At 41.7% G+C, this 108508-nt stretch overlaps 1 protein-coding gene across 10 annotated transcripts; it reads left to right on the top strand.

Annotated features, from left to right (window-relative positions):
• Positions 1-2519: 2519 nt before the first annotated feature.
• ARNT2 (aryl hydrocarbon receptor nuclear translocator 2) lies at positions 2520-108092 on the top strand. Of its 10 annotated transcripts, none has more exons than XM_054836735.1 (21): positions 2520-2759; positions 4362-4540; positions 30802-30913; positions 36941-36988; positions 40096-40140; positions 42775-42988; positions 45182-45395; positions 63404-63506; positions 65501-65566; positions 66027-66112; positions 75082-75158; positions 77051-77185; positions 78045-78119; positions 82191-82342; positions 88936-89008; positions 89149-89272; positions 93419-93515; positions 96109-96247; positions 98372-98537; positions 101122-101258; positions 103694-108092. In XM_054836735.1, exons 2-21 carry the CDS (start codon positions 4477-4479, stop codon positions 103790-103792), a joined length of 2226 nt encoding a protein of 741 aa, XP_054692710.1. In that variant the 5' UTR covers positions 2520-2759; positions 4362-4476; the 3' UTR covers positions 103793-108092. The 10 variants fall into 10 exon arrangements, with proteins under 10 accessions (XP_054692710.1, XP_054692708.1, XP_054692712.1 ...); XM_054836733.1 differs by having other exon boundaries at positions 2532-2759; positions 93416-93515; XM_054836737.1 differs by lacking the exon at positions 40096-40140 and having other exon boundaries at positions 2534-2759; positions 93416-93515.
• Positions 108093-108508: the final 416 nt, after the last annotated feature.

Genomic DNA, 108508 nt, shown 5'->3' with positions numbered 1-108508 from the left:
TGATAATCAAGTTTCACTATTCGAATATTGGTTGTCAATACGTGGTTAAATTTATACAAATTTAGAAGCGTATTGAAATGCGAGAGCTAAAGTTACGAGAGGAAAGATGCCTCCGTATTTGGTTCCTAGTCCATGCTTTTACTAGCATAGGAATACTTGTCTGATCTCGGTTTCTTAGGTAAGAGGACTTCTGCCACAGACGGTTCACCTTTAGGAGGGTTTCTCTAACACTCAATGTCATTTTCCCTAAAGGAAAAGCACTGCAGAATTTAACAGCAATAACTGTAGAGAACATCATAGAAATTACATTTCTATACCTCCAGGACTGAATAGAGATTAATATAACTTCCACATTCTTATCAAGGTATTTTATTGCATTTTATAGGAAGAATACAATTTTCTTTTAAATTATATGGGATAGTTTGAAGAACAAGGTTGTAATTTCCTTAACAAATGCTTTTAAGACCTTCCTGTGATAGTTCATGTTTTAAATTTCATCATTTTCTCTATAGCTTATTTAGGCAAGTGTGGTCATCCGTACGTGACGAAACAAATTTAAAAAGGGCACGTAATGTTCTGGTTCCGAGTACTTGGGCGGATGCTTAATGCTTAATATACATATATCATACTCGTTCCAAACTATCCAAGACTTTTGGATGAATTGGGTGCAATATATTAACTCAATTACAGTGGAAACACAGATCAAAGAATGTAGCTGGGAGGTCTTATTAAAGTATGAGACTTTATTAAAATGTCCCTGGTTTTGATTATACAGGATTAAAATGTCTGAAGCTTCACTTGGCTGCTTCATGTCCCCAGAAAAGAGAATTCTTTCTTTCAGGGTTTCAGACCTTGATTTTCAATTCTGTTAAAGTGGAATTGTCATAAATTGGTAAGAAAAGCCAGAGACCTTTTTTATCCATTTTTGACACTGAACATATATTCTCATTTGCTTCAATTTATTACCTTTTTCTTTTGTCATTTTTGTTTCTGGACTTTATTCATTCACATGGAGTAAACCATTCTGGAAAGACTTCATTTTTTTTCAAAGGAAATAAAAAACCCTCCAACTTTTCCCCATTTAAAAGAAATTAAAATCTTTTAGAAATTATTAGGGCATGGCATGGGATAAAAACACATAGAGAGGTCCAAGTTCAGGTTTTCCTTTTGCTGAACTTTGAAAGGAAAGGCGTTAATGACAGGTGGTTACAGTACCCGCAGCGCTCAGTGATCTGGTTCCAGTGCCAAGGTGCAGAATACACGTGTATGCTGAGCGCTAGTATGAGTGGTAATGGCCCTCTAAATGGGAGACAATCAGTGTAAAGACACCTAACAGACATTCTCTGGTACGTAACAACAAGATTGAGATAAAAACCGCTTTTCTTAATTCGTTTACTTTCCTGTTGCTACACATCATGTCAACACTTGTTTGTAATTCTACTAACATGGTGAGTGAAGCACCCTGTTGTGCCACATGAACAGTACAAATTTTGCATTTTGCTGTCTTGCACGTGCGTTCTATTTCATGCTCGGTATTGATACAGCGCTGTTTAATCTCTCGGCAAGTGCAAGTGTAGAGTCCAGCGTCGTCCCTGCTTTTGTTGTGAGGAACCCCATCCCGTAGGAATTAGGCTCGCGAGGTGCACAGCTGGGCATGAACTTGGAGAAACATGAATTCAGTAACTAGATCGATGTCGTGCTCTACCCGTGTTCTTTGTATTACAGCAAAAGTAAAACACAGAGTATGCATTTCAACCATTACAGTGCAGTGATGGTTTCTCTCTTCAGTTACCGGTGTTACAGGTCTCACCACAGATATGGAAAGGCTCAGAATGAGTTAGCAAGGAAGTAGTTCATTACATATAAACAGAGAATCCCGTTCCATTCATTTATGGATTGTTTCAAGGATTTTCAAAGACCCTTGTAATACTGCCTATTAAGATAGAGAATGTGGGGAAGAGAGAAAAAATCAATCTCATTTCTCAATTTCTTTAAGTGAACAAAGAACTGCGTGTGGAACTGAATAGAGCAAGTCAACAAAGCTCACACCAAACAAAAAAGAAAAGCAGCTTTATTTGCATAATTATGTCTGAATCACAGTAGATTTGACAGAACATGTTCCATTCTAAGCCCTAAGGTCTTATTTAGGTGGAGCACAATATCAAATATACTGGCTGTAATGTGCTCTTTCTGTGCTAATCTAATGTCCCATGGGATATTACACAAGGGGACAGCACACACAGTTGAATGGTTTCATTGGTTTATATTGAGTTGTTGTTTGGCTTATTCCATACATCTGTCAAAAGCCATGATAGTGTGCTCTCAGACCCCTCTGGGTTTGTTTCCTTCAGGGTGGCTTCCTTACCTCTAAAATAGAAATGAAATAAGGAATATGAATGCTTTACTGGTAAAAGAGAGATAAGGTTTAACCCATGTATCCTGGTTTCGGCTGGGATAGAGTTAATTTTCTTCCCAGCAGCTGCTAGTGCTGTGGTTTGGATTCAGGATGAGAATAATGTTGATAACACACTGATGTTTTCAGTTGTTGCCAAGCAGTCAAGGACTTTCCAGCTTCTCATACTGCCCTGCCAACGAGAAGGCGGGGGTGCCCAAGAAGCTGGGAGGGGACACGGCCAGGAGAGCTGACCCCAACTGGCCACAGGGATATTCCACACCATATGACGTCATGCTCCGTGTGTAACGGGGGTTGGCTGGGAGGCGGTTTGGCTCAGAAACTAGCTGAGCCTCGGCTCCAGGAGGTGAGCAATTGTGCTGTGCACCACTTGTTGTGTATATTCTGTTGTTATTATTATTATTTATTATTATTATTGTCTTCCTTTTCTGTCCTACTAAACTGTCTTTATCTCAACCCACAACTTTTACCTTTTTTTTCTTTTCAATTCTCTCCTCCATCCCACTGGGAAGGGCAGTGAGCGAATGGCTGTGTGGTTGTTTTAGCTGCTGGCCAGGTTACACCACGACATCGTGAATACTTGTAAACGCCTTCAGACGACACTTCAGAAGTGCCTAATGCTATAAATTATGGGTTTATAAGGTATTTTACTAACATTGTATGGCCCTTTAACCTTTATGCATGTATGCAACTTGACATAATGGAGGCTCATGGAAAAGCTTTCATGAGCAGGATTACCTGTGCAATTCCAACAGGAGACTTTACAGAAAGCTAAAGGCATTGAGCTGTGCCCTGTTTCCTGCCGCAGGGTAAGCTACTCCGAATGTTGCTTTCCTCATTAAAGGTAAGAATCCAGAAATACTGTGACTGAAGTTCTCTAAAATCACAAAAGCATGGTTTTATCTGAATGAAAATAAGCCGTATTTACAAAATTGCTGATATTAACACAATCTGCTAGTATTAGCAGGGTAAATGCCTTAAGAATTAAGAATGCATGCTGAGCATCCAAAACTCCACAGCATCAGGCGGCACTAAAGCAGTAAGATGCTCAGAAAAACAGCTCAACATCTGATAGGCAAAAGCACAATAAATCAAAGATAAAGTAAACTTTCTAGATAAGCAGGAGCGTTTAATGCTACTCTGATTAAACTCATCTACAGGAAATGAGTAAACACAGCCTCCACGCTTTCTCCATCTTTCTGCCAATTTACATCTTAATGGCTAAACTCTTCCAGGTTACTTATTCAGCAAAGCAAGGGATTGATTTGCAACTTTTCATTTTGAGTGCTTCTATTAACTTCTCAGGGCTGCTCAGAGCAACTGAGCGCAGCCATGGGGAGGTGTTTAAAGATTAACAGGCCTTCGCAGCATTCCAGAGGTGTGAAAAAGTCATCAAAATATATTTTTTTTCCTTCAGTATTACATATATACTACATGTGACTGCTGCAGCTATTATGCTGGTGGCTTTTCACAAATCTTGCAGTTTGTTTATTCTGTGACAGTTTTTTTTTCCCTTAAAGACCCGAGTTATGCGATGATGAGAAAAATCTCAGATTTCATTGAAAGTGTATTTTTAGTCCTTGTGCTTGTAATGGAAAGCCTTAAAATGTGAGCTGAGTTACAAAGGATCCGTTGTTCAGTTACACTGCTTAACTTGAACGTGAGCATAGCGTGAGATAAACCACCATGTTTAGAGGGATATAATTCTTACACTCCACCTGGAGGAGCACAAAATGATCTGTCTCTAAATTCTTGGATTTTTTTTTTAAAGAACTCCAAGAGTTATTACATCTTCCTTTGTAATTCCAGGAAATTAGTATTATTAAGAAAGGACTAAGATGTTTCTGTGTAACACTATCCACTTGAAGCACGCAGCTCTCCATCTTACTGTCAGACATAGAGTATCTGTAACATGAAGATGGCACCACGGCTGCTCTTTTCCCCCCAGAAGCTCTAGGGCTCACTTCATGATGACCGCCAGCCCACCTCAGTGTGTGTGTTGATTCCGGGGACCCACAGAACTGGCATGCCTGAACCCCAAGTGATGGAAGCGTTGGAGGTACATGGAATCCCGGGGCTACATCCCACTTCCATCTCCTAAAGGACATCTCCAGCTCCGAGGAGAAGGTATGTCAGTGTCTGAGGACAACAAGGATGGTGGTAACGTCTAATGGTTCCCCTTCCGCACCCCCTCAGGGGGCCTTCACGTTTGGGTGGCGGTAAGGAGCACCCCAATCTCCCCCTCTCTGTTTCAGGTGGTGATGGGCAGCACCCCAACCGTGCCCCCCTCAGTTTCAGAGTTGGCAGGCAGCACCCCAACCGTGCGCCCCTCAGTTTCGGGGGTGGCAGGCAGCACCCCAACCACCCCCCTCGCCGGCCTGCACCGGAAACCTCTCCCTGCGGGGAGTTCGCGCCTTGTGAGGAGCCGCTCGCTCTGGGGCCGCCGGTTCGAGCCCTGAGGGGGGCGGCTGGGGTGGCAGCGGGACGACGGGCACCTGCACCCCGGTATTTGCGGGGCGAGACGCGGGGGGGGGGGCCCAGCGCACATGTGCGGCCGCCCGGCACATGCTCACTGCGCGCGGCGCATGAGCAGACGCGAAGCGGGGGCCATCGGACATCTTGGGCCGCCCCGCACGGAGCGGGGAGCGCCGCCGCCGGGCCCCGGGGCGGGAGCAGCCCGCCGCCCCCGCGCTTCCCGGCCCGCCTAGCCCGCCCGCCCTGGCGCCTGCGGCCTTCCCCGCCCCCGCCTCCCCCGGGCCGTTCAGAGCATCCCTCCTCCCCTCTTGCATTTGTCTTAATTCTTCTCAGAGACAAGATGGCAACGCCGGCGGCGGTAAACCCTCCCGGTGAGTAGCTGCTGCTGCCGTCGCCCCCTGTGCTGCAGGGAGTCCGTCTCGCCCCATGTGGCCCCGCCGCACAACACGTTCCCCACCCCCGCCGTAGGCACACATCCCTCCCCGGGGACGGTGCGGTCTCCGCAGCCAGGAGGGCGGGCAGCCCCCGCCGCTCTTCCCTGCGCCCCCGGGCTCGTCCCACGGGTCGGCGGGGCCCGCTGGCTGCGGGCCGGAGGGGGCGCGACGCCGCCGCGGGGAGAGCCGGGCCGCCCCGGGCGAGGAACCGCCCGCCCGCCCTGGGACCGCATCGAGTCAGAGAGCTGGGAGCCCTTGGCGGGTTTCTCGGGCTGCAGGAGTCCGGCTGCCTCCTCTCGCTCCGGGTTGCTGCCGTTGGGTGTAGGCGCTGCGGAAATGAACAGTTGTGCATAAGCATACGGCAGGGAAGGAGGGAGCCCGTGGTCCCCGGGCGGGAAGGGTGGCACTGGGGCGGCGGGTTTTGGCTGATCCGGGCAGACCTGTGTCTGCCCTGGGCGTTGGTAGGAACGTTTGGTTTTCCTGCCTGTACGTTGGCCGGGTTTATTGTCGGGAGGTAAAAGCGGCTTGGGAAGCATTGCTGGGAACCAAACGGGGCGTCGAAACTCACCGAGGGCACCTGCGTGCCTGCGGGGTCTTTGCCATGTGTTCGTTTTCTGGCCAAAGGATGAACTAAATACTTTCCGTTAATAGCACATTTATTAAGAGAAGAAACTTACTAAAATTTTCCCTTTCATTTTTTATTTGCAAGGGAAGACGCTCCCTGATGTTGCGTTACGTGTCCGTGAGGTGCAACATCTGTTTTGTTGAGTGCGTGATGGGGCAAAATGGGTTTGGATGAAATGCCATAGTACATAATTTGGAGATGTGCTTGAATCAACTTAGTGTTGGACCAACAAGTATCCCGTGATAAAAATAAGAGGGACAACGGATCTTGCGCTGGGCTCAATACTAACGAAGAATATTTTTATCAAAGGTGGATTCCAGTTTTACTTGTTTTAATATGCAATCACATTTTGTCATTTTTCAAAGAGTCAAGTTCAGTTCTGACATTTAAGGGCTTGCTTGAGTAAATGCCAACTAATGTTTAAAGGCTGTTGTTTAGATTAAATCCTGCTGTAGTTGGTTGTGTAGTTGTCATACTGAAAGTAAATATTATGATATAAGCAATTAATTTGGTTCAGTAAGTGTCAATAAAGTAAGCGGGAACAGATCTTTGCCAATCAGATTAAGTTTTAATATCAGAATTCTACATATTAAATGAAAATCAATATTTAATGGAAGGTTATTAAATGAATATTATTTAGCTTCCAGGATACTGTGGCATGCATGACAAGGGAGAGTTCCATTGCGTGCACCCATAGCTGGAATCGGTGAGCTGTTTTGCGGCCAAAGCAGGATACGAACAGCCTTTTTTTGACTTAGGCTTGGTTTGCCATTCTCCTGTCTGCTCCCCCCAGCTACGCACAGCAGGATCAGCCCTGACCGCTTCGAGGTCTATGCTGAAACCACCGAATTATGGTAGAGCCTGGTGGCCCTTTTGCACCGACTGTTTCCGCCTGCTGTTTTCACCTGCCTGCAGCTGAAGCCACAAAAAAGCTGCGGTTGCAGGAGGAATGGTATGCACGCACCGCAGAGCAGCCTCAGAGTAGAGCTTCACAGTTGTTCTCCCGTGACCCAGGGAACACGCTCGCTTTGTGAATTTAGAGAGCGTTATGGGATTATTGAAGAAAGATAAAAAACCCATGAGGGAAACGAGAGCCAAGTGAGTTGGCTGTATGCATCTCTGTGCAGCGATCTGACACAGTTGAAGTTGACTTGCAGTGTGGTCCTCAAACTCTCCTAAACACAGATTGCTGGTCCACCGGAAGGATGAGGAAACGTGTTGGTTTCCTGAAGTGAACCAATGCCTGCTTCTGCAAGGCTGCGGTTGCAGGGCATTGTTTTACTCCTTGTCTAGGCAGTTGGAACAGATCTGAGCTGAAAGACAAATTCACTGGCTGTTAATGATCCTCCCACGTTTTCTGTGCGTGAGTGTTGCTGTCAGACAAATGTAGCTACGCGGGGATGAAGTCAAAATGAGGAGTTTTTGAGCTGTGAATTGGTGAGGAGAGGAGACCTTCCATCCGTAGTGCAGTGCTGTGTTTGCTGTACCACGGACAGCAGAAGATAGAGCTGCATGAAATAACCTTGATTTATGCTGTATTTTTTTTAAGTCATAATCTGTTATTTTTGTTATTTTTTTTGATTAACTGCAAAGCAGTGCAGAGAAACAATCGAAAGCTGTGGTGAGAAAATTTTAATACTGCTGGTTTCTCTTGCGGCCAGATCCTTAGCTGGAGTAACGTGAAAGTAGCCCTATTAGTATTGGTGAAGCTGTGCCGCCTTACGTCGGTTGACTTTCTGATCTGTGATGTTAAGGGAACACAATAGAGAGATTAACTTGTTAAGCATCTTTAATGATGATTAGAAATTACAATATGATTAAATTTTTATTAAGCAATTGTCTGGGGTTCTAATAACAGTTGATAATTTAGGCAGGACATTAACTTGCAGCTACCACAATACAAATACATGTGATTTTACTCATATTCTAGATAGTGGAATGGGGATTAGCGGAGACAGAAAAGCTGATTGTTCTGTAATTCTGGATGTGAAAGTCTTTCAGTGTGGGATCTCCTGGTACAGAACCACGGACTGCTCTGCAGCATCATCTTCTCTCTCACGTTAGATGCAGATTTATCCATTTTCCCACCAATCATTTTTTAATGGAGAGTTTGAGTTGGGAAAGTTCACGGGAGTGGGAGCAGTTTGCAGCCTGTCCTGGCTAGGGCTCATGGGAATTGCAGTGTCAGGGACCGAATTGTGGTGGGGGTAAGGCCACCTCTGTGGGGTTCCTGGGCTTTGTTAGATCTAAACCGATAGTTCTTTTTGGTGAAGGTGTTTGGCCATAGCTGCAACTAGACATCGCACTGGCAAAACTGGGGGGTGCTCCGTGAGATGGTCGTCTTTCCCATTGCTTAACCTTGGGAATGGGATCTGGTTAGAAGTACTGTGTTCATTTGTCGTAATCTGGATGACTAACTGAAGTGCGAAACACAATACAGGTGTGTGGGAAGCTCATCTGCATTGGCACAAAGCATCGGAGTTAATTTATTTCCTCCTGAAATAAGATTGGCATATTAAATGGGATTTAAGAACAAAAAAATTGTGTAGGTGTAACAAGCATTTCATAAATTACTGCTTGCAGCAAAGTAACTTAGTGCCATGTCTGTTTTAAATCTATGTATTTTGGGAATGCAAACTTGTCCGTAACTGTTGCTACTTTGGGGTCAAATTTTGCTTGAGTGCAGTACTTGATGCGGCAATTCTCGTATTAGCCAAGTTGGGATGAAAGCATAAAACTCTTAATGAATTCAACACTTTCTTTTCCTGAGACATTACTTGGTCTTGGGTGACAAGTTCCAATCTGTCTCAGTCTGATGGGTCATCCCAGAGCAGCAACTTTCTGCTGTAATCAGGTGATGTGAAATGAGCTGATTGTATCCTTTCAGCTCTTCCCGGTGAGGTATCCCTAGATGGAAGGGCAACCCTGGGAAGTACCCACAGATGTGTTGCCAAATGCCACAAACTTGTAAGTCAAGCCAGAAGAAATCATGAGATTTCAGAGATTATCTAGAGTTACATTAGAGGGCAGATCCCTTAGGATGCATTTTTGGCTGTGTTTTAAGGTTTTGTGAATCCTTAGGATTGTATTCTTATATTTAATTGAAAAAAAAAATAGTAACTGGTTTGTTCACTTAATCACAAAAGCTCCTGTAATGATTTCTTTTTAAGCAGAGAGCCCAAAGCGTAAAGGTATGGAGAACAATATGTCCCTGGAAGGGCATCTACTAGAGATGTGTTGAGGCAGAGAGAGGTGGTGGGCCCTGAGAGAACAGAGTTGCTGTGGCTTAAGACATTGCTATTACAACCACAGTAGCTGACGGGGTACTTTTAGCATGTGGCTAATCCCAAGATAGAAAAAAAAATGGGGTTGAACCTTGAAGAGTTCAACTTGAACTCTTATTTTTAATAAGTTCTCTTTCAGTTTGTAATGAGTTAACAGCAAATTTTATGTCGTATCGGTGAAAACTTGTCGCTCAGCCCTGCATCTGGGCTCTTGTTTTAGGCAATTGCATTGGGTTCTGGGAGCTGGTTTTGTTTGTGTGTGTTTGTTTGACTTGGGAGTTAAGTGGAGATAAATCAATCTGCTGTTTCAGCTGGACGTTCTGAGAACCAGATCGTCTGTTACCCAGTCTTACGTTTGCACTCAAGTTACTAAGATATTAAGTGCTGTGGATGAATTTTCTGGATGCTGCCCGTTCCATATTCCCAAAAGGAATTGGCTTTCTGAAGTTAACAATCTGGCCGTTCTGTTCTTTAGCTTTCATACAGCTTTGAAGTTAATGATTAAAAAAAAAACAACACACAAAACCCAACTACTTCAGCATTTTAGATTTCAAAATTGTCTATTCAACTCAGAGCCCAAAAGTTGTTGTGTTTTATTGCTACAGTAGTAACAGCCTTGTCTTTTATTACAATATAGACTATCCAGTAAACTCCCAAATCAATTTAACAGCATCCTGAGGAGTAAATGGAGTGTTCTAGTGATGGAGGTTATAATGGGCTCTCATGTTTCTGGGATGCAAAAAAGTAAGTCTTCCTTCTAAGATAATGTTGAAACAAAGGTCTCAAATATGGAACACTCATTAGCTAATGGGAGGTTTGAATTGCAGATCTTTTTCTTCTTGTATTTTCATATCTTTCTTACTGCAGAATTGGTCCATATTTCAGTCAAACTATGGTGCGAGATGATAGTGCCTCTTGAATTGTTCTGTGATAATGTATTCTCCTTCAGGACTGTGCCGAGCAGTAACTTGCATTGAAGAAATGTTATTTTTTGATATTTCTAATATATAGGCCATACAAAAGATTTCCTTTCAGGATACCTTTTCTATCACGGAATATTTATTTAAAATTTGCATATGTAGCTTGTGGTTCGTTCACAGTATTTTTCCAAATAGAACGATGTTTCCCCATGCCTCTTAATAAAAATGCAAACCAAAACAGATATTGCTGATTTCTGTAATACCAGATGGTATTGCTGATTTTTCTTTCCAGTAAGAAAAATTGCTATAGAGATTAGGTAGCAAAGGAAAAAAACCCAGCCTTTTCAAAACAGTCAAGGCAAAATAATGCTGTTGATGTAGTGATTATTGTTATTAAGAGGACAAAAATGAGGCTGTCATTATGAAGATGTATTCAGAGATTATGCTTAAATGGCTTGTGAAGATCACATATGTGTGTCATTTAGGGTAATTTTGGGGGGCTTACTGCTTCATAACTGACAAGTAAGAATGGAAAATGTCTTAATTCAGTGCTACCTGCAGAAAGTACAATGTTATTAAAATTTGCAATAGAAAAGGGAAAGAGAGGACTGAGTTTAAGACGTGGCAATTTAGATCTCAGGTCTTGTTGTAGCCCTCTGGCAGATTTTCCAGTCTATCTATAGCAAAGTGTCTTTGGGTGGCCAGCAGGATTTAGAGAGATGAATCAGCTCTGGATGAGCTGTTCTGTCTAGCCAGCACTGTGGAGCGCAGGCATGCTGCCCTGGGTGCAGAAGCGTGCAGATACCAACCCAAGCTGCTGTCTTTTCTTGACTGTAGGAGTGTGCTCAATAAAGGTTATGTGGGCAAGAAATCTGCAAAGATAAAAGTGCTCCTTCACCCATTCTGTAAGATAATCTGTGCAAAAAAAAAAAATTAGATTTGCTGGACAATACAGGCAAAAAAATTGAAATTTCAGAGATCTTGAGTGGGCGCTTGCTGTATAAACAACTGGTACAGTTCACTTCTTGCTAACAGTATTTCCTTTGTTCGGATATAAAGCATTTCCTGTCACCTCATCCATATCAATCATTCTGTCAAATGAGGAAGAGAAAAAATTTATAAGGCTGCATTTGTACATTTTAGTTAGCTTCTGATTATAATCCAAATAAGATAGATGCACAACATTAGCAAAGAAAAAATTTAAAATTAATAATTCATCATCTTCCATTGTTTAAAATAAAAATTTGTATGTAAATTAATTGATTGAATAAACCCACATGGACCAAATACAGATGGGTACTCCTGAAGGAAACACTTTGTCACAAAATGTTATAGGATTTCAGCAAAATCTGGCCTTTGAAGTGCCTGAGGTATGTGATTTGAAACTTCAGTACCAAACATAGAATGCCAATTTTTTAACAAGAGCCGATTCAAACTTCAATTTGGATAGTCAAAATTTCAAATGGATCTTGGTTTTATTGTTTAAATGGATTAATGGCTTTGGTCATGCAATGGGTAATGAATTGGAAGCTGTTTTCAAGATAGATGTAATTTCCTTTTTTTGTACCCAAAGCACGCCAGTCTTCCTTGGGCAAAGCCATCTGCACACGGAGAAAGAGAAATCCTTTGTTTTGCATACTCCACATATTGATAAACATTTCTAAACTTTCTGCTGCTTCTCTTTTGTCAACTTTTATTTCCATTTTGCCTATCTTTAGTATTTCCGTCCTACGGTTTCAATCCTGCTTTCCACTTACGTGCCTCCACCTTTCTCCCGTAACGACGGTATTTTCACTGTGGTGCTACGCTGAGCTGTGCGTGGACTTCTCCGTTACTGTTGTTTAAATGTAAATGAATCCTGGCGTTGTACTGGTGCTACTCCCAAGCCTTCCAACAGCTTATGAATTCAGATTCCATTCTGTAGGTACTATCTGACGTCCCCCTTAGAGAAAAGTGATACTTTTCTGTTGTAAGTAGGAACTGTGCTGCCTTCCCGTGTAACCCAGCAGGTACTGTAAGGTGTAATCAGTTGGCTCTAATTAGGAGCCTTTATTAGCTTACATCTGCCCTAGATGTATATATGTTGCTGTTTTGTTCAAGGACAGCTCATAACATTCATTTCAAATGTTTAGATTTGGGCTGCTGCAGTTATTCTCATCTAAATGTCAACTGCATGTGAGAAATAGAATAATATAAAATAATTATAATTTTTTTCTCTAATCAAGCAAAAGGGGTGTTGAATTGTTTAATTACTGGCTTTGCCAGCATGCAGATGGGAAGGCTTTTCAGGTAAGTTGCTCATACAAAATGCCTGAAATGGATAGTAATTAACAACTGGCTCTTCATTGGTATGTTAATTACACTGCCATTTGTCCTGGTGCCTGTCCTTGTTGAAATGTTCAGTTACACTGAACTGAAGCGTTCATTTCCTGGCAAACACAGAATGTATCAGAACAGTTTGACTCTCAGATATATGCAAATATTTTATGGGAAGAGGCATGCCAGTAAATCACTGAGCTACAAAGAACAAAAACACTGCATATTTGTATTCCTCAGAGGTAAAAGCAAAACCTGTTTCTGTGGAATATACAGGCCTGATTTTGAAAAATGGTCTCCAGTACTTTCCCAGTAATAATCCAGAACACGATTTCATGAAAGTAGGTAATTTTAGGGACTTGTTACTGCTGTCTGTCAGTAAAGGTAGGTGGACATCTGGGTGCTGTTAAATGCCCTTGCAATGCATGTGTTTTTAAAGCTATTGCCTGTAATATCTGGATGGAAAATCAAACTCAACTGGAAATGCTGTTAAAACTCAACATAAAACAGATTATTTTGAACGCAAGGAGAATTAAAGTAACTTCTTATGAATAGATCGCATCAATAGTCTCAGATCTTATTTAATTTAGTTTTATTAAGAATCTAGATTGCCTTCTGTTATTTGAATGGAGCTTTGCAGAGTGCATCCCCAAACTCCAGATACTACTGCAGTAAGTAAAACCAGACTGCATCTGGTATGCCTCTCCGTTAGTCAGTAATGTCCTGAAGAGGGGCCGGCTGGTAAAGTTCTGCGGCTGGCCAGCATGTCGGTATCAGGCTAGTATTTTAATTTCCTAAGTTTGTGTCACGTGGAAAGCGGTTAATCTGCCCCACGCGTGATGACCCTCAACACGTGGCAGAAGTCAGCCTCTGAAATTAGGCGCCGATTGAGGAGTAGCTGCGGGAAGTGGATTATAGTCTTAGAATTAGCTATAAAATGGCACTAGCTACTGCGTGTCACTGCCCCCTGAGTCATGTGTGATCCGTTTATTGACAAAAAACTTTATTGCTGTTGGTGCTGCAGAGCCAACACGACCATGGACGAGCTGCATTTCCATTGTTTTGTGTCCAACAGGCAAAGTTGCTAGCTCAATTTTGCGTCCAACTTTAAAGACTTAAAGTACAGTTAACTGGAAAAGCTTGGTTTGAAATGCTAAATTCTTGTGTTCCCAACCACTGAGAGGAAGCTCATTTAACAGCAGTCTGCGGTGGCTGGCCCTGGGAGAGAGTTGGGGAGAATAGAGGTCAGTCTGATGACTGCTCCTGTGAGTCATGTTCGTGTCACAGTATATGGGGACACCAATGGCTTCCTCAGATTTAATTATTTTTTTTAAGGCATCTTTAAGAGATCGCCTGGTCTTCTGCGTATGGTTCTGTCACCCTGAAAATGCTCTGCACTTTCTGTAGTGAGTAGTGGTTTGGCCAGCAGAAAACGAGGCTGTATAATGAAAACTTCCCTTTATTTTTATGAGATTTTTAGTGACCTTAGGAATACCTTGGCAAATTATTGGAGCTATGTAAGGGTTTCAGAGTTTGTGGGATAAATGTCCCTCTTCTGATTTGTTTTCTTTATGTTTTCATGTAAACCAGACAATTTTTCTGGTTTATATTAAAAAAAGAAAAAATAAAAAGTTTAATTTGCTGTGCAGTCGGGTTTGTGGGAACAGCAGTTGCATCTTAGCTGCATTATATTTTTGCTTACAGTGAAGGTTTGAAGTATGCATTTTCATTGTTGAAATTAAAGTAAATGAACCATCACTAAGAAAAATATAGAAGCATTTTCAAACTCTCTTATGAGGACTGGAAAATAAGAATACTTTCTGAATGCATGGGTACATTTAAAAGGTGGACTACAGTCCTAATAATTTTTGGTCAGCTCCTTTCTTGTAGACGTCTGACCAAAGTTTCTGTGAAAATAACTTTGGGAGTATTCAGACCTTCATTGACTATGAAGCCTACTTTAGATGGAAGAGGTGTCTGCCTGCACTGCAGAAGGACCGATGTCTTCTGTGGTGGCCGGGACCTCCTACCTGCCAGGTTCTTGGAGGTTTCCATCCATGGTGATGAAAGGGTGCCAGGGTCTGCTCCACCTCCCTTGCACCCTGGCCCTGGTGTTGATTAAAGGCTAATGAAGTGGATTTGAGCTACATCTCTGAGCGATGACCATTAGCAGTTGAGGTGTTGAGGACATGTTCTGTTCTCCTGGTGCTCTCATCATGGTAGTGATCTCCAGCAAAGTGGACAGTGGACTGCTGGAATTAACAATGTCTTAAATGAACATAACAATCTTCCCCAAATGCCACGTGTTGAGGCCTGCAGAATCCCAATTTCACAGTTCCTATACAAGTCCTTAAAAATGTGTAATGTCTCTGTAGATTCTCTGCCAGGAGTTCTCTGCATCTATGAGTTAGGGTTGTTCCAAGTGAGACTATTTCTCTTGTTACTTGGGTGAGGCTGGATTGGATTCTCAAAGAGCAAAACATGCTAGATCAGACTTGTGATACCTGGAACTCCTATCCAAAAATAGCCCGTCGCAGACATTTTAGAATAAAATATAAAATTTCCATTATGGATACTTACAGAATAAGACAGCAGTAGAGAATCTTTTTCCTCCTTTGTTGATGATGGGCACTGTGAAGTACTTAGGTTTATGTGAGTCTTTGGGGTTCCTTGTAGTTTATTCAAGCTTGAGACTTGGTTCTTGAATGATCACAGCTGTTGGGTTTATTTCATCTAAATTAAACTGAGTGTTTCTGTACTTGCTGTACTCTGTGATGTCCTCCTGATACAACAAATTAACCTGTGCCTTTCTGAGATGTAGTAGTCTTCTGGTTAAATATATCTCAATACTCTTTAACTCTTTAAACAAGCTAACCACATATTTCCAAATTGTTTCCTGACTTAAGACTTAATCTTATTTTTTAATGGTGTCCTCCTCCTGCTTCTCAAGCCCTTTGGTTCTGAGCTGTAAATGAGACTGAGGCTTATGATGATTTTTAACATTTTAGTGAATGCTGCCAGTCTGAATATGTTCTCTCCAAAGTTTTCCCTTTTGTTACTTGTGTTTCTCCCTCCACATTCCATGCATGTTTTAAAAAAGGTGGCCATGTAAATATGTAAGTAATGTTTGAGGTTAGGCAGCTGTAGGATGGCACTGTAAAACAACATTTTAATGCTGCAGTACAGTAGCTGAATTAAAAGATGGGTGGTTTTACTTGTTGGCATTTTGGTTGAGTAGCATCAGTTGGAGATGTGTGAGTGGGTGGAAAGAACATTAACATGAAGTTCATGATGAATTATGTTTTGCTTGAGGAAAACTATTCATTAGTCTCATAGCTGGCACATGCCTTTTTATTCCTTCTCTAAAGTAGTATCTGACTATTTTGATGAAAAGGTTGATATGACATTAAGGAAGTGGTTCTGCCTCATCTGCTGATGATGTGCAGAAGACTTTCTGCCCTTGGCAGAACTGGATAAGACATAGGCAGCATGCCAGTCCTCGCTTTGCGCAAGGAAGGGCATATAGGTGTGGTAAATGTTTCAGGGTACGCAGAGTCATGGCTCCATCTCTTCGTTACGTGTGGAGGTTAATAATGTTGTCTCCGAGTTCAGCTCCAGAACTCATCGTGTCTCCACCTAAACCACTTTATCGGTGTTGGGTTTTCAAGATGGTCTTAGGACAAAATGTTCTTTCATCATTGTTAAATTTAAAATGACTGCAGTAATTATGAGTAAGAATTTCAGACACCAATAAATTCTCACTGTGCAGGAAAATTCTTGGCTGTTACAAGCTGCCTACATTTTTCAGTTTTAACGCTGGCTGGCTGGCTATCTCGTGTGTGAGAACTGACCAGGGAAAGACGGCAGTCTTGTGGCACTGGACAGGGTTCAAATTTACTACAGACTTCCTGCTTAACCTCTGACGAGTAATATCCCCGTGTGCCAGTTAAGTCATCTGATTTTTGTTGCCGTTTCTCTTACCTCCAGTTTGCATGTCCTGTTTATAAGACTGTGTATTCTGGGATGCTTTTTTCATATGCGTCTGTTATGAAATGACATATTTGTAGGAGGGTGGGGAGTGCCTATCCTGGAGCGAGCAGAGAATTTTTTTTTTCATTGCGATGTACTAATTGATAATGTTTTAATAACAGGCTTTTATTGCAAGCACATTTATGTTGAATTAGCAACGATTTTTTCTCCTTTGGGAAGAAGAGAAGATAAAAAAGCAGAATATGCTGCTTCTTTCTCCTCGGAAACAGCAGATATTATTTATTCCAGGCACATGAATAACCATTAAATTGTATTTTCTTTATACTGTAGATATGATGTTGGGATAATGTGCTTTTTAAGTGTCTTGGCAAAATACACACATGAGCAGAGATGGATAGCTATTTCAGTGCTGAATTACCAACGATCTACCTGGCTTTAAAGTCTTAATATAGGCTTTACAACTTATTTTTTGCTGTCTTGACTTATGGTTGCTTTTGTCACTTAATTTGCCTTTGAAAACACATCAGTTTGTTCTCAGCCAGTTACAGTCTGAATTGAGAGCAAAATATTCATTGCTTCATACACAAAAGCAATGATCAAACTATATGAAAAATACAGTTACACAGAGTGAAAAATAATGAGATAGTTTTCAAGTGTTTGTTGTGTGTTTGAGAGTTGAATTTAAAAAGTAAGAAAATGCATTATATGGGGGTATTTGGTTAGTATGTTAACTCAAAATGCTCTTTAAATCCAGCCAAGGAGCTCTCACTGGAAGTAAATACATTTTCAAAAACCAGATCATGATTCTTTCTAACGTTAAATGTAACGATAGGGTATTTGTGGTGATTTCTTGGGACGTGCATTTGGCTGCCACTGGGTGTTTGCTTTGTTGTGTAGAGTCCCCGTCGTAGCTGGAACCTGATGGCCAAGCTTGACATTCAGACTGATTTGATGTGTCCTTCGTATTTGTCTGTGCTGCTCTTCAGTCAGCAAATATCAAAGCAAAAAACTTTGTTTGGTCAATATTTACAGACAAATACTCAGCTTGTTTTTTGACAAACATCCAGTTTGTTTATAGTGAGGGTTTTTTCAGTATCATTCTTCAGTTCTGTATTTGATGTATCCACAGAACTGTCTGTATGCTTTTGGGAACAAGTGACTTGTAATGGATGTCAAATCATGTTTGTCATGAATATGGGAACATGGGAAAATAATGTTTTGTTGTTTTATGTTTTCATTTGTTTAGTAGTTCACTGGTAGAATATCCAGTGAAGTCTTGTATTTTGTAATTCTGAAAAAGCAGTAAGGGCATGGCCATTACAGCGGATCACTTCTGACAGCCTAGCAGAGCTTACCTGGAAACGTAATTTACTCTCTTACTTTAAATTTGGTAATTTTAAAATGCAAAGTATGAGATTCAGTATTATAAAAGCTGTTCAGGAAATAGCTCTGTGAAGAAGTTAAGCAGAAGAAAGTATTCCAAAATTCATGACAAATTCTTGGGTGTGTAGTAAACCTAAAGTAACAGTAAGGAATCTTCTGCAGCAGAGCATAGCAGTGTTTTGTATTTATTATATGCCTATGAAGGTTTCCCTTATGCCATAATGTTGGGGTGTGCTATTTGGAGCATTTGTGGGAATGAAAAATTCTAGAAAGTAATGCAAAAAATGCAAATGCAGCTACCTTTGAACTTCCGAAAGCCTATGGGCTTTTATTATTTTTTTTTATTATTTGCAGACACGAAAGATAAAACATGTGAAATTACCTAAAAGGCAGAATGTTCTAAAAAGCCTAATTAATGATCCTGAGGCAGTGAAAGGTAGAAAAATCACTAAGACCTTTATTTGTAACTTTTTTTTGCTTGCAGAAAAATTCAGGTTTTGGGAAGCTAATCTTCAAAGACGAGGGTAGCTGCTAATATGGGTTGGTACCTCAGAGCAGTTAAGACTTCAGAAGATGTTCTGAAGGTTGTCCTCTGCGGGTGGTTAAACTGACACATCCGGATCTCCGATAGGTGCCAGTTGAATGTTGTGGGAAGACTGGTGTACCCTTTTCAGGTGGCTTTTGGAGATCCAGTTTGATTTGAATCTGGAATTTTCATATCCACAGTTTTTTTCTCTGGTCTGAAGGCTGGGCTCAAGTGCTTCATAAACTGGGCCTGGAGTTTGAAAAAATAATGGTTTGGGGTAATAGATTACACAATCAGTCTATGCACTTGTACATCTCGTTTGAGTCACGGGAAGATTTTGATCCTTGTTGCTGCTATGGGAATGTAAGGTTAGCGGTTTTCTCCCACCTCCAGAGGAAAAAAAAAAAAAGAAATGTTAATCAGAAAATCTCCTTTGACTTACTGGAAGTTCAGCAAGGGATGAAATGAACTGAATATTTAATATACAAGGCTCAGGCTGGGTTTTCAAAATGGACTTAAATGTGGTTCCCCCCCCCAATTTTTTAGACAGAGAACATTGCATTAGAAATTGTGAGGAAAGGAGAAGTACTAAACCACACCCTATTTTTACAACATGTTTTGTGATGCATAGTGATATTCTTTTTAGGGTGTTTCACATAAATATTCTTATTCTTGGTAATAAATTGGGACATGGAAACACCTGAAAGGCCAATTAATTATCGTAACATCGAATAAGCATCATTTGCTTGTTGATCAAGCAGAACTGAAGTCATTAGTGCTATCAATAAAATACTGTTTAATGAAAACAAGAGCATTCTGATTACCCAACAGTGCCCAAGGACACTGTAAATATACTGATAATTAAGTATTTGGTGATGCAAGTTGCTGTTCTGAATGAAATGTAGAATTAACATACCCTTCTGAGGCACACTTAAAAAAAAATCTTTGTAATAAATAATAAAGGCATTTGAAGGACATGAGTAAATAATTTTCAATGAATAATTTAAATCAGAGTGGTCTAAATTTTACATCTTTGTAATTGGACTGTGTTGTTGCTGAGCTTTCCGCAGCTGATGAAGGGTGGATGTCTCCGTATGTGTGGGTGCATCAGAAAAGCCTCAGGTCTTTGACCCCAGCTTGGTCAGTGACTTGCAGGGCAGCTCGTGGGCCACGACCACAGCGTTAGTGGTCAGTTTAGTCTGATGTAATTTGACAGTCACCACTTCCTCAGAAATACTTTGTGCAGATCTTTCATCGTCTTCCTTACCAGCCTCTCCGTGACTTGGCTCAAGAAGGTGACACCAGAGATTATTTCTCCTGGGGACTCTGTTGTAGTAGGGAGGTCAGGTGCAAATACCACTTTGTCTCAGTCTGGGTCCTTGCTTTTTCAAATTTCTAAATTTAGGATTAATTTTATAAATGCTTGCCCCTGTGAACTTAGACAATGCTTGCTGTGCTTGTCCACCTCAATGAAAATAGATTATAAGAATATTTATGTGAAACAATTACAGGAGGGTACCAGGAATACATTCATTCACGAAAACATCTCTGCTCATTATTTAAGAAATACATTGTCAAAGTTCTTCCAACTTGAACCAGAAGTTACAGTCACAAATACTGCCTTGAATGCTCGTGAAATCTGATAGCTGACTTCTGTTGTAGTTAACAGAAAATATGGACAAGAATCAAGTGATGTTGGCTCTCAAGTCATATAAAATGACATTCATTTGAATTCCGTGCATTTCTGGGTAGAGAGGAAAAGTAAAATAGTCAACAGAAGGCTTTGGGTTCCTAGGAAGGCTGGGCTACCCCTGATCTGCATTTGGTTAAGATCAGTTTTGGTCCACATTGTAGGCAGATTTATAACGTGTTACCTTTATTTCATTGCATATTTACAGCTATTCAGTGTGTTTTATGTAGCTGATAGGAGCTTAGAGCACTGTCACCTTGTTTTGATGTAAACTCTGGAGATCCACAGTATGGATTTTGGTGGGGTTTTTCTTGTATATACTATTGTAGGTATTTTAATAAGAGTTTCAAAATGATTTCTGCAAGTTGACAGTTGAACTTGTACATGAACAAAATAGATTTGTGATCAAGCACTGATATTTGGTTGAAATCTTAACCAGATTCTATTGCTGGAAAAAAATTGCTAGATAGATAGTAAAAAGTTGGACTTCTTGATAGAAGATAATAGAAGTATTATTTTAAAATAAATAATTTGAAGATGAGTGAATAAAAATGAAGTCTACAATGATGACATAGTAACTCCTCAATAGTTTATCTGCACTCGTTATTTATTTATCATAAAACAATTGCACAGCAATTTATTAAAGGACATTAGCTTGTAAATATCTTTGGATAATTATCTTGTAGAACAGGGAAATGAAACAAGATGAGTTTGGGGAAGGACAGGTAGCAATGATGATGTAAAACTAGTAATCGGTGATCTAGAGCAAGGGCATACTAGGGAAAATGCTTGATTTGATTGTTAAGTAATTAAATTAATAGTGGTAGTTGGCTGATTTCTTAACTTTGTAGGAGAAACACACTTGAAAAATGTTGCGTCCCCTGCTCACGATGTAAAAACTGGTTGTCCTGTCCCAAAAGAAAGATTTTTCTTCAAGCCCAGCATGCCTTTTCCAGCACTGGCCAAAAGCAGGTGCTTGAAGGAGAATAAAACCGGAGCAAGCATGTGTGGTGCTTCCCCTGGGTACCTTCCCACGCTCCAGCCATGTGTGACTCAGAGGCTTCTTGAGCCAGGCATGACATTTGAATTTTGTAGCACTCAGTGGATTTCTTTTCCACAATTTGGGGCAGGCTCTGCTAAAATCCATATCAACTTCTTGCATCCACAGCTTCCCATTGCAGGGAGTTTGGGGCATCCAGAGATAGTCGTGACTGGTCAGGAAGGCTTGGCAAAAGTAGTAAGAGTGCAGGAAGGTGAAAAAGGTGAAAAGGGGCAAGTTGTGGGACAGTTCGACGGTAGCTGAAACAGTGTCATGTTGAGGAGTGGACAGGCTTGGGGTGGCTCCCAAGAGGGGACAAGCAACGCAGTGGGAGAAGGAATCTAGCTTTAGCTGTTCTGGTTTATACATACAGTCACGAGGGCGGCCGGCAAGGGACATGACATTGAGCAAGGCAGGAAATGAGGAATGGTTGGATGAGAGGGGGTTTCTTTCTGTGCAGACAGAAGCCCAATCTCAGCAAAGTCTCAGCAATGCGGAGGCAGATGCGACAGAACTCAGCCGTAACTGGAATCACAGTAAAGCTAATGGTATGGTGTTGTGGGTAGGTTTTTTTAACTCACGCTGGAACAAATTGGGAGTTACCCAGTTGGCTCTTTGCTTTTCTACTGAGCAACAAATCCTTCCAAGCCCTTTTAGTGATAATCTTATGGGGCAGGGCCATGTGCAGGTGTTTTGCCTGATTCAGTATTGTTGTGCTGGGCTTTAGTGTAGCTTTAGCTGGTCTTGCAGCTTCCTCTTAACCTCCTGGCGTTGTGTTCTACTGGATGAAATACAGCAAGTGTTCTGTTTTACAAAGGGAAAAAAATGTCCTGTACATGAATTTCTAATGGAATGCCAGCCAAAATAAGCTAAGTGAAACAGACTTGTTAAATGAAGAGTTAATGGGCTGAGCATGATCTGTCTCTGAGAAACTTGAAGGAAAGTCATTACAATTTATTATTTTTTCATCATGTTTATTTGCCTGGGCTGGGCGTGTGCTTCTACAGTTTTTGTGAGTTCATTAATGGGTTACCTTTGGCCACTTCTGCATAACAGAGCAGCCGTATACGGTATTTGCTAGTTCTGATGCTAAGTAAAAATTATGGAAAATAACTTTGAATGTTACCTTCTGTTTCTTGCACACAACTTATAATATTGCAGTTATTTTTGGCAAATACAAAATGTCAGAGAAGGAGGGAGGATCACCATTCATTTCAGATGGAAATGACACGTAATTTGGGGAGCCTAATTTTTTTGTAACTTATTTAGTACTTTTGCCACATGTCACTAATAATATCAATAAACCCAGGGCAAATTAAGGCAGAAAACAGTTAAGTGAAGAATTACGTTGTATCAGTGCATGATCATGTATATAACAGCCTAAGAGCAGGTAGGATCACATTCAAACAGCATAAATGATCCTGCTGCTGACTGCAGTTTCGCTGTGACCCTTCATGGAAGCTAAGGACTTGCCTCTCTTCTTTTAATAAAGATTCCATTAATCCTGAAATCCTGATTTCAAAGCCAGATTTTCATCCTCTCTGCAAATTGGCCTTTTACAGTGGCTGCCCTACTTCCTTGCCCAATTTGCATGTACGCTTTCCCACTTGTGACTATTTCTACCTGAGAGACATGCCAAGTGTTGGCGGCTCAGGTTGTGTTTTCAGTGCAAGGCTGGTCCAGGTCCTTGCACTTGCTTCTAGGTTTTGGTGCATTTCCAAACTTTGGATGCAAGAAGTGCTGTTCTTCTAATGCATCTGTCTGTCGTAATCGTGGTGGAGACCTAGGTGCTGTTCTGCTTGAGTTAAATTCCCTGCTTCTGCAGTGAGAGGGATTTTTCAAATTTTAGAGGCAGGCCAGGTGCTTAGGTTCAGGTGACAGTCTTCAAGTTCATTCTACGATGAAGATAGAAGCCTTCTTTTAATTCTGAGGGTGGTGTTGTTTTCCAGGACTAGAGACGTGCTTTCAGAACAAGAGCCATTAAGGCCTCATTTTTAATCTTTCCTCCTTATTTTGAATTCCAGCAACCTCTTTTTCTCGAGGGGAATGGTCATAGTTTGGCAGGACTAGTCAGCAGTTGGATGTATTGGCTTATTAGAGGGAGTGCAAGAAATAGTTCATCTAAGCCAGAGGCTGAATAGGTTGAGAAGAGATAGCAGAGATTTATGAATGAGAAGCAGAGAATTAGTCAAAGAAAAATGCACGGGCATACTTGAGAAGGTGAATTGGTGCCATGCCGTTTGTCAGGAAGATAGGAGGAATGAAGAAGCAGCTACCCTTTCCCTTCTTCCCAACCTAACCTCGGGTAGTAATGTGTGTCTTCTGTCTGTGCTTCAAGTTGAATTTTTAGTCTATAACAATCTCTGCAGTAGGTGCAGAGCTGTGACTCCAGGTCTTCGTCTAGATTGTGCTAAAGGCCGTTCTGAGTTTATTCAGTTGTATATGGGTCATCGATCATTCAGGCTGAGAAGGCATAGGCAACGAGCATGAATGTGGTCCACATCCTTTTCTTATGCCCTGATGTCTGTGGAAATTGTTGTGCCTCAACCATGGGGTAGATCTGGATGAATGGAATTGCCAGACATCACTGGTATGAACAAGGTGATTAGCATGAAAATTGGCATTAAAAATAAGTATTGTCAAAGTAGTATTCAAAATCACTTAGGAGTACTGTATGAAATAATTTTTGGTGTTACAAATCATAAGATTGACATTTCCACGACAGAGTTTTTGGGTGCCATGCTTTCTGCATGCCCAGTTTTAGATGCTTCAGAGGACATTCAGCGTTGGCTGCTCATCCTGCAGGCATCTGTCTCACATTGTCCCTCAAGCTCAGCACTTAAAGCATGAATTCCCCTAATGTAGACCAAAACTCTCTTTGTCAAGGTCTGCTTCTAATTCTGTGTCTTAGATTTGTTACATTGCACTAACTTTGGCATCTCCTCCAGAGTCACAGCAGAAGAGGCAGTGGGCAGGATAACTGGATCTGGCCTCTAGACCACCAGTTAGGCCACTCTCTGAAATGGTTGGTCACCGTCTCTGCTGAACAGTCAGTCCCCCCAAAATGATCAGCTTAATTGCTTCATCTCCCCCACCCCTTCATGTATGCTTAACATTCACCTGTGATGCAGATGGATGATAAAGCTCTGATTTTAATTCTAAAAAAGGGAGCGTTTCTCTTGTAACTATTTACAGTATGCCCTAAATTTGTCTTCAAGATTATGGGGGGGACACCCTACTCCCCCTGGAAAGTACAGGGCATCTTGGTGGAGGGGAAATTTTTAAATTAAGTAGAATTTACATGTGATTCATAAAAGCCCTCCCTATCTTTGTAGCTGTTTCCAGAACCTAAATGGTTAAAGTAGAAAATGTTAGTAATTTTGCTGCAAATAAATTGATCAGTATGCAAGACGGTTGTCACCGGCTGAATCATGGTCCACAGTTAAGGTAAACAGATCTGTGATGACATTTTCTGAGCAGAATACCAATGCTGCTACATTTCTTCCCAGAGGTTTCTGACACTTCTTACATGCGGATAAAATTTCTCTCCAAGAAGGTTTTGTTCACAGGAAAGAAATAGCATCTTTGTAAGAGTCTTCCATAAAGGTGGGATTTATTATATTTCCTGATTTATTTGTTATCGTAATTCTGTTAAGAGCATGGAAAGGTATGGTTTTGCTTTTCTGTATATCCTGTCTGTACAGTAGGTCTTTCTGATGTGGAGTCTATTTAAAGTATCTGGCAATGGAATGCAAGTAAAACAGTATTAACAGAGTTATCAGAACAATGAAAATGCTTTATCTTTGATATTCTCTGAGAGTGAGCTCTGTTTTGTAATCTCTGTAGTTAACATGTAAAAGCAATGACTGAATATACAGCCAGATTTTAGCATAGGTGTTTCTGTGAAATATTTTTGGCTACAGGATGGCTTCATATTTTCATTGGCATATTCTAAAGTAAGAGATATGATTTAGTTTATTCTTAAATGTCTCTGTGCTAGGCAGAAAATCCCCTTTGCAATCACTGCAATCAAAACCTTTTTGCTGAGACGCATCTAACTCCTGTATGACTTCAGGGTGTGGAAAAATACAGTTTCCAAAGAAGTTTTTGAAATCTGCTTTCTTAGAACATTTAAAATCTCTGTGTATGGTACTGTTCAGGGGAGAGAGCACGCTCGTTATTCTGTATTTAGCCTTAGATCCACATTTACTTGGAGGTGATTGACATCTCAGCCATTCTATGGATTAGCGGTTTGAAATCTGTCGCATTTGTATTGATAAAAGTAGAATCTCATTCTTTCAATCAGATGCTGGTATCTGACTTTAATCCCGTTTATTACAGTAGATACTGAAGGATAACAGAGCCCTGTGGCGAGCATGCTCAGTGGTACCTGACGTGTGACAGCAAACCTGCAACTAGTCGTTAGAGTTAATGTCGGGGATTCAAAGTCCGTTGAAGTCGGCGAAAGCATTTCTCCAGTAGGTTCCAGATTTGAACCTGGCCCCGTCTGTGTCCGGCACGTGTGGGTGAGGGGAGTGTAGCCTGGGGTGCCTGAGTGGCTGAGGACAGCCTGCTTAATAGGACCTTTTGTAAGATGGACTTACAAAGTCTTGTCATGCACAGCGTCTGGTTGTATTTCAAAGCTTCACAACGAGATGTACGGCTGTGGTCTCTGGAGAGGAGCAGAGCAGGAAACGCCGTCTCTGGAGCGGTGTGATGCAGGCTGTGGAGATACCTGGCCAAAGAGCTGCGCTTCTCCGGGGGTGTCTCAGCAAGTTGCAAATTCCTGTCAGAGATGAGTTAGCGCTGCATTTCAGGTGGAGGATCTGGGATGGGGCTCAAGATTTGAAGTTTGGGCTTAAGAGCCATGGTTTAATAATTCTCTGCCTAAAAAGAGAAGTCTGGGTTCATCCTGGGGTGTTGCACTGTCCAGTAATTCTTGCTGTGATTGCGGTTCACGCGCCCTTTCGAGGCATCCTTGTGCAGCATTTAGCTTGCTCTTTGTGGTTTGCTTTGTGAAGTGCACAGTAGCTGAGTTTTGTACAGATCTCTGTGAGAAAGTTTGAGATGAACATGGAATTTATTTGGAATAAATCTCTATTTCATCCCTATATTTTTAATGTACATTTGCAGTTTGTCTTTTATTTCAAAAAGATCCCTGAATATTTTGGGGGTGACCTACATGCGATGCTGGAGGAAAGTGTAATATCCAAGCTTGGAGTGTTCAGCAGTGAAATTAATTCTGGACAGAAATGGAAGGACTAATTCTTCTGCTTTTATATTGAGCACTAACATTGTCCCTGGATTAGGGTGGCTCCTCAGGGATCCCCAAGATGAACATGCATATTAGTGGCAGGATCAGGCCCGTGCCCAGGCATGACAATGGTGATACGAGAGCTGTTAGGTCTCATCTGACTGGAAGGATACCCACTAAAGATTGTGAGTGTTCTGCTGGATTTTATTTTAATAGCATTTCAGTGTTCTTTGGCAGATCTCTAGGTAACTTTCTAACTTTGAAATTAAATACTGCCTGTGTTTTTACAGCAGAAAAGTGGTTTTATTTGACGCTAAGGAACTTTTTAAAATTTTTTTTTTTTTTTAGAACACTGCCTTGATGGCTATAGATGATTTTCATCAACATACAGCCTGACCTTGTTTTACTTTCTGAACATTATACCCTTATTCTCATGTCTTAATTTTGGGTAAAGTAAGCAACACTTGTTTTATTTCTGTTGGCAGAAGGAAAGTCCACTCTCAGAAGGTCCAATCTCAGAAAGAGAACAGCTTGTTTTCTAAATGTTCGTTGCTGCTGAAACACTTCTGTGAACATCAGTGTTAACATCTGTCTGGGCGTGGGTGTAGATGAGCCTGGAAACATGATCTTTATGATTGTTGACCCAGCATGTCTCTTTTTTTTTTTCCTCTTTTTTTTAATATATATAACCAACTTGACACCTGCTCTAGTTTATGCTACAACAGAATAGCTTCATTTACTTTCAAGGGGATGCCCTAAATTCATGTTGATGTAACTTCACACAATTGCAGGTTTTCCTTCTGATTTTTTATATTTTTTTTTTTCTTCAGGTCTGTGTCTCATGCAGACTCTTTTTTTTTTTTTTTTTCCTTTTTTTAATGGTAGTAGGCTCCCTGGAGTACCCCTCTACCCCAACATTTCTGTCTGAGATTCAAGTCTATGTGCCTTTTTTTCCTCAGTCTTTCTTGTTTTCTTCCCAGAGCACGCACAGACAGGTAATTTCTCAGGTGCTTAGAGAAGCAGCTGACTGTTCCATCAGATTTTACCTCTGTCTTCCCAGGTTGGCCCTCATTTTTTGAGATAACATATTTCTACTTTTCTGACCAGCCCTTTTTTATAAAGGTAAAAATACCATCAAAGATCTGGTCCTTTTAAATGATCGTGGATGAGTAGAGATGGAATTAATTTGGGAAGCAGCTCAGATCCGTTCCATCGTCTCCGCAGAAGTTCCTGCAGCTTGCAGCAGGGAGCTGCTCCGTTCGTGAGTAGAGTTTTTACAGCCACAACCTAGCGCTCGTATTTCTGTGCAACCATCCGACTTTGATACGGCTTCCAACACCCCGTTGGCTGCAGCTGAGCAATGAGGTGACCGTCAGCTCCATCCCTGAAGTCCTCCTGTAGTGCTCTGCTGTCGCTGTTTGTACACCGAGAGGACTGTGAGAGGTGCCCCGCTGCTGCTCTGCCTGGTGCAGCTCAGGTTCTGGGTGTTCCATGCTCCGTGGTGGTGTTGCCCTTCAAGTTGGTTTCTTTGCTGTATTTGCCACGTGGTTTGAAAGAGACCCAACCTTCCCAGTTTCTCCATCTGCAGAACTCTAATTCTGTTGCGTCAGGAAAGAAATCGTGGAAAGCTGACTGCTTTTGTTAGCAGTGTATGTCCACCCTCGAGGGTCTTACGAAAGCTGCAATAAGTCACGCAATGACTGGTGTCTCTTTGACAGGAGAAACTCTGAAGTGGAAAGGTAAATTGAGTGTCTTATGCATTCATGTATGTGCAGGTCTGTCACACCTTCAGACAATTGCATAAAGGAAAATCTTCTGATTTGAAGGGCCTGAAGCTTTCCTCCCTCTTAGCTGAGCTTTCACGCGGATTAATGTGGGTGGATCCCCTGATTTTTTTTTTTTTTTTTCTGCTTGTGCTTATATCTTGGAATGGAAATTTATGAAGACATCCTTTTGGAACAGTCAGCTCAATGAGCGTGGTTTCATTCTCCCAGGACTGTGAAGACATATTTGAAGGCTGTTTATGTAAGAAGTTACTTCATTGCTCTGGTTTTGATGTCCCATTCTAGAGATTGAAGATACCTACGCAGCAGCTCTTCAGCTTATACCCTGATAGACAGATGATCTGTTTGTTGCAGAATGTCTTCTTTCAGGTATTTTTGGACAGTGACATAACTGAGCCTGTGGTTTGGACATTACTCTAGCCTTTGGGTTTTTTTTTTCTTTTTTCTTAAAAGAAATACACAGTTGCTGTTTTTCCTTACTACTAGAAACTTACTAACTACCCTTGCCTCTCATGTCTTCATACGTTAAAAGCTGAACATAAGAGCAGAAAACCAACTCATTCTGCCTAGGCACAACCGTCTAAATTGGACATCTGCTCAGAACTGCCTGTCTAGGTCTCCCTGAGTTGTCAGTGGCAAGAGCAAGGGACTTGTAGAAAGAGGTTTACTCACCCTATTTTGGATGGACCTCTGAGCATGGGATGTACAGTAGTGCCAGGATGGTTCTTTCTATAAAGTTACCTTAAATAATTAGCTTTAGAGTTTTAAGAGTAGATGAATGCAATTGTAGGCCTGGTTTTCCGTCATTGTTTCAGATTGAGGAAAATGAGGTTACAAGAATTTCTCATCACAATTACCAGTACAGTATTGTTTTCACTCTCTTAAAATACTGCTCAGAGTTGATCTGAAATTGTTTTACAATTACTACTTTAAAAAAAAATGTGATCTCCTTGATGATCTATACTGAAATGTGTTTCTGAGTGACAGGGATGCTTTGCAGGTAGATTTATTATGGGTTTTGCCATCTGCTTTAATAAATGAGTGAGGAGAGTATTTGAAAATGACCTTTGGTTCTATCCATGAAATATGAGTTTGAATGTTCCAAGTGAATTATTGGCATTAGGCCGCTAAGGGTACTTATTCTGGAAATAGTAATTTAGTAGTTGTTTGGATGCTCATGAAAATAGGCTACTATACATTAATTTCCACATAGCAGCAGCTTTAGGCACAGCAGGACTTTCTGTGGTGTGGTGCTGTAGGCGGAGGTCTCGTTGTTTGTCCTTGTACACTTTGTTGAAAAATATTGGGTGTGTACTTTGCTCTGTTGCTTTTTAGTTGAAAAGGAGTTAATAAAAGTAAATGTACTAGAAGAAATTCATGAAATCAGTGAACAGATAAAATGTTATTATTTGAAATGCATAATGTTGCATAATGGATTTATATAAAGTGTGGCAGAGATGAAGTGCTCTCCAGACATAATGAAAGAACATGGATTCCTGTTTCCGTAATTGAAGTTCTTTTGTACTTATCTGTTGGGAAAAAATAGCAGGAGTTTTTAACAGATTTGCTTTCCATTAGTAAATATATTTCTCTGTAGCTCCAGATACCCTGCCAAGTTTAAAAAAAAAAAAATAGTTGGAAGGAGGATGCATTTTCTTTCAAGATAATTAAATGTTGTGACTGTAGATTTTACCTCCAGAGTGAGTAAAGTATATCCGCATTAAAAAAGTTTTAATTGCTTACATAGTTTACGAGAGTTGCACAGAGGCAAAACATGCTTAATCCATGGGATAGGAGAAAAGGGTATAAATATATTTAATTCCTCTTTTCTTTTTTGAAGTATAATGGACTGTTATTAATAGGTGGTAAAAGTTCTTGCCGTTAGGGGTCTGAAAACTGTTGTGTAAGATGTGCTCTTGCTGTTCCTCAGATCAAAGTTTTGAGGTTTGAAGATCTCATTAACCTGTGGCGATACCCAGAGCACTGGCAGAGGGATGAACATCAGCCTGGATTTTGGGCTCAGTTCTGGTCTGCAAGGCACCACGCGGAAATGCAGAAGCCTTGGAGCTCTGCTAAGTTTAGTCTTGTCCTCTGAATGCCACCAGAATATAAATAATAAACCCCAGTGTCACCTGATAATTCATCCCTGCTCTAAACTCTTGACCTCACTGGCAAACTGAGAAGTTTTTGAAGTTTTATTTTTCTTGGTGCCTTGGTACCGTGACCCACAGCTTCATTTGTCTTGGGAATTCAGCTCTGTGTTTCTCTACAGGGCAGTTTAGCTGTTGTAAAAGGTTGTTGGCCTTCATCTGACGGCCCCTCTGAGAACTAAAATTAGAATCATTAGGTAAATTGAAATACAGAGGTACCTACCTGCGATTCTCTCTGTCTCCTGAGGCGCTTGTGATGGCTATTGACATAACTGGGATTCTTTAAAGGGAGCTGTGAATCTGCTGGTCTTTGATAGGACAGCTTTGCTTTTCCTCAGAAATAAAAAGCTTATTTTTGAAAGGACCTTTCTCTAATGTTGTGACGTGGTTTAGCCCACCAAAACCTTGCCACAGAAACCCAACACATGTTGTCATCCCAGTCATCCCAGGTTTCTCCTTGAAGGTAATGGATTAAAGGAAATTTTTTTCCCTCCTCTTTCCCTACCTCTGTATTACAGAAATGGCATCAGATATTCCCGGCTCGGTGGCCTTGCCGGTGGCACCGATGGCGAGTGGACAAGTGCGAATGGCAGGATCCATGCCTTCCAGAGGAGGAAAGCGCCGCTCTGGGTAAGCCTTTTTTTTTTTAATTTTTTTTTTTCCCCCCCAGGTCTGAAACTGGAAACAACTGGTATTGAAAAACTGAAAATGTACCTATATGTGTATGTTTATTATGTAATGTTTATGTATTTAAACTACATTGTGGCATTAGTCACTGATGTTTTTTTTTTCTCTTCAATGTATCTGCTCTTCCTGCAAGATCAAACTTGCTGATAAGTGTATTGTTTGTTGTTTTGCATACTTCAAAAGACTTTCAGGTTTGGCAAAGCATCCAGAAATGGAGTCTGGATCCTGTGGCTGTTGTACGTGTAATGAACGCGTGTTGTGTACATCTGTTTAATCTCAGAAGGACTTATCACGTGAATAAAGGCAGCAAGATGTGTTCTTACTTGCAAATGCAGACTTATCCAACTCCATCTGAAGTCGGGGCTTGGAATCTCTCAAATAGAGGCCTTCTGTTAAAAATGTTTTCTTTGTAGTCCCAGGTACAGAAATAGCACAAGCAGTCACTCTTCGGAGATCGTGGTCTATGATATTCCAGGCCATGCTGGAGAGGCAGCGTAGTCTCTCCAGTTCTGGGAGGAATGGCCTAAATCAAGTTCAGCCCTTGCACTAGCTGAGGGTTCTGGTAGAAAGAAAATTTGTTTTATCCAACTGCAGAGGTCGGTGTGGTGTAGGGATAGTTTTTCCACATCGGATTGTTCTGTGGCAACTTGTATGAATCCTCTGTGTTAGAAGAAAAGTGTGGGAAGAGCTGCAGAAGGGCAGAAAGCTGCTCTAGTATTAACCAACCCCCCCTGTTTTTATCAGAGGTTGATCACAAATAGCGGTCTTTAGGTCATCCTTTCTCAGAGATCTCTCTGATCTGGGAGTGCCTGCAAAAGAGATTCACTAGTCTTATATTTAGCCCTAAATGTGACAGTGGTAGGGCTTCACAGGATCGATAGTGTGAGTAAAATCTTCACTGATGGACACCTAAGGAGAAGACATTATTCCTTGTCAGAGCTACTCTGGGGTTGTTCCCCGAGGTGTGTTGCCTGTTCTAGGTGTCTGCTCAAGTGACAGTGCTGGAGTCTCAGTCCTGAACTGAATTAAGGAGGGAGAAGGTGGACCTTGCCTTGGATGTGGAGTGACGTGAACACTCAGAATGGTGGTTCTGAGGGGGTTCCTTTGGACAGGACAATTTGGAGATTATCCCCACTGAGTGTGCTTCCACATGCTGAGCTAACTGTAGGAAATTGCTCTGAGAAACTCCTGAAGTTTGCCTTTGACAGGCAAATTTTATTTTGAAACTGCTCAGTGAAGAACCTGTTCAAACTTGCACTCAAAAGAGAGAACAAAGCATTAACACCTTTTTGTTGCTACATAACGAATATTACCGTTTGTACTTTTGAGTTGTGGGATAGGTGATCATAAACAATGTAAACAGTGAATGCCAGTTTGCAAATTACTGTTAGAAAGTTTGATGCTGCTGACTGTGAAATCTTCTGATTATATTAAATACTGATGATTTTAATTGAAAACTATGCTTTAACCATTGCGTTTTAACTATCATCATCTAATGACAAGAAAGTGGAGAGGGGAGAGGGTGGGAGGAACATAAAATCAAATTATTTTATATGTATTGAATATGCAGATTCAGTTAGCAAGCTAGTGTAGCTTTGCTGTTATACCCAGACGGTGGTATTTTATCTGTGCACCGTAGCTTTAAACTAATAGCCCTTCTCCAAGCCTGAACTGAGGGTGCTTTTTTTTTTTTCCTCTCTTTTCTTCTGTTCAGTGTGTATGTATTCAGACCTTGAGGGAAAGAATGCCTGCTGTGTCTAATTCCTCCTAGCTTCTCTTTGAACAAAGTTGCAACTAACACTTGGTCCTTTCATTACTGTCCTGGTGATACATCTTTGTACACCTAAATCCTTGGGCATTTTAGAAATGAATGCTTTGTGTCAAACATAAAGGAATGTAGCTGGTGAACACAGTCATCTTTTCCAGCTTCGGTTATCTCTGAAAATTGTTTCTTTTCTCATAATTGCTGAGGCAAGCTGGCAGAATAATTGCTGTATGGACGTGAATGTAGATCAGTTGAAACTCATTGGCTATCCCGAAGGTGTTTCTGCCATGTAGGCATTCAGCTTCATTGACAGCTCGGAAAAATATTTTTCCTTTCTATAAGTTATACCAAGTACCTTATAGAAAAAGGTGACAGCCTAGTAGCGCATAAGATAACGCGCTGCAGTGGTCAGTGACTACCTTAATGTGATGTCAGTTCTTTCTTTAACATGGTTTTTCTTTAGGCTTTGCTGATTTAGAGGATATGGGGCTTTTCTACCTTCCTAAGTTATCTGTACTTGGCGAGGGAGGGTTGGTGGGGTTTTTTTGGTTGGTTTACAGATGCGTTGGTTTTGTTTCAGTTCAGCCTATGGTCTCGTCTTTTCTGTGACCCAGAACTGTAAGATATGGGGAGGAAGAGAGCAGAGCCCACCAGCCTTCCTCCCGGGTGTACCTCACGATATTGCACGGAACGAAGGGCTGTAGCACAGATCCCCATCTGCCTCTCGGCTGCATCTGCTCCGTCCTGCCTGCCCCCTTCCCACGCTGCATAACCATGGCCAGCCATCTTTTGACATTTCTTGGGCATTTTGCCTAATCATTTTGTTGCAACGTTCAAATCTTCTCTCATCTCAATTTTTTAACCTGTGCCGGACCAACTCGTTGGAGGGTTTTTTGGTATGGAGGTGTTTCTAATTAAAAAATAAATATTTTTTTAAAAATATTTTTGTCATTGTGTTTATGGTACCCACACATCTTTTAAGGAAAATATATTTTAATAAGTAACTCATACCTCAGGCCTTTTCACGATTGACACGAACAGTGTGAAAGAGGAAAACAAGATTTATGCTGTCTTTTCAAAACAAAAGAGCATAGTGCAGCTCTTTTTTTAAAGTCTCTTTCTAATGGGAATTTTAAATGAAGATAAAAGATATTCTTTCTGAAACTTCTGAAATGATGTCATTTGTCTTCTTGGAGGCTGCCTCTACTGTTTTGCTAATGTGCAATATATTCTATCTGAACAGAAGATCTTATCTGTCAGGGTATGAGGAGTTTGTTGGAATATTATTTTTATGTGTTCTGCTAAAGGTTACAACTGATTCCCTGTCTTTCACTCTGCCTTGCTGTAAAGCCGACATGGTGGTTCAGGCAGGACATTGGAATCAATAATTTCGTACCTGAGATTTTTTTTTTCAGGTTTTGAAAGGGTTTTGTCATTTTGCACAGTGACATGTGAAATTAGGAAACGTGTTTATTAACAGCGATGGGACAGAGATATATTTGCTGTTGCATTTTTACAAGTATTGACATTTTTAATGAATTTTATTGTCGGTTTCTTAATTTTTTTTTTATTAGTTTGCATTTGGAATAAAATCAAGGTTTTTAGGTAGCTTAACAAAGCAAAGGTGTTATTCGAAGATTTAGTTTGCTACAGTCTGGTGTTGCACCCTAGGCACTCAGCTTCTGCCGTGATGAGCCCATTGTAAATGGGGTAGGTATCACCTGTGGATATTAACCCACCGAGATCTTACACGATGAGAAGCTGATAGCCAGCCAGCTAGACAAATGGGTGTGCTAGTCCCACTTATTCCTCTGGGACTAGGTGTACAGCGCGGGCAGCAGGATCAGCCCTAAACTGTCATCAGGTTCTCCGTAATCCTCTGCGTTATATTCTGGCTATAATAAGCTAAATGCAGTAGAGCTAATGTTTGATTTTGGGGGGGAAATCTATCTCTTGGTACTCAGGTGGAGCATTTGGCTGGAAGCTAAGAAACTCTGCCAAGGCACGAGATCTCAGTGTATCGGAGAAGAAAAAAAGGAATTACAAAATTAATCCATCGCAAATTAAAGCAATGTCTTATTAAATCCTTGAAGAGGCGGCTTTTCTCCACTGTAGGCATATGTATTTTCTGCTGCCCTTATCCCCCAACTTTGAAACTGGAGGTTTCTCTCAGCTGCGTTTCAGGTGCCAGTGAAGCCGGTGAAGGATACGCCTGATGTGATGCTTTTGCAGAGGTTTCAGGTGGAGCCAGCCCAGTGCTGGCCTGAGTTGTAAACCAAACAGCTCGGGTACCTTTGGCTTTCGCGTTTTCGGTGTAGGTAGAAACATTTGCAATTGAAACGACTGGGAAGTTTGTTCTGGGGTGTCACCTACAGGCACGTCGTTACATGCGGAGAAGCAGCAGGTAGGTGAGAGGAGACCTTCGGCTAGGTGGTAATATGTGAGTGTTAAATTGCTGAGGGTGTTGAATATGCAGCGGGTCTGGGGAAATTCAGGCTGCTGGTGCCAACGCTGAAGGCCACGTTTGGGGTCGACAGGCTGGGTCCTGGCTTAGCTGCCAGCCCGTGGCGCTGGCCGCTGGAGGTCGGTGGTGTTCTGTGCAAGTGCTGAGAGGTCATGGACTTTGAAATGGGATTTGGTGGTAATTAGGTGAGCAAAAATTAATTTATAGTGAAAATGACGATTGCAGCAAACTTAACCAATTAAATACTGATGTTTGGGGAAGATGCGTTTCTCTCTGGTTATCAAAGGTAGGAAGCAAGGTGGTATTGCCTGCCTGGCACTCATGCTTCTCTGTGCTGATGTAGTTTTAAAGAGCATTTTTACGTCATTGCTGCCACGCTCTGAATGTACCAATCTTAATTTTTAATTGGCAGGGGTTTCTTTTAATACTGAGAAAAATAATGTCAACTTTGCATGGGTTTTGCTTTAATATGACTTATATCTGTAATTAATATGAAGTGTGGAATCTGTAATTATATAAAGTTTTTACACTGAAATACTAGAAAGCTTAGAGTACTAAAGCACCTGACAAAATTGTTTGCAAAACAAAACTATGATTTTTCTGTCTACACGAATTACATTTGAGTGACTGATCGAGGTCTGTATATCATACTAATGTTTTTTCTTATTAAAATAAATACACTGATACAGTAATTGTATATGATAATTTTATATCAGCTTGGTTCTTAATTTGCGTTAATGGCAGAGTCACCCCCTTGTTATTGGGATATGTATTTGTCCACCTCTTTTTAAAGGTATAAAATTGTATAAAATGCTTTGGCAATTATACTATTGCATAACTTTGTAGTGACTTAATGTCAATGGGAAGGAGACAATCACACTAATTTAGGTGGCTAATTTAGGAAGTTAATCTTCCTAGGCTCTCTGTGTTAGAAACGAAGAAAGAGGTTCCTGCATTTTGCGGCTCCCTGGAGGAGCCTAACTGGAGGGCTGGGATTTGGCCCAAGGAAGAGCTCGTCTCTTCTGCTGACTTAAGAAGAAGGTCTGTGACATAAACCAGGTAAGTTAGGTGCACGGTAGACCCACAGGTCATTTTTGTAATGACCACAGGAATATCCCAAAGTAGTTGCCATCTGCAGGCTGGCTGGTAATTTGTGTGAAATGGTTGGTAATACAGGGCAAGTCTGACGAATGTACCGCAGTTACAGTCAGTGGCGGTGATGTAGATAATCCTCTCAGCCCGGAGGCTGGGGCTTTATTCTCCTCTGCCTCTAGCGTGCTTTCTTTAGACTCGGGCAAAAATAGTGGCCTGGTGTTTATTATCTGTACAGCTTCAGAACTTTATTTTCTTTAGCCTGAATTTCGGTCATCTAAAATATAGAGTCCCCACTGATTTCTGTAAACTTCTATCGAGCCTAAGAGGTATTACTTCTGACCATCTCACGAGAACTGCATTTGTTTAATATTTCCTTTTAGTTGTTAATTTTAACAGTGCAGATTTCTGTGGAGAAGAAGAGTGATTTATTATTTCAATTTTTAAAAAAAACTTGTATTCTTTGTATTCCTGGCAGCTGATGAGCTACTTTTAGGGGATCTGGAGAATACGAGCAAGACTGGAATCTGCAGTCGTTAACACCTCTGGTCAAAATATAAATCTAACAAGGTTGAGAACCGCTGGCTTGTATGTTCACATCACCGTTGCCATCATCATGGTTACTGATTCGGAAATCTTGCTTTTGCAGAATGGACTTCGATGACGAAGATGGGGAGGGGCCCAGCAAATTTTCAAGGTGAGCATTTACAAAGAGTTGGCCAAATCGCTGACTTCTTTCAGTGGAGAAAGACAGCCGTCTCATTGCTGATGTTTTAAAGTCAAAATGAATGTGGGCTGAAGAACTTGCCAACAACTCGACCTAAATTCTAGTTACTGTTTTTATCGCCTTCCTCTGCAAATTGGGCATCCTGGCAGAAATCTGCCTAATGTAGTTATTGGCTTACAAAGCTGACAGTGTATGTGTCATAATTTTGCTCTGCAAACTATGTCAAATGAGAAAATTTGTGATTTTTAGCTATAAACTGCTGTGGATGAACTTTAGTTATTTGACATTGCTGAACTTGTCTTTCTCCCACTGCAAATGAATTTTATTGTGAATTTATTTCAGATGTTAACTGCTTATTAAGACAATATGACAGATCCTAGAGGTGTGGATTGTTTTTTTTTTTTAAGATTAAAGCTCATTATGTACCATTAGGTGCGACTGAAGAGTAAAAATTGCCAAAATAAATGTTAATTAACGTGGAATATTCTAGGCTAGAAACAAAAACAAACATTAAAGCATCATTGCCATTTTTTCACTTTTCCTTTTTTTCTGGTCACACTGTTTGCATTTTTTTTCATGAGAAACCAAGCAGCTGCAGTGAGGGGTAGATACTTGGAGGCCTACAGATAACTGCTGGTTATCCAAATTGTAACTGCAGCTCTGTAGCCGCAGCTGTGTTCCAACACAGCTCTCACCGCAGGGTTTTAACAAGATCTTCCTAGTCAGGCTGAAAGATAAGTACGCCGAAGGTGTGTCGTAGCATCGTGTCATAACCTGCTGGACAAGACCAGCACCACCCCTGTTTAGCTGATGTCATTTACGGAAAGGATATTCCCATCTCTGGGGTTAAAACTGACGATCTGAGGGCTAGTCCTAATGTTTGCTAGAAGATACGTGTTAAGGGAACACGGTCTGTGATGAATGTGACCCGACTGGCACCTGCATAAGCGTCAGGGTTTCGAGGTGCGTGTGTTGGTCTGTCTCCATCCTGGCTTCAGCCTTTCAAAGTTTGACGGTGGAGTGAGACAATAGTTACATTATTTTTGCTGGAGAAGTAAGCTATGCTGTGCTTAAACTCACTTAATTTTAGATGTCAGATCAAAATCTGATATTTAAATCTTAACTGCTGTAAAACCCCAGATTATTCTGCTTTTAGAGAGTACAGAAAAACAGTGCAGAGATGCCCAGGGCCGTGTTCAGGCATCCTCTTCTAGTTGTACCCTCTTTTTAGGACTTTTCCCTTCTCCAGATTGCTCACGTGACTGATTCCTAGCTTGTCTCAGTCAAAATTACTTGGTTAGCAAAGAACTGCTGTTTAAATGTTTAAGCTAACCCAGCTGGCTTTGACTGGAGTGCCTGAAGAAGCGTGCACGCGGAGAGGTCAGCTGGCAGACTGGAAGGGAGAAAAGAGTAGCTGGAGTCAGTAACAGCTTCAGCCCAGCCAAGCAGACAAGGATGAGTAGACAAGTCCCAAGGTAGCGGGAGCACAGGAGATAGTGGCGTTATTACGGTACTCCACGTGAGTTAACACACCTTGCTTCTCAGGGACTTCCAAGCCAGCTCAGGTATCTTCTGCATGGCATCTCATCCTCACATGGAGGCGTATGCATGTACTCCCCACGTAACGGCATGTTGCCATTCCTCATTGAATCCGTCTTTTTGTTTACAATTTTTTGGGCTCAGGCTGTTCTCTGGGCAGAGTCAAGTGGAAGAAAATGGCGTTTTCACTTGAATGTTTTGAGGGTGCTGGTGTCGAACGCAACGTAGAAAGAAATACCGCTCAAGTCGTTCTTAAGCTTTCTCTTCAGAGTTTGAATGAGTCTTACTGGGGAAGGAAAATATGAAGCCTCATAGAGGAACTGGCACAGTTAGGTACTTAAAATTAGTTTTAATTCATTTGAAAAAAGGAAAAAATTAGTAGTTCTTTAGAAGAAAAAAGATGCTTAATTATGCTGTATTACCTTGTTGGCTAATACATGGAAGCTTCATAGCTTCGTAGGCACTTTGTTGTAATATTTGGAAATGCTAGTTCTAATACAAAATATCGCTTGACTATTCTTAAGCATTAATAATCTTAAATTGTAGAAAAGCTACTAGCCTTATTTTTGTATTTTTGAAAACCTACATTTTCTGTTTTGGAACAAGCATTTTGGTTTCTCCAAAAGTAACATCTTTTTCAAAAAAATGTGTCTTTTTGTAACTATTCTAGCAAAATCTAATTTCAAAGGATTAGCGTGTTTTTAGGAAAGGGAAAGGAGGAGCAGCATGCCATATTTTAGTAAAAGGTCACGTTGCTGCCTTTCTCTGGGACAACGCTTCAGAAACAGTGAAGCTTTAATCCCGTGGGGTGAAAGCATCCCATTGATCAGGATTTCCTCCGTGAAGTTGCTACCGACATGCCATACGTACCTACTGGGGCATCTGAGTTCTGTTGATTTGGATAGGAATGAGGTACCTGTTTACTTCTAGGGATTTAAGCCAGTTTTAATTTCACTTCTATTTAGCTGGCAGTTTCATCTGCCTGCCTGACTTTTGCCAGCCTTCCCAGCAGCCAGTACAGTGTCGGTACCCACTAGAGCTTGTGTCCGAAGGCGTCCTTATATAATGCGTTGCACTTCAGCGTGTGTCTCTGCCCTCCCGTGTTATCTGTAGACCATCAGTGCCCTCTGCTGAATGGAGTGAGTTGCGGTTGCAATCTGGAAAAGATACAGCTCTTCCACTTCCAACACAGCAATGAATATTTCATGGGCTGCTGTCGATAAAAGCTCGGTGGTGTTTTCTGTAATGGTGCTGGTTGTTAAGTTTCCCAGGCAATGAGTGTATGTCAAAGTGTTTGCATAAATCCATTGAAATGTGTCTACAACTTTTTTAAATATACAAATGAAGCTTTTGAATCGGCATGGCTTGGACGTTTCGTCAGACTCTGCATTTTCTTTGCTTTATTGTTCTCATGCCCCCATTTTTCTTGCTGTTATTTGTAATAGTTTGCAGTTGTGAAGCTCTTTGCTTTCTGCTGTGTGTTGACTATCATGCAATGCATAACCGTTGTGAATTTACTTACTATCTTTTCTTTCTAGGTATGATGGTGATCAAATCTCTGGTGATAAGGAAAAGTTTGCAAGGTAGGCGTGTTCTGTAGAGCTCTTCTGCTGAGAGAAAAGAGGGGGATGTTCGTGTCCAAAAAATCTCAGTACGTGTGCTTTAGCTTAGAGAGCTGGTTATTTTGTTTCTAGGTGGGACGATGATCAAAGTACTGCTGACACAGAAAGGATGGCCAGGTAGGAAGAAGGAAAATCAAATGTGGTTTGCCCCCAGTTTTATTTTATATGATGCCATTCGGACTGATCAAAAGTCAGGAGAGTTGGCTGATCCAAAAATGCTTGAAATCAGAAATGCTAACCCTGGACCTAAATGGGTTTGGATCAGCTCTCACAGTCTCCCAAAATTCAACATCCCTCCAAAATTTCCGTATAAAAACGAAGTTAGAAATGACAGAATTAGGACAGCATTCTGTATACATGTTTATGAATGCCAGGCTTCCTAGGGCAGACACTTGTGGAAGAGGAACACGGCCCCTCTTTTTGTTCCAAGAGTTTAAATTTGAACTAGTTTCAGGAAAGTTTCAGGGTTTTGTTTGCTTGAATGTTTTAATGGCCAGTTGATTAGCATACTATTACTTTTTAGCTTTTATGATCATAAATGAAATGGACTGTTGGATATTCTTCTCTTTCTTCTCAGGAAGTTTTGCAATCTCTTTGTTTACTCTTTACAATGATTGTTTTTAATGTTCAGGAGTATTAAAATACTTTAGTGGCAGACAATGGAATATGTATTTATAGATATATATGTTGAATATGTGTGTTCTTTGTCTCTCTCTCTCTCATTTCTTGATCACCATTTCTGTGAAAATGCTGAACTTAGAGCAAGCTTTCATCATGTAAAAATGCATTTTTCTTCCTCTTGTCCCTATTTATCTTCATGTATATGCTGACACGTACACAGACGTGCTCTTACGTACATGTGCACTGTCACACAAGCTGTTCTGCTGGTGCGTGTGTATGCGATCCAAGTCCCACGGGCACTGTTCTCTCCTACATCTGTGCAGACCCACACAAAGGCTGTTAATGGAAAGGTCGACTGGTACGGTGTAACGGACAGTTAAGCAGTTTGTGACCTTGACCAAGGGGCTGCCTGTGTAATTTACAGAACGACCATGGGCTATCATTGCAGGGACCCATAGCTGGATTTCCTGAATATCAGACAGTAAGCACAGGCATCAGCAGGAATAACAACTCTGCATGTAGCCCTAACAAGTGGTGTTTCTGCAGACAGCGCCTCGTGTATAACACCTATGTGAGCAGGGGCAGGATACGCATTGTAAAGCAGGGCAAGGCCATGCATTCCTCCATCGCAGGAAGCAGCGTACTACGATTAGGATTCTTACCTGCGTTTTAAGAAAAGGCTCCATTATTAAAAATAGCCAAAAAGTGTGCCAAGCCTAGCTTCTGCTTTCACGATCAGTCTACATAACAGTCAGCTTCGAAGAATGTTGCAGTTTCTTTTAATGTCGCGTTATCGTACCGATCAATGCTGGTGGACTATCCAAGTGATCACCTTTCGCATCTTGTTGGATCAGCCAGCGATCCCACAAGAAAATGCCATGCCCAGCTCATTGAAATCAGTGGAAGATGCTGCTTTGACATCTGAAGCATCATGTACCTGTCGAGTACTTGTATTTAGCTGCCACCTGACAGGTACAGTATGGGAAAAATAAGTGCTAGGCACTGAAGTATTCTAGGTCTGTTCAGACCATCTCCGATGTAAATATTGGTGTAATTCCTTAATAGTGATCAAACGGTGGTGATTTATGGTATGGGAAAACTGAGCTACCAGATCTTCAGTTCTGAAGAATTTTGGTGACTGATTTGAGAATTCTCAAATTTGACTCACCACCTCAGTCATATGTTTGCTGTAAAGGCTGAGAACATTGGAGCTCAGCATCAAGTACTGTCATTGCTATTTCCCTGCTGTGCTAGATTGTTCTCAAACATTAATTCTGATCTATGTCTGACAAGCCAGATGTTCACTTGCTGTCTTATGTAGTCATTTTATTTATTTACTGGGGGTTTTTTTGTATGTAGTTATACCATATATGGTCCCAGTCCCGCAGTCTGATCCTGTAGGCATGTAGCATCTCCCTACAGGGGTGCAGAACGTTCCACACAACATTATAGGACTGGAGATCTGTGTTGTCATTGAGTGGGGTTTTTTGTAAGTCAGCACTGACACTGCTGACCTGATCCAGCTGTTAGAGGTTTCTGCTAAAAGAAGCCTTTTATAAGCAGATCCAACACCTTGAGCAAGGACTGGAAGCTGTGAGATGCATCACAGCTCTTGCAGATTTGGGAGTTTGGCTGGCGTTGTCAGTTGTCAGTTCCTCACATCTTTCTGCTTCATTTTTGGTCCTTAAACCAAAGGAGATTAAACTGGTTAAGAGATTAAGGCCAGGAGCCAATAGGTAGAAATTTGGGTTGTTTTCACAGCTATAGGCAAATCATATTTATCCTTCTGTGACCTGGATTTTCTGTCTATAAACTGAGGGGTAATAGTGCTTAGCTTTGTAAAGCATGTTGCTCTCCTGGGGTGAAACATCAAAACAAGTGTAAAGTATTATTATGATTCGTTACCTCCAATTGAAATTCTTACACGGGTCATGTCTGCTTTTCTGTTGGTTTGGTGTTTCTTTAAATGTTCAGGGAGAATCATAGTGAAATTGAGAGACGCAGGAGAAATAAGATGACCCAGTATATCACCGAACTGTCTGATATGGTACCCACTTGTAGCGCGTTGGCTCGTAAGCCTGACAAGCTAACGATTCTTCGGATGGCCGTTTCACACATGAAATCAATGAGGGGCACTGGAAACAAATCTACTGATGGAGCCTACAAGCCTTCATTTCTTACAGAACAGGTAGATTTTTTTAAAAATATCTGGTTTCTTTCTGGTTTGTGGTCTTAAAAGATGTGAGGAAACACTGAGAGGAGTAGAGTCTCAGCTTGATCTTTCGCTGTCCTGTAGTAAGTGGTACAAGCAATGTATCTAAGATGTGAATACAGACAATTTTTTGTGACTGTTCGGACTTATCTTAACTTTATGACAAATCTTTCTCTCTGAAGCAGCAAAATGGGTATTCTTATCATTCAGGTCTGTAAAAAGCAAGCCACTTGCTGTCTCTCATCACTGGAAAGGAATTTTCACCTCCAGAACTGGGTTCTTCCCATCCTAATAAAGATTCTCTAAAATAGGTAAAAATGAACCTGGAAAGACCTGCTTCTCCCTCCTGGGTATAGAGGAAGGTTAAACACATTGTTTAGTCATAATGCCTAAGTTCCCGGCAGCTGAACTGGGCAGAGATGAATCGTGTCGGTGCTGGCTGAGGTACGTCCTTGGTTACATCTGTGATGGAAGAAGGAAGATGCACCCAGTGCTCGAAGGAAAACTGTGTTTAACTGAGTGCACTGGAAATTCCTACCACCTTCATTGTTTTTGAAGTCCTCTGGGTGTAAAGTGCATTTTTGTGGTCTGAACGATTTAAGCACTTACACATGTAAGTTATGGCTCGAGGCAATACTTCTTTCTATTAGAGAAACAGCTGCTGCTGACCTCGCCATGTTCATATCTCTGTTTATTCTGGCTGTCCTGAAGTGCGTTTCTGGAGGGACGGTGCCATTCAGCTGGTTGTTGGTAGGGGACCCTAGTCACTTCGCATTGCACCTTTTTGGTTTTTTTGAACCTTGCAGAAGACAGAGTTTATCCTCATCTTTGTTAATAACGCATACAAAACAGGTCTCATTATCCTCTGCATAGTGCAGCCAGCTGTGCAGTGAGGGTTTTTTAGCTAGTAAGTGGTTCAGAATTGATGTGCTTTCTCTACAATAGAAGTTGATGGTCTGTTAAATGTTTCTTGAGATGAGTTATCTATTTCTTTAGTAGAATTTACCAGGTTGTGATCCTCACCTTACCAGCCAATAGCTGCCACTTGCACGCCAGCCGTGCTGAGCTGTCTAACTTGGCTGAGACCCAGGTTGTCCAAAGCTCTCTGAGTTCCAGACGCAGTATCTTAACAAGTTCTGATGATCGCTGGAGTCAGCAAGCCAAGGCTGTTCGAGCTTCCTTCCCAGGAATTGGAGTGGTAGTTGTCATCCTTTCCCGTGAAAGGTTTTCAAGCTCTGTTAAGCAAAGGTAGCGTTTCTGTGCGATGCATGCAAAGAGCTGTTTGCCTGCGCAGTTTGAGGTATTGGGCATCTAGACCCAGTGTCTGACAGTGAGGGACAGAAGTACCTTGCTTTAAAGGCAAGGTCCCCTTCCAGTCCCCAGGTGGGGTCGAGGCTCTGGGTGCTGCATCTCACGTGGATGTGGGTGTCTCGGGACAGAAGTACCCAGGATGATGAGCAGGGGACTGTGTAAAGAAAAGGTCAAAGACAGGGATGTTCCAGACCCTTTGGATCTCTGAGGCTTCCTGTTCACAGGCTGGAAGAAGAAAGCAAGAAGTGACACAACCCTCTTGTGTAGTGGCTTGGACCCCCTAAGGGGAGGGGAGGCTGGGGACTCCTGTCCTTGTTCCCATTACACTTTCTGCCTTTTATCCAGCGACTGTTTAATTTACGAACAGAGCTCATCCTGAGGGGGGGGAAAAAAAAAACCCAAACAAACAAAACCCAAACAGAACAAAAAAGCCAGAAAGACTTGTTGGGTTCTTTCCAATTAAATTATTCAGGACATTTAATTAAGGGATGAGTTTGCCATATGAGTTATAGCTATTCATTTCCTCCGTTTGTACGCTTAAATAACTTTTTATTTTTTAATGTTAGATGCCTATCACACAATATGCAGTGAGATTTAGTTACTTAATTTTCCTAAAGTGCATTGAGATCACCAGATGAAAGGCAATAAAGGAAAACAAAATGTTGTTTGTTATTAAGATCAGCAGTTTATGGCTTGCTACAAGTTTGGTTGTGTTATATCAATACTACAGCGAAAATTTCTGCCTACGTTGCAATCAGCTACTAAGATGGCAGGAAAACAATATTCTTTGGCAGTGACAGATGTGTTCTTTAATTCCCTTTTCTTGCTGGCATTCTAATCAAATCCTTTCTTTGGAAGGAACTGAAACATCTTATCCTGGAGGCTGCAGACGGGTTCCTGTTTGTAGTTGCAGCTGAGACGGGAAGAGTGATCTACGTATCCGATTCTGTGACTCCTGTGCTGAACCAGCCACAGTCTGAATGGTTTGGCAGCACTTTGTACGAACAGGTTCATCCAGACGACGTGGAAAAGCTGCGAGAGCAACTGTGTACATCCGAGAACTCAATGACAGGTCAGATATGTCTGATGTATGATTCTGTGTGTTGTGGATCCCTGCGGAGTTTTTCTGACATTCAAAATGCCTAGTTTAAAAATCTGGTAAAAAAGAAATTTGGCAAGATTAAACGGCCTTTTTCTTGCAGGCAGTGCAGTAATATAAATCTTGTTTTGCTTCCTATTTGTTTGACTTCAGTCAAACCACCTTCACGTAGCTCTCTATTCAAACTTCTGGCTTGGGTAGGTTTGGAATCTGGATTGTTTTCAGGCTTGGTCTGGAAATCTAGATTGTTTTCCTTTCGTCCTCAGTGAACTTATGACTTCTTTACAAATATGTGTTTCTTTAGAGCAGTGTTTATTTTGAAGGCAAAAATCATACTTTAGACTGTTCCATTTTCATAAAAGTTCCTTGTGGTTTGCTAACGGGAATCCTGGGGAAAAAATCCAGTGTTTGGCAGCTGAAAATCTAGTGGATTTTAAATGGGAGGCTTGCTCCTGTAGCAGTGGTGTAAGTTAGCTGTAAGTTGACTAGCTGTTATTTTGCACAGTAAACCATATTCATATCTTCAGTATAACTCGGGCTTTTACAGTTATTCATGCTAAGATTGCCAATAGGAAGCTACTTTTGTCTTTAATAGGGTACATATATGTTAGAGCTATGAGAATTAGCTAAATCCTGTTTTAACTCAAACTTGGAAAGGAAGAAACCCAACTTCTCTTTTGATGCTTCCATGCGGTGTGTTTATAGCTAAAGGAAAAAAGCTAGGGGGAAAATATTTATAACAAAATCGTGATCCATGCTAAAGTCACATAATTTCTCCTTGCTTGAGTAATTCAGAATTCTGACCTGGTTTACCGGAACTTTTGTTGTGTTTCAAAACTCGAAGGACTGTGATACAGTTTCGAGTGAACCTGCTTCCATGTCAAAACAGTGCCAAATTCATGATTTCCTGTGGTTTGAATGTGATGTGGTTTTGGCAGAACTTTTGTGTATTCAAATTGGAAACTCAAAGCAAAATTCTGTGTTGAAAATCCAGATGGATCGAAACCAACTGAACAGTTAGGGGAACCTGTGCAGAGCAAAACAGCCGAGTTTCATACCACAAGACTTGCAAAAGAGCACAACCTCTGCTTTTATTATGTAGCATGTAATACATTTTAACATATGTACCATCTTCCTCCAAGACGCAATTACTCCTCAGTGAACAATCATGTTTCCACTTCCAAAAGCGCTCAGTTATGCAACTTAACCTGCTCAAACTAGAGCAGGACAAGACAAACACAGAGCACTTCTGAACACCCAGCTCTGTATTTTTTTCCAGTTTTAACTATGTTCTTTTCTTTTACACTGAATTCCTCTGTAGCCAGTGGAAAGAGAAGTTCAAATAATAGTATTTAGAGGGCTAAATCTTTTCCCTGCCTGGATCTTTTGGAGTTGTCAGATTGACACAGGAGGCTCATAAATCTGCTGTACATGGACAGCTGGACGTTTTCCCGGTGTGAGGAAAGCATCAGTCTGTTTAGAGCCAGGGGAGCCTGCTTAGCTACACTCCTGAAGGTGCAGAGGCTTGGATGTAGGGAGGTGCTTTTTAAGGGACTGGAGAGTGTGTGTAGTTAAAACTGTTCCAAGCAAGTGCGAGGAAGAACAGTGCATAATTGGCCCTACCTATACGGGGCACATTGTGTGAATTTTCCTTTACAAAGTTATTGTGGTTCCATGTGCAATATTTTTTGGCTAGCTGAACATCTCACGAGTCATAAACATGATCATCAGTCTGCTTCTGAATCAAGCATAGGCATAGAGTTGTATGTACATCATCTCTCGTAAGATCATCATAGAACAGATTTTCAAGGTGTCTGCTGCATTTTTCTAGCTTTTTAATAAAATTAGTGTAGCCAGTTTTTTGGATAGTTTTGTTTTAAAGATGCGACTGATGAAATGCATTTAGTAGTATATGAGTAGCTTTGTCAGCCTGAGGAGCATATAGATAAACAGAAAGCTCTAGATTTGTTATGTTAAACTTGCATTTCCTTGACCCTGTAAGGTACCATTAAATGAGAAGCAGTCTTCTGTAAGGACTGGCAGTCCAGCATCAATTTGCTTGGAAACAGCATGCAGCAGGCCTTCAGCAGCGTCACTCTCATTCCTCTGAGATACCTTTCTGGGAGCAGCGTGATTCTAGAGTCCGTTCAACCAGTTACGCTTTCCTTCCTGTAACACAAGCCATATGAAGAGTAACTGCTTTGTAACAGGTAGGAATAAAATGAAATAGTGCAGTGAAGAGAAATAATAGGTGCCTTAGTGACATTTTAAAAGAAGTCAAGTAGGCAAATGCACTTGATTTAAGTCAGTGTCTATCAAACCATTTGGGCAGCCCCCAGGTCTCTCTTGGCTTTCCAAAGTTAATGTTTCATGCAGAACAAAGGGCAATGCAGAGCTTGAAAGAGATGCAAACCACAAACGAGCCAGCTGCGTTTGACGTTTTTCCTGCTCAAAGCAAAGTTCACTGCAGGCAGCAGGAAAATCCTCAACTTTTAGTGACCTCTGGCCATTGAGCACAGGATCTGCGTAGGGAAGAGACTTGCAGGTGAAAGTGTAATGATATGTTATGATTTTCAATTTTGCTCTCTTCCTCATCTTCTCAAGGTCTCAACCCTATAGCCTACTCCTTCAGCCCTTGAACTGGGAAAGAATGACAGCATCTTGACAAAGGAGAAACTTCACTTGCCTTGCATCAGATCAGAGCAGTGTCCTTTGGTTGCATTTGCTGGCCCTGTTACAAGCGCTGATCGTTAGCGCTGCATTGCTGGGGTTTTCCCAGCACCTCTTTGCAATCCTGCTACCCAGAGAAGCTGCTTCAGACCCCGAGAACTTGGGAGGCTGCCACTGCCAAAGGGGTGCAACAGAGAGCAAGTTGGTGGAGAAAGCAGGCTCCCTCTCACATTTCTGCCCCCAGGAGTAAGACTGGGACTGTGGTTGCGTGAGCGTTTCTTTGGCAGTCACGCCAGCTTATGCAATTCTCACCTCATCTCACCCTCTCCTCCTTTGGCATTCATGTGGTACTACAGTGAGTCACATGAAGGGGGCTGACCTGGCCCAAAGCTACAGCTAAGGGGAAAAAACCCTTGGTTTTGGTAGAGACAGCTCTTTGGCCCACCTATCATAGGGTCACTTGAACTCTTGTGCTAACACCAAGGAGAAGTGGGGAGTGAATAGTTAAGGGTAAGGAGAGGACAGGACTTCAGGAGCAGTAAAAGCATGTGCCAGATTGAAGTGGCTCTGTAACGATGGCCTAAACCATGTAGGGTGTTTGGGGAGTTAATTGCTTGCTCTATTTTTAATTCTCAGGATATGGGGAAGGATGGATAGTTTCTATTCCATTTTATATCCTTGGAGATTTTATTCCCTGGAAATGGAACAATTGTCTGCTTGTTTATTGTACATTAATTGCTAACACATTGTAGCAACAGGAAAGCTGAACTGTGGAATATATGTATGGTTTGAAATGCTCTAGAAAAGACAGCAGCTGAGACTTGATGATAGCAACAAATGGTGCTCCCATGCGTCGTGGGCATGATTAATCATAATGGGGCAGATATTCAGAGTCGTAATTTATTTTCCGTCTTTGTTCTTGGAAATCTGCAGACGGGAAAACAAATCACTTCAAATATGGATGAAGATCAGATCTCACAGTAGGATCCGTTAGCAAAGACCTCTTTGCCCCTAGGATGCACTGATGAAACTTGATGGATGTTGGGTTCAGATGCAGGTTCAGGGTTGGAAGTTGTGAAGGGTCGAATAACACACAGCATGGGGGAGTCCTAATGCAAGCAAGAGCCTCTAAATAGCCACACACAACAAATCTCTGATAGCACAGAGGACAGACAGAACTTAGATTAAAGTGCAAAGGAAAACAACTTTTGAAGAATACCTCTGCTACACTTACTCTCCAAAAAATGACTGAGCAAGTACTGTAGTAGACTGCCCTTCTGTTAAAATCTAGTGTTCCAGAACACTTTGCTGGACTGATTTCTACCAATCTAATTCTCCACAAGCAGTTCATGAAAGAGTAGAATGAGGAATACAGGTACCTCTGTATGATTACCTGGCAATACTCCAAGTGATTCCATGATGTGTCTGAGATATGCTTGTCAAGGCTGTGAGGTCCCTGTTCCTGCAGCCGACATCTCCAGTTGTGCAAATGGGAAACACCCAAGTTTATTAAGTTAAATTCTGAGCTCCAAGCAGCACAGCACATAGTAATCCAGCTATAACGTCTTCCTTCAGCCTCACTGTCTATAGCTAAGGTGAGGCAGGGAGCAGCATGTGTAATCCCTTTGTGGCACAAAGCCTCCTCAGGACGTCCGGGATCAGAAGGAGTCCTTGCAAACTGTTTTAGTGAGTAGTTAAGGGGTGCTGAAACTGTGGACTTGTGACTGCAAGAAAATGATGAGAACCAGAACCTCTACAGCTTTCATTTTCAAGTGATTTAAAAATGACTACATCAATTTACTTGCTAGCTGAAAAAAGATTAATTGAGGTTACTTCTGGACAGAACTTGTATGCCAAGTTTAATCTTGGCGTGATATTTTATTGCCATATTTTATAAGCAGAAAAAAGTAGAACTTTATGATGGAAATGGTGACTGACCACAGCAAAAGTGTTGAGCTGATAAGTACTTTTTTAGAAGAAAAGACCATTGTGTGACAATTCACTGTGGTTCATGAATATTATGGAAACATCACTCCATGTTATACAAGCAGAGATTTGGACTGTGGAACCTGTCTCACAGAACCTTCAAAGAACATGTTGTCTTGCAATGATGGTTTCAGCATATGCAGTTTTCTGTCCAACTGCAAAGCTTTCTGTTACCAAGCACAGTGTGTAGACACAGCAACAAAATCCAGATGCTGTAGATAGACTCAAATCGTCTGTTAAAATGAGAAAAATAGTGTTAAACTCAGAAGAGGGCAGTGCCAGAGTGCCAGAGACAGTGGAGAAACAAAATAAAGCTTTACACAGCACTGAACAGATGAGAGGTGCTCAACCAACAGTAAATAACCATGTGAAAGAGAAGATTAGGAATAACTTCTTTCTACAACAGATACTCTTCTCGAAAATCAGCGTAGGATTTTTTGTGCTGTGAGCTGTCTTATACTCCCATGTCAATTTTCCAACTCCAATTTCTGTAAGATCTTTCTTAGAAGAAAGGGAATTCTCGTACACGCAGCCAGCCGGTGAATGCAAATGTGGCTCTTATTCATCATCGCTGTTTTGAACTCCGATTTCACTGAATGATTTAGGAGAGGCTCCAACTGATACAGAGAAGAGCTGGATGAGACTCCTATTTGGCTTCATGTGCAAAATTCTCCAAAAGAAATTGAAAGACTAACTTGAGGCATGACCAGAAATTCAGCCCTGGCAAATCTAATTCTGTTGTGCCTTAAATGTCATCACCAGTAAAAGTAAAACTCATGTCTAATGAAAAAGTAATATATTATCAAAAAAATTAATTAATGGGATGACTTCTGCACTATATTAGGGAGCTTCTCCTCATCCAGTTGAAAATTGGATCGGCCTATTTACTTTAAAAAAAAGGGTAAAAACCTCTATTTTTTAGGTATTGGTGCCAAACATTTTATACCAAAAATGTGTTGTCAGATGCTTTGTCTTCCTTGTGTCTTTTGTAGAAATTAAGATACTTGCCAAAGATGGATGCTTTTCTACCCAGAGCTCTTAACTCTCCTTGAAAAAAAAAAAAAACAAAAACCCTTTTGTTCAGAGAAGTGTGTCCTTGCTGAGACAGTCGACAAAACGAGGAGCTGTAGTAAAGCGTCATTGGGACTCTGTTCTCTAGCCTTTGGTTCTGAAGAGCATGTTTATCAGAGGTTTATGCATTGCAAAGGTACTCTGCGTGTAAAGGGCTGTTTCAACTGACAGCACTTGATTTCTTTTTTTTTTTTTTTTTACTTCAGTCTGTGAACTCTTTTGAGTACATGAACCCTAAAGAACCATCTGTCTCTGAAACGTGCCCAGCCCAGCAGCTTAAGGAAGTCAGAGTACAGAGAATTAAAACCAGATCTCAGTAGTTTAGATTTTAACATCTTAGTACAGGATGACTGACCTAGTAAGACTGTTAGCCTCTGGGCAGGTAAGAACTGAGTTCTGTAAATTTTTGTTTATAGAGAGAGTTAATAGCTACTTGTGCCTTTTATCCCAGGATAAAACCGTGGTTCATCGTCAGCTGTTTGCATTGAATGTCCATGGAAGGTAACAACGACCTGTAGGGTGAAGACAAGCGAGCATCCAGTAAACAACACATGGCAAAGCAGGTGGGATGGGGAGGAGAGAAGGTTTCCATGTACATGATATGAGATGTCCTGAAATCTTTTATTTCTCTGCAGGACTGTCTGAAACTTGACTCTTCATATTTTATGGGATTTTCCACCTCCACACACATGTACCCACACCCCCCCCCACTTTATTCCTTAGGAGGGTGGAGGCTGGAGGGAGCTGTGCCAGGATTGTTGCACCTGCAGTGGAAGGGAACAGAGAGATTTTTGAAAATAGAAGCTTCAAGACTGAGGTTGTCCCCTCTTTTTCAGGACATGAATTCTTGAAACATACTGCCATGTATAGAATATATATGAGTGATTCATGTGAACAGACTATTTCAGGTTTCAATCTGTTTTTACTGTAGAAAAAGCCAATTTTGGCAAGGCATCTTTTCCTATTTTAAGTGTGAAATCTTGGAAAAGATTTGGCTCGTTGCTGACAACTACCAAATCACCATGTGATACCTGTTTTTCAGCAAAGTTATGTGGTCCCACCGGCATTGCGGAGAGAAGAGGATGTTTCAGATGTAAGACTTTCCATACACACCAGCCCGTTGCCGTGCCATTGTTCCAAAGAAAAAATCTGCCCATGTTTTTGTGGACTGTTTGTTCTCATAGCAGGAAAGTCACAGTGCCAACCAGAGATGGCCTTTGAACTTGAGTGGTGCCAAGCGCAGGAATTTGTGAGGTTTTCAGCTTTAGTCTGTTCAGCTGGTGAGGTTTTTGCATGTAGGATGGAGGAAATGAATGTTCTGCTTGCAAGGAAATGAATTGGTGCAGTAGATGCTTAGGAGCAGGAAGCAAGGAAGCTGTGCCTGTATCCCATCTACGTCTTGGCTGTCCCGGTGACGTGTGCTTAGAAGTGATGCCCAAAGCCTCCGAGTCTTCAGCTTCTCTTCTGTCGTCATTTGGTTTGATCGAGCGCAGGTTGCCAACTCTGTGTGACAAAACAACAAAGCTTAGCGGGTGAGCGAGGGCCATCCAATCTGTGAATGTACTGGGCTCCAGAAGGCAGGCAAGGGAGGTTTTAAATATTCTGTGTATGGGACTTAACGTTTCCTTTGCAAGCGGATTGCCGTTTTTCAGTTGAGGTGAACGAAACAAATCCTTCATTCAGTTGTAGCTGTGTGACCAGTGGCTGTGGTCCCATGATCTTACGAGGGTAACGTGGAGGGTGGAATTTGGCTTTTTCTGTTGTTTATGTGAGAAAGAGGACTTCAACGCCTTCAAGGGCCATTCCTGCCCTTTGACCCACTAGACAATACCACAGAAATAAGAAAAACCCAGTCTGCTCTCAAAAAATAGGTACTTTCAAATGATCATATTTTAAACGTATGGTACATTCAATCTCTTTAGCTTATTCCAAGAGAATTTTGTTTTGCTTTGGTCTCTAGGGTTGGTTCTGGGGAAAAAAAAATCCCAAATGTTGGGAGAAGCCAGCTATGTTTAAAACAGTTCATAAAGCAACTCCTACACAAACACAGTGACCCAGTGGTCTCCCTGCTGCTGAGACACTCCGTTTGGGTGGATAGTACTGGAAGGAAAACTAGTGATAATAAGTTGCATTTTTTTAAAATTACTTTGGTAATTATAACGGTGGTTTAAAGAGGTCAGTACACGTTTTGAGCAAAATAAGGAAGCAGCTTTAGCCTAGGACTCTGAGACAGACTTATTACACCTGATTAGCATTAGGGAATGCTTTTAGGGTAGATTTTCAGGTGTTTGGGCATGCATGTGCAAGTGGATTTTGCGGTTGTTATTTCTCTTCAGTCTTCACCATGAGTTTCTTACTTGGAAACTGCTGTGTACTTAGGTCTGTTATCACAGATGTTTGACTGGATCATTTTCACTTGCTGGGTTTCCAGGGCGGTGGGGTTTTTTAATGTTCAATATTTATTCAACCTGCTCTGTTTTGTTAAACATGATGAAATATATGGAGTTAGTGATTATTTTTTTTTTCTCTCCCCTTTTAAAAAATAGTGGTGTTTCATAAATATCTAACCAACTTCTTTGGTTAACACATTGCCAATAAAGCAGTCTGTGCGTGCCTCAGAACCTTTTGGTACTGGCCCCGTTTGCAAAATCTCAGATCTTTCACTGCTTTGATGGGAACTCCTCAGATGCTGGGAGGGTGCAATTATTAGCCTTGACATCTGCCTGTAGCCTAATTTAAATGTTGTGTTATCTCAATGAAGTTAATAACAATGCATTAAAATATTTTATTACTACGTGATGAGTTGTAGGAGCAGACTAGGGAGGCAGAGGGAGGAGTGGTGGCTTGGAGTGACAGCAGTCCACCCCGAGTGTCCGCTTGCTTCAAAAGGGGAATAACAGACTTATCTCATGCCGCTGTCATCTCTCCTTAGCTGAAGCTCTTCTGTTTCTTAATACTGGGACAGCAGAGGCAGGACTTCCACGGTCTTTGTCCCTTCCCTGGCCTCCCACCAGCTTGCTGGGACCACGGTACCCACTTGCTCCTCGCTGGTATCCTGCACAGAGCTGCGTGGAGGGAGATGCCTCCTGTACAGCATCACGGAACCAGAGTGGTAAACACGGCCCGCTGTCGGTGTTCTGTGGTTTGATCTATTGCATTGTCGTGCCTTAGATCTGAACTTACGTTATCAGACATTCTTCTTTGTATTTTCGTAGCATGGAGACTTTTGCACGTAGTTTCTAAGTGATTTGAGTCTTCAAAAAGAGAATTAAAACCTATAATGATGTTTTGCCCCACACACCTTATTTTAATTGAACTAAAGGAGTAGCCTATAAAAACAACCAGACAGCATCCTTGGTCCTTTTGGTCTCCTCCCTCTCTTTCTCTCCCCCCCTCCTCTTGTGTTAAATTTAAATTCTGTGCCCAGCAAAATGTCTCACAAAGTCATCTTGCAGTGATTATTTATTTCCTCCACTGGACTATTCCATGGCGTGTCATTGGCTCATGTGGAACAGACCGTTGCCCAATTTCAGAACCAGATGATATTAGTATTTACTAATAAAGCATTTATCCCAGTTACTTGAGTTTGATAATGAAGTACAAGTCATACAAAATGCCAGGAGCTGAAGCTTTTTTGGCAGAAGTGTTTTTTTAGGTAAAGCTTCCTGCTGAGCATTCGAGTGAAACAAATAGGTTAATTTAAAAGCTACTTACAACCTTTATGTATGGATTTATTATGCAGCTGTGAATGGTAAAAGAATAAATTATATTTTACAGAGTTATTTTGGATAGCTGTCCTGTCATGGGAGTCTCTGCTGATAGTGCTTTGGAGTAACTGTTTCTGGGGTTTTCCATCCTTTTTCTAGGTGTAGAAAGTCTGCTCTGTCTTTTGAGGAGCTGTTTGTATCTTGGATCATTGGCAGGCCTTAGCATAATTTTCTCAAGCTCAGGCTTTCCTTCAAATACATCTAATAGTTATAACAGAAGTGACACCACAACTTCCCAGCTTATGGAACTGTGAACTTTGGTGATACTTGCTTGTTTAGTGACCGAGCCTGAAAGTACCTGCGGAGATCAGCATGTGGCTGTGTCAGGACTTATACAAACCTATAGCAAGATAAAGCTTCTGCTGCCAAAGTTTCATGGAAAATGCAAGGATGAAAAAAGAGAGGATCCTCGTCCTGCTTCACAGATAGGGAACTGGAAATGGAGATAGATGCTGTTGTATTTATGTCTAGGGAGAGCTTACACATCTGTATGGGCTTCTATAAGCTATCCTATTTAGTATGCTGAAGGTTTCCCATACATAAGATAACCATTGTTGAGGGTTCAAAATACATTTAGTCCTTGAAATGTTTTTGGGGTTTTTGTGTTACAACTTAACTTTCAACATATGCTTTGAATTATTTGCTTGAGTTTTTATGTCCAGTTTTTCCAGGTCCATCAGCAGACAGACTTGCATGTGATCTGTAACACTATCCCTTCAGATAGTCCCTTAAAAGTAACTCAATGGCAAGGCTCAAAAGCCCACGCAGTTTCCTTCTTAATTTAATTAAAATGATGCATATTTGCCCAACACTGTGGAGAATTACACGATGCAAACTGGTTAGTCAAACATGAAGGCAGGAACAGCAGAGACCTTTTGGCCTCATGAGCTTTTATAAGAACAAGTTGTATTAAACAAGCAGCTGTGTAATGTGAGGGGTTTCTTATTGAAAAACAAGAGGGGGTGAGAATGCTTTTCAATTCCCCCTTTGTGGGTCAGTGTCTCCAGTTGGTAAGTAGGGGACAGACAGATATTTAAAAATAGCTACATTTCAATTGCATTACTTCTTTTTTATTTTTTTAACTTTGCTTTTGATTGGATCAACTCTTCATTCTATTGTAAGAATGTCATAACTTGACTCTAATGCTTATACAACGCCTTTTGCAATTAGATGATGTAAACCTTAACATATTTAGAGAGGTTCAAATAGTCCCTCTGAGAAGCTAGGCCAGTGAGGAGAATGAGCTTTGATGGTTTATATTTATAAGTGGAATATTATCCATCGTTATGTGATAGGTAGTTCAGGAATTTTTTCATGAGTGCTGAGGGAGAAATGAGCAATAGAGAGCATGTCCTGGTTCTAAGTAGCATCGTGAAAGCGGTGTATTCGATTCAAGTGAAATTTCTTTTCCTTATTAGGGCTAATTCATTTCAGGCTCCACATTTATATATCAAGAGGTTATTACAGGATATAAAGAAAGATAAATCAGCTGCCCAGCCTATAGTCGTATTTTGGAAGCATAATCAAGTTTGTTTATCATTTAAGCTGATTATGCCTTGATAAGCATGTGGTCGTCATGAGAATTTTATGGACTTTCTGCGAATCACTGTGGATTATATTATTGAGAATTTTCATCTACAGCTACAGTGTCTGGAGAACTCGTATTGCTTATATGAGCTTGGACCCTGTTCCTAGCTGCACCTCTGCTGCTGGCTCACCGCAGGCAAGAGAAATCATTCCTTTGGGCTTCAGTGTCCTCATCGTTATCGGTCTATTAGCGATGCTTTGCAATGTATGTACATTGGGGTAGGGATACGGTGCTGCTTTGTGCTGCACGATAAAACACACATGTGGGAGCAGCGAAGCCCCAGCCTGCGAGAGCTGAAGCAGTCTCACAACATTTGGGTGGAAGGCACTGCCAGCTTTGGAGCAAGAGCGACTGTGTTTTATCCCTGCCATCCCACGAGCTTCTTGGTTGATATGTGTGCAGTATAATGACAGCTGGGAAGTCCTGTGTGGTCCCTGATTTTGTTCCAGGCGGCGTGAGGCTGACCAATTTTACAGTTGTACTGTGTTCTCAAGGGGTATTGGTAGACCAGGGTCCCCATGGCTTCATTCTTCTGGAGAGGTTGGCCCAAGGCACAAAATCCTCTGTGGCAGAGGACAGAGGTATGAATGTTGGCTCGCTGTAGAGCCTTGCTGGTCAGGTGCAGTCTCCTGTGGGGAGGTCCTATCCTCTGTGTGTACGGTCAGAGCAGCTGGGAAGCAATGGTGGGAAGCGTGCATGGGGAGACCTTGTTCCCACCTGCGGTGCTACCTCCCTCAAAGTCCTGCTGACCCACTCCTTGAAAGATTTGATAGGATCGTGATTTTAATATCAGCAAAGGTTTACATCGCATCAACCATCTCTACATGATCAGGAACACGTTTCTCCCCGCCCCCACGTCCTGAGCTTCCCCTAAGCCGGGGACTGAAGCTGTGATTATGGTCCCTGAAGACTGTGATACCAGTAAGGGATGACCTGTGCTTCCAGACACCTTCCAGGCAGAACCTCCACAGGGCAGATGGTCTGGGGAACAGACCCGTTTCACAAGCGAATTAAAAATATATGTGCAGTGCTAATGATGCAATTATGATACTTATTTTGCATGAATCTGAAGTATGAAAGAGAAAAGCCTGCTGCCTGTTACGAGCCCATCTGCTCTGCATCACCGCGAGCCCTGGCAGCCGTCCCACGTGGCGGTGCTGTGTCTGATGCCGGGGAAGGCGAGTGTGTAGGAGTGCCAGTGCCTGCACGCTGGGGTTGTTTGTGAATGAGCAGGGGTTTTTGGTGAATGAGTTAAGCATCACGAGTTAGCAAGTTTGTTCTGTAAAAACAACCTCATCAGGCTCTTACTTTCTAGAACTGTGCATTCTTTGTGGCCTCTTGGTGTGTTTTAAAAGCTATCAAGAATTGGTGTCTTTTTTTTGTTGTGGATTTAAAAGACCATTAGTTACTCTGAATATGAAGTAGCAGTGTTAAAATAAACAACAGGTTAGTGGCCGTTGCCTGAGCGAGCTGCGCTCTAACCTCTGATGCGAGCGAGGGGCATGCTGTAAAATCTTCGGTTTTTTATCCCAAGCAGTGACCAGTGTCTTATATCTGTTCAAACTGTTGGGGAGAACGAGTGGTCCAACCAGTAATGCTGTCTTGACGCACATCTTTCGTGTCCCGAGGTACAGTAACAGAGTTGGCTTTTGATGCTACTCTCATGAGCGATAAAGACTTTTCTGTGCTGCCTCCCTACAGATGATAAATAGTTCGTTTGCAGTTTTGCACTTCTGTGTGATGGGCTGGCAGCTAGTAGTTTTAGTTAAAAACACACATCTTTAAGCTAATCTCTGCTACTACTTTCTAAAAACTTAATGTACTAATAGAGAACGTCACCGTAGAAGTCGTCCTTTGTTCTCTGACCCTTCAGTTTTGGGGTCAGCTTATGTTTGGAGCTATGTACAGAAGCATCAGTACCTTGACTATCACTTTGCTTTTATTTTTAATTATTTCCTCTTGTTTTCCTGCATCCCTGTCTTGCTTTTTCCATTTTCATAGTAAGATTAAGAAGCTTTTAGTTTTCATAAGGATTTCTTGGTGCAGTATTCCTGTGTTCTGTTTGTCTTCCCTGAGTAGCCTGTGGAGTATTTTTGGTGAGCACAAAGTTGTCTTTTGTTATCTTGTCCAAACCAAACGTAGTTTATCCTTTACTTTATTTTGCCTGGAAAGAAATATGTAGACAATCCAGTGGCTGAGAGCATTTATGAAATATCTAACTTGTTCTTTTAAGACAAGAAACTATCATCTACAACACGAAGCTTGCTGGGTTGTTAGAGGTGACTGTATTGAGGGCAAGGTGAGACTCCAGATATTAATTCAGACTGTTTCCTTATCGGGTCCAAGATTCTGTGCAAGACAGCAGTCCATCTACTGATGAGTTAGAGGGAAACGGAAAATTGTGTCATGTACTTTGCCAACAGTATTTTTGCGCGCATGAGGCTAAAGCAACTCTTCCGATCTTTGTAAGCCGGTAGTAGCCTTTTGTTGCAAAAGAGGGGCATTTCCATGCTGCAAACTGGATGTGGATACCGTATGATTGCTTTTAAAGACAGACATTTCAACTCGCTCTGAAATTTTTGCAGAAGAATGCCCTCATGTAGCAGCCTGTCTTTCTAATTACAGACTGTAGGATTCTTAGGGAACTGGAAATCCAGCAGAGAGCATTTGTGGTAGAATTAGGTGTTGAAGCTTATGGAGTTTTGAATTCACAAAAAAAACCCCCAAAACCTGAAGAAAGTAACAAAGAACAGACTGTGTTTGATTACCAGGCTATAACCCTTAGCATGCAGTGCTTAAACACGGAGGAACAAATTTTCTAGCAGGCTGGTGCTATTGCATGAAGATGGATTTGAGCCAAACTCCCAGATTTGAAACCCCATGAACTTCAGTAGGTCAGGCCAGTCCTTGGCTTGGGTTCATCTCAAACACTGCAAACACAGGAAAGGTATTTGAACATTCACAGTAGCAATTGGAGGTCCAAAAGGGGAAGGGTCATGCATAAGCTGTCCACTATTTGCTCACACGAGGGGTACTTCAGTGCCTATATGAACATTTGTCCCCTTGATCATTATGAGAATATTTTTAGAGCATCTTTGAAAACACCCTGTAGCATAACACAAAGCGAGTGTTTCTGGCATGTATCCTCAGTACTTGAATCTGTTACTAATCTCCTTACTGGGAAGAGCTTTGTATGGCTTCTCTAAATTTACTTGAATAATTCATCTCTTGAACGTTGTCCTCACCTCTGTGGTCCCCTCTGACAGCCCCGTCCTGTAATGACAGCTGACATCAGGTTCCTGGGTCGCACGGTGGATTCCTGCTCAGAGGACAACTGGTTTATTACACGTTTAAGCAATACTGCCTTCTGAATGGGGACTGTAGTGGGTAGATTTCAACAAATTATCAATTATACCCAGACCAACCGGGGAGATTTATGTGCTGGTTTTAATAAGCATTGTGCTCATTTATTTGCTTTCTCTTTTGCAGCAGAGTAAACTCTGGTTTCCTCTGAGTTGTGCAGCTGCTGTAAATGGTAATGAGACAGCAGTGGCAGTCACAGAAATGCTGTGATTGAGACATGCACCCTGCACTTGCTGTATCTGAGAGTTGTGTCTGGAGCTGGAGAGGGGAAAAGTTTAACACGAAAATGCACTACACGCAATTACCGATTTATGGGGAAGCTCGTAAGGATCCAGCTGGTGGTAGCACTGGGTTGTTAAAACTGTTCTTCTGAAGAAACTAGAAGAAGAAATAAAAAAAAAAAAAAAGCACATGTGCACTGTTCAGTTAGCAGAAGTTGTCAGAGCATCCTAGAATATTTCTTATTAATAGGAACATAATCACCAACTTTTACATCAAATGTACTTTGTGTGTGTTTCTTGTGGAGAAACCTAAGTGAGCATTTATCACCAAGATAGCAGCACCAGTGTAAAAAATGCAGGAGCACATGGAGATACGAATATTTTATGGGTCTGTGACAGAACTATCATCAGAGCGTGCCACCTCTTTGAACCGAGCTGTCTGCACGACACTGAGCTGCGATTTATGCCAGTTTGCTTGGCTGCAGGGTGGGACCCGCCAAGGTCTGTCACACGAGCAGCTGCAGCGAACTGTAGATGATATTAAAGCAGGTAGAAGATGATTTTGCAATCCTGTGCTGGCAGAAGCGGAGCGGTGTGGGTCCATCCCCTTCTCAGAGTCAGGTGTGGAGTGGCGAGGAGTTTTGTTTGAGACACAAGCCCTGGTATTCCGTGTCTTAGGAGATCCCTCTTAGCCCAGGGAGCGCACCATCAGGCTTGTCTGAGCTAAATGGCAAGCTTTGTCCTTAGTCTGTTCAGCTATAATTCTTCCTCTTTTTAATAGAATTTGATCATAAGCTTCTAACAGTATGAGACACAAGCTGCTTGTTTTTTATCAAAACCTGCACTGTGTTGTTAGAGCTCTACAAGGTTAACACACGCACGACGGACTATTGAAACAAGCTGCTGGGAGAGCTTTGTCACAATATCTATGTACCAAGTGATTCTCTGACTCGTATTACCACATACCCCCTGCAGTGATTTTGTAAGTCAGGGCAAAATTTAGACTACTATTTGTTATCTGGTACATATTTCTAAGACATTGCTAAACAAAAAGCTAAATTTAAAAACTGTGACTTTTTTTGTCGGGGGCTCCAGACATGCCAAAGGAACATGTGTCAGCAATTTTAGACGTAGCAGCCATGTAATTGTGAAGTATACTTATTTTTGTGGATGCTCTTGGGTGATTAAAAACTCAGAAATTTCTATTAGCTGTCTGAGTTACATTTACTGTCACTGCTTTTTGATTATTATGTGTATGACAAAGTTATTGTGTCCAAAGAGAAAAAAATGCTTTTAGTGGTTTGATTTGGCTTGCCGGCTTATACGGACAGCCATTGGGTCCTGCACATATATTCTGTCTTTATGTGCTTTGTTACGTAGTGCCTTCATTTGTGAGTCAGTTTGCCTCCTGCCTAATGATATTTTATTTCTCTACATTGTGTGATTAGTTGAGGGGCTGGGGAAACAGTCTGTGGCTTTGCCCAAGAAAATGAGAGCGATGGAGGGAAGGGGAGTGTGTTTGAGGCTTAGATCCATCCTGCATCATAGGGTCAGCATAACTGAGCTGGGAAATGCGGTGGTACGATTTCTTCCCAGCTCACACCTGAATCGTACATCAACATTAATATATAGCCCAGTGCTGTAAATTGAAGCATCTTTAGGAATTGTTCCCAGGCTTGCTAACTTCTTAACCATGAGCGATATACCTTGGAGATATACCAAGTGACATCTAACCTTCTGTTGACAAGGGTGGCTTTCCTCCAGGAGTGGTTATCTTGAGTATACCTTAAAAATAAAATGCTGCTGCATAGTTCCTTCTCTAAAATACTAATCTTTAAACTGGTTTGTAGTGATTTTATTCCCATTCATGGGTAGAGATAAGTATTTTCAGTTAAAGTAATTCTGAAATTAATGTTTGGCAGTAGGATTATTTCAGAACTTAATTTTTGGACAGAGACTTTTAAGGAAATCCGGTGAGGGAGACTTCGAACGTATTCTGCATGGTTTCTTCAATTTAGTACAGACAGAGTATGGTGTCTTATGTTGCTGTAAACTTGGCTAGTTACATCACAGTAAAGGCTTATGTAGTTCCAGTTATTGAAAGATACCCACCGTAAACACGTAGGTTTGCTCATGGCCGTGTGTCATCAGCACTGGTGGCTGTCATTTAATTGTCTGGCAGCTCTTCCACTGCGTTTCTCTTGCCCACTGTCACTTTTGTGGCTGTATCCAGCCCTGAAGCGTCATGGATCTGGGCCAGTGATTCATTTCTAGTCTGTGTTGCTAATGTGCAAGATTTTATAGTCATCTGTTAGCAATTGAGCTGTAGATGCAAAAGTCCATTCTGTTAGTTCTTTGGTGATAAACAGTAGAATTCCAGGTCATACCTGGTACCCTGCCATCGCTGATCCGAACCTATCTGTAGTAATCACTGCCTTCTGTTTTGTCTCAGGAGAATGGAAGGATTAATCTGTTAACTGCTTTGCTACCTTTGTTAATTAAAAAAGACCTCCCTTGACTTACTGTAGGAGTGTCAGCTCAGCGCTCCCTCCGTCCTGTCCCCTCTTGAGATGACGTGGTAGCCGTCACCCCTTTTCAATGCTGCGTCTGTGCGGGGAGATTCTGAGGTTTGTAGTCAGCTTATGCTGATGAGCAGGGTCCAGCCTTGGACCATGCATAGACTCATGTTGCTGTGTGGTGAATCAGATCATCTCACTGATCCGGCTGAAAATGAACTTTAAAAATATGCTGACGTGTCAGGTTTTTAGCAATTCTGAAAGGGCCCCACCACAAGTGCTGCTGTGACACATCCTGTGTCACATCATCAAGGAGAAAAGCTTGGTCTTATTTGTTCCTCACCGTTGCTGCAGCTCTGGATATGTGAGATGGTGTTATGGTGAGAGCATTCTGGATAGACATGAGAGCACAGGGAAAGAGGAGCGGCTGTCAGAGGAATGATGCATGTTGCTTTATCCACAGTTCTGGTAAAGAGTGGAGCAAGCGGATCGAGTCAAAAAGCTATGTTTGCTGTCATTGTCTTCTCTGCCTCAAGACAGTTGACCTTGCCTTGGAAGTTGGTCTTGGGCCAACCGAGAAAAGAGCCGTCGCTGTTGTGACTCAGAGTCAGCTTCGCTGAAATCATTAGTTAAGCCAGCACATAACTGATGGGAGACCAGGATCAAGATTCTTTGTTGGTATTTTTTCCCCTAACTGGGTTAATGGCATTCAGCTTATGAACTTACTGTCATGTTAGTTTGTTGTAAATGGAATTAAATTTATGTACTGAACATCAGTTGCTCTCCCTGGCTTTTCTAGGACGAATCCTGGACTTGAAGACTGGAACAGTAAAGAAAGAGGGTCAGCAGTCCTCGATGAGAATGTGCATGGGATCAAGGCGCTCTTTCATTTGCAGGATGAGGTACGCATTTACCTTGTATTCCTGGGATGGTTCCAGTCCTGTCTCAGATTAGACTTCAGACATTTTGTTGCACTAATTTGACCTTGCTTTAAAAAACCGAAGCTGTAATGACACGTTCCCATTAAGCATTTCTGGAATGCTTGCTTTTGGAACTGGAGTAAAACTGAAATTTGCCTTCCTTAATGATTAATGACAAAACAGCACCTCGTTTGTGCGTTGCAGTTATTTTCATCAGTGTGGGGTGTAGGATGCTTTTCCCAGAGAACTTCATGACAACTTCACCCCTGGAATGTAAGCTATTGTCTTTTCTAGTCAAATTACTCGAATCAATACTTTGGGAAAAAAGCTTTCGCAAGTGTAATGAAAGCCCAATGCTGTGTATTTTTTCAGCAAACCAATAATATTAAAAGAATCTTGAAGACAAACAGGAATTCAGTTGTAAACTTGCCAGCTATGTAGGAATTAACCTTAGCCTGGTATGAATTAACCAAATGTCAGCTGGTTGATTCTAGATAGATGACTAATTGTTAGAGGGTTTTTATTTTGCAATTTTCCAACTTCTCCTGCATGGCTTAGACTTCTTTAAAGAGATCTGCCTGCCCAGTGCTTCTGACGAGGACTTGTGGGCACTTCTGTTGTTGTAGTACTAATGGGATAAAACGCCCATTGCTATTGCAATAAATTTCTCTCTGTGTGGTTAGGGGGGGAAAGTACATAATTGCCTCTGCAGCCTATATCCAACATACGCGTTGAAAACAGATGATGCACAATTTGTTATGGAATGAAACACACAAAGCAAAATAGTTGTCACATTAAAACAGGTCCCTGTGCTTTGGTTATGTGGTGGAACTCTTCCAGTCATGTGAGGAAGCTGAATGTATTGCTCTTGGGCACCTTTGTAAGGGGTTTATATACTTCATACCTGCATGATCAGACTTCAGAGCTGTAGCTCCTTTTTCCCCCTTAACTGAGAGGAAAGAAATACAGCCTTGGAACACTGTTTTCTCTTCCTCCAAGCTGCACGTACTGGTCATGTGAGGAAGACTTTTTTTGTGCAGAGAAAGCCAGGTCTAATGTCCTGTTTACAGTTGTTCCCAGCTTTTAAAACATTTCAGATTGCAGTTGTTTCCTAGCACCCTGATTCTGTAAACTCCAGTGCAAGAGAGTAATTTTATACATGCCAGTAGCCCCATTGTTTTATAATTCTGAATCTTATTTTAATTATTCATTCCTTCTCCTTGGCAGTGACCGGTATTAAAAAAAGGGGAAAAAAAGAATAATAATAATTAAAAAAAACCTTGTGGGAAGAATGAGCCTCAAATAATGTGAACTTTCCTTGTGATTATTTTGTTCATTGTTATTGTTCTTTTTTCCATTGAAAATGAACTGGTTTTACCCTTCAAACTATTTACTTAGCTTCAAATGGATTGTTAAAACTATACAGTTAGGCATAGTTAGAAACATCACAAAATATACACAAACGAGTGTTAAATAAAGTTACTTTACAGTGTAAATAGTCTGTTCTTGCAAATATTGGATTAGTATCTACTAACATTGTAGCTGGTGTATGGCAGTCGAAATGTTCTGTCCAGGGAAGCTACTGGAACACTGAGATTGTTTTGTGTGGAGCTTTGGGGGCCTGACTTACATTCTTCTCTAGTTTTCACCCTTGTTTTGCAGTATTTTGAAGTGTGTCTATTCTTTAGCCACTCTTGGATTATCCATTTCAAATAGTCTTTAGGTTTGGAGGGGTGGGAGGGAATCTTTTTGTAGTCTCTTCTATTTTTTAATAAAATAAAGTATTTGTAGCACACCCATAAAGCTCAGCCCGTGGAAGCAGTAAGTTCTAAGAAAACATGAATCTGTGACTTTCTGTCAGAAATAAATATCCATTATTGTCTACTTACATATACTAATAAAGATCTTAAAATGCATTTTTATCTTGGGTATTTATATTCATTTTTGAGCTCTTTCAAATATTAATTTACTCTTAGGTGTGGAAACGCTCCTCTGGATCATTTACCTCTGAACAGGATAACCACCATGAGAAAAAGATACAGGTACTATTCCTTAATTTACCGCAACACTTACTTGCCATAAGCACTCTCATTTTCCCCTGGGCTAATGCTCCATCAAGGAGTATTGCCTGGACAAACATCTGCATTAGCGCACAGCATAAAATAGCACCGGGTCTCAGGAGAGGAGAACTCGCCACTAAATTCAACTGTGGCGGAGTCACTCGATCTTTTTGCAAGCCTTGTGCAAGTCGCTTCTTCGTCTTAACCAGCTCTATCCCTGAAACAAGCTTCAGTATCTTTCTCCAAGAGGTATTACGGAAAACAAGTAAGGCTTGAACAGCATTGTAATGGAGCTGACGGTGTACAGAACTCTAGGTCGACGTTTGGTTGTTTCTAACATAACTTACAAATATCAGTAAATCATTAGTAGTCGTAGTTTAAAAGCATAAAGCTATTCTGCATGTCAATCAACGTGATATTTTTGTGTTTCCTTTTAATGTAGGAATGGCCTTGGCCCGGTAAAAGAAGGCGAAGCACAGTATGCTGTTGTCCATTGCACTGGCTACATCAAGGCTTGGCCCCCAGCAGGTATGTATATCTCACTGAAGGTGGTCTGCACCACAGTCTGCAACACCATTGGAAACCTGGCTCAGGTACAAAACCAGGCTGAATTTTGGTCGGGTAACCAGTTCAGCCTCATCTTGAGAAGCTTTTGATATCAAGAAATCAGCTCTTATTACTCACTCAGAACCTCCCTGGTTTTCCACGTGAAACTCCTCCATTTCATTGGCACAAAGAGCTGTAGGAATTGTCAATAATGTGGGATTCCAGCAACCGGGGCCAAAAGTTTTCAATCTGATAAACCAACATAAAAATGGCCTGATTTTAAGAAGGTAACCAGAAAGCATTTGTACCTCTGGAAAACACCAACTAGTGCTTTTATATTTACGTACTGAGTTGCAAGCACCTATGCATGAAAATGTGTAATTTCAATTTAGGTGCACAGGTCTTCACTTCAAAGTGGTGGTGATAGTGGAGAATGTTCGGTCTTTGTGTTCAGTTCTGTTTTGAGGCTGTTTTTCTGGGAAACAAGCCTTGGCACATTGCTTTGAACTACAGAGAAAAACATTTACCTACTGTAACTCAGTATTGCATGTGGGAATATTTACCTTTGAAAAATTCGAAGAGGAGACAGTGGAGCTCATCCAGACATCATCATGAACTGGATTAGTTGACCTTGGCATTTGCAGTAGTTGAAGGGGCTGTTTGCAATATGACAGCGCCTGCTGGCATGAATCAAACCATGAGTTGTCCTGCCCTTTTGCGGTCGTATACCACAAGGATAAATCACAGTTGTCACGGGATTATGAATGCTAAGAGGTGGTTTGCACCAAGGCTGTGCAGCGATGTGCAGACACCAGCGTGCGGATGCGAACTTGTTGATTTTCTGCTGAATGGCAGTTTCGGAAGAAGAGGAAAGCCTCCCCTCTCCTTGCTAATAGGACTTAATATACTTCAGTGTGCTGTAGGAGTCAAAATGTTTCAACTTCATTTCTGTCTCAAAAGAGTGAGAGCCCAGTGTGTGTAAATGGCTCTACGAAAATGCAACGGGTTTTTTGTTTGTTTTTCTTCCACAAAGAGATTAATTTTTCTATCGGTAATCCCAAACATAATTGAATTCAGCTTTGATGTCCCTTCAGGAAGGTGCAGGTCAAATAAGATTTCTTTCAGCTCCTTGCTTGGCTTGAATGAAAAGCTTGCTGCATGTTACAGGACGTTTAAAGAGATCTAACCCTTCAGGGGTGTACGTGGCTAACGCAGAGCCGCAAACGCGTGAACTCATGTCAGCGCTAGGTTATGACATCAGCAGTATGTGACTTCCAGCCGCCACTTCTGCAGGGGAGCGGGCAGTGCAGCGCAGGCGCATGGGATGGAAAGCATCCTGTGGCTCTTGGAGTGCCCCGTTGCCAGGTATCATGTTGTGAGCTCCACGTTAGTGAGGTGTTTTCCTCATCTCCAGCTCTTCCAAACCCTCGCTGCTTTCCCATGCTTAACAACCTCTCTGATTCCCAGTCCTCATTAGCTTATGGGAGCTTTATTTCACTGAAGATCAAGTGGGAGTTTTCCCGCCCTGTGTCTGTGTCTCTCTCCAGCGTTCTGTTGCGTTTCCAGGAGGAGGTCATATCCTGCCAGCCTTGACTTTGCACAGCTAAACCAGCCCACTTCTTCTAATCTTCAGTCTCACAATGCACTCACTGCTTTATCCGTGTGTCTTTTTTCTGCACTCGCTCGTGTTTTCACTTAACTTTTCAAAATGTGGGTCGCTGGCAGTATACACTCTTGTTCCAGATGAGATTGTAGTGACGTATAACGAAAGTGATATTTCTGACTTGACTGGCAGTATACCAGAGAGCATACTTCTCTTTTGTGTAGTGCATCCTGCTGGCATCCTAAATCACCTGATATAGATATAGATATAGATATAGATATAGATATAGATCAGGCTGCCTTTTTCTCAGTTGTCAACTCAGGATCTTTCAGTTCACAGCAAAAATAGCTTTTAATTGTGTGATCTTTCAATTAGTAATACAAAGTTTCATCCCATTTCATCCCAATGCTGTAATTTATGACTGTTATTAGTCCCCAAGTGCATGCTTATGCATTTAGTAATGTTGAATTTTGTCCCATTTCTATTACTCCACTCCTCAAAATCACATGGTGCTCTCTTATGATATCCCAGTGCTCCTCCACAATGTTAATGCCTCCAAACTATAGCACAATCCTAAGGGATGTTTTCGATTTTGACAGCCTTATGTGGAGTTTCAATGGTCTTTTATGTTACCATGCAAATTGTTACTCATAATAGTCATCCCTGAGTGCCTTTTTCAGGGCATATAGTACTGAACCGGGGCCTCTTTCATAAGTATTTATTTGGCCTCCCAGTCTTCCTTACTTTGTGTTGGTAATTGTCATGTATTCATTGACTTTCAGAGTTGAATGGGAATATCCGTGGGCTGAATTGCTTCCCAATACATTTGGGTAAATAAGTGGCAACATCACTGCATTTGTTCTCATTTCCAGTGGTAATTCAACCATAATCTGCAAAGCAAATGAAGTAACTGCAGCAGTAATTGAATTTGCTGAGGCTTTTCTACCCTGTAATAAAATTACTTTTGTTCAAATCAGGTAGAGAGTAGCGAGCCTGTGGCATCATCTCTGGATTCTGGGCAATAAATGGCTTTGTGCTAAATTGCAGCTGTTTAAAAATTCAGCTATGGAAAGAATCATTTTCATTTATTTTTCAATTGCCAAGTGGACACTCTAATATAAACTCCATATCCTTTTCTTTCAGACCATGTGGCATGTGCATTATACAGCTAATATACAACACATAAAACATGCTTTCATAAACAAAATAACAAATATTTAGCAAATGCACTTAATCTGTACTTAATCTAATTTGCTTAGCACCTGGTATTTTCTCTTTCTGGGTTGTATTGCATTGTCTGTGGCCAACGTGCTGATTTTTTTTAGTCCCACGCTGAGCATAACACAATCAGTATTGATACAGACACATCAAGACAAGAACCGCCCCGTGATCATTATTAGTGTGATGGACTATCAGGTTTGACAACGCTGATGCTGTGAGTAGTCTATGCTAAAGCTCTGAAGTAATTCAAATACTTTAAACAGGTGAAAACAAATGGCAGCTGGCATCAGTATGGTGGCATATTTTAAGGACTGGGTTTGGGGTTTTTTTTCACAGATGCAAAGTAGAAAGCAAATTTTCATACGGCTCAGGTCTGCGGTCAGTGTGAGATCACTTTTGCACATCTAGCCTAACTTTTTTGTTTTGTCTTTATCCTTAATGGAGCAGCAAGGCTCCTTTATTGTCAGACTGCCCTTTTTCACCGAGAAATGAGGGAGAAAACACAGGAAGCATCATGCCTCATCTTCCGCACAGAACTGAGCTCAGAGCGCGCAGGACCCGCGGGCAGCACCCGCCTCTCCCGTGTTTCCTACCAAAGCAGGCGCAGGAGTGCTGCAGCCTGGGCGCTCTCTGTGCTCCCCTGGAAAAGGAGCTGTTTGGCTGTTCCCTGGATGTGTTTGCCTCTGGGTGAGTGGGACGCAGAGAGAAGACCGAGCAGCTTTGAGGAGCGCGTCCGTTCAGGCTGGGTTTGTTAATGGTCCATTTGTTTTCCTCCGTTGTGCCTGCAAGAGAAGGGTAAAGCTAAGCTCAAGTGCAAAACCCAGCATATGATACCTACACATTTATATCCCCACGAATTATATGTTTGCCTCAAGTACTTGGGGTAAAGTTTGCTTAGAAGTCAAAGGAAAAAGGAGTCAGATGTTCCAGATGGATGTTCCAACGGGTTACGTTGTATGGTAGATTAAATAATGACAGTGTAGTGTTGGATTATTTTGAATGAGGTAAAAAGACCCCTTGTTTGAAACTGGCTGAGCACCAATGCCCGCCTGTGTTCCTGGCAAAGCAGCACAACTAGAAGAACTTGTGATCCTTAGCCTAGACAAAGCTTCAGGTTCATAACCAGTCACGAAGCTGAGAAATGCTGACCTTCTCCTGGTCATTCAGTTTTCAACTTAAGCAAGCATTTGTTTTTCTTTTTTTTTTTTTTTTTTTTTCCTCTTAGCATCTCATTCCTGGAAGGAAATGAATCTTATGTGGTCCATATGATATTTTCCTAATAGGTTTTTTTTTTTCATGCCGTAACAATTGGTGGAAAATATTTGGTGGAGAGACAAGATACAGTCTGTCAGGATGTTGCTAGTTTTCTGCAAATCAAAGCCAGGACCTGCAGAAAAACACATAGTGAAGAAGAGGCTTAGATAGATACTTATTTTGAAAACTTCAAATAAAAAGTCCCAGAATAATGTTAAATAATGTTGAAATATTTTTTTTTCTCCTTAGTTTTTTAATCTTAAAAAAGAAACATTGTAGTCTTCCAAGTCAGACTTACGGTAACGTCTTAACCACAGCATGCCAAAGCTGTTAGGTTATATTAAAGTTTTGGCCAGAATCTGGCCGCTTGTGCAAAGTACTCCATCTTCCAATACAAAACAAAATAGTTGCTTGAATATTCTTTGCAATGCTGTCATTTTTGGGGCTTTTTTTTTTTTTAAAAAAAATAATTTAGTTTTTGTTGGAATTTTTCGGGAGATTTATCCTTGGTATGCTGTAAACATCCACAACTTTTTTTTTTTTTTGTAAAAGCCTTTTTCCATTGTTGCGTATGGGAGATAGTTACACGGTGCAGTTTCATGCACAGGCGTGTAACTGTCAGTAATGGTTCCGATGGAGGTAGGCATTAACGGGGGATTACTAGTGACCACTGGACGCTTAAATTACATCCTTCTAAAGACTCATAAATCATTTATTTTTGAGTGTAGTAAAGCAAAACCACAAATCTACTAATGCTGTTCTGTGTCTCGCAGAAAATACAGGGCAGAAGGATAGGGAAAGGCAGCAGAAAATGAAGCTGTTCTGTTGTTAAAGCCAACTGGGAGCTCATTGGGAAAACTAAAAAGTTCCTGATGTCCACACAAGCACATGCCGTTACCCTGTGGGAAACTGTTTGCTGGCATAAAGGCACTTGGAAATTAAATATAACCTCTAACGGCACAGCATTCTATTTGCGATGCTCGGTTGCAGGCTTAGCTTTGCAAATTGTTGATATTAACTTGAACCAGCGTAGCACTATATTTGTTATTCGAGAGAAGCATGTATTTGGTATGGAGAAATAAAGCCTCTCTCAGGGTCACACCTAAAGAATGTGAATAACTAATGTATGTTTATTTTGTTGATGCCTCCTAAAGATCGGTTTCATGGCTGCTTTCCTGGAGGCTTTTGCAACTTTTTTTGGAGATAGGGAGCGATGTTAAGGAGCAGCGTTACATTTTATTAAGAGCTGGACAAAGCAGCATTAAGCGCAGTACACAAATCTTTATTTAGGGTCAGTATCGGAGGATGTTCAGTAGGAGGTATGCTAAAGCACAAGTAAATCTCTCTACCTGTGTGTCTCATATATAAACTCACCCACAGTTGAAATTTGGTAACTGTCGGCAAGAGAGTAAAGAAAACAATTTCCTCTATGGAATGCTGTCAGCAATAGCACCTACATTGCAGACCAGCAGACAATCACTTTGGTGTATTTTTACTCCAGGCACTTTTAGGGAAGGTTTAGCAATTCACTGGGTCATGCATTGATTAATTCCAGGCAGATTGTTTTTTATTCATAGGGTGTCTTGTGAGATAACCCAACTAATACATTTTCCAGTGTGTTATGCAGACCAAATGTAATCTGTCTTGCAAAAAAAAAAAAAAAAAAAACCACAGAAAAAGGTGAAAATTAGAACAGCAGCCTCCCTTGCCAACAGAGTGACATCAGAAATGGTGTTTCTTAGCGAGGTTTAATTTTGGAGATTGTTTATGTTGCTTTGAGTTTATTTGGGCAGTAGCAAGCACGGCCCAAGTTCCTAAAAAGGAAAGCGTTATTGAATACTGCAGAAAAAAGATTATGCGAAGTGGAAGCCATCCAGCTGAGTATCTTTGCTGTCCTTTGCAATACACTGCGCCACTAAAGAAATGATTGAAAAAGCTTTTGAAGTCAAGGGAAAATACTTTAAATTTGTTCTTCTCAAATGGAAAACTCCATTTTAAAGGGACCTTTTGGTTAAGGTTATCCAACTAGAATGTCTAGAATTATTTCCTTAGAGAACAGCACTTAGGCCCCTGTGTTTAAGTGGCCTAATTCTCAGAAGTACCCGGCATCCACCAAGAAAAGCCTCTGAAGGTGGAAGGACCTAGAATCCCTTGCCATCTTTGAAATCAGACCAGCCGTACCGAGCTGTCTGAATGTAACCACGATTGCTTCAGGCACCAGCTTTTAAAATGTTCCTTCTTTCAGCTGACAGTTCAACTCGTAGGTTTTGGAGTTCAGGACTGAGGAGCGAGAGACTCCTCATCCATCTCCTGAAGGGATGCAGTCCTTGCTGCCATCTTCCAGCCCAAGTGGTAGGTCACCTCTTCTGATGCTCCGCTGCTTCCTTTCCTCCCGTGGTCGTTTTCGTACGCTGCTGCATTTCTTTTGCAGCAGAGTCAGCATCCTCATGCTCCATCCTAAACTGCTGCATCATTTAATTTGTCTTGCTCTCAGTTCACACCTCTAGTCACCGCTTTGTAAGGTGAAACCGCTGGATTCCAGTTACCATCCCCTGCAAACTGCACATGATTCTCCGTTAACCATTTTCTACCTATTTAAAATCAAAATTGCTCTGTGGAGGAGTCTAGGTTTAGTTTTGGGAGCTCGCCCTTCTGGGCACCCCACGTGCATGTAAGCAGATAGCAGCTGTCTAAAGTGGACACAATTTTGAGTAGATATGTTTGCCACTGCTTTTTCTGGGTAATTCTCTCTCTTTTTCTCAAAGGCAGCCAAATTCAGTTCCTTTGCCTATTGGAGCTGTCATTAGCTAGTTACTACATCTTGTGTTGAAGAAATAACTGTGTGTAAACACAGCAAGGAAGGAAAACAAAATACTTTGTAATATGAATCTCTTCACTAGTTTTGTGTCAGTGGTTTGTGCTCTCCGTGGTATGCTGGTGTCTCGAAGCATTGGGATTTATTTGTGTTTGGGATCTTGTTTGTGGTTTGCCTAGTGTGTAGCGGAAAAGAGACTGGAATAGTGGTGTGTGAAATAGCAAAACAAGGCTCTAATTTAACTGCCTGAAGGACCTGATAAACTGCGGGCAGTGCAGAACGGTCCCGCAGGGCAGGTGAATGCACGTTGTCTTCATTTCAAGGATGTTCTAACTCAGGTGAAGGATGTCCAGTGAAAGTTTGAGTCCCTAGTAACCTGCAGAGGGACCTTTATCGGAAGCGCAAAATAATGTTTAATTGCAAAATAACATGTGTCATTTCCACCCAGTGTTATTTTCAACCTGTGTGTTTAATGATGGATTTCTTAAAATGTACTCCTAAGGTCATGTAATGCCACCTTGATCTTCTCGTACAGCTTCTAAGAAAACATTTCAGAGGAGTATCCCAGCGTTTGGTGAGGGATATCGCATAGGTCTGGAAGCTAAGGGGTGATTTAGGGTCAGATTTGTAACTCTGGATAGCAAGATCCTTGTGTAGAAGACAAGGGGGTTTTGCCCAGCTCTCGTAGTGTGTGACGTTGAAATTCGTACTGCGCCTCAATTTCCCCCTTGTTAGAATGGGGGACAATAGTGCTCCTCCTTTGTAAAGCTCTTGAGATCCCCTGATAAAATCCTAGTTATCTGTCAGGGGCTGCAAATGAAGTTACACCCCCAAAATTGTGAATTCCGTTGCAAATAGAGTTTGAATATATTATACAAAAATATGAGGTTTTTTCTTTCATACTTTGTGTATTTTATTATATAGCTCAATGAGAACTGAAAAATACCTATAGAGTGCTATTTAGAAACTGATTGTCAGGTAAGATTCAATTGTTTTGGTACAAAATACCTTCCTTCAGAGACTACTTCATTCAGCAGCATCTATACTCATTTTTCAGAGGTGTCATTTAAGAAAGTTGTATGCTGTCATCCTCTGCACGGTCCAAAGATTGACTTACATTGGGAATGACAAATGTTGAGAATAAATTGGCTGTTGGTTCATAATTGGTAGCTGCTTTGCAATTAATTTCATTAATGCTTCCAAGTGCCTCTTAAATGATTCCCTGCCTGTTGTGACTGAATTCCTTGAAAAAACTTGTGAAAGAATTTACAAATCACTTAAAATAAGTTAGCAGTGTCACTCTTGGAAGATGTTGTTTCAAATGCTTCATAGGAAATTGGTATCTCAAAACTGGAGTTGGGAAATAGCTTTAACTGAAGGCTTAGCCAACTAGCAAGTAAACAGAGCTAATCTGAATGTTCCTATTTGTGAAACACCGCGATGGAAAATAGCACACATGTATGTTTTGAAATTATTCCTGTGTTTATAATAGCTGCTCCTGTTACACAACTGAAACAAGTGCTGTTAGCAAAGCATCCGCATTTTTTCAATCTTTCAACGTAATGACCCAGATTTAGTCCATTATAGAAAAAAGTAAAACCGGCTGTTAAATATGAGCATGAAGTTAATGAATAATCTAGGCTGTGCCTTGTTTTTAAGCTCATTATAATATGTTATTCACAAAGAAAACGGAATACAGTGTACATTCACTGACCGTATTAAGTGACCATTTGGTTCCAGTAACATGCTGTGGAGCAGTACTCATGGAAATTTAACTGTCCCTCTAGGTGTATAATGGAATTTTTGTGTATCTGCTTTGTCTTTGGAAGCCAAAATTGCTGCTGCGGGTACTGTATATGCATGTGAGGTATGTAGGGTCAAGCACAACTGAGAAAGATTATCTGATCTGAACCCAGAGATAATGCCTGAATCCTAGAGAAGACAATAAGGTTATTTTGTATGATGTAGAGCATCTAGAATAGTATAGAACCAGGCCAACAGCATCTGGGCTCATCCAAATTTCCTCATTATGACAGTATTTGTTGTCTTTTACTCTAGGAATGACTATACCAGAAGAAGATGCTGATGTGGGACAAGGTAGTAAATATTGCCTCGTGGCAATAGGAAGGCTTCAGGTAATGCCAGTTTTTCCTTATATAAACTACTTCTGAAAGTATAATCAGTCTTGTGCTTTGGTTGTAAAGGTCTTGCACAAAGTTCTGGTACGAGACTGTAACTTTTAACTTGCCAGCAAAATACAAAGCGCCTTGATGTCAGCGTGCAGCCAGTGATTTATAGAATCATAGAATGGTTTGGGTTGGAAGGGACCTTAAAGATCATCTAGTTCCAGCCGCTCTGCCGTGGGCAGGACTTGTTTAGAACATGCCAACAGAGCAAAATGAAAATGTGATTTTGGTGCATATGTGTATTTAACCCAACAACAGCAGCAAAGATGCTCCTGGAGCATGAGCCTGTACAGACTTGCCATTCTCTAGGGTGCACGGGGCTGGGATATTCTGGACTGTGAGAAACGTGGGAGTACAGGTGCTGCAGATGGTAGGTTAAAGTGGCTCCCAAAGCCAGTGACGTGCTCTCTGCTGTTCTTTCCTTCTCTTTCTCTCTGGCTAATCAACTACTTGAAAAACTGATTTCAGGAGCTATTCTGAAAATGGTAAAGATAAGGCAGTCAAGAGGCCCTTCACAAGTAATAGCTTTATTCTCAGTGTGTATTGTAGTGTGCATTCAGATGTGATATCAGCCGAGGGAACTGAGAATAAAATTTTATTTCCTTTTTGTCCAGATGGTTGCAATTGATGTATTACATTTTCTTCCTTTGTCCATTGCTGATGAGAGTTCTGAGCGGGATCTAACCAGTTGCGGTGAATCTCCTTCACTGCAGCAGGGAGGCTAATTTTTACCTTCCCGGTCTGGGAATTCTGCCATGGGTGAATGTGGTTGAGCCTCCTGCATGATCTCCTGTTGGCTTGCACTCGTTGCCATCTGCTAGGATGGCATCGCTCCTCCTTACAAGGTAGAATGACCCTTTCATTAGAGCACAGGTGCCAAACCCATCTTATCTGAGGTGAACAGCCTGCACGTTACTGCAAGCGTTAGCACTTCTGCGGAGCGTGTCCCCATTGTGATGGCAGAGCTACAAGAGTATTGCATGATGTTTTTTAGGTTAATCATGCTTTTGTAATCAAGGGTAATATATTCCACTAATGGAGAGAAGGAAGTTACGGGGATTCATGTGTTAGAGCTGCCAAAGAAAGATTATTTCCGAGAAAATCACATTAGTAACATGTGGAGTGTCAAAACATCTGTTACATTAGAAAAGCCAGCAGGGTATGTGAGGGAGGCAAGAGGAGGCTCTGGGGATGGGTTTAATCACAAAGGAGTCAAGGTGCACAAATTATAAACTCTGCTCTGTAACAGCAAATTGAAATCTTGCATACAGTTAACTGGCTAATGTGCTTCAAGACAGCAATAAATGAGATTTTGCTCCTTTGACCTTGGGACCTTGTTAACAGAGATGGCTCTGAAAGTTGTAAGAAAAACAGTGGTCTCATTCGTAGCCCCAGTAGGAGTGAATGGACATGAAGCGGCCTGATTGCACAGGTCTCAGGCGGAGAGCTGGAAATGCATCATTCTCTCTGGTGAGCTTTGAATTGTCCTCTGGAACAGTCTCTCCGTGGTTGACAAGGATAGGAACCAAGATACCAAACTTTAATGTGGTCCCACAGAATGAGATGAATCCAGCCACACTTATGTCCTCACTATAGCCCTCCTTGTTGGGAACTTCTGGTGTATTTATTTTCCTGCTGTGCCGTTAAGCCTAGATAGGTGCCATGGGCTGAGATATTTACACTGCAAACTAGACTAAAGGCTCTTCTGTGTCATTTATTCAGACTATTGTTTTATTTATGACTTCCTTCAGTAGTTAGCAGTCTGCCAACAGATTTTATTCTTTAGCTATGTAATCAGCTTTGACTTAAGGTGACTGTTCTGTGGACTTTATTGGTTCTAGGTGACTAGCTCTCCAGTGTGCATGGACATGAACGGCATGTCGGTCCCCACTGAGTTCTTGTCTAGGCACAATTCTGATGGAGTCATCACCTTTGTCGACCCAAGGTGCATCAGCGTCATTGGCTACCAGCCCCAGGTCAGTGAGTCGCTGGAAATGCGGAGACTGATTAGAGCTAACAAAGAAAATTCTGTTTCCACATTAAAAACAAAAGCAGCCAACCATGAAATACTTGCAGCTGATAATTCATATGTCGTGCACTAAATGCTGTTCATTTTTCTTTACTGTCCACACTTCTGTAAAATTTATAGTTTTCCCCTTAGTTATGTGAGATATCTTTTTATACCTGTTAGATCCAATTAGAATGCTAACAGCAAGATGCTTTAAACCTTGCACAGCTTTTCAGTGAAGACATTTCTGTGATAGAAAGTTAACAGTCCTGTAGATCTTTACTTCTGCCAATCTATTGAACAGTAAGCAAACATCATTTATGGCATCTATTTTCCTTTAGGCTTACATCTGCTCCTGTGAACAGGAGGCTAGTCACAGAACTGGGTAGAATAGTAAATGAACTCCTGACTACCACAACTCTCCCTCAGATAACTCTCAAGAGTTGCAATTTACAGACAAAAATAATTTCTTGCTCATTAGATTTTCCCATTTATTTTGATTTTAGGTAGCTTTATAGTAACTGTTTGTACAAAATTTAGTGCCATAAAATGAGTGGTAGTAGAGGATGTCACTCTCTTCAAGACACCATTTCACAGGTATTAAATAATCACTTAAAATTTGTTTATAAATATATATGTCTGTGCAACAGTACAAATACAATGTGGGACATGATGCCTACAAACCTTGTTTGTATGATTCATCCCTGATTAACTGAGTAGTCCCAGTAAGGGTGGTAGATCTAGTGTCTGCAAGGATTACTTGCAGATCTGCACGTGGATTTTTGTTGTGGTCTGGGTTTTTTACACAGCTTTATGTTTTATTCTAGGATCTTCTGGGGAAAGATATTTTAGAATTCTGCCATCCTGAAGATCAAAGCCATTTGAGGGAGAGTTTCCAACAGGTGCTGCATCCTGCTCCTTTTCTTCTGCCATTTATTTATTATTTTTATTACTATTTTGTTCAGAGAAGTAGCTTTCATTTTCCATTTCAAGGTATTTTTTCTGTTACACAGGAGAAGGAGTGGCAAGATACGAAACAATCTGTTGATCAGTTACTGATCAGTTAAGCTGCATAAATAAGAGTTTAAACTGCACCATCTGTTTGGTGTGTTTTCAGAAATAAGTCACCTAGTTATATGTTTTGTTTTCTTTTTACAAAAAATTAAATGAGTGTTCGAGTGCACAGTTAAAGCTGTTTTGGAGATGCCTGTATAAATCCCACTACATTAAGTGGCAACCAGAAGTATTTACCTTCCAAGATGGGCTGTTGATTTGAAAGTAGTTATGCGCTGCTGTTATGCTGGATTGTACATGACCTAAATTCTCTGCTAGCATAGATGATGTGCTTCGTGCTCTAATGGAGTTACACCACTTTACATCAATAGAGAATTTGGCCCTTCTCCCTTTTAGGATTTGAAATGCAGACAGAAGCAACAGAAGAAATACAACATATGAAAAGAGTTACTGATCTGGATTCGTTTTTACAGTGAGCCACATTTGCATCAGCTATATCGAGGCATTTATTCCGTCGTAGAGCTGATTGTTTCAAATTGATCTGGGACATACAGTAGGAGTGCTTTCCCCAGGCTTTTTGCCTGTTGCTGGTCTTTTCAGCGCCTTCCCTGCCGCACTGGAAAGCTTGATGTAATATGTTGAACCGATCACTGAGGTTCAGATGATCTAAGTGGTTCCAGATATTCTGACAACAGCCTATGCCTCAACCAAGCTTTGTTGATCTGTCTTTTGTTGCTGAGATGTAATTTCAGCTGTGAAACATGGATGTGAAGTGACTTCTAAAATAATTTGTATAGCCAACTATTTGTTCAGGCATGGCATGCAAAAACAGGGCTTGGGGAAAACAACTAAATGCTGGTCTGTGTCCATAGTGTAGACTGTGAAACTGAGGTTATAGTCTCTACAGAAGTGTTTGAGATAGTGTAAGATATCAGTACTCTTGAACTATTTCTCACCACCCCCTCCCCTACTACCAACCCCGCTGCTGAGCTAGCAGAAAAGACTGTGTGAGCACTCTGCATCAATCTCAGCGTCCCTTGAACGAACTGAGTTCAAACAGCAGCTAAAGACCTTTTGAATTCAAGATGCTGATTCAGAGGCAGGAACCCGTGAGAGTTGATGCTTGAAATAGGTCACACACCTAGTCATCTTCTCTGCCCCACCTTGCCTGGGGGTGTGATGCTGCAGCTGCACCTACCTGGTGGGTAGCTGTCACCAGGAGTCAGGTCCTACTCCCTCTCTTCTCCATGACCTCCTCCCCACCCTTCCACCTGTCCCGATACTGGCACAGAAGGACTTGCCGGGTGGGCTAGCTAAGGGACTAATTGCTTTTGCATGGGACTGGCTTTCAGCTGGTTCAGCTCCCTGAACTTGTGCCCGATCGCATCGGTGGTGCAAGAAGAGCAAGAAGAGCAGCGAGAACGCAGATGCTGTTTTTCACTAATGCCCAAATGATTGATTCCACTAATTTATCCAAGAGACAATGACAGAGAGCTGCTGGATAATAACACGTCAAACACCCGTCTCTGAAGTGACTGCCTGGGGCTCAGAAGGGCTGACTAACTAGCATTCCAGTTAACGACTTGGTCCTCACTGTGCTCACGCACACGGAGGCTGCCGGCGTATCCCTGCGCTCGGTTGCTGGGGACTCGCTGTCACTACTCGCTATTAGGCGTCTGCATAAGTGATTCGCTGGATCAGGGACCTACATGATTTGCTTAAGTTCATACAAAAAGGCAGCAGGAAAAAATGCAGATTAGAAGTGAAAGTTCCTGTTCACTCGACCTGTGTCCAATCTATGAAAATATTGTGCTGTTTCTTTAGTAGGCAATTCCTTTTTCGGTATATTTTTGTTCAGTACAGTAGCAGTGTGACCGGGGCTGTTATTTCAATCATGCAATAAAGAACTGAAGTAAACAGTTAAGCTAGGCACCAGGTGGTTTTTATTTCCAAAGAATGTAGGAAAGTAAAGGTTAAACATTAGCCTTGAAATTTTTTGTGCTTTCTTGTTTGCGTGCACTGGTTTAAGACAGTTCAGGATTTTCCCACCAGCGATCTCTATGCTTTATATGTTATTACAGAATTAGCGTTTCCTTAATTCAGACTTAAGGACAATAGATCACTGCAGTTTGTTTTATTATTGTTAGCTTGGCCTTAGAAATCTCTTCATTAAAAAGGTAACTGTGATTTCCAATAAACTCTCTTTTTTCTAAAACCCTCTGAAAACTTGACATTTCTAATTTGCTGACAGTATCAGAACCAGGTTGGTGCGTAACAGAGGAGGGAGGGAGGGGTTTGCAGGTTTTGGTAAATTGCCAGTATCCATCTCAAAGCTTTTACTTCCTTGGGAAGATAAATTCATTCATCAGGGTGGGAAAATCAGGCCAGAATGAGATAGTCTCAAGGCCAAGATCAACAAATAGAGTTTGGTATCAAAGGATCCAGAATACAGCTATTTGATATCTAGTAGGATGCTTTTCAGATTGGACACTTTTACACAAGCTCTGTGGTTTTTACCCTGGGTGTGGTAGTAGAAAATTGCTGATAAAAGAATGTTGCTCACTGAACTCAAACTACAAAAGCATTGGAAAAAAGAAAAATCAAAAGGCATTTACCTCAGTATTATTGTGAACTTTCCTGGGCATTGCTAAAGTGTTTTGCTGCTTCTATTTGCATTCTTTCCATTTAATCCTGTATCCACTTGATCAACTTGAAATGCAGACCTTTTGAAAAAACAGGATTGGAGCATTTTTCCTAATCCAGTTGCTTGTCGATGAAGACAAAGGGTAAATACTGGGTTTTCTACTTTTAGAGAACACAGGCTGCAGATAGCTAATAAAAAATAAATTCCAGTGCATAAGGATTAAGAGTCCACAACAAGATGTGGCATTTATTTGCAGTAGACCTTCCCTTTTCTTCCCTGAGGCACCCCTGAGATAGCCTGGTGGAAAAGCAATAACAAATAAACACAGATAGCCCAGGTGAGTGCCAGCTGAATGACTTGAAACCATATAAGTTTTCTTCTGACTTAAACCAAGATTGTTAGATAACACATAAAATGCAGTTACAGTGCCAGTGTGCAAGTATTGTGTCGAGCATGGTTTTTTAATCTGGCTGCTTCTTACTTAGTTGATGCCCTACTATTGACTTCAACAAAACTTCAGCTACCAAAGACAGAATTTGAACTGAGTGTTGCCAGACATCTGAATTCTTAGTCATAAACAAATAGGCTGTCCAAGCAAAGAATTTGCTCTCTGCTTTCATTAATACTGTTAAAATGGGCAGTGGCTTATTGGTGCTCTCTCCGTTCAAAGACCGGCTCAGTCTTTCTTGTTTTGAAAGTCAGAAGCAAGCATTCCTTGTTAGCGCTTTGCCATCCAAATGGTCTTATAATGTGTTTGGGGGAAAACCCAAACCAACCATGTATGATTTTTAAAAAAAGAAAAAAGGACACCATCTTTCTTAAATATTATCCTAAATTTTGATGCTGATATGTGATTTGGTATATCCCGTATATGAATTGTATAGCAAAAAAGCAGATAGTGAACCTCAAAATGTTTTTTATTGTGGGCTTTTGTTTCAGCTACAATGTTTTGTTTTATGGTTTACATATAAACATTTAAAAGAACTTCAGTTTGGTTTCTGTCAGTCTCTCTTGATAAGCATTCCCCATTAAAACCTTCTTAAAGCTTCCCTGTTGGTTGTCCTGAATCTGTATTCTTCTTATATGCAGACTGGAAAATGGCATCTTATACAACAAAGTGTAAGAGTTTCATACTGAAGGAAACAGCTGCAGACGTGAAGCGGATTTTGCTTATTCTCTTCAAATTAAGAATCTCCCTGCTGTGTCCATAGCTTTCTGTAATTCAAGTTTAAAACACACCAGTTCTGCTGTTTACTATTCATTTGCACAGCAGGTAGCTATCTCCTTTTATTAACCTTTCCAAATGGTTTTGCAGGTTGTGAAACTGAAAGGTCAAGTCCTGTCTGTGATGTATCGTTTTCGTACCAAAAACCGGGAATGGATGCTGATCAGAACCAGCAGCTTCACATTTCAGAATCCTTATTCTGATGAGATCGAATACATCATCTGCACCAACACTAATGTAAAGTAGGTGCCTTTCCAGATGCCCCCATATGTGGTTTTGAAAGAATTTAAGCATTGCTTTTTGCTGTGAAGCCTATTTCTAGCTACATTTGTTTCTCTATAACAGGGGTTTTCAGCATCATGAGATCTCACAGCGTAGCTGTTTCTCTGTGTCATTATCCTGCGATGCTTCCAGGGCCTCGCTGCACTGGGGGAGAAACGTCACTTATCTGTTATGTCATTAGACAAGGCCATTGATCTCAGTCCAGGCTGCCTTAAACCAGCACAGAGCTGCCAGCAGCACACCAGCTGCCTGATACTGGAGGAGGGGCCGCCTGATTCCTAAGCCAAAGAGAAAATTGTGTGTCCGTGTTCATTGCGATCATACCATTCCGTAGTCCTGGGCTGTGGATACTCTTACGGGCTGTGAAAGCTGGCAAGATGATTTCCTAGTAGGCTTGAGTGGGAAGGGTTCCTGATACTCAGTTAAGATCTTGTGGAATATCCTCAAGTACGGGGACAGATCCAACCCCTTATCCTAAGAGGGGAATTAAATCATCCTGTCTTTCAATTAATATTTTCAAAAATCTGTCATTGGACCTCTTAGGAGGACGTCAACCCTAGGAGTATAGTGAAGGTTTGTCACTGTGTAACTGAGCAGAGAAGCTTTTGGAGCCTCCTGAGTTCTGAGCCAGTAACTGCAGAAGCTAATCTGGCCTTGAGAAAGCCATTGCTTTACAGTGTGGGGGTTTTTTAATAAATATTTCTTCTTTCCAGTATAAACTTAATCTATTTCTAAAACAAAATCTGCTTCTGGTCTAACCAAATATTTTTTGCCAAGTTCTTTAGCTCAGGGGAAATTACTGGTTTTAAGATCTCAACCTGTTAGACTGTAGGATGGAAATGCTGAAGGAGCAGTCTGGTAGAGGAGATGCATGCTGAGAGCTCCACTTGCAAAACCAAACCCCTGGGGCTTTGGCATTTGAACTTAGAAAGTTAATAAGTGTCTCTGGGTGTTCCTTGTTGCTCCTTTGGACATGACACATACCTGGGCTAGAAGGGCTGTGCTTTCACTCACTTGAAACCCAGCATCACAGTCGTTTTGCTCAGGTTTTTTTTCTGCAGACCCAAAAAGTTGGGCTTAAACAAATGAATAGTTAAGCTCATTGAAAACAAGCAAATGTGTCTTGAAATCAGACAGCTAAATATCTCCCTGTCTGCACTGTGCATCAAAATAGGTATTTCCACATTTCTGCTGTCCCATATTTCTTTCCCAAATAATTTGTATATGCAAAAACAGCCTGCAAAATAAGAAGCAACTTCTGAAATCTATCCCAGGCTGGCTCAATTGTGTTTTGTTCCCAAGAGTCCACAGATCAAAAAGCGGGGCTGGAAACTTATGTCGTGTTGACTCTGGGAATGTTTTTTTTCCGAGCCTCCACTATACTGTTCAGCTTGGCATCGCAGCACTTACTGTGATGAATAGGAGCGTACCAGCTTCTGGCTCTTGTTATATCTCTCTTGCTGGGTTTGAATAACAACCCAGAAATGTTGACCTAATATGGAAGTTGCCTGCTGCTACTTTGACAGAGGATGTTCCCTCTTTCCTGTCATGTTGAAAATGTTCTAGTCTTATGGCAAGATACAGCCCATTATACGTTGGCTTTTGAATAGGAGAAAGAATGCTTTATTCAAACTGTTTTCTGTTTTTCCCTATTCTCTCCCACTTCTCAAACAAATTTCCAAAGAGGACCTACTATAAAGTATTGGTGTTCCTGCCTGTTTCTGGATTTTTTGGGGTTTTGGGGGGTTTTTTTGCACATTTGGGGTCATGTTTTAACTTCTGATTTCCTAGATGCCTTGGGGAGTTGTACCTCATGGTGACTGTTGATTTCCACCTCCTCGTTAGGCTCCTGCTGGGACTGGTTGTTCGGCACCAACCCCAGTGTGCGTGGGCCGTCTTTACGTGTCGGTGGAAGTATCAAATGCTCTGGGTCCGGCAAAGCGCGTCACGTGGAGACCAAGCAGGGTGCCTTCTACCGCGTGGTTGTAGGCAGTTCTGCATGAATTTTGATTTCTCTATCACTGTGATAACACAGTCAGCTCTGTAGAATACAGATGTGAGGCAGTTAAAAATTCAGTATGAAATTTGAGTCAAAAGATGTTGGTTTAAATCAGTTTTTAACTTAGGATAGTTTAAAGCCACAGTATGTGTGTCTGTCGACGGAATAGCTCTCATTTTGCGTTGGTCAGTGAACAGCATTTTCGCAGAAGACTGTAGAGGGCAGTGGTGGTTCCACTTGTGGAGGGATTAATTGATTTTTTTGTTGTTGGTTTGTTTGTTTTGTGTTTTGGGGTTTTTTTTTAAAGATATTCCTTTGGAGCTTCAGTCAACTTTCCAAGCTTGCTTTTGGTGCGGAAGGATAACGAAACATTAGGTTCAAATGTTCACTTAGTTCCTTTAAAAAAAAAAAAAAAGAAAAGAAAACTTCTTTGGGTTTCACTTGGGTGTAGTCATCCAAGAGAAACTTCCTGGAGAAATGAAGCATATAACGTTTAGCATTTGTGCTGGGTTCGGCTGAAGAGTCCCCCGTTTGACCGCATCTTCCTGTGTAGCTGGGACTGTTTGATTTCCAAAAATAAATAATAATAGTGATCACCGTTTATTTAACATACACACAGAGCAGCATTTGAATAAAATAATCTGTCATGGTGACAGAGAAAACTATATAAAAGTCTTCATATATATAAAAAAAAGAAAGATATTTTTCAGACCTTAATGGAAATTCTGATGTTTCACTTTTGTAAGCCCCAAAGTCCTACGTTGCCCTGTGCGCGTTTATGAATCCTACAGTTGTCCTGAGTCGCAGGAGCTTTGTCTCGGCGTGAGCTGGCACAGGTCGCTGGTGGAGGCAGCCTGCCGGAAGAATCAGCTGCGCTTCTGGGAGAGAGATTTTCTGTTTCTTATTCTCATGGGCCAAAATACTAATGAGATCAACTATTCTGATAAAATTCCAGTCGATGGTAGCGGTGCTAAAGCCTTGCTTTCTCATGATCCCCCTGCCATCTGTGGGCGATCTGATCCCTCAAGGCCAGCGTAAGACAGAGCCTTTCGCAGGGGCGACTTTGGAACTCTAGGCTAAAAGAGAGAGATTTTGAGAGTTTCTGAGAGGGGATTTTACAACGGCAGCCCCAAGGCTTTTATTACTCCCTTTTTGTCCAAACCAGACACAGGAAGCGTGTGTGCCTGCATTACATAAAAATAGCTTGGTAGGGATACAGTAGTATTGTTTCTCTCCCAGCATAGAGACTGTTCATTTTAAAGTTCAGATCCTTTTTTTGGTTACTCTGATGCCTGGAAAAGGAACAGGTGACTTCGGTGTTCAGAGACGGAGATTAATTCAGCTGAAATCCTCTCCAGTGTCAAAGGAACTTTCACAGAATCTTCCCTTTTCCTCCAAATACATTAATTGAAATAAATGTGAATTAACTATCAAAACCTTTGAGATTCGATGAACCATTCCTTGCTCAAGCCCAGGGCTTTCCCAGTTTCATACCGAACCTGTGGGTGAGCCAGGAATTCCTGCAGCGCGGGCAGAGTCCTCTGCTGACCCAGACATTACCTGCCCTGCTGTGTTGGTACCCTGCAGAGCCAGGAAATTTCCCTTGCATTTAACTCCTTGAAGCTGTGAAACTGAAACCAAGGATAGTTTGGGGTTTGGTTTCAAAGTCAGAAGGCAGTTTTGCCCAAACTGATAATAATCCCTTGTTTCTGTATCATCTTTACAAAAGCAACCTAGGAGTTGGATGACTGCAGGGACCTGCATGTCTTGACGACAGCAGCACTCAGCTGGTCCATGAATTGCTGCGCAGTTTCTTTAAGGTTTCAAGCATCATTTGAACTACTCGTATGGTAGCAGCAAACAACAGCAGAAGATGCTAACCTGGCTTTACATTTCCATCTTAATTAAGTGCAGCATAGCTTGCGCAGAGTTCAGTGAAGATACACTTAAGTATTTGGGTTTTATAAGAAATAGATTTGGGAGGTTGTTCCCAAAGTTCAGTGCTGTTAACACAATGTGGTATTTATATTGTACTGCAGCTTAACGAGTATTAGAGATGAAAGATAGAGAAGGGTGAAGGAGCACTAAGTTAGAAGTGCCTACAAAACAAATAACTAGTAAGTATTTTGTTTGGCTCATTTGTATGTATATGGCTGAATCAAGAAAACATACTTTATACGGAACAGAAGAGACCTAATGTGCTGTTTATTGACACACGCACCAAGTCGTTGGTAATAAAAACAAATGAAACGGTGTAATTAGCTTTCACGTTAACAACAGGATTTAATCGGTGTTTATTGGCCACAGGGTGGTATTTAGAAAAACTTCCCCATAGATTTGCCGTGATTAAATTACCTCCCGTAGTTCTCTTGGAAAAGTATGCATTTTATGCTTGCAAACAGAATTTCTTTGCATTCCAGAGGTAATTTTTAGGAATTTTCTATTGGCTAAAATAATGTGGACAATCCATGGTGCTCTAATGACCTGGAGGACTGACTTTTTTTTACATGTTACTCATAGCACAAAAGTGATTCTGTGTATTATGGGGTCTTACACCGTAAGGCTAGCAGAAGGCTTTTGGCCGTCTACTCCGATCTTCTGTTTGTTGCAGGTCACAGATTTTTGTCTAATTTGCTACGGAGACTACTGACTGGTGTTTGAGCAAAGTGTCTTCTGGAAAAGCATCAAGGGATGGAAAAATCTGTTACTTACTTCAGTAGCTTCTTTGAGTGGTCCCTCACATTCCCATCAGTTTGTGCCTAAGTTTTCGTTGACTTGGTCTGCAAGTTTGTCTCTCAGTACCTTGACATTTGAATCTAGTTCAAACTTTAAAAGAGGATTTGGATAAAAATCTGAAAGTCAAGCCTGTGGCCAAAAACGTATCCTAATTTTCCAGCGTTTCAAATCCATGATCTTGCTGTTTTGCAAAATCTCATCTATTACTGCCTGTCACAGTATAGTGGTCGCGGTGTGTAATTCCTGTCCGTTAGGTGGTTTTTCTTCAGAAAGAGACCAGAAACGTACAGAAATTGTGACCACTGTCAGGTATCATTTGCAAGGATCTTTTTTACAGGGAAATCTCAAGTTGTCGTGCCTGTGCATCAGCTGGCCCGTTGGCTGGAAGCTGCTTTCCCCAGAAAGTTGTGAAGTGAAGGTGATGCCGTGGCCGTGCTGTTCAGGGCTGTTGCTTGATCAGGCTAAAGCTCGAACCCAGCGCTGTGCTGGCAAGACCACGTGGCTCTCTGCTCTGCCATCCCAGCTTGGCACTGGGACAAAGCCGGGTTTGTCTGTCTGCAAACAATCACACAAACCGATGCTCAGACAAGTGAGGTTGTCTCTGATTTTTTCTTTTTTTTTTTCAATTAGGAGCTTTGAATTTGTGTCCCTTCAGAATTAACAAAAAAAAAAAAGCAAGCGAAGAAATGGCTTCAGAAGATCACTGTGCTAGATATATTACAACTATACGAAAGATCTGTACAGTTTTATAAATAGACGATATTTGCAATGTAGACTGTGAATATGCCTGACTTACTACCACTTGCATGATCCTGCAGGTCACCTGTCAGTTAATTCTCATGACTTCCGATGAGTTTATCTGTTGATATTGGCTAATTATTGTAGTTAAGTAACAGCGCCTGACACTAAACACAAATCAAGTGCATTTCAAGAATCTGCAGAGTTTTCAACACTTAAGTTCTTCATTCTGGCATATAGCCCCTAACGTTTATTAGCTCTGGCAGTTTCTTTTGAAGTATTTTTCTATTGCTGCTGCACATGTAATTTTTCCTAAATTCATATAATTGGATTAAGGCTATTACTTCCAGTGATTTTTATCTCATTTAAACAATGGATATTTTTTGTTCAGTTCTGATTAGCATGAAAAAGACGCTTGTGTTGTCTGTATCATTTGTCAACACAAATTGATTTTACATAATGTCTTGATTTTATATAGTCACACAAGCAATTTATTTCTGGACACTCGCTGCCTTAAAAGCTTTCAAAAATTGAGTAGAATCTGGGCTTGCGTCCTGAGGAGAGTAGAACCAAAGCATGTTAAATCGGTTTTATTACAAAGAAGGATTTATACGCAGCTCTTTCTAGCTCAACAGGTTCTTCCATTTGGTCTGACGTGCTTCAGACAGAGCTTTGATCGCTTTTTCTTATTGACTGGCATAATTCTGCGTTAATGTTACTGGAGGTTTCCTGTTTACTTCAGTAGGATCAGTGAAGGGGCCTGGTATATTTGTCGTTAACACGAGGACGACATTCTTGGTGTCTTAGTAGGGAATTCTGAAATCCTTTATAAAGAGCTTGTATTCCATCCTCCATTACTTACCCACCTACATTTTTGTGCTATTACAGCAAAACTGTCCATGTGCCCTGTTACATTCCTGTGGTGCAAGCTTTCTCATTAAAAACAGATGAATCTCACAGGAAAGGATTTACTAAATCATCTGAGAGACGTTTCGCTCAGAGTATAAAATGGGAGACCGTGGCTGTTCCTTTTTGTACCTTAATTGGTTTTGTAATGAAGTCATTTTGTCTCCTTTGCAGACAACTTCAGCAGCAGCAAGCAGAACTTGAAGTACATCAAAGAGATGGGCTGTCATCCTATGACTTATCTCAGGTGAAATTTCTTGGAGTTTCTATCTTTTCAAATGTAAAGCAATGGCAGATTCCAGCAAAATTAAAAACACACTCCTGTCCCTGAATTCCTTTTTGTTGAATGTGATGGAGGGAATTACCTTCCTCTGTGTATCACAACAGGTGCCTGTTCCAAGTATACCAGCTAACGTTCATGAGGGTGGAAAGTCTGTGGAAAAGCCTGATGCTATCTTCTCCCAAGAGAGAGATCCTAGATTTGCCGAGATGTTTGCTGGAATAACTGCTTGTAAGTGAATGTCCGTGACGTTTAATTCTTAATACTATGTTAAGCTTGGTTACGTGATGTGGAGCACAGCTTTGAGCGAATGAAGGGAAACTATGTGGCAGAGAAATTTCCAAGCAGCATTAGTCTTCAGGACGTTTCCTAGAATTTACCTTTAGTTGATGTTTCCCCTAAAGATGGTGAGGAGTGAATTCAAGGAAGGAAGGACAGCTTTCATGTCACCAGAGCTACCTATTTTTGATTCTCTTTTCATTTCACAGGGGCACCTTAAGCAGTGTTCATAGATACTAAACGTACTGAACAGAACTTGCCATTTCTAAGTATATATTTTCTTTCTTAAACAGCAGCTGTGAGTTCATCTTTCTAAATAGACAGGATTAAGAAAGTTACCGTGTAGTCTTAAGATAGGCCTGCAGTTTTTTATCAAATCACCACCTTTTGCATCGATGCTTTCAGAGGCATATGCTGCCTTGAAGTGTAATAATACTTGTTTTCTGGTCGCTTGAGGCATCTCCAGTCATGTTACCTGTCAGTGAGTCCTTGCTCTTTTTGCCACAACTTTTGAACTCGTTGGCAAGTTCTTATAAAAGTGACAGGAGTCTCAGAAATAGTATGTTCTTCTGTATTTTGTGAAAATTACTATGAGGACAGAGTCCATACTGAGTGCCCTCACCGAAGGATTTCCCAGCCCTGTTCCAAGAGGTAGCAGCCAACTTGTCAGTCGGACAGGCGTAGCTGACTCAAACTAGCCCCAACCTATGCTGCCTGTTGTCCGAACAGGCAGAAGTCATTGAGAAGACTGGCAGCTGAAAGGGTCATCCGAAATATATCTGTAGGAAACCAGGCTCATTAATTCCCCTGCTCATGGAAGAACTTGTTAATTGTTTATTGTTCTTCACTGTCCTCACTGAAAAAGAGAAGATTTTACATTTGTTTTAAATAAATCAACATGCAAGTGTCACGCAGTGCATGAAGGAAACGACCCACAGGGTTTGACTCCAGGGGTGTTGGGAGATGACCTCACTGCATTGGTTTCTTATGTCTGGCTTGGCCTTTTCAAATGGAGAAGGCATTGTAACTGCAGGAGAGACTTGATATTCTGTCCTCCTGTTGCTAGGACTTCTCCGTTATTGCTGTTCATCCTTATCTGTCTACTCTAACAGTGAAGTCAACAGCTGAGGCCATAAAAAGGGTCTATTAGAAGGTAGCAAGCCTCCAACCCTGAACACCAGAATATGTTTTTCCAAGCAAGAACATCCTGCTTTTTGGCTGCCTTATTGGCTCTTTTTCAGGCAGCTCTCAACTGTTTGTGGGAAGGGGTTAGGGTTAAGGGTCTGGCAAGCTGTGAGGTTATGTTCTTGGAAATGCCATTTCTCTTTTCATTCTTATCAATTTACAGGCTATGCTTTTTTTGGGACGTTCACCCTGTCTGAATTTCTCATGGGAGCTGTGATCAAGGTCTTCTCTGAATGATAAAAAGAGATGCTTCACAGTTAGAGACGAGATACACTGTCCAAAACCAATATTGACAAACCTGCATGCTGCCTGCAAGACATTTGCATTATGTTGATACCCGATCTCATTCTGTGCTACGTTCTGTAAAAATGCAGGTTTGACATAGGGAGATGGTTGCCATAATTGCATGCAGTGACCGCACATAATTAAAAAGCAAAAGTGGGGAGAGGTAGCCTGGCTTCACCAATTCACGCAAGTGCCTTGAAGCACGGGGTGATGTGGTTCTCACAGAGATCTTCGTTCTGCAGGCAGAAGCACTGGTTCTGCTGGGAGAAGGGCATATCGTTGACCAGGATAGTGGTGGGGTTTAGAGAGAAAAAGGTCTAAGGATGCAGGTAAAACACCAAAACAAAATAGGTTTTCGGTGCTGGACCGAAGGCGAGAGCAGAGAAGTAGCGTGTAAAGTCCTGAGTGGGAATACAGCTGGGAGAGATGTGGGCCAGATTTAGAGGCTAAAGAGCATTGGATGTAACTCAGGAAAGAGATTTTAAAGCTGATTTGGCTGGTTGCGATTAGGCTAGCCGTTCCCTTTGTCTTGGCCTCATCCTGCGGCACAGACCCCAGTAGCTGCCATGGCAACTCTGCTCCACTTGAGGAATTCCAGTTCATTTAGGGCACTCTCCATTTTGCTGGTGAATTGTTCTCAAATATCTAAAGTACCCGCAGGATTTTGGCTCAGTCTGTTCCAACCCTGCGAGTTTGGTATCCCTATAAAGGCTGGCCTTAGAAAATCTCATGCTAGAATGACATAACTGCAAAAAAAAAAAAAAAAAGGCAAAATCATCTGTCCTTTTCAGAGATATCCCAACCCATTCTTAGTTCTTCCTACTACATACACAACCTTCTCTAGACCTTGTCCTCATTTCTCCTCATTTGTTTTTTTTTTTTTAAATGAGAGCGTAGGTTTGCAGCCCAGACTCGGTGTCTGTGCTGGGCAATATGTAGCCAGTGAGGAATTTCTGCAAAATTCTACATGAATGAGGAAAAGCAATGACAGCTTCCATCAGTGGCATACACGCTCCTCCTCTGAGGCTCCTGTGGGGTAATTTGAGGAGACTTTTTTCTTTGGGAAGGTGAGCTCAGGGGTTTTTTTTTAGGAACATAATGTAATGTGAACTCAGGTAACAGAGAAGAGCTGGTATGTGTTGGAGGCCATTGGTGAGCCACACTCACAAGGTCTCTAAAAGCTAGGGGAAACTAAAAGATACTTCTGTTACTTGTGAGTTGGGTGGGCCTTTTGTCCAGGAGAGCATCTTGTGAAATGAGTGGCAAAGGGGAAAATGAGGAGGCAGACTTGATTTCTAGGCCTGTCTGAGGTGCATAGCAACAAATAGTTGCAAAGCCATCAGTGAGTTGTGGGTTGTTTTGCTTTGGAGGTAGTAAGGAAAGATGGGGAAAGTGAATAAAGGGTGGTAGAGCAGACCTTTAAATTATTTTAAGAAAAGTGGTAGTGGTGAGGTTTCCCTGGGCTTTGGAATAATCCAGTGTCAGAAAATTAAATTAAGGCACCGAATAGCACTGTTCACCCAATCTCGTTTCATTCAGTTAAAGATGGATCTCCAGTTGCCACATTAAGAGTAGACTATAAAAGTTAATGGCATCTCCGTGCGTGTGTTATTCCCTCTGCTAGTCTGTCTTACACCCCACTGGGATGCTTGCATCCTGCTTCATGGCTCCCGTCAGCCACATAGAGGACAGAAAAATCCGTGAGAGCGCGGTGTTTTGCCTTGCCGCAGCTCAGGCGCGTAAGTCTTGCAGACGCTCAGAAGCGAAGTGCCTCCAGCAGCCACCTGTGAGATGGAAATGCAGGTAGGGGCTGCAGGATCACCCGGGTTTGCAGGGGGTCACCCCGAGATCTGCGTGGGAGAGTCCGTACTCCCCTCCGGCTGTCCTGGAGGGAAGCAGGCTGTCAGCTGATTAGGACAGGGGCTCTTTGACGCCGTTCCTTGGGATGTTTAACCCGGTGGGGTGTGGGCCCTCAGCTGCTACCTGAGTGCAAAGAGGCTGCGATAACAGCAGGAGCCCTGGAGGGCTTCTTTCGGAGCCAGAAATGGACCCCTGCCTGTGGCCATCCCCAGGCAGGCCACAGAGGTTCACGTGCATCAGACCTTCTTCAGACCAGGCTTGTTTCACGTGGCATTCCTCCATTCCCCTGGGCAGACTCTCCCATCTTTCTTCCGGAAAACCCTTGTTCCCCTTTCCAGCCCATAGCCGGGACCCACGCACCCATCGCTCCCCGCCTCGGCCAGAGCCGCTCTCCATCTCCCGTTCCCCCTCCTGCCTGCGTGGTCAGGAGCAGCTTCCAGCGGGCACAGAGAAGGTCTGGGCCGCGTGGCTGGAGGGCACGTACCAGCGTTGTGTTCCATGCGAACAATAGCATTAATGAGGTACATCCTGGGATGAGGGTATGAAGTAGACGCAAACCAGCTGTGCCTCTTGTTTCATACTGAATTGTCATATAGCCCTTTTGTGTCATTCTTAATGTGTTCCACAGGGCTGCTTCATAAATCTTTAAGAAGGAAAGAAAAATCCCCGCTGGGTATATACATTGCAATTCTCATTAAATAATTTTGCCTTCATTTTCTCATCCCCTAAACTTTTCTCTTTCTGTGATTTGTTTTTCTTTTGTAGCAGATAAAAAAATGATGGCCTCAGCATCCACAGCAGGAAACCAGCAGCTTTACTCACAGGGAAGCCCATTTCAGCCAGGACATTCGGGAAAGACTTTCAGGTACTGTAGTCCAGATGCTGAACGTATCAGTTTCTGTCTGAGTGAGGGACTATTCCCCTTCCATCTGGTGGAAACAAAACCGACCTAAGGCGCGAGGGCTTTCTTTACATGAAGGAACTTTGCTTTGCGCACACTTCACTCCTACATGATGTCTCAGCGCTTGGGCTAGGCTTACAAGCTGAGAAGATTTGGGTATCTCTGTTAAAAATAGTGGCTGGTAAGTAGACGCTCGTTGCTGTGATGATGTAATTGGACAAAGCTAAGAGGCAGCAACAGATCATGAAAGGAAAAAAATCTGAGAGGTGATGGGGCAGGCTCAGAGATCAGAGGAACGTTCAGCCTAGGAAGGTGCAAAGATTTGTTTTGCACTTACAGCTGTCCAGTACTTCTGACGGCTGCATTGAAGGGCACCGGTGTGGACGCCTTATTAAAGGGAACAGAGGGATGCTTCTTCCATAGTCCCTGGTGAGGGCTAGGACATGGGCATGAACAGTTTTCTAAGGCAACTTCCAAATACAGATAATGTGGTGGTCTTGCGTTTTCTGAGGCATTTTTGAGTTATTTAGAGCGCATGTCGTCGCCTACCAGCTGGCAACACAGATTTGGCTAATGTCAAGTTTAAGAGTTTGCCTGCATTTCCAGTCACTTTTTGAGTGTGGTACAGTGACTATATTTACCTTAGTGCCCTTCGTCTCACCGTTCTGGGATGGTGATACTGAAGTTGCACTCTCCTGTTTTAGACCAACTAAGGTTGTGAAAGTGAAGGAACAGTCAGTCAGAGGCTGTCAGTTCCAGGAATTAGAAGACATCTGCAAACTATAATTTTATTTAAACTAATGTGTTTTTAAAGTTATAATTGCTAATAATCTCAGTGGGAAGAAATAAAATCCCCGTGCGTGTGTTTTGTCAAATTAAAACCAAGAATAACTTGTGGGGGGGAAGACAGTAAATTAAAATGTCTTTTAATTGGATATTGTATATTACTGAATAGTTGACTTGCCATCTTGGGATTTGGCGTGTGTTTTGTTCGTTTCCTGTGTTAATTCCTGATGTTTTAACTATAGCTTTTTTTCCTACTGCTGTTCTATTACATCAAGTAATGACACATCCGCTAGCATTTCCATCCTCGATGAACTGTCCTCCAGGCTGGTGCATTTGGTCACTGAGCCTGGGCAGCCTTTAGGCACTATTTTGCAGACTCCTGGTTTCAAAGTCTATATTCCAGATGCCGTCCAAGCCCCTCAGACGATGGCGCTTGCCAGTCCAGCTGGGAAGGTGTGGGCAGCAGGGCCAGCCCTCCCCAGCAGCTGTTGTGGGCTTCCGAGTTCAGCCAGATTTAGATGGACTTTGTGGTCCACATTCTCCTCTTTGGAGATTCTGTGGTAGTAAAAAATAAAAATAAAATTTAAAAAAAATAGAAAACAAACTCTACAAAGAATTTAATACACACTTTGCTTTTAGGCAGCTTAAGAAAGAGAGAATAACAACTCCCATATTCAAATGCCTGCCACGTTTTGCTTGCCACTCTGGGAGGGATTTTGTCCTGCTTCCTCTCTGCTCAGCCTTGTTTACTTCTTTTCCCCAATCTGCTCTCTTCTTTCTCTGTAAATAATTGTGAAAACAGACAATAGGGAAGGGATTGGAGAAAAGAGCAAACTGTTTCAATTGACACACAAAAGCATTTTTATATGTTGTGTCTTTGTTTATATATTTATGTATAACATGTAAAATAATAAATATATATTTTTATATATAAAAATATATAAAAGCACATTCACAATGTATGATTATGTAGATTCAGTTGCTCAAGACTTCCATGAGAATAAAATGGTAAAGTGGAGTAGTCTTTCATAAAATTTTCCTTCTAATTAGGAATTTCTGGAAAATTTCTCTGTAGTGAAATTCAGTAATTAGGAAACAGCTAACAAATAAGTAAGTTCCTTTGAAAATACTGTTGTGTTGGGTTTTGTTTTTTGGGGTTTTTTTAATTCCAAAGCTATTACATTAGTTCAAGTTTCAGTCTTGATTATTCTTTTGCCTGAGTATATAACTACATGCTCGTCTTTAGTATCGTTTGGTGAAAATAGGAATTAAAAGCTCATTTTTTTTTATATATATAACACACACTTCTTCATTTCCCAGGCAGGAAACAAATAAAGAAGTATTTCTAAGTATCGTCTTTTTGTGCATCTTCATTTAGGATGACATTGAAGTAAATGCTTAAATACTGTTGACTCGAAGCACAAATTTAAAATCATGTACCTGATGAAATACTCTCCACAAGCAAGTTATTTTTAATGTATTATATATTAAACTACTATGGAGCGAAGTGTTTATGCAGTGATTTTATTCTTGCAAGCCATTTCAAAGAGATTATAGGAATAATTCAAATTAATTTCGCCCTCTGTGTCTATTTGAACTGACATTTTAGAATGATAATATGCTTCATAGTTTTGTGATGGTTTAAAGTCATTTTTTATTAAGACAGATTGAACAATTACTTTTAATGTGATTATCAAAATTTCCATATCTGGAATACTTTTTGTGCATCGAGAACATATCTACAACGGAGGCACTGTTTCTGTTCCTTTAGTTCATCTGTGGTACATGTGCCTGGCGTGAACGACATCCAGTCGTCTTCATCAACAGGCCAGAATCTGACACAGATATCTCGCCAGCTAAATCAGAGTCAGGTTGCCTGGACAGGAAATCGCCCACCGTTTCCAGGACAGGTATTGATTAAAGGTGTTTTATTTTCATGGTCATTAAAGATTTGCAATCTCTGTGCTTTTTACAAAAGAATTAGTAAAGTCCATTCATAATGCGATTAAATGTACTTTGTCATTATCATTTGTCGTCGGAGAGAAATCAGTTCCCCCACTTCTGTTCCTTGGCAGGTTATAATAATTTGAGGCAGCTGGCCTACGCGTAACTGCATTTAGCTTGTAATAATGTTCATAACAGTGGCAGTCGCTACACTGACACAAATCCCAGTGGAAGGTCTCGGTCCTGCACTTATTTTTATATGTGCACTGAATGAAATAAAAGAGGACAGCTGTTACGCTTTAGTATTAAGGCCATGCATTGAATCTTTCTTGGACCAAGGCCTTGCACCCGGCGATGTTACCCGCAGTTGGTAATGTCATCAGAAAGGGGCACGTACAAATCCAGGCGTGAATTCAGAGCAGAGGCTACTCAGCCTGTTGCCCCTCCATTAGCGCTGCCCGGTGTAGCTCACGCTGACACGTGCTGGAGGAAACCGCGCATCCCTCCATCAGAGGTCCTGCGCCTGACAGCATTAGCCCGGAGATCGCCTCTTGTTCTTGTAACAATAAAAAGAAACCCTGGTTTGAAACTCTGTTAAAGACAAATAATATGAAATAATCATGTTTGATCTATCGTTAATGCTGCTCTTAATCACTTTTGACTTTCCATTGTTCGGTAGGCTAGAATGGCATGTTGGGGCGGGTACTAAATAATTTCAGTAACCGAATTGTTTTCCACATTAATCACTGATTCTTCCCAGCTGTCAGTGTGCCACGGTTATTCTGTCACACCTGTTTAATGAAATCCAGTCGTAACACTTAACTTTTTTTTTTTTTTAAATGATGTGGAGGATGCTAAAAATTATTGAAACCCCCCCCCCCCCAAACTCATCCCTCTTACTGTCCAAATTCTGTCCAAGTCAACAGAGGGTGTATGTGAGTCTAGGGAAATTGGAATTCATTCCTCCATCGTAAATAGGGTTAAGCCTTGCAGAAGTGACACGTCATGCTCTCACTGTCGCTGTGGAAAGCTTTAGAAATGTACGATTTCTTAGCTTGGAACTGAGCTAAAGACTTAACATCTTCATCATGTTATATGCCTGTTGGGATCTGTCTTCCTCCCCCAGCTCCCCTGCATTTGTCCAAGAGAATAGCTTCACCTGAGTGCATTGATTGTCAATAACAGTGCACAGCGTTATCCAGAGTGTAAGCACCTTTAATTTCTGTTTGTGGAATTGGTTAGGCAGTGAGTTTTTCTCGGAACTGCTGATTTGTTCATAACATGGGAAAAGATTTACAAGCAGATTCTGTCCGTAGCATTATACGTTGCTGTAGCCCATGACTTTGGATGAGACACTTCACCTCCCTTAGGCTCAGCATACATGTTGTACATGTCTCAAAGCAGTCTTGCAGTGTTTAATCATTTGTGTAACATTCTTGCAGATCCTATGACGAAGCCATTATGCAGATGAAAATGACAGCAAGGTGTGGTTTTTAATACCCTTGAATTAATTCAGCTGCCCAGTTAAAGCAAAGTTAGACTGTTTCTTCCCTCCTCCCAGGGCTGGTGATTCACACTCCCTCCCAAGCCTTACACAAGGCGAAATAACTTTGCTGCTTATACTTTTCAGGCAGGGAGAGAAAGCAGCTTATTAGCTTTGAAACATCTTTGACCGTTTACCCCCCCACACTGGAGACTGATCATCTGAGAACTGCATATATTCTGCAAGACATTCAGATAACCATGATTTTACTGTGACACTGCAAAATCAAAATATCAGGCAAATAAAGGTGAATTCTTTATACCTGTTCAGTTTGAGATTCGTCCTTGTAATAGAGGTGAAGGAAATCATGTTTTTCCAAATAGTTCTGATATTGAGTACATGTGTGTTGGTTTATAGTCTGTTGTGTTCCTTATGCAGCAATAAGTTGGCTTTGACAGAAATGAAATATGGCTGAGACAGGAATAACATGCCTGTTCGCATCTGCAGAGGTTTTTTTAGTCTTTACTTTACATTGTTAAAAATTGAGTCTGCTGTGCTGTTCCTCAACAATAAAACTCATCCCTTTCTTTTACCCCTCATTCCTCAGCAAATTCCATCTCAGTCTGGCAAGGCTCAGTCCTCTCCCTTTGGGATTGGAACAAGTCACACCTACCCAGCTGATCCATCATCATACAGCCCCCTTTCCAGCCCAGCCACCTCTTCTCCGAGTGGGAATGCCTACTCCAGCTTAGCAAACCGAAGTGCAGGGTTCGGTAAGTTTTAAATGACTTAACACAGAAATGCACATAAAAATGAAGCTCTCCAGTGTTAACTTCCTTAAAAATCCTCCAACCTGTTGTTTTGGTGGGTCAGCTGGGAAGCCCAGGGGGGGATGAAAGGGTTTTGCTTTCTCGCGTTGAGCAGAGTGGACTGAGATGACCTGTTCCCTCCATGCTGCATCTCCTCCACATCCAACACACTTCAGAATATTGTGGCATTTTATGGTATGAGGGCTGCTTTTTTTTTTTCTCTCCCCTTCAGTAAATAGTGTCATGAAAGATTCAAAAGTTGCTTACATCACTAGTACACATCCTCCCAAATTGTGGTCAGCAGGTTCAAGTTCTTTTCGCTTCTCAGGAGAATGCTTAAATGGCACAAATTTACATTCTTTTAATTTTTCAACTTCCCCGGCTGCATGCTGGTATCCCCTTGCCCAGAGATGGCTTGCTGGAGTTTGGCTGGAAACAGGATTTTTTTTTTGTACCCACACTGCTACTAACCGAATCGGAGTAGGTGCCATGTTTCGAAATTGCTTTCTTTTCCTATTACATGCTAATTTAGGGGCTTTCAGACCGTGACCCAGTAGGTGACCCCTCGATAAGTTTTCTCCACCAGCAAAATAATATTCAAGAGTAAAAAAGATGAATCCATCAGTGATAAACACACGTGGAATCCATGAAAAATGTTGCTGGCTGATAACAATGTGCAATTCCAAAAAGCATGCGTAGCAGTGCGCTAATGTGTGTCATTTTTCCCTTATGCCTTGAGACTAAACCCGGCGCGGATCAGCGGCAGCTCAGCCTCCCGGAGCGCAAACCTGCGCTGCCTTGCCTAGGAAAAGTGCATTGAAATGGAGCTCTTCCCACAGGGCTTATTCATGCCTCCATTTCCATTTCCACCGGGCTTTGTACATTTGTTTATGAGACAGCCTTGCATTTCAGGCCTAAGCTACTTGGCAAGAACCCTTTCACCTAATGAGAAACATTTCCTGACCTACATCAGTTGGGATACTATTAATAACACAGCCTTCAGAGAGACGAATGTCTTGAACCTCTGGCTGGCAGGAACCGTTTTGCTGAAAAGAAGCATCATTTGCCTCCCTGAGTTCATTTCAATGTATTGTTCTGAGAATAAAAAAACCGACTTGCAGCTTTCTTTTAAAGGGTAACTTAGACGAATTTTGTTTTGGCCCATAAAATGGCTGCAGGGTTTCTGAGTCAGCTGAATTATTGGTTGTGGTAATGTCAGTAAGGGAAGAGCTGTAATTATCTACTTCAGATGTAATAGAAACACGTCACTGCAGCCTGTTTACTTTCCAGTAAAATGTTCACTTTATCTGTTCTGCACGGTTTAGCTGGTAGCCAAAAGGATTGGATTAAGCACGTGTTTCTGTATTTTCCGAAGCCATGACTATGAGTAGTGACTGATGTGAAATGATTGAGTCTGGTTATCGGAGCCCTGACATAGCACGTGCGTGGAAGTTTGGCGTGGGAAGTTTGGTACCCTTGGCAGAGGGTGCTGCCAGTTGGGGAGAACCAGATCTACCCAGCTTGGCGCTCTGCAGTGAGGGGAAAATAGCCAAAAATAGTAGGAGCAGTTATATGGAAAAAAAAGGGAAAGGGAAAAAGAAAAAAAAGAAAAAATATTTGGAGGGAAAGCCTAAGCCTCATGGCAAGCTTTCTAAAATGCTAGTTCTTAGGAGACATTTTGGATAATTTTCCTTCAGTTATTTATAAATTTTATACATTTGGGGCCAGTCTGTAGAAATACAGGGTAAAATGAGTCCAGCTTAAGTGTGACCTGTGATCGTACTCATGAAAAATGTATGTGTAATAAGTGACCAAATTAATGTGTTTGACGTTACGTTTTTTTTCTGGTAGACTATTTAGAAGAAATCCATCTCCCTGAAATTATCATTTACCATAAAACCTTGCCGTTCATGTTATTCTCTGTGAAATCTAAACGGCCTCAGACTTTTAAGAAACCATCACCATACGAACAGGATAATAATTTGCTATAAGCTGCATGTTAAATAAATAATTGTGCAGCTGTAATATTGGAGAACAAGATAGTCCAGCAAACAACTCTCTGCAATGAATACAGCAAAGGTTTTACATCTGCTTAGAAAATCTGAAAGCGTGCTTCTTAGATGAGTAGGTGCACCCACTGCTCTGCAAGAATTTGTCTTTTAAGGAGAAAGAGGATTCAGATGATGCAGTTTGATTTTTAAGTGAAATGGCAAATATTCCTCATTAGTGATTAAAAAGTGGTGAGGGGATTCTTGAAAATTGTCTTCCAGTGCCTGACTTGTGGTGGCACTGTGCATTTTGCTGTGAGCAATTCACCTGCCGTGACTGTGCAGCCACAGCAAAGAACTTTGCTCTTGGGTTGGCCCCCACCCTGCAATCAGGGCCGAGACTCCCTTCGGCTTCCACCCACAGGGGCTGGGTGTCACGCAGGGTCTTTTTTTCCAAAACTTATTTGTAAACACGGGCATTGATGGATAAAGCCCCAAAAGCAGGCAGGCGTTTTGAAGGAGCTGCTCTCTGACTTCTGCCCTTTCCCCCCCCCGTCCAGCTGAAGGTGGCCAGAGCAGCGGCCAGTTCCAGGGGAGACCTTCCGAAGTCTGGTCCCAGTGGCAGAGCCAACACCACAACCAGCAGAGCGGCGACCAGCATTCGCACCCGCAGCCCAGTCAGACCGAGGTGTTCCAGGTGAGGAGAGTTCAGTGAGACCAGAGTCCACCTGACAACTTCTCGCTGCTGAGTTGAAGAACCGTGGCCCTCGATGACCAGGGTGCTAGCAGGGCTCGGAGCAATTCCCTCTTGCTGTGTGCTGCCGGAGGTCTGCTCTGCTTTTAGCTGGCATTAGCTCCAACTGAGATGGTTCTATTTTCTGCCGAGGACCAGCATCTTTGCTGATTTAAAATGCTGTTTTCCCTTCTCTGCACCCTATACTCGCAGCTTATGTGTTTTGGGGGAAAGCTGTTAAATAGTCCCAGTCTTATCCTGGTACTGGCCTCTAAAATCCCAGTCAAGTCCAATTAGACATCATGTAGACATCTTTGATAGTTCAAGCAGGAAAGGAGTCTGATACTGCATAGAAGAGAGAGGCCAATAACTTTTTAAGGTTAAACTCAGTCAGATAGCTGGTAAACAGTCCTCTTCAACTACCTAATTTTGTAGTATTAAGTATAATTTTGGGGCCTTCGCTACAGATGGGGTGGGACTTTATAAGTTAACTAATAAGGTCTCTGTCCTTGTATAACTTGTTTTTAAATTAGATCAAGAAAGCAGTTTGCAACAAAACAATGCAGATAAATGCAGAAAAGACAGTTCAAGCCCCAAGCAAGGTTTAGAAGTGGGGCACCTCGTTATCTTTTAGAAAGTAAATTCACCTGCAAGACCGGGCTCGTGCTCAGTTGCTCGCAGGAATGCTGCAGAAGAGATATTAGCTTGAAAATATTCCTGTGTGAAGGAACCATTGCTTCACACAGAAACGAGTAACATCACTACAGCTGGACTAACTACCTGTCTGCACGCTTGTACCCCACGGCCCAGGCAAGATTAATTAATCTGTTGCTTCTCTGTTAGCAAAGTTTAATCACTTTGCACGTACTTTAACACAAAAGCATATTCAAGGTCGCTCCGGTGGAGCCGATGGCAGCGTGGTTCGATGGCCCACAGACACACGGGGCTCCCAGCAGCGTCTTGCTCATGTCTCAGGCAAGTGCTGCATCCCAGGAAACGTCTCAGGAAATCAGTGGGCAGGAGGGCACGGGAGGACTGGGCTCACCTGCAGAGCTCTTGGAGGTGACTCTGCGTTTGGAGGGAATTAGGATAATAGCTGGATGTGATAAGAAACTTGGTTCAGAGACCTCCAAGAAGGTGCTTGGCCTGTTTGTGCCTGAAGCCAGCCCTGGGTTAGGTGGACATAAGGAGAGAGGCAGATGGAGAGGGGAGCTACCCTGCCGGGTCTGTACCTGAGGAGACCTTGCCTCAGAGGCCCCAGCAGCAGAAATGGCGTCAGAGGTGGAAATTTAAACAGGTGGGACAGCTACAATTTCCTCTTGGCTGAGGAAGAATGTGGGAAAACATAAAATAAGTGCAAGTTTTGGTCAGAAAATGAAGGCTGACCCTGGCAGCTGAGAAACTGCCAGTTGTGTCCACAGCCTCTTTCACCACCATCTCGACAGGGATGCTACAGAGACCTCAGAGGGATTTTAATCTGTCTTTATTTTGGGGTAACTTCTCAGTACACAGCAACTCTCAGTAGTTACTCCTTCACAGAGCAGATCTGTGAGCTTTCTTATTTGCTCTTTAGGTTTTATTTTATTGTAAGGATAATGAGCCATCCCTGGCAAAACTTGGCTTTGCAGTAAGAGCTTATTATTGTAAGGACTGACAGGAAAAGCAAGCGTAAACTCTGGTTTTCTCAGCAAGGGATATCTTTTCCCTGTGGCTTCAGTCTCCGGCTGAGAGGAAAGGTTGAGTATTTTTTGAAGCCTCCTGCAGGGACCTCACTTGGCTCAAGACACGTGGGAGCAATTACCATGAAATTCCATTTCTCCTGAGAAGTTCCTGCTATTTCTTCTGCCTTTATCCATGCATGAAGGCTGCTTAGGCATCTTGTTAGCTGGGGTGGATGTCCAGTCTTTAGTGTTCCTTAGAGGTCAAAGAGCAGTAATACGTTCACTTACAGAGTGGTGGTGAGGAGGTGAGACCTTCCCCAAACCCACGCTTATACAGCAGGAGCTCCTTTCTGTAGGGTGCAGGAGTGTGGGGGATGTTGACTACTTCCCGTATGGTGAAACCAGAGAGTTTGCTTCTCTCCATATGTAGCTGCCCGTTCCAAGGGGAGCTGTGTCAGCCTGGGAGGAGTATGGGGCAGCTCAAATGTGCCTTATTCAGAGGAGCAACCCAAAACTTCTGCCCTGCTAAAGTCCCACCTCCCGTTCAGAAATGCTCCAGCAAAGCATAAGCAGCACATAAAGCTTAGCCTAACCCCCTGCGCAGGTCTGGTTTTCAGCTTATTTATCTAACCTTTGGCCTTTTCTGCTTTTACACTGAAAAGATGAACAGGAAACAGTTTGTGTCTGGATAACGTGTTAGCAAGTGACACTTCACTTTGATTTTTCTTTATCGTGCAGGACATGCTGCCAATGCCGGGGGATCCGACGCAGGGTACTGGCAACTACAACATTGAAGATTTTGCTGACCTAGGCATGTTTCCACCATTTTCTGAGTAGCTTGCGAAGCAGAAATAGAAGTTCTTCTCCAAGGCCATTTCAGTGTAATTTTGGCTCTGCTTTTTCTGTGTTGCATTTCTGTAGAAGCTACTAAACCAGAAGACACATTTCTCATGTTTCAGATAGTGGTGTAGGGCTTGCTCTCTCCTCCTTGGGGTGCGTCATTGCCGAAAGAGGAGCTTCAGCACTTGTTAATGTTCATTGACAGCTCCATTATTTTTTTTTTTCATTTTATTGTCATCTACCTCAGAGATGAAAAACTTTGCTTGATTTTAAAAAAAAAAAATCTCTGAGTCTTAAACATTTGAATGTGAATGATACATAATATTTCCTTTGAATGGTAATTTTTAAATAGATAATGAAGTAACAAAGACTAACAGAGAAGAGGTAAGGTAATGTCTTGTTACAGTGCCTACCGCTCAATTTCGATGCCTTGCTTTAAGCTTAAGTTTCTGGAAGCAGACACAATATTCTGTTTTCTTTGATTCTTGTAGTTTTTAGGTCACTTTAAATGTAAGATTAAGCAACATAATGTAGGCCTCTCTCACCAGAAGATTCAGCTCCGCCTTTTCTAACTTAAACTTGAATGTGTGTACATTTTGGTACTTTATGTATATCTTGTGCTGTATGAAGTGATTTCCTGTACTGGTTTCTTTTGACTTTACAAAGGGTCTGTTCCGGAGTGTACTGAAAAGGTTGACGATATACGTGGAGGATTTAGATATCGTAGGAGTCTCCATCGCTTTACATAGGTGTTCTTACTTTTAATTCAGGTGGTTCTCTATTCAGAACAAGCATTTACTTACATAAGCTGTTAGTCTGTTTTTGCACTGAATTGAGGCCTATAACTCTACACATTTCTCACTGGCTGCTTTAATTTCTATTGTTCTTGCTTTCCCAAAAATATTGCCTCTTAAAAAATGACTGTAAACACATCAAGATTGCATTTTCTATATTAGCTGCATTTCCCTTCTGTGAAGTACTTTTTTATACTGTGAAACCTCACATTTTAACAGTGCAAGGTGGTGGCCTATTACTAGGAAATCATTTAAGCTCATTTGCTGCAAGCAGTGAGATGGTTTTGTAGTGTATCATTTTTTTAGAGTGAGTTGGTAGTAGATATCAATTGGACTATCGTCCACTGCGTACACAGTGATAACTTGAATTTTTGCTTGGATTCCCAAGCAATCACTCCTGTTAAACCCTGTTAACCCTATTCTGTTAAATATGGGATTTTCAGCTTACCAAGTATGTGGAGGACTCTTGACGTTTCCGAATGCTATATGCTTTTCCGCAGAGGTAAGTTAATCACCTTCCTCTTGGGCGAGTCACCTACCATATGTCTTCAGCAGAAATGTGGTAGAAAGCTTTTTATTCAGTATTCATATGCATGATGAGTTACAGAGGTTGGGTTATAAGGTCAGCATTTTTATCCAGATCGTTTCTTCTGGGATGGGAGCAGAAGGAATCACTCATGAAGAACAAGGAACCCGGAGTTCTCGCATGCAGGTTGTTCATAACCTTTGAGGTTGGATGGTGGTGGCGAGCCTTTGCAGAGGAGGAAGGGGGCAGCTTCCCTCAGCCTTTGTGTATTCAGGGGCCGTGACGGACCTTGAAACAGCAACCCCAGGGCATAGCCCCCATCTAGAAGATCTCGATGTCCGCAGCGCTTCTTAGCCCTCACTAAGGTCTGCCTTCTGGTAGCTCCTCTTGAATTCTGGGGTGCTTCTGATGGGAGGCACCCTGCACATCACTGCAGCCCATCTGGCCTGCAGCCTGCTCTGGCCACCCAGGTTCCATGTTGAGAAGCAATGCAGGTGGCTGGGCTGCAGCAAACGAGACCCAGGGACGTGGCTTTAACAGTGAAGCGTATGGTGGTGTTCCCATCTGACTTTGCTGTCTCCAAGAGCAGCATGTAGTTTTCAGTGTCCGGGAAGAGTCCTTCCTACTGTTTCTCTTGCTAAATCTGGGACCAATCTCTTGCTCTACATGCAAGTGGGGCTAGGGACTCTTTTTTTTTTAGGAAATTTTTGTATATCTGTAGATGCAGTACTGGAGAGGTCTCCGATCTCCTGGTCTGTACTTGCCTCACCAAAATCACACTGAGAACAAACAAAAAAACCTCCTCTCTCTTCTCTCCCAGAGATCGGGAAAATACCTTCTTAGGCGAGCAAGCCAAGCACTTATGAACTATTCTTTTAAATACATGGAAATTTATTCACATGGAGCCTTCTCTCTTTCTGCTCACCCTGCTCAGACAAATGACTGCTCATTGAATTAGGTAAGGCAAAGCTCTGCGGCTGAGCGAGGTGGGCAGTGTCTGTGCAGCGGGACGTGCTTTTAACAGGGGCTGATCACGAGGGAGAGAGCAATAGGTGAGCAGTTTGTATCCCTGCGCAGAAGATGCTTGACATGATGAACGTCATTTTTTCTAAAATTTTTTAAAAACATTTCTCCATAAAGTGAAAAACGAATTGAAAAAGTGCTGTTCCTCTGTTTTATTTTACCCAGCAAACTGCTCGAAGTATATTTATAATTTACGTTTGTTCCTGAATTCAATCTAAAAATAAGGTTTTTAAAGTAATCTTTCTCCTGACATCAGTGATGATAACTTCCTCAGTGTGTCATGGTTTTTATACTACTGTAGAGGGCTTCTCATGTACAGGATTTGGTTGTGCAGTTAGAAGTGCACTGTTAGCAGAATTTCAAGCACATCTCTCTCTGTTGTTGTTGTTGGGTTTTAAATACAGTATTATTTTTTTGAAGCCAATATGCCTGAGACATCAGAGCATGGACTGCTTCTCACCTTGTAGACCACTCCGGCCTTTCTGGTTGGGAAAGGGGATGGCTACCCTGTGAAGGGGCAGTCCGGACAGTGCCAGGTTTGGGTTTTCCCTGTGAGCCATCATCATCCCTCATTTCTGTTCCACCATCCCGAGCCAGTGCTTTCTTCTCGGCGTTTCCTTACCTCCCCTCCCGTTCCCGGCCGTCCCATCTCTGCAGCGCTTTCCCACGCCCGGGTGGGAGGCGTTAGGTTGCCGTTCCTGAGCCAGCGAGGAGGGAGCACTTAATGACTTTAAAGTTTGGCAACTTTGTGCTTCTGACCGAGTGAACGAGCATGTTCAGCATTTGCTACCGCCGCTGGGCATCCTGCGCTGCCCTCGCCGCCTGCTGCTGTCGTGTCAGTGGCTTGCTCCTCTGAAACAGCCTCGTCCCAGGTCTTGTGGCCAAAAAAGCTGCGTAGCGGTGGCTGTGCCGTATCGTTTTGTCACATGTTTTGTTACTAAAGCGACTTACTTATCCTATAGGTGCAGTTCTAAAGTGCATTTGGAATGCTAACGTTTTTATTACGTGCCCTTGGTGTAGCTTTGCTGGCACTTTGGCTGCCGGTTTCCGGGATTTCGCAGGTGGTGGATTTCTCATTTCTTTTGTGTTTTTTAAGCTGGAAATAAAGCTGTGATTTCGGATCAAACTGTGTTGCAAACGCAGTCGTTCTTGAAACTCAATCTTTCGGGTTTTAAACTGATGGAGCAAGAAACTGCAAATAGTAGTGGTCAGGGTGAGTTATTTCAATGAGCGGGCATATAGACTGAGAAGATTTTAGATACTAAAATAATGACATTCATTTATTGAGAGAAGCAATCCTGTTTAACAAGAGGGACTCCATCAGATTACTTGTTATAAGTGCTACTGGCAGTACCTGTGGTGATGCTTTAACCAGATAGTTCCATTTGTAGCTTCGTTGCCTTTTTTTTTCTTCTTTTGAAGTACAGTATGAAACTGTAAATACTTCTTGCAGTACTGCCTTTTTAACTCTTAATTACTTTTGGCACAGTGTTAAATAGTGTTGGATTTACCCAATTGCTATGACATATATTTTTATACATAGGTGTACTCTTTTTTCGAGAATAATACAGCCATTTTGTCATTAATGCCTTATCGGTGTCATACTGCTGTTGCTCTTTGTTTGCAAGGTATCGAGTGGACTAATTTCTAGTTCAGATATTTTCACTTTTCCTGGCAGTGCTCAAGTTTGGCTTCAGGTGATTTTTGCCAGAGTCCCATTTTTCACAGTTGTTAGCTGTGAGAAGAGGAGAATGTGGGCTTGGTTTTGTTTCTATTAACAGAGCAAAGAAAAGGTGATGGCATCTAATTCTCTTTAAAAGGTCAGTCTTTTCCTACTCTAAACCAGAGTGCGTTTCAGGGAACTGATGACTGTGGGCAGTGATTACTTTGTGTAGATTAATGGTCTTTAAAAAAAAAAAAAGAAAAAAAGAAAAGAAAAAGAAGAAAAAGAAAACAACTCAAAAAATGGGCTTCTGTCATTGTTAGGCACTTGGTTACTTATCTGTTTAAACTCTTCATATTGATGTGAAATTGTGTTGTGGATAAAGTGTATTTTGTACTTCTGAATGTTCTATATTTATGACTAACAAGTACAGAATCAGTTGTGTGTATGTATAACTAATAACTGCCTTTTTAAATTTCATTAAAATAAAAATGTCATGAGCTGTTGTTAATTCCTGTCTTTCTGTAAATAAATAAGATATGCTGTTGGGAATTGTCAAGTAGGAAACAACCCTGAATGATAAGATTCGTGCCAAAAATCAGAAGATTAGCCATTGATCTTTGTCTTTGAAATCTCCTTCTGTGCTGTGTGGTCGTGGACGGGAAATTCCCCTTTTATCTGCCCTGTATAAAGGCTGTCCAGAGGGA

Source organism: Grus americana, chromosome 10, assembly GCF_028858705.1.
Source record: "Grus americana isolate bGruAme1 chromosome 10, bGruAme1.mat, whole genome shotgun sequence".
Lineage (NCBI taxonomy): Eukaryota > Metazoa > Chordata > Aves > Gruiformes > Gruidae > Grus > Grus americana.
This window is presented reverse-complemented; position numbering and strand designations above follow the sequence as displayed.

Coding starts and splice junctions, on each gene's coding strand:
- ARNT2 (XM_054836733.1), top strand. CDS start 4,477: ATGGAATCCCGGGGCTACATCCCACTTCCATCTCCTAAAGGACATCTC. Junction 42,989..45,181: donor CTTCATTTCTTACAGAACAG/GTAGATTTTTTT, acceptor TTTCTTTGGAAG/GAACTGAAACATCTTATCCT. Junction 45,396..63,403: donor ATCCGAGAACTCAATGACAG/GTCAGATATGTC, acceptor TGGCTTTTCTAG/GACGAATCCTGGACTTGAAG.